At 41.3% G+C, this 144179-nt stretch overlaps 4 protein-coding genes, 2 long non-coding RNA genes and 1 pseudogene across 9 annotated transcripts; 5 read left to right on the top strand and 2 right to left on the bottom strand.

The window, feature by feature from the left end:
- Window positions 1-17568: 17568 nt before the first annotated feature.
- LOC146703122 (histone-lysine N-methyltransferase set-1-like) lies at window positions 17569-19780 on the top strand (the record flags this gene model as incomplete). Its single annotated transcript, XM_085466247.1, has 4 exons — window positions 17569-17779; window positions 17861-18023; window positions 18137-18329; window positions 19652-19780. Coding segments are annotated over 4 exons (696 nt in total), but the record flags the coding sequence as incomplete, so codon positions are not given.
- Window positions 19781-30427: 10647 nt separating this feature from the next.
- Window positions 30428-33508, top strand: LOC146703121 (uncharacterized). Of its 2 annotated transcripts, none has more exons than XM_085466246.1 (6): window positions 30428-30494; window positions 30663-30764; window positions 30979-31084; window positions 31889-32047; window positions 32129-32182; window positions 32615-33508. In XM_085466246.1, exons 1-6 carry the CDS (start codon window positions 30438-30440, stop codon window positions 32860-32862), a joined length of 726 nt encoding a protein of 241 aa, XP_085322372.1. In that variant the 5' UTR covers window positions 30428-30437; the 3' UTR covers window positions 32863-33508. The 2 variants fall into 2 exon arrangements, with proteins under 2 accessions (XP_085322372.1, XP_085322371.1); XM_085466245.1 differs by having other exon boundaries at window positions 32126-32182.
- A 12299-nt stretch (window positions 33509-45807) lies between these two features.
- LOC146703120 (uncharacterized) lies at window positions 45808-48029 on the top strand (annotated as a pseudogene).
- An 11694-nt stretch (window positions 48030-59723) lies between these two features.
- LOC146703119 (uncharacterized) lies at window positions 59724-61543 on the top strand. The gene is made up of 2 exons (XR_014921963.1): window positions 59724-60050; window positions 60828-61543. It is a non-coding gene; the product is annotated as an uncharacterized LOC146703119 (long non-coding RNA).
- A 1633-nt stretch (window positions 61544-63176) lies between these two features.
- On the bottom strand, window positions 63177-92143 carry LOC146703118 (alpha-tectorin-like). Of its 3 annotated transcripts, none has more exons than XM_085466241.1 (20): window positions 92053-92143; window positions 89931-89954; window positions 89624-89739; window positions 88464-88742; window positions 88049-88144; window positions 87784-87949; window positions 75016-75416; window positions 74354-74930; window positions 73676-74259; window positions 73005-73557; window positions 72312-72910; window positions 71986-72143; window positions 71435-71835; window positions 71082-71278; window positions 64865-65260; window positions 64484-64767; window positions 64134-64408; window positions 63927-64046; window positions 63567-63751; window positions 63177-63478 (listed from the first exon to the last, which is right to left on the bottom strand). In XM_085466241.1, the coding sequence occupies exons 1-20, from the start codon at window positions 92084-92086 to the stop codon at window positions 63287-63289; spliced, it is 5637 nt and encodes a 1878-aa protein (XP_085322367.1). In that variant the 5' UTR covers window positions 92087-92143; the 3' UTR covers window positions 63177-63286. The 3 variants fall into 3 exon arrangements, with proteins under 3 accessions (XP_085322367.1, XP_085322369.1, XP_085322368.1); XM_085466243.1 differs by lacking the exon at window positions 92053-92143 and adding an exon at window positions 90109-90241; XM_085466242.1 differs by lacking the exons at window positions 89931-89954; window positions 92053-92143 and adding an exon at window positions 89307-89465 and having other exon boundaries at window positions 89624-89674.
- Window positions 92144-95104: 2961 nt separating this feature from the next.
- LOC146703117 (uncharacterized) lies at window positions 95105-98180 on the top strand. The gene is made up of 3 exons (XR_014921962.1): window positions 95105-95471; window positions 95610-96331; window positions 96685-98180. It is a non-coding gene; the product is annotated as an uncharacterized LOC146703117 (long non-coding RNA).
- Window positions 98181-123696: 25516 nt separating this feature from the next.
- LOC146703116 (alpha-tectorin-like) lies at window positions 123697-138630 on the bottom strand. Its single transcript, XM_085466240.1, has 23 exons — window positions 138549-138630; window positions 137626-137741; window positions 133785-134063; window positions 133589-133684; window positions 133282-133447; window positions 132631-133031; window positions 131965-132541; window positions 131290-131873; window positions 129923-130475; window positions 129232-129830; window positions 128645-128802; window positions 128017-128417; window positions 127654-127850; window positions 127080-127475; window positions 126709-126992; window positions 126174-126451; window positions 125936-126055; window positions 125615-125799; window positions 125334-125494; window positions 124798-125049; window positions 124470-124629; window positions 124265-124367; window positions 123697-124167 (listed from the first exon to the last, which is right to left on the bottom strand). The coding sequence occupies exons 1-23, from the start codon at window positions 138598-138600 to the stop codon at window positions 124037-124039; spliced, it is 6249 nt and encodes a 2082-aa protein (XP_085322366.1). The 5' UTR covers window positions 138601-138630; the 3' UTR covers window positions 123697-124036.
- Between the last annotated feature and the right edge of the window lie 5549 nt (window positions 138631-144179).

Genomic DNA, 144179 nt, shown 5'->3' with positions numbered 1-144179 from the left:
TTAAAAAGACTAAAACTGATGCTGACAGTAATAACAACTAAAATTAAACATTTTCATACAATAAACGAGTACGTGACCTGACTTGAAAAAATTTCAAAACAGAATTAAAATAAAAACTAATTAGAATATACAAAATTAGAATACCTCTGATCTATGTACATGTAGTTCAGTATTTCCTTTTTCCTCTTTATGAAAGTGTATAACCGACCACTTTTATAACTAATCCCTTTACGGTTTTTTGTTTGTCTTTTTTTATTTTGTTTAGGTTACTGAGTTTATTTAGAATCCTAGAGTGGGTCATAACTCTTAATGCACAAAATTTTAATTACCTGATGCACTTAAAGAACAGGGCAAGCAAGTAGTGAATTAGAAGTGTTTAACATTTGTTTTGTTTTAAATGCTGCTCTAGCTTTGTGTGTGTGTGTGTGTGTGTGTGTGTGTGTGTGTGTGTGTGTGTGTGTGTGTGTGTGTGTGTGTGATTCAACTGTACTTGTGGGGACCAGCAGGCACTTGTGGGGTCCAAATGCCAGTCCTCATGAATTTGAAGGACTTTTTGATTGGTTTAGGGTAAGGCTTAACTGATTGAAAAATGTTTGTTTTCTCTTTGATCTCTTTTTATTAGAATAAGCAGTTATAATCATTTTCTTATACATATTGCATATTGTGCTCATGAAAGAGTTGATGCTCAGTCTATTCAAGGTCTTAAGCTTCGTTTGGCGCGTTGTCCCGACGATCTATTGTGTAAGTGACTTGGAGCAATAGAAGGTTAAACCGCATACACGCTTACAAACACAAATGCTTTAAACATAGGCCAGGCCAAGGGCCTGGAAATCATTTAGCTTCCAACTGCATTTGAGCTTGCCTAGCAACAAGTGACAGAAGTAGAGTCAAGAAATTGTAAGTCCCCAGGAATCATAATGGAAGAATGTGATAGAAAGAGGAACATCTCTGTCTGTTTTTATGCTGATATGGTGATGGTGTATATCTTACCCTGGGTGTGTTTAATAAAATGAAAAGTGTTGCTCACACACATAAGGAACATTAAGATTAAGTAAAGGTTAAGTAAAGTTAATATAAAGGATAGAGCCCAGAACATGATATTTTGAACCAACTTTGAATAATTAAGAGAACAATAGATGAACACAGTAGATTATTGAGGTGTAGCAGAGAGAGGCGTTTTGTTTTGTTTCCTGTACAGGAGATTTCAGGACAACAGCGACCGCAAGGGTTGGCGAGAATGAAGCAAGCCCCAGACCGAACAGAACCAACTAGAGGAGGGGGACCCAGAAAAGAAGCACAGAGCACAGAGAACCACATGTGTTGTTTAAGAGACTAAAAGTTCGTTAGACACAGGTTAAATGTGAGCATAAGAGTAATGATGCGAGTGGAAAAAAAAACATTAATTTCAGTGATGTTACAGGAAATCTAAAGGTCAACATAAAGTCATTCAAAATGTCCATTTGAAAACTATTATTTTGATCTTCTATCAAAACCCAGTATTCGTAATAAAACACACAGGCAGGTCATGTGTTGTAGTTTACCATACAACCATGGTAAAAAGAAAATACAACGTCTTTATATTGTGAAGTTTTATGCATGATTTCAAAGTAACAATAGTTTTAAAAAGACCTGGCCCTTAACAGGTCTTAAAATGAAGTAAATATAACCTTAGATGAACAACAATATATGACATATCACACCGTCTCATTATTTATTTAACAAAACAATATGTCATCATGAGCAGTTGTGCTGTAAAAAATAAAGCATCCTTACTGCTTGCACGTGAGTATGATGGTAATATCAGCCAGCTAATAAAATGCACTTTATTAATTCATTATCAGCAAGTCTATACAAATAGTTTTCATTTGCATGTTACAACAATGAAATGAGCTGCACTTCAGTTTGGGAGGAGAAGGCCATTAAAAAAGTTTATTAATCTACAGAGAAAGAAGAGAAAGATTATTCACAAGTTCAAGACAGCTGCCAAACTTCCCAGGAGTGGGTATCCCAGCAAATTTATCCTAAAAGTCAGGCTTCGCAAAGCTCTGAGAAACTGCAGAAGGTTGTTTGTAAGGGTAGTCAGGAGAAAGCCTCTTCTCTCTACAAAGAACATGGCAACATGGTTTAAATTTGTAGTTGAATCTGAATAAACCACAAGACCTAAACACAAGAGACCAAGATGGAAATATTTGGCTATAATGCGCAATGCCACATTTGGCTAAATCCAAACTCAGCACATCACAGCATGCCTCATCGCGACTGTCAAGCACGATGATGTAGACCATGCCTATTCAACTACGAAGTTAGTTGGGCCAGATTTTCAAACCGAGGAATTTATCTGGGCCAGATATTTTTTTTGAAGCCAGTAAGCAGCAGATCATGATCAGTTTCAAACCCACACAACTGTACTGAAAAACAAGTATTTTTTTTATTCCTTTTCCCCTATAGATCTGGTGGTGACCTCTCACAAATGCACACAAAAGGTCCATTTAAAAAAAAGGGAGCTATAACTAAACTATTTTTTGCACATTTGAAATAATAATAACAAAAAACATTTTGATAATTCCCTTTCAAATTAAAATAAATATTTCACTGACCACTCACTTTTCCTGCCATGGATGGAGCCCCATCGGTCACAAGTATACAGACACGCTTCATATCCAGACCATTTTCCTCAAAAAGAGCTTAAATCTTCTCAAACATCATTTCGCCAGCTGTGTGTCCCTCTAACGGTAGTAAACCGAGCAATTTCCCATCCAAAAAACGGACATATACGCATAACTGTGCATTATCAGTTCTGTCTGTGATCTCCTGCTATAGACATTACATCAGTTTTCTTCAGGTCATCTAACAGCATTTCAAACTCGTCTGACGTCAGAACTTCAATTCTACGAATATTTGAACTGTCCTACAGGGGTACGTTTTTAATAGCAGATGTCACACTCACTTTTCACCGCATCCACCACGGCCAGCATGCAGTATTTCATTGTTTCAGAATCTGTGAAAGGCCTTTTCTTCTTCGCCAAGAAGCAAACACGAAGGGAAGATGCTGCAGCTCTCTCTTGGGCTGTACAGGACCCTCACCATGGTAGTACAACTCCGGTTGTAAGATTATTAAACTCGGTAAAATGAATAAGTATTTGTCAGTCCAGGCAGGGTTAAACCGACAGTTTTCATTGTCAATTTTGCGCTTTTGGAGTGAGAAAGACATGCTGTTGTCGCATCATATATTACGATGATTGTTTAATATGTTTACATCACGGTGCATTGTGGGTTAAATATTGCTAGGCTACTAGGAGTGTTGCATTCACAGTCTACACTACGCTGTAGGAATTTTTAATTTTTAAAAATTAATTAATGAATTCATTTTTTGCGTTTTCTCTGTGTTTCTGCCAATCAAGGCAGGGCCACTCGCAGGTTGCTTCTGGGCCGCATTTGGCCCGCGGGCCGCCATTTGAATAGGCTTGATGTAGACACTTTGCGGTCACTGAATTAACCATAAATTCCTCTGTGTACCACAAAAGTTCCAGAGTAGATCGAGGTGATTTGACAACTGTACTGACTTGTAACAGGATTTTAAAGTATGCATATTTTTTTCTTAATTCTTAATGTTTAATTTTACCTTGGTGTGTAGTGCCCTCGTTCCTGTGGGGTGTCTCAGCATGTTTAAGCTGCGACATCACACAGGAATAAGGTGGCTTACCAAACTGAAACTTGCATTTTGATACAACTAGATGGTAAATGGCCTGTATTTATATAGCGCTTTACTAGTCCTTAAGGACCCCAAAGCGCTTTACATATCCAGTCATCCAACTACACACATATAGAGTCTCGTAAATTAATTTTGCACAATTGTGATTCCTTCATGTTGGCACAATTTGCTGAGACAGACACAAAGGCTTGACAGATGCTGAAAACCACATCTGATGTTCCTGTTTGTGCTGCTGGTAAAAATTATAACGTACACTAACTACTGAAAGCGTTAGTCACAGATTACAGACCAGCTTCATAGTATCAGTGTTGCCATGCCTGATGGAAGCAACACAAAATCAGTGGGATTGTGCTGTACAGGCCCAATTAGAATTATTAGAATTCATTAGAATTATTCTATATATAGATATAATAATTAGATAATTAAATAGATGGGTTGGTATTATAAATATAGTTGTGTATCTTTTAGATGTAGATAAAAACATGCTTGACCAAAGAGCAGGAAATAAGCGAGTACAAGATCGCTGTATCTAAAAGTGTCAGCTGAGTGCAGAGTAAGGCTTATAGGTTCAAGTTCAAGTCTTCTGCCAACAGCAGGAACCAGATTTCTGTAGGAAATAATCTTGACACATCATCTCTCAATTAAATGAATATGTGTTTAAGCACCTCATTTCCAAGAAGCAAACTCTGGCATTGTGCCGCATTTGACTCTGTGTAATGGAAAAAACAACATACCACTCTATGTTGACAGAATAGTAGTGGATAAACAGGTTTACCGAACTTTTCCATCGGACTGTGTCACTTTTAGCTCACCAAGGCTTACTGGTAGGGGTGGCGGCGTAGCCTCAGTCTTTAAAAATTCTTATGCAGTTCGGCAGCTACCCTCACCTACCTACTCTAGCTTTGAAGTCCAATTATTGGAGATGACGGCATCCACAACCACACTCTGCGTGGTGGTTTATCGACCACCTAAATATAGCAAATATTTTATCACAGACTTTGCTGATCTCCTAGGCTCCGTTCGTTTTAAGTATGGTTGTGTTCTCATTGTCGGTGATTTTAACATACACACTTGCTGTAAGGATGACCCATTTGCTAAACACTTCCTTGCTTTACGGACTCTTTTAACCTGGCTCAGTGGGTTAATGACCCAACGCATGTTAAAGGACATACTTTGGACTTGGTTTTCTCATATGGTCTGGACATTTGTATCAAGGATATAAGATAAGATAAGATAACCTTTATTAGTCCCACACGTGGGAAATTTGTTTTGTCACAGCAGGAAGTGGACAGTGACGCTGGGATCTCGGATCATTTCCCAGTTATATTTGATACTGGCTTATGCACTAATGAACTACATCCTGCGGCTCCCCTTCGCCAAACCTCTCTATGTCTTTCTTGGATTCTGCATCTGTCACTCTCAACTGTTGTTCTTTTCGCTCGGTTGATGACTGTGGTAATACCTTGTTATCGCTATTTTCTTCAATCCTTGATACTGTTGCCCCCATTAAGATGAAGCGCCCTAGAACCTGTTGGCTTAATGACACTACGTGCGCTTTACATCGCGTGTGTCGGCGCGCTGAGAGAAGGTGAAAAAAGATAAACTTCAGGTTTCTCACGACATGCTACGGACTAGCCGCTTAAAATTCCAAAGTGCTGCTAAAACGGCCAAAGTGTCCTTCTTGTCCAAAATCATCCTGGCCAATGACCATAACCCCCGTACCTTATTTAAAATTTTTAACTCTGTGGTTAACCCTTCCCCGGACATGCCTTTAATTTATTCTCAGGCTCTTTGTGAGCAATTTCAAATTCACTTTTTAGATAAGATCACATCTCTTAAGTCCTCCCTTCCCCCTGTTTTATATCCTCTCCCCATTCCTGAGTGCATTTCAACTTTCCACCAGTTTGAGCCTGTGTCACTTTTGACTCTTATGCGGCTAGTTGTTCAAATGAATAACACCAATACTGTGCTTGACATTCTTCCATCTCGTTTAGCTAAGGACTGTTTTGATGTAATCAGACCTAGTATCCTATTTCTTATGAACTTTTCCTTGCTCTCAGGCTCTGTTCCTTTGGCTTTTAAGCATGCTGTTGTCCACCCGATTCTTAAAAAAAGAAACTCTGACTGTTATGACCTTTCAAACTACAGACTGATCTCTAAGCTCTCATTCTTGTCCAAGATCCTGGAGAGACTAGTTCTCTCCCAGCTCCAGGCGTACTTGGACACAAACAACATTGCTGAGAAATTTCAATCTGCCATAGCACTGAAACAGCGTTGGTTAGAGTTCTTAATGATATTCTTGTAATCACTGATACTGGACGCTCTATGGTCCTAGTTTTACTGGACCTCTCTTCGGCCTTTAATATGGTGGACCATAACATTTTATTACTAAGACTTGAGCACACTGTGGGTATTAGAGGCACTGCCCTCGACTAGTTTAAATCATATCTCGCTGATAGTTCTTTATCAGTTAACTTGGGCACCTTCTCCTCTTCCTCCGCTCCGGTCTGTTGTGGTGTGCCTCAAGGATCAGTGTTGGGCCCTATTCTCTTCTCATTGTATTTGCTCCCTCTAGGCGCAATCTTTGAAAAATACAATATCGCCTTCCACTGTTACGCCGATGACATACAGATCTATTTTGAACTTACTGACGACCTTGCTGTGTCCCTGCACTACTTTCAAGAATGCATGCGGGAGGTCAAAGAATGGTTCCTGAGTAATTCTCTTGTATTAAATGATAAGAAGACTGAGATTGTGGTGTTCAACAGTAAAATCCCTCGTGCCCAACTCTGTGCTGCCCTGGGCTCCTTTGCTAGCTTTTCTTGTGACTACGTCAGTAACTTGGGTGTACTGCTGGATAGCTCGCTCAAACTCGATAAGCAAGTGTCTGCTGTAGTGAGATCTAGCTTCTACCAACTGCGCCTTATCTCTAAGGCTAGGCATTATGTTCCGCATGAGGACCTGGAGAAGCTTATTCATGCTTTTGTGACCTCCGGGTTGGATTACTGTAATTCCTTGTACTACGGTCTTCCCTCTTCTCTTCTTCTTAGACTGCAAACAGTCCAAAATGCAGCAGCCCACCTCTTGACTGGTACCAGGAAATTTTGCCCTATTACTCCTGTACTAGCTAGCTTGCATTGGCTGCCCATAAAGTACCGTATTCAATTTAAAATATTACTCCTTACATTCAAAACTATTAATAAATTAGTGCCAAGTTATCTTAGTGAACTTCTCAAATCACATACTCCTGCTAGAACACTCAGATCTGCCACTCAGCTACTTCTGACCCAACCCAGATCTCGGCTGAAGTCCCGGGGTGACCGTGCGTTTGCTCTGGCTGCCCCGGTGGAATACCCTTCCTCTCGACCTCCGCGCATCTGATTCCATTGCACTGTTCAAATCACGACTAAAAACCCACTTATTCAATCTTGCCTTTCCCTCTAGTTAATATTTCTTTTATGATTTTATATTATGCACTTTTATGCTCATTTAAATTCTTGTTTGCTCTGTACCTGTTGCTTTCCTATGTATCAGTGACAGCTACCTGCTTGCATACTTAGTACTTGCTTTGGTCCTATTTCTATTATCCTCCTCCTATTCTCTATGTTACTTGTTAAGCACCTTGGCATACCCTTGGTTTTTAAGTGTGCTTTATAAATAAAGTTTATTATTATTATTATTTAAAAGTAGAATGAGACGCAGAGCCTTCAATTTTCAGGGCCCTCTTCTATGGAACCAGCTTAGAAGACACCCTCTCTACTTTTAAAATTAGGCTTAAAACTTTCCTTTTTGCTAAAGATAAGATAAGATAAGATACCTTTATTAGTCCCACAAGGGGAAATTTCATGTTAAGGCTGTCGACCTATTGCACGCCATCTTACCCTCCGACCATACATACATTACACAAAAACATCACATGGGGAAGACAGGTCAGAGAGGTATAACAATGGAAAATGCACCACATGAGGAAAGATAAGGAGAAAAAAATAACTCCCCCCAGACTGAGCTCCAACAGGGGGTTCAGTTTGAGAACAGAAAAAAAAACACCTCTGCACATGACACATGAAAAAAAAACTTAATACACCAAAGAAACACATGACAAGCAACAGGGATGGGTAAAGGGTGAGAGACAGCCAGTATAGACAGGGCATCCGGGCCTGCAGCATAAGCGCTGGTCTCCTTGATCCACCGTCAGCATCGGAGGGGAATAAGCGCCGAAGGCGTTTGGAGGGGGAGGGGGATGAGTGTACATCTGCATGTGTATATATGTCTGTGTGTGCGTGTCCAGAGTTCAGCTGAGACAATGTCCTTCGCCCTGCCAGGCTAAGTAAACAGTCTTCCAGCCAACCCAGGTGGCCTTGCATAGAATGGGAAGAACAGTCTAAACACAGTCGAGGGTGTTTTTGTTCAGCTCCAGCCTTGAGACCGCAGCTGGCGCCGAAGGGGTATCCGCATGAAGTGATGGTGGTTTTTACTTTAGTGCGAACAACTCATATGAATTTCAAAGCTGTTCTAACAGTCCAACACTGGTCTCTCAATCTCCTGTTGGAGAGCCGTGAGCTTCTCCATGATGTGATCTAATTTGCGCTCAGAGGTGTTATTCCGAGCGAGCCCCTCCAAGATGTAATCCAGTTTGCACTCAGAGATCTTATTCTGAGTATTCACGGCAGCCGTAAGCTTCTCCAAGATCTTATCCATGCTGCACTCACTGAGCCCATTTGGAGAAACTCACGCCTCGTCCCATCGTTTCAATCCCAGCGGGCAGCCTTGTGGGGGTTTGAACAGCCGGTTCTGCTTTCTTAATTCTTCGATAAGTCAGGGCCAAGCCAGCTCCGATCAGCAAGAACCCTGTTATCAAGGTTCCGAATAGGTAGATATATTCAGCACTCAGGCTCACCCGAGCCCAAACTTCTCGTCGGGTGTCAATTGCATTCAGGGACCAGTTGATCAAATCCATAATTCCTCCTTTAGGTTTTAGAGAACAGACTGTGAGAGAGTGTTCCAGGGAAAAGTAATACAAAAAATACGAGACTAGACAAGGACACAAGAGGCTAAGCAGGGAAGCTAAGGGAGAGGAGGAGGAGGAGAGGTGAAAAGTGTGACCGCCTTCGTCAAGAGCAAGAGCTCCTTTAGCTACACTGCAATAGATGTAGGTTGCTGGGGGATTCTCGTGAGTGTTTTTTCTTCAGTCATCTTTTTCACTCACTAATGTGTTTATACACCTCTCTGTATTTAATTATTTGTTATTTTTCATTTCTGGCTGTCTTCTACAGCATGTCTTTACTCCTGTTTTCCTTCTCTCACCCCAACCGGTTGCAGCAGATAGCCGTCCCTCCCTGAGCCTGGTTCTGCTAAAAGCGAGTTTTTCCTTCCCACTCATAGGGAGTCCTTATGATTGTTGGGGTTTTCTGTTTTCTTTGTATTATCGTAGGGTCTTTACCTTACAATATAGAGCGCCTTGAGGCGACTGTTGTTGTGATTTGTTGCTATATAAATAAAACTGAATTGAATTGTTCCAGGAGCCCACTTCTCATCCGTGTGTCCCAATCCTCAACACTTGACGCAGACCTTGTTAATCTGGTCGACATCCAAGCTGGTATGGCTGGTATGGCTTCAGCTATCTTTCTCTTACTTCATATTTTGAGGTATGCCAACAAATCTGCAGCAACTGTGCGATGCTGTCACATAATCTCTGGGTAATGTTTCCAGCATCTTGAAGAATTAAGGTAGTTCTGAAGGCAAAAGGGGGTCCAACCTGGTAGTAGCAGGGTGTAACTCTGAAGCTCTCCTTTTATCTCCTTGAAGTACAGAAAGGGGAAACCCTGCATTATAAGATGAATATTAATTATAGTTTACTGAGGGCAGTGCTGTGTCTGCCTTGTAGAGGCAGGGCTCTGCTGTAATATCACCTTTTGTCAGCTTCACGTTGTGCCTGAATATCTTCTGCAGCCTTCTTCTGGCCCTCTACATAGCTATAAAGACTCAATGACTCTCCACCACCTCCTTCATTTCCTGACACTGAGCAGAGAACTCAGAGTCCTTTTCATAGCTTGTCTTTTAGAAAAAATATCTGGTAGAGGGAGCAGTCTGTTTCTCCTGATGTCGAACATGTCCTTATGTTAACAGTAATGCTGTTGGGACAAATGTTCCCTAAGACGTTTTCATTAACTGGAAGACACTGGACTCGAAAGCAGCACTGGTACCGTTCTGATGAGCAGTTTGACATTCAGTTTATTTCAATTACCTGGCATCCACGCTACTAGGTTTGGAAACACAGATTTTTCTCACAGTCGAAATGCAAATTTCAAAAGCAACAGATGGAATCTGTGTTGAATTCTGATGATTGTGCTGACATACATCACACCTGTCTGTTGGCTCACTGCAACACAACAATGTAAAGATTTTTACCCACATACCCACGCAAACATTACAAAGGCTGCTCAGCAGGTGACTGGCAGAAATGTAAAACAAACATGCATACTTACCCAACTTGTTTTGGCCCCATTCCCACTTTCATATTTTCATTTTCATTTTGTAAGAACCCATGTAGCAATGTGCAATGAGGGTTAGTGTATTCATGTATCTAATAGATACAAAATCACTTGAAAGAGAAACCTCCAAAGCAACTCACTCTGTGGGCAGTATTTACTTTTAAGGGAGTAACATTGTATTTTTATATATATTCATTTTCTTATTTGTTGTTCTTAGTGTTTTAGTGCAGTAAAAATCAGATAAGAGTAACATGAAAGTAATTTACCTTGATTACACACACACGGAGGATTGGGAGTGGATAAATACTATTGATGTGTAACAAACTGGACATGAATAACTTAAGCTCATTATATAATATTACACTGCAGTATATTTCTAACTAACTGCAGCTCATTCGCTTTCTCTTGACAATCTTTTCTTTAAAGATATAACTTATATTGGGGTCAACGTAAAAGAAAGACAGAGGTGAAATTAATGTTTAATTTTACCTTGGTGTGTAGTGCCCTCGTTCCTGTGGGGTGTCTCAGCATGTTTAAGCTGCGACATCACACAGGAATAAGGTGGCTTACCAAACTGAAACTTGCATTTTGATACAACTAGATGGTAAATGGCCTGTATTTATATAGCGCTTTACTAGTCCTTAAGGACCCCAAAGCGCTTTACATATCCAGTCATCCAACTACACACATATAGAGTCTCGTAAATTAATTTTGCACAATTGTGATTCCTTCATGTTGGCACAATTTGCTGAGACAGACACAAAGGCTTGACAGATGCTGAAAACCACATCTGATGTTCCTGTTTGTGCTGCTGGTAAAAATTATAACGTACACTAACTACTGAAAGCGTTAGTCACAGATTACAGACCAGCTTCATAGTATCAGTGTTGCCATGCCTGATGGAAGCAACACAAAATCAGTGGGATTGTGCTGTACAGGCCCAATTAGAATTATTAGAATTCATTAGAATTATTCTATATATAGATATAATAATTAGATAATTAAATAGATGGGTTGGTATTATAAATATAGTTGTGTATCTTTTAGATGTAGATAAAAACATGCTTGACCAAAGAGCAGGAAATAAGCGAGTACAAGATCGCTGTATCTAAAAGTGTCAGCTGAGTGCAAAGTAAGGCTTATAGGTTCAAGTTCAAGTCTTCTGCCAACAGCAGGAACCAGATTTCTGTAGGAAATAATCTTGACAAAAGAGCAGGAAATAAGCGAGTACAAGATCGCTGTATCTAAAAGTGTCAGCTGAGTGCAAAGTAAGGCTTATAGGTTCAAGTTCAAGTCTTCTGCCAACAGCAGGAACCAGATTTCTGTAGGAAATAATCTTGACACATCATCTCTCAATTAAATGAATATGTGTTTAAGCACCTCATTTCCAAGAAGCAAACTCTGGCATTGTGCCGCATTTGACTCTGTGTAATGGAAAAAACAACATACCACTCTATGTTGACAGAATAGTAGTGGATAAACAGGTTTAAACATAATAGCTGCCAGTTAATTGCTGTAATTAAACAAGTTGAGGAACATTTGAACACTGGTAATCCTTGCAAATGTATTTCTCAAATGTCTTGTGTTCCTTCTTTCAGATATTGCTATCACTTGATCTATCAGTTCTTCCTTTAATTCTCCACCACTACTATGTCCAGCTGGTTAGCTGAAATCTTTAGCCAGTGTCATGATTCGAGTTTTGAGGAGAAGACAAACGACTGCATGGTCTCAGTAGATGTCAGAATAGTGATCTTTATTACACACTTCTAAAACAGAAGCATGGGAAGACAAGCGTACAGCCACAGATCTCCAAAGAGTGGACCGTTCCCCATCCTTATATAACCCATGATGACATCACACAGTTAGACCTTACTGGAAATGATAACAGTCTCCCCATAGTCCAAAGTTCTCCTTATACAAACATCAGATGATACTTTAGAGAAAAACAAGTGTGTGACATGTCATGTTGTGCAGTTCTGTGAGCCTGTGTGTCCAACTAGAGAATGTCCTGACATGACCTCCCTGTGTAAATAAGGGTAAACGTGCGTGTTTACATAACTCTCTATGTGCATGTTCTGATGTAGGCCTGCAAATGAATTAGAACAAGGTCCTGCTGGACCCTCCAGTTATGGACGGTGAATACAATGCTGTGGATACCATTTGAAACTTGATTACAATGATGATAACCTGCATACATTAATCTTTACTCAGATTACCATAGATATAAAACAAAGATTATACTGTCATCAGATTCCACAATGGTAAATGATTAATGATTGATACTTCTAATTATAACTGTGATCATAAAAATACAAAATAAAATATCTCCTGGTCACATTACTCCTCTTTGGGCTGGCTTGCCAGCCCAACTCACACCAGGATTTGTCTCCAAACCAAACAAACACGTTATGACACTTATCAACCCCAACACCTCCGTTGTTTTCCAATTTTCCCACAACCCAGCTGTTCTTTTAGCTTCAGACTCGAGTTTCAGCCTGTCACGCTTCAGGCCCCTTTACCACCTCCTCTTGGAGTGAAGAAACGCCCTCGGATTCTTCTTTCTTCGACTTCCGGGGTTAGACCACCCTTCAGTCGTTACACAGATCTGGGGATTATTCTGCCCCACTTTCAAACAAAGATCTGTGTGTTTGTTGTCCGTTGTCACCGCCGTGTCCCCCTTTTTGCCAAAAGCCTCTCGAACCTCGTTGGTCTCTGGTGTTCCTAGTTTTCGCCAACCCCTTCCTGGTTATCGCTGTGGTTATGGGATCCATCTTCTCAAGGAGCCCCAAGGCCATGACACTTGACCCCAGTTGCTGTGAAGGGTCCCCATATCTCCGTGTCCCCGTCTGGTGTCTGTTCCCTTCTCTGCAAGAGACAGAACGCCAACACATCTCCCTCGCTGGCTCTCCTAACCTAATGTTGTTGACTTTGTTCATTCCAATCCTATGCTATGCCTATGTGACTGATTTATCTGATTCTGATTCTGATTCCGATTCTATGTGTGTAAGCGTGCATACATTTAACCCTCTTCACTTGAAGTCAATACCTCCAATATATCAATCCGATCCTTCGTCAACTGGACCATCCCGTCTCCTTATAAGCACATTTGCAATGTGTGTATAAAAGTGAACAACAGACCTCAAACAAATTGGGCATTCTTAATTCTAACTTAAGTTTAAGTCTAGTACTCAGTTTCTGATCATCTAATTATGCTTCTCACTGGTTCCCTAAATTGTCTAAAAACCTTTAATTTTGCCATACCTAAATTATTAAACACAGACCAAATCATAGACCCCCTATATAGCTTTTTGCCTTTATGAGCACACTTCAATAATGAGCAACAACCTGCAATCTGTACCAAAAATCTTCATGGTCACACCTGCAATTAAAGATCAGATGCATTTTATACCTGTTTTAATTCTTCCTTATATAGAACCTCCTCAGTTTCAGGTTAGTTGCGATTAGTCTCAATTAATCGTTCTAGTTGTATTTTGCAATTCAGCTAAAAAGCAAACCTGTTAAAGTAAACAGCTTATTTACAACCACCTGCAAATCATAAGAGTAATAAAAGATTCAGCACAACAGACAAGTATCATGTTCAGGTTTCTCCAATCATTAAATCACTATTATTGCCGAAATTTGCTTTATTCACCCTTTGGGCAATGTTACTCCAAGAGAGAGAGCCCCCTAATGGCCAGTTAGTGGGCTCTAGGTTAAACTGTCCCCAAATTAGTTATTTGTTATCATTACTTGTTTTCATGTCACTTGTCTGTTTTCTACTGCACCCTCCTCACACATTCTTAACACAGCAAAGCAAACATTAGCAGCACATCCACATTCCAGAGGTGCTATAAAAAGATTTCCTGTAAAAAGAATCACACATAAATTCATCCACCCTCTTGTTCTATCTCGGTGGAGGTTAACCTTAAGTCGTAGTCAAGTCTTGTCAGCTTTTACCAGTCAGTCCGTTTGTTTTATTTCCAGTCTTTCATCCATTCATTCATTCATCCATTTTTCTTTCTTTGCTGATAGTGGAAACCATCGCCGCATTTAGATTTCCGCCCTCAGCAAAATGACGTCATTTCAAAAAGAAAAAGAAGAACTTGAGATCGGATTACCTCGCTGAATCCTTTTTTTTTGGGCAGGGACTCTCATTTTCTAATTGTCCCCATAAGTGGTTTCCTCCAGAACCAATTCTAATGCGGAGAAACTCACTTACAACAATTTTCTCGCCGACGTGTAATGCTTGTAATTTCCGATGTGCAGATCTGCTTAAAGAAAAGATTCACAAACAAAAATCAGTGCACTGTTCAAAATATAAAACAAAATAAAATGAAAGATAACAAAAACAAAAATGCAGACGCCCGGGTCTTAGGACTTGTCACTGAATATTCCTCCTATCAGTAAAAATGCCCACCTAACCCTACACAGAGTCAAATCAACACCACCTCAACCTTTTCCTATTCCTAAACCTATATGTTTTGCGTTCGTGAAACAAAATAGAACCGTTTCCATATTAAGTAATTTGAGCTCTTGAAATGTTTTAATTCTCTTAATTCTGCCTGTTTATTTCAACACTTATTCAATGACTTTTATTCAACTGCTACTTGGTCACTCAAATCTTAGCTGTTCAAATTGCCTAGAGTTCAACAAAGTCTAGATCCCCGTTATCATGAAACTTGAACGGGTGTACGATGATTCACTTACAGTAATTTAGAATCATCACTCAACCTAGCTCTACTACTGGCACTGCGTGACTTTTCTCACACTGGAAACCAGAATTTAGTACAGAACTTTAATACCTCAGGCAATCGTGTTCAAGGGCTGCCCCCCCTTTCTCTTCTTCTTTGTCCGTGTGTTCCTCCTTTTATTAAATCTCCATCACGATGATGTGGCGCTCTGAAATAAGACTCACACTGTTAATTCATCGTTTTCACTCTGCACCACTGCTCAGGCTGTTTTCTTTTCTTTTTAGTGTACAGTAAACAATTGAGTCGAGGCCTTAAGCCCCAGATATCTCGCACAGGCATCGTTTTCATAACCAAACCGCTCCGGACTCTGCTCCCCAGACCACACAAATGCCCTCTGGGCTTATTATTGTAGCAGATTCTGTATTTGAATTTGTTGTGTGCAGCATTGAGCCTTTGTCAGTAAAGCATTCTTCATTGCAGCAGCTGGAGCATTGTGTGTCACTTCTTAGTGAATTAAATCAACATTTTGATTTTGGTGCATGGGTGTGTATCAGTTTTCACTCACTCAACGAGTGCATAAGTGTTCATGTGTGTGTTTCTCTTCATTCTAAGTCGGCGGATGCAGAAGTGTGTGTTTGTGTGTTTGTGTTCATCACCTTCCTGTTCTGTTGTTTGGGTAAACCAGCGGCCTGAAGCATGCCCTGGGGTCCTCCCCTCCTCTTTGGGTCTGTTTTCATCCGTTGTTGCAGCTGCCTGCATCTTCTCCTTGTAACTTGACCCTTTTGCTTCTGTAACTCTTTCAGGGTTTGCTCCTGCTGTTGGAGCTTTGCGTCAGGTCTGACGACCTCCTGCTCCAGCAAGCTTCCGCCTGATTTCAAGTCCTGTATGTGGGCCTCCAAGTCTGACTGATGGGTTCAATTAGCAGCCGGCTCCTCCGGAGCCATGCTCAGTTTCTGCTCTGATGCCTTGAGCTCTTACTGAGGGCAAAAACCTCAGAGTCTTTTCCTTCCACGTCAGATTGGAGTCTGTTTATGTTGTCCTTACTTTGCTCCACGGCCTTCTGCAGCTCTGCTGTTCGGCTCTTCTCAGAGGTCAGCATTCTTTTGCTCACCCTCCCTTTTCCTCCGGGCTTAATGTGCGTCTCGTCACAGCTCTGTCAGCTGACGCAGTCTGGGAATTTCCCCCGTGTAGTGAAACGGGCTTTAGGTTTAGTGCTCTCCGTCTCTGCTGCATGAGATCGCTTTTTTGCAGCACTGTTGACATCCTCAAGTTGTTGTTGTGAGTCCAGCTGCTGTGGCCTTCAGGGGTCAAAGGGTCAAAGATGGTCGCGGAGAGGGCAACGATGATAGCGGGGAGGGTAGGAGTCCAGGTCAGCTTCGGCTTTCAGAAAAAACAAAAACAAAACAAAACAGGCGAACAGGAAAATGATGTTGTGCTGGCTGTGTTGTGTTGGCTGTGTTATCCCCCCTTTTTTTGTTTTTTCTCACCATATAATCAACTTATAACCCCCCAAGTTGACAGGACAACACAGGTACGTGTTAAAATTCTTAAGATCCTGTTTAGAAACCTAAAAAGGAATTTTCTACCATTCAGTAGTCATTTGTCTTAAACAAGCAACAAAAACATGTCCCAATTCGACCCTTTTAACCACTAAATTTGTCGTATCCTCACTTAATCATCAGACCAGTGTCTTTGTCTTTTGACGTTAAGTTGTTGTCTTGCAACCCAGAGAGTTTATTTGTCAGTAATGTATAAACTATATCATTTAAAAACAGGTGTATGTTAAGTGTCGCTACTTTAATCTTGCATGTACGTGCACATGTATGTAAGCTGTTTCTTCATTGCATGTATGGGTGCGTCTGTATATGGGTTAATTTAACTTTTTCTCAAATGAGGCATTTCTCTAACACGCACATGTGTCTGTTCCTCACACTTCTCATACCTTTCTCTGGTTGTGTGTGGTTTTATTTGTTTCAGTCATTTACCAGGAACATCTTTTCCTTTTTTCCATGTCTTCCGCCAGAGGTTAACACTGGTGAGATTCAGGGACACAGCACCCAGAGCAGTTCAGCGAGAAAAACCTGCCTAAAACTACATTCTCTCTTTTTTTTCTTTTTGTTTTCCGGGAGGGGTGGGGACAACTCTGGTGTCCAGCCGTGAATTTTTAGCCAAAGCTTGGCCTGTCTTCTGCTGCCGTACTCAGGTTTCCAGGTTAAGAAAAAACACCTGTATGAGGACACTAAACATACATTTAGTATTCGTATAAACATAACTGCCTAAATTATTGAACTCTTGAGGAGGGTTGATTTAACTCTTTACTAACTTTAAACCCCACAAGTAAAAATTTCATATGTTCTTGACTGCAAACACAAAAACTGCTTGATGTTATTACTAATCATTTTCCTCCACAACACTCCAAATCCTGTTCTCTCTTGTGTCCAGCAGGGGAATAAGGTGACCTCTACTCTCACTGCTTCCCCAGTCAGAGACAATATCTCACTCACACTTCCACACTTTATTGTTTTCCCTTTTTCTTGACTATTATTATTTCACAGAAAATCAACTGACCTACTTCTCCTTCCTCTTCTGTCATGCAGAAAGTCACACACACACAGCACTCGGCCCCCACCTTGTCTTTCTCTCACAGACACACCTACACACACACACACTCTAATCCTCCTTTCACAACAAAACTTCACAAACGTCTACTGCAACAGTTTTAAGCACGCAAAGCCAGCGAAAATTCACTCTCACATTCACTTCCCTAACAACTACAAAATTTTCACATACAAAAATAATTCCTCCACGGGAGGATGCAGTCTGTCATGTTTCTGCTGGAAGGGACAAACTGGGACTTGATATCCACTACATAAATGCCTTCAAAGGTAAGTTGGTCTTTAGTTTGGATTAGATTTGGAGTTTGTCACTGTCTTTTGTCACTCACTTGGTATGCCTCTGCAATTCAGGTCGGGGCATTTTCACGACTGTTCCATTCCAAAAAGGAGACTTTCTTTTGGAATACAGAGGTAAACTCATAACAAAAGAAGAATGTGAGCGGAGACACAGAGTTTATCATGACAGCCTGAAGGTGTTCATGTTTGAATTCAAGTTTGATGGAAAACTCTGGTGGTGCGTATTATATCAGTGTAGTTTGATTAAGATTAAATTACACATTGCTTTTGATTTATGAAAAAAAAGCTTCCTAACTAGTTAAGCTAATACTTTTTTGCCTAACCCCACAGTGTGGATGCATCTCAAGAAGATGGGTCATTAGGCAGACTTGTCAACGACAACCACATCAGTCCAAGTGCTAAGATGAAAATATTAAATAACAATGGAAAGCCCCATCTATGCTTATTTGCAAGCAGAGACATAAGTCCAGGTGAAGAAATAGACTATAATTATGGTGACTCGGATTGGCTCTGGAGATGCAAGGTATTTCTACAATTGTACTTTTTGGAACTGATAAATTGCATACCCTAAGCCATTTTTACATTTGTACCTACTCAAATTGGCTTAACGTGACTTAGGGCATCTAGTTTTTCACTGAAATTGAGTATCACCTACTGTGCCTGGGGTAACTATAGCAATGCAGCCGAGCATCCAGTGATATAAATGCCACAGCAAGCATGGACGTCAAGGTGACAAAATGCCTGCTGCTCAGTCTATACTTTAGTGTTCAATTCAGGGATCACGCTGTTAATTTTGGTCGCTATTTCAAACAATTTCAGAGTTTCAAAAATGATGGCTTGGATTTTCACGAAGGAGGCGCACTCATAACTTATCGAGTGACACCATTGACCAGCCACCTGGTGGCATTCAGTCTATGTCAAATTTTCTGATCACTTTGGATCACTTGGAACCTTGGTGCAGTAGTTACTGAAAAACTACATGGTACTATAACCTACTGGAAAAACAGGGGTAGGTACTAATGGAAAACAGGCAATTGTGATGGCTGCCACATCAAAGCCCTCTAAAAGCACTAAAAAAATATCAGCAGGTATGCAGAAATAAAAAATGGCTTTCGGTTTCTAAATTTTAACAGTGATTGATGTTTAATGTGATTCTACACAGCAAAATCTCCAGTGTTAAATTAACACTGGAGAGTGTCTATAAGGGTCCACACCTCTGAGTGTTAAATACAACACTGTTGAGTGTTAAATTAACACTTTTGACAGTGTTATATGTTTAAAAGTAACCTAGTCAGTTTTGAAGATTAACAATGGCTAACACTGAGCAGTGCTGATTTTCTAACACTGGAAAATAACTCAAAATGTTAGAAATATTCCAGTGTTAGAAAATCAGCACTGCTCAGTGTTAGTCTTTGTTAATCTTCAAAACTGACTAGGTTACTTTTAAACATATAACACTGTCAAAAGTGTTAATTCAACACTCAACAGTGTTGTGTGGACCCATATAGACACTCTCTAGTGTTAATTTAACACTGGAGATTTTGCTGTGTAGCCTCTTTAGTTAGATTCATTTTAAATTTTGTCCCTCGAAGATAAATGGGCCCTAGTGACAGTTCGTTGCTGCTACAGGTGATTGTTTTACTCCTTTAGCAATGGCTTAAAAAATAAAGAAATCACACTGACTATTTGTCTCTTAATCATAGGGCCTTAAATTCTCTATACATGACAGTGAATATTTTAAAGACAATAGCTTGAAACTTATCTTTCTCATACAGTTTATTTAATGTTTCAAAAGCCTCTTCAAAAATGCACTGTATATTCATTTTCTATCTGTTACACACGAAGACGGAGACCAGCCAGATTCAGAAGACTGTGAGCTGCCTAAAGCCGCAACCAAACAGCTTTCCAAACAATGATCTGGACCTGAAACATCCAGAGCCTGAAAGGGTAAATATAATCCAGTGTACCACTTAATGAACTAATAATTTAATCTATCATCATTCTTTATGGATGCTGTGTGTGTGTGTGTGTTTGGCAGTCACCTGGGTGTGATGTGATTTACATGGACCGTGGCTTGTAGGTCCTTTTCATTGTTTCAAAGTGCAAGTCTGGATAACATCTGAGTGTGTGTGTGTGTGTGTGTGTGTGTGTGTTAACCACCCAAATGTGACTTAGGAGGACCACACTGTTATTGGGAGACTCCGTCAAAGTTTGCTTCATGGTGACATCACTCTGGTTTTAGGAGGGGTCTTCTCGTATGTCTTGACAGTTTGACCTACAGCATGCAGAACTGACTGCATGTGCTTTGTTTCTATGTTGAAATTTTTTGAAACTCAGGCTTGAACATTAAGATAGATAGTACTATACAACTTCTTAACTTGTTTTAGGCACTTTTTACTGCTTTAGTGCATGGGCTCTCTCTGGCTGTGTACTCTGGCTTCTTCCCACAGTCCAAAGATGTAGCTTATGGGGTTAGGTTAACTGGTGATTCAAAACTGCCCTTTGGTGTGAATGCAAATGCTTGTCCTTCCATGTTAGACTGGTGATCTGTCCAGGTTGTACTGCCCTATGGTAGCTGGTATAGGCCCCAAAACTGCTACCCCACAATCCTGATAAGGATAAGTGGAAGAGGATGGATGATTGCAAAGGAATCAGTTGTTAATTATTGTAGCCAGTATTTTTTTCAGAAGAAAACATTTCTTGAGTGGAAAGCCCCCCCCCCCCCCCCCCCCCCACACACACACACACACACATGCAAATTAAAGACAGAAGCACAGGCCTGCCCAGTACAGTTGCAAGAAGAGCACTTGGTCTAATCTTTGTGCCATCTTTTCTTTGTTGCAGGATCTTGATGAAGAAATGCCTCAGCAAGGCTCAGAAGCCATGCATTCTTCTTCAGTGCAAGATTTTGAAGAGGTAACATTGACCTAGGACAGATTTTAATGAATGTTTCTCATGCACGATGTGTACCTTACGCTATTTGCCGATAGTGAAATGGTCTATTCATCCTCTTGAGTGATGCATTTTTAGTAACTGTCAGATTACTGTTCTTTTGTCTTCATTCTCTATCTGTTACACACGAAGACTGAGACCAGCCAGATTCAGAAGACTGTGAGCTGCCTAAAGCCGCAACCAAACAGCTTTCCAAACAATGATCTGGACCTGAAACATCCAGAGCCTGAAAGGGTAAATATAATCCAGTGTACCACTTAATGAACTAATAATTTAATCTATCATCATTCTTTATGGATGCTGTGTGTGTGTGTGTTTGGCAGTCACCTGGGTGTGATGTGATTTACATGGACTGTGGCTTGTAGGTCCTTTTCATTGTTTCAAAGTGCAAGTCTGGATAACATCTGAGTGTGTGTGTGTGTGTGTGTGTGTTAACCACCCAAATGTGACTTAGGAGGACCACACTGTTATTGGGAGACTCCGTCAAAGTTTGCTTCATGGTGACATCACTCTGGTTTTAGGAGGGGTCTTCTCGTATTTCTTGACAGTTTGACCTACAGCATGCAGAACTGACCGCATGTGCTTTGTTTCTATGTGGTTTGAAACTCAGGCTTGAACATTAAGATAGATAGTACTATACAACTTAACTTGTTTTAGGCACTTTTTACTGCTTTAGTGCATGGGCTCTCTTGCTGTGTACTCTGGCTTCTTCCCACAGTCCAAAGATGTAGCTTATGGGGTTAGGTTAACTGGTGATTCAAAACTGCCCTTTGGTGTGAATGCAAATGCTTGTCCTTCCATGTTAGACTGGTGATCTGTCCAGGTTGTACTGCCCTATGGTAGCTGGTATAGGCCCCAAAACTGCAACCCCACAATCCTGATAAGGATAAGTGGAAGAGGATGGATGATTGCAAAGGAATCAGTTGTTAACTATTGTAGCCAGTATTTTTTTCAGAAGAAAACATTTCTTGAGTGGAAAGCCCCCCCCCCACACACACACACACACACACATGCAAATTAAAAACAGAAGCACAGGCCTGCCCAGTACAGTTGCAAGAAGAGCACTTGGTCTAATCTTTGTGCCATCTTTTCTTTGTTGCAGGATCTTGATGAAGAAATGCCTCAGCAAGGCTCAGAAGCCATGCATTCTTCTTCAGTGCAAGATTTTGAAGAGGTAACATTGACCTAGGACAGATTTTAATGAATGTTTCTCATGCACGATGTGTACCTTACGCTATTTGCCGATAGTGAAATGGTCTATTCATCCTCTTGAGTGATGCATTTTTAGTAACTGTCAGATTACTGTTCTTTTGTCTTCATTCTCTATCTGTTACACACGAAGACTGAGACCAGCCAGATTCAGAAGACTGTGAGCTGCCTAAAGCCGCAACCAAACAGCTTTCCAAACAATGATCTGGACCTGAAACATCCAGAGCCTGAAAGGGTAAATATAATCCAGTGTACCACTTAATGAACTAATAATTTAATCTATCATCATTCTTTATGGATGCTGTGTGTGTGTGTGTTTGGCAGTCACCTGGGTGTGATGTGATTTACATGGACTGTGGCTTGTAGGTCCTTTTCATTGTTTCAAAGTGCAAGTCTGGATAACATCTGAGTGTGTGTGTGTGTGTGTGTGTGTTAACCACCCAAATGTGACTTAGGAGGACCACACTGTTATTGGGAGACTCCGTCAAAGTTTGCTTCATGGTGACATCACTCTGGTTTTAGGAGGGGTCTTCTCGTATTTCTTGACAGTTTGACCTACAGCATGCAGAACTGACCGCATGTGCTTTGTTTCTATGCGGTTTGAAACTCAGGCTTGAACATTAAGATAGATAGTACTATACAACTTAACTTGTTTTAGGCACTTTTTACTGCTTTAGTGCATGGGCTCTCTCGCTGTGTACTCTGGCTTCTTCCCACAGTCCAAAGATGTAGCTTATGGGGTTAGGTTAACTGGTGATTCAAAACTGCCCTTTGGTGTGAATGCAAATGCTTGTCCTTCCATGTTAGACTGGTGATCTGTCCAGGTTGTACTGCCCTATGGTAGCTGGTATAGGCCCCAAAACTGCTACCCCACAATCCTGATAAGGATAAGTGGAAGAGGATGGATGATTGCAAAGGAATCAGTTGTTAACTATTGTAGCCAGTATTTTTTTCAGAAGAAAACATTTCTTGAGTGGAAAGCCCCCCCCCCCCCCCCCCCCCCACACACACACACACACACACACGTGCAAATTAAAAACAGAAGCACAGGCCTGCCCAGTACAGTTGCAAGAAGAGCACTTGGTCTAATCTTTGTGCCATCTTTTCTTTGTTGCAGGATCTTGATGAAGAAATGCCTCAGCAAGGCTCAGAAGCCATGCATTCTTCTTCAGTGCAAGATTTTGAAGAGGTAACATTGACCTAGGACAGATTTTAATGAATGTTTCTCATGCACGATGTGTACCTTACGCTATTTGCCGATAGTGAAATGGTCTATTCATCCTCTTGAGTGATGCATTTTTAGTAACTGTCAGATTACTGTTCTTTTGTCTTCATTCTCTATCTGTTACACACGAAGACTGAGACCAGCCAGATTCAGAAGACTGTGAGCTGCCTAAAGCCGCAACCAAACAGCTTTCCAAACAATGATCTGGACCTGAAACATCCAGAGCCTGAAAGGGTAAATATAATCCAGTGTACCACTTAATGAACTAATAATTTAATCTATCATCATTCTTTATGGATGCTGTGTGTGTGTGTGTTTGGCAGTCACCTGGGTGTGATGTGATTTACATGGACTGTGGCTTGTAGGTCCTTTTCATTGTTTCAAAGTGCAAGTCTGGATAACATCTGAGTGTGTGTGTGTGTGTTAACCACCCAAATGTGACTTAGGAGGACCACACTGTTATTGGGGGACTCCGTCAAAGTTTGCTTCATGGTGACATCACTCTGGTTTTAGGAGGGGTCTTCTCGTATGTCTTGACAGTTTGACCTACAGCATGCAGAACTGACTGCATGTGCTTTGTTTCTATGTTGAAATTTTTTGAAACTCAGGCTTGAACATTAAGATAGATAGTACTATACAACTTCTTAACTTGTTTTAGGCACTTTTTACTGCTTTAGTGCATGGGCTCTCTCTGGCTGTGTACTCTGGCTTCTTCCCACAGTCCAAAGATGTAGCTTATGGGGTTAGGTTAACTGGTGATTCAAAACTGCCCTTTGGTGTGAATGCAAATGCTTGTCCTTCCATGTTAGACTGGTGATCTGTCCAGGTTGTACTGCCCTATGGTAGCTGGTATAGGCCCCAAAACTGCTACCCCACAATCCTGATAAGGATAAGTGGAAGAGGATGGATGATTGCAAAGGAATCAGTTGTTAATTATTGTAGCCAGTATTTTTTTCAGAAGAAAACATTTCTTGAGTGGAAAGCCCCCCCCCCCCCCCCCACACACACACACACACACACACACACACACACACATGCAAATTAAAAACAGAAGCACAGGCCTGCCCAGTACAGTTGCAAGAAGAGCACTTGGTCTAATCTTTGTGCCATCTTTTCTTTGTTGCAGGATCTTGATGAAGAAATGCCTCAGCAAGGCTCAGAAGCCATGCATTCTTCTTCAGTGCAAGATTTTGAAGAGGTAACATTGACCTAGGACAGATTTTAATGAATGTTTCTCATGCACGATGTGTACCTTACGCTATTTGCCGATAGTGAAATGGTCTATTCATCCTCTTGAGTGATGCATTTTTAGTAACTGTCAGATTACTGTTCTTTTGTCTTCATTCTCTATCTGTTACACACGAAGACTGAGACCAGCCAGATTCAGAAGACTGTGAGCTGCCTAAAGCCGCAACCAAACAGCTTTCCAAACAATGATCTGGACCTGAAACATCCAGAGCCTGAAAGGGTAAATATAATCCAGTGTACCACTTAATGAACTAATAATTTAATCTATCATCATTCTTTATGGATGCTGTGTGTGTGTGTGTTTGGCAGTCACCTGGGTGTGATGTGATTTACATGGACCGTGGCTTGTAGGTCCTTTTCATTGTTTCAAAGTGCAAGTCTGGATAACATCTGAGTGTGTGTGTGTGTGTGTGTGTGTGTGTTAACCACCCAAATGTGACTTAGGAGGACCACACTGTTATTGGGGGACTCCGTCAAAGTTTGCTTCATGGTGACATCACTCTGGTTTTAGGAGGGGTCTTCTCGTATGTCTTGACAGTTTGACCTACAGCATGCAGAGCTGACTGCATGTGCTTTGTTTCTATGTTGAAATTTTTTGAAACTCAGGCTTGAACATTAAGATAGATAGTACTATACAACTTCTTAACTTGTTTTAGGCACTTTTTACTGCTTTAGTGCATGGGCTCTCTCTGGCTGTGTACTCTGGCTTCTTCCCACAGTCCAAAGATGTAGCTTATGGGGTTAGGTTAACTGGTGATTCAAAACTGCCCTTTGGTGTGAATGCAAATGCTTGTCCTTCCATGTTAGACTGGTGATCTGTCCAGGTTGTACTGCCCTATGGTAGCTGGTATAGGCCCCAAAACTGCTACCCCACAATCCTGATAAGGATAAGTGGAAGAGGATGGATGATTGCAAAGGAATCAGTTGTTAATTATTGTAGCCAGTATTTTTTTCAGAAGAAAACATTTCTTGAGTGGAAAGCCCCCCCCCCCCCCACACACACACACACATGCAAATTAAAAACAGAAGCACAGGCCTGCCCAGTACAGTTGCAAGGAGAGCACTTGGTCTAATCTTTGTGCCATCTTTTCTTTGTTGCAGGATCTTGATGAAGAAATGCCTCAGCAAGACTCAGAAGCCATGCATTCTTCTTCAGTGCAAGATTTTGAAGAGGTAACATTGACCTAGGACAGATTTTAATGAATGTTTCTCATGCACGATGTGTACCTTACGCTATTTGCCGATAGTGAAATGGTCTATTCATCCTCTTGAGTGATGCATTTTTAGTAACTGTCAGATTACTGTTCTTTTGTCTTCATTCTCTATCTGTTACACACGAAGACTGAGACCAGCCAGATTCAGAAGACTGTGAGCTGCCTAAAGCCGCAACCAAACAGCTTTCCAAACAATGATCTGGACCTGAAACATCCAGAGCCTGAAAGGGTAAATATAATCCAGTGTACCACTTAATGAACTAATAATTTAATCTATCATCATTCTTTATGGATGCTGTGTGTGTGTGTTTGGCAGTCACCTGGGTGTGATGTGATTTACATGGACCGTGGCTTGTAGGTCCTTTTCATTGTTTCAAAGTGCAAGTCTGGATAACATCTGAGTGTGTGTGTGTGTGTGTGTGTGTGTGTGTTAACCACCCAAATGTGACTTAGGAGGACCACACTGTTATTGGGGGACTCCGTCAAAGTTTGCTTCATGGTGACATCACTCTGGTTTTAGGAGGGGTCTTCTCGTATGTCTTGACAGTTTGACCTACAGCATGCAGAGCTGACTGCATGTGCTTTGTTTCTATGTTGAAATTTTTTGAAACTCAGGCTTGAACATTAAGATAGATAGTACTATACAACTTCTTAACTTGTTTTAGGCACTTTTTACTGCTTTAGTGCATGGGCTCTCTCTGGCTGTGTACTCTGGCTTCTTCCCACAGTCCAAAGATGTAGCTTATGGGGTTAGGTTAACTGGTGATTCAAAACTGCCCTTTGGTGTGAATGCAAATGCTTGTCCTTCCATGTTAGACTGGTGATCTGTCCAGGTTGTACTGCCCTATGGTAGCTGGTATAGGCCCCAAAAGTGCTACCCCACAATCCTGATAAGGATAAGTGGAAGAGGATGGATGATTGCAAAGGAATCAGTTGTTAATTATTGTAGCCAGTATTTTTTTCAGAAGAAAACATTTCTTGAGTGGAAAGCCCCCCCCCCCCCCCCACACACACACACACACACACACACACATGCAAATTAAAAACAGAAGCACAGGCCTGCCCAGTACAGTTGCAAGAAGAGCACTTGGTCTAATCTTTGTGCCATCTTTTCTTTGTTGCAGGATCTTGATGAAGAAATGCCTCAGCAAGGCTCAGAAGCCATGCATTCTTCTTCAGTGCAAGATTTTGAAGAGGTAACATTGACCTAGGACAGATTTTAATGAATGTTTCTCATGCACGATGTGTACCTTACGCTATTTGCCGATAGTGAAATGGTCTATTCATCCTCTTGAGTGATGCATTTTTAGTAACTGTCAGATTACTGTTCTTTTGTCTTCATTCTCTATCTGTTACACACGAAGACTGAGACCAGCCAGATTCAGAAGACTGTGAGCTGCCTAAAGCCGCAACCAAACAGCTTTCCAAACAATGATCTGGACCTGAAACATCCAGAGCCTGAAAGGGTAAATATAATCCAGTGTACCACTTAATGAACTAATAATTTAATCTATCATCATTCTTTATGGATGCTGTGTGTGTGTGTGTTTGGCAGTCACCTGGGTGTGATGTGATTTACATGGACCGTGGCTTGTAGGTCCTTTTCATTGTTTCAAAGTGCAAGTCTGGATAACATCTGAGTGTGTGTGTGTGTGTGTGTTAACCACCCAAATGTGACTTAGGAGGACCACACTGTTATTGGGGGACTCCGTCAAAGTTTGCTTCATGGTGACATCACTCTGGTTTTAGGAGGGGTCTTCTCGTATGTCTTGACAGTTTGACCTACAGCATGCAGAGCTGACTGCATGTGCTTTGTTTCTATGTTGAAATTTTTTGAAACTCAGGCTTGAACATTAAGATAGATAGTACTATACAACTTCTTAACTTGTTTTAGGCACTTTTTACTGCTTTAGTGCATGGGCTCTCTCTGGCTGTGTACTCTGGCTTCTTCCCACAGTCCAAAGATGTAGCTTATGGGGTTAGGTTAACTGGTGATTCAAAACTGCCCTTTGGTGTGAATGCAAATGCTTGTCCTTCCATGTTAGACTGGTGATCTGTCCAGGTTGTACTGCCCTATGGTAGCTGGTATAGGCCCCAAAACTGCTACCCCACAATCCTGATAAGGATAAGTGGAAGAGGATGGATGATTGCAAAGGAATCAGTTGTTAATTATTGTAGCCAGTATTTTTTTCAGAAGAAAACATTTCTTGAGTGGAAAGCCCCCCCCACACACACACACACACACATGCAAATTAAAAACAGAAGCACAGGCCTGCCCAGTACAGTTGCAAGAAGAGCACTTGGTCTAATCTTTGTGCCATCTTTTCTTTGTTGCAGGATCTTGATGAAGAAATGCCTCAGCAAGGCTCAGAAGCCATGCATTCTTCTTCAGTGCAAGATTTTGAAGAGGTAACATTGACCTAGGACAGATTTTAATGAATGTTTCTCATGCACGATGTGTACCTTACGCTATTTGCCGATAGTGAAATGGTCTATTCATCCTCTTGAGTGATGCATTTTTAGTAACTGTCAGATTACTGTTCTTTTGTCTTCATTCTCTATCTGTTACACACGAAGACTGAGACCAGCCAGATTCAGAAGACTGTGAGCTGCCTAAAGCCGCAACCAAACAGCTTTCCAAACAATGATCTGGACCTGAAACATCCAGAGCCTGAAAGGGTAAATATAATCCAGTGTACCACTTAATGAACTAATAATTTAATCTATCATCATTCTTTATGGATGCTGTGTGTGTGTGTGTTTGGCAGTCACCTGGGTGTGATGTGATTTACATGGACCGTGGCTTGTAGGTCCTTTTCATTGTTTCAAAGTGCAAGTCTGGATAACATCTGAGTGTGTGTGTGTGTGTGTTAACCACCCAAATGTGACTTAGGAGGACCACACTGTTATTGGGGGACTCCGTCAAAGTTTGCTTCATGGTGACATCACTCTGGTTTTAGGAGGGGTCTTCTCGTATGTCTTGACAGTTTGACCTACAGCATGCAGAACTGACTGCATGTGCTTTGTTTCTATGTTGAAATTTTTTGAAACTCAGGCTTGAACATTAAGATAGATAGTACTATACAACTTCTTAACTTGTTTTAGGCACTTTTTACTGCTTTAGTGCATGGGCTCTCTCTGGCTGTGTACTCTGGCTTCTTCCCACAGTCCAAAGATGTAGCTTATGGGGTTAGGTTAACTGGTGATTCAAAACTGCCCTTTGGTGTGAATGCAAATGCTTGTCCTTCCATGTTAGACTGGTGATCTGTCCAGGTTGTACTGCCCTATGGTAGCTGGTATAGGCCCCAAAACTGCTACCCCACAATCCTGATAAGGATAAGTGGAAGAGGATGGATGATTGCAAAGGAATCAGTTGTTAACTATTGTAGCCAGTATTTTTTTCAGAAGAAAACATTTCTTGAGTGGAAAGGCCCCCCCCACACACACACACACATGCAAATTAAAAACAGAAGCACAGGCCTGCCCAGTACAGTTGCAAGAAGAGCACTTGGTCTAATCTTTGTGCCATCTTTTCTTTGTTGCAGGATCTTGATGAAGAAATGCCTCAGCAAGGCTCAGAAGCCATGCATTCTTCTTCAGTGCAAGATTTTGAAGAGGTAACATTGACCTAGGACAGATTTTAATGAATGTTTCTCATGCACGATGTGTACCTTACGCTATTTGCTGATAGTGAAATGGTCTATTCATCCTCTTGAGTGATGCATTTTTAGTAACTGTCAGATTACTGTTCTTTTGTCTTCATTCTCTATCTGTTACACACGAAGACTGAGACCAGCCAGATTCAGAAGACTGTGAGCTGCCTAAAGCCGCAACCAAACAGCTTTCCAAACAATGATCTGGACCTGAAACATCCAGAGCCTGAAAGGGTAAATATAATCCAGTGTACCACTTAATGAACTAATAATTTAATCTATCATCATTCCTTATGGATGCTGTGTGTGTGTGTGTGTTTGGCAGTCACCTGGGTGTGATGTGATTTACATGGACCGTGGCTTGTAGGTCCTTTTCATTGTTTCAAAGTGCAAGTCTGGATAACATCTGAGTGTGTGTGTGTGTGTGTTAACCACCCAAATGTGACTTAGGAGGACCACACTGTTATTGGGGGACTCCGTCAAAGTTTGCTTCATGGTGACATCACTCTGGTTTTAGGAGGGGTCTTCTCGTATGTCTTGACAGTTTGACCTACAGCATGCAGAGCTGACTGCATGTGCTTTGTTTCTATGTTGAAATTTTTTGAAACTCAGGCTTGAACATTAAGATAGATAGTACTATACAACTTCTTAACTTGTTTTAGGCACTTTTTACTGCTTTAGTGCATGGGCTCTCTCTGGCTGTGTACTCTGGCTTCTTCCCACAGTCCAAAGATGTAGCTTATGGGGTTAGGTTAACTGGTGATTCAAAACTGCCCTTTGGTGTGAATGCAAATGCTTGTCCTTCCATGTTAGACTGGTGATCTGTCCAGGTTGTACTGCCCTATGGTAGCTGGTATAGGCCCCAAAACTGCTACCCCACAATCCTGATAAGGATAAGTGGAAGAGGATGGATGATTGCAAAGGAATCAGTTGTTAATTATTGTAGCCAGTATTTTTTTCAGAAGAAAACATTTCTTGAGTGGAAAGCCCCCCCCCCCCCCCCCCACACACACACACACACACATGCAAATTAAAAACAGAAGCACAGGCCTGCCCAGTACAGTTGCAAGAAGAGCACTTGGTCTAATCTTTGTGCCATCTTTTCTTTGTTGCAGGATCTTGATGAAGAAATGCCTCAGCAAGGCTCAGAAGCCATGCATTCTTCTTCAGTGCAAGATTTTGAAGAGGTAACATTGACCTAGGACAGATTTTAATGAATGTTTCTCATGCACGATGTGTACCTTACGCTATTTGCTGATAGTGAAATGGTCTATTCATCCTCTTGAGTGATGCATTTTTAGTAACTGTCAGATTACTGTTCTTTTGTCTTCATTCTCTATCTGTTACACACGAAGACTGAGACCAGCCAGATTCAGAAGACTGTGAGCTGCCTAAAGCCGCAACCAAACAGCTTTCCAAACAATGATCTGGACCTGAAACATCCAGAGCCTGAAAGGGTAAATATAATCCAGTGTACCACTTAATGAACTAATAATTTAATCTATCATCATTCCTTATGGATGCTGTGTGTGTGTGTGTGTTTGGCAGTCACCTGGGTGTGATGTGATTTACATGGATGAAGTTTATTAGTTGATATCTGCAACTGAATTGAAAACACCTCACCTTTCCAACTGTCCAAAACAAATAAATGTTGCAATATTTTGCTAACAGTGTCACAATCATCGTCTGGTGTGCACAACAATATCATCTTTGGACAAGTGCATTCAGTGTGTGGGACTGGTTTCCTCCCTCAAGTGGCTTGGCTATAAGTGCAAAGGTGAGACATTTAGTGAATAGGTACATTATATAGTAAAAAGCATTAATGGAGTTCAACAAGTTAAGACTAGCTGAAATGAACACTGCTCCCTTTTTAATTAATGGGTGGTCACGTCTAATTAAAGAAATGTAGTATTACCTCATTGGTGCAGGACCTTGTAAAAATGGTATACTTGGGATTGTCCTCAATTCCCCATTCCATAACATAAACTGCTCAAAATAATAAAGGGAACACTTAAACGATGCGATGTTACTCCAAGTCAGTCACACTTCTGTTATATCAAACTGTTCACTTAGGAAGTAACACTGACAACCAGTTTCACATGCTGTTTTGCAAATAGAGTAGACAACAAGTGGAAATTATAGTCAATTCACCATAATAAAGGACTGGTTCTGCAGGTGGTGACCACAGACCACTTCTCAGCACTTATTCTTTCTGGCTGATGTTATGGTCACTTTTGAATGCTGGCGGTGATTTCATTTTAGTGGTAGCATGAGACAGTCTACAACCCACACAAGTGGCTCAGGTAGTGCAGCTCATCTAGCGTAGCACATCAATGTGAGCTGTGGCAAGAAGGTTTGCTGTGTCTGTTAGTGTAGTGTCCAGAGCATGGAGGTGCTACCTGGATGTGGAGTAGGCCATAGGAGGGCAACAACCCAGCAGCAGGCCTTAAATAGTAAAACTATGTACTATAATTTCCAGTATTTGCTCTGTTTTTTGTCATATCTCGTTGTTAATGTGAGGTTTTTGGGGGGGTTGTATGTGTTTGGTTTTTTTGGGTTTTTTTCCCCCACAATTTCTCAGATGAAATTGCATTAAGTGATGCTGAAACAAAGGACAGTGAGAGTGAATCAGATGATGATGACACATCACTCACAATGTCGGCGTGTGGCACCAGTGAGCCTGTACATGCAGTAGCTGATTCCACAAACACAGCGCAGCCCCAAGACACTGTAGATTGTGGTAAGTTACCACTAGCTTGGTTTCTGTGGATAAAATGTTTGTTACAAATATTAAAACTTAATCAAATTGTGTAATCAGCAGATGAAGGACTACTCACAATGCCTGCAGCAAGTGAGACTGCTGCTCCCTCTGAAGGTAAGGGGTGCAGTTGGTTCTCGAAGCTTATTATTGTTTCATCACTTTGCAACATATGGCAAACTGCAGAGTGGTGGCAAAAAGTCACTTGGATGAGTGACAAAATGTTTCTCCCACTGAAAACGCTACGTCCAGATTAACAGAATCAACGTTTTGGGATTTACTTACCTGGATGATTGAGCATGCATCAAGAGACTTTTATTCAACTTTTTATTCAGTCTTTTATTCACAGCGGAACACTAAATGTTGTCTCATTTTAGAAATTTGATAAATTTTCAAACAGAATTTTAGCTCGTTTTGATATTGATGGTAGCAACACATTTCAGAAGTTAGTACAGGGTAGCATCCATTCTTTTAACAAGCAAATGTTTTTTGTTTTTTTTGTTTGGTTTTTTGTTTGTTTTAACTACTACTACTTTATATATCTTCCAGAGAAAAATGCTGCTCAATCCCACAATTCCCGAAGAGCTCCCAAAAACATGTGGTCCAAGGCTGAGGTTGCTGCAGTGATGAGGCATTTGAAAGACCACATAAACGAAGGGAAACTAGCCACCAAAAATGAATGCAGTCATTGCAAATTGGTAGAAGATCCGGTGTTGGCAGGAAGAACAGTTCAAAACATAAGAGATTTTGTAAGAAACAGAGGATTAACTGCAAAAAGGCAGAAAAAAATGAACTAAAATAACTGTTTAGAGAGCTGTGGTTTTACATCTTGGTCAGATTGCCAATTGTTGTTAACACTGATGTTCTGTTTAAAGAAAAAAAAGTTCTTGTTAAATACAGAAGTAGTTTGTATTTCATAATTTTTACATTTAATTTATTTAGGGTTTTTTTTGACGGGTTATATTTAAAATAAAAAATTATAAATGCATATTTTCTCCCCTTAATATTTACCTTTAAACTATTAAAATTCATTTTAAATGTTTTTAATTTTTCTGTTTTCTATATTTTTATATTTCTGTGGGAAGCGTGGGCATTTTTGTCCATAGATTTCTTTTTTTATTTATGGTTAAAATTAATGTTCAGATCCAAGAACACTAATAAAATGATGTTCCAGTAATCCTGTGTCCTGTCAGATGTGTATTCATGGTAATGATGAGCTATTTACATATTACATCATTGTCCCTTTAAAGACCCAATATTGTTTTTTTTGGACCTCATAAAACACATTGTTGTCAAGTGGACAATGTCTCCAGAAAACACAATAGAGTCTGGTTGGTGTGTATCAGTGTATCTAGACTTCTATAGGGAGTGTATGAGGTCTGAAGTGACCCAAATTTTTTTCAGATTTTTTCGAACACTTTAACCTCGCTCCCTTGGCTCTAAGTCCTTTCAAAAGGGTAGTCCACTTAAACCACCACCGGGCGGATTGACGTAGTATAGTCCCGCCATACCACATAGACCCGTATGTGTGTGTGTGTGTGTGTGTATGTGTATGTGTATATATATATATATATATATGTATATATATATATATATATATATATATATATATATATATATATGTGTATATATGTGTATATATATATATGTGTATATATGTGTATATATATATATATGTATACATATATATATGTATACATATATGTATGTATACATATATATATGTATACATATATGTATGTATACATATATATATGTATACATATATATGTATACATATATATATGTATATATACATATATGTATACATATATATGTGTATATATATATATGTATACATATATATGTGTATATATATATATATATGTATACATATATATATGTATACATATATATGTATACATATATATATGTATATATATATATGTATACATATATATATGTATATATATATATATGTATACATATATATGTATACATATATATATATATTTTGTTACGTTCCCCTGAGGGGTCTAGGCGGTGAGGGGGAAGTAACAAAAAGTGTCCAGGTCAGAAAAAGGAGTCAAGGAGTCAAAAGGGTTAAATTAAAGAGTTTTATTAAAGTAGCTCAACTAAAAGAGACGGACAAGCCGCTATCACCATTTAAGAAAAACAAACAAAACTCAGGCGTTGGTAGTGATGTGACGTTCTGTATCGAGGCTTCGAAGCGTGTGTCGAGTAATGGAGAGGGCGTTTCCGCGAAGCGCATATCGAGGCTTGCTTCATTTATGGGAGGAGCTGAAAATGATGACGTCCGAAGCCTCGCTGCCCGGCTGTACCACGTGACTGGTTCAGGACTTTGCCGCAAATAATCATTTTCCATACTGCCAGCATAACTATACACAGTATACTGCCATCACTACAATATAGATGTTTTACACACTCCTTTTGTTGTTGACATTTACAGGCTGTGTGCAAAATGCCACACTCTTCAAATTCATGCCAACTAATATTTTTACGTCCAGTAGGTGTCCTGCTAGAGCAAATGAAGCTTCAAGAAGCTTCGCGTTGGGGTGAACCAATTGGATGAAAAGCTTCAGTGCTTCATGAGGCTTCATCTGCCCATCACTAGGCGTTGGTCAATAAAGTAAAACGTAAGCCAAAAAAGAAAGAGAGCAGCTCACTAGCTGCAAACCACAATAACACAGCTCACTAGCTGTAAACACTCAGCTCACTAGCTGCAACCACACCAATGGCACTCTGGCCCAGAGCGCACCTTTCCCTGGGCTTAAATCTCCTTAATTACTGACGTGAGTCAGCTGTGTAAAAGGGAAAGGTGGCACCTCAGGCAGAAGAGGTAGTGTGACACGCCCACACAGGCACCTTCAGAAGGAGAGAGGCCCTGCTAGGGCCGTAACAATATATATATATTAGGGGTGCAACGATACACAAAATTCACGGTTCGGTTCGGTTTGATACTTTGGTGTCACGGTTCGATATTTTTTCGATACAAAAAAAATGTTCATGCCTTTTTAATTTGTCATTTATTAAAATTATAAATATATATTTTAACTCAAAAGTACAGTTTTTAAATTTAAAGTTGCTGAAACAACAAAGTAATAAAACAATTAATCTATCTGATCGACAAATCACTCATCTTTGGAAAAGAGAGTTTATTACAGAGAAATGGCTCTTTCCAAAATAAAAGCTATTCTATACGCTTCTTCTGGGCTATACTCTCAGCAGCATATTAAACATATCAGGTCCCCATAAGGAGAATCATGTGCTAACGGCTGTCTAAATGACTCGGATAAAGTTTGTAGCATGCCTACTTGTTGTTTTTGTCTGCTTCCACTTGTCTTTGCACTAGGATGATGTCGGAGTAAATGTGCAGTCATATTCGTTGTGTTCCCACTAGTGCTGTCAGCGTTAATCTCGTTAAAATTACGTTAACGCCACAACACGGCAAATCTCCGTTAACGAGCTACCGCGGATCGCTCCTTGCGTGTGGCTGGACGGCCAACACGTTAACGAGCTAACTGCGCTAACTGCGCTAACGCACTAGTTCCCACCAATGTAATTGAGCATTGCGTGGCACATCCAACATACTCTTTTACTTTTGTCCATGACGCGCTTACCTTCAGGGTCATGCGTCACATGAAAACCAAAATAGTTCCAAACGCACATCTGAATTAGGGTGGGGGAGGTTCAATTTGCCATGTTGCAAGGAGAGCTTAACTTCTGTCTCGCTAGCTTGCCCTGCACTCAGTGAATCTGCGTTTGACTACGCCTAGGCTGCACTGTCGAGCGCAGATCCACTGAGCGCTCAACACAGACAGCATCGTCAGAAGAAAAGTTGATAAAATAAATAAAAAATTTTGTATTGTTCGATACATATGCATACCGAACCGAAAGCACTGTATCGAACGGTTCAATATCGATATGAGTATTGTTGCACCCCTAATATATATATATGTATATAAAATATATATCCTGGGTTTTGTTCCCAGAATTCTGTTTGACATTGTTGTAGTTTTCAGTTTGAATATTACATTTGTCTAGATTATTTTCATTTATTTTGTGGTTCATGGGATATTTAAGGGAGTTTTTCCTTCACACTGTTGCTAAAGTGCTTGCTTGTAGGGGGCCATCTGATTGTTTTCTCTGTTTTCGTTGAATTATTGTAGGGTCTTTATCTTATAATGAAAGCTCATTGAGGTGATGGTTTTTGTGAATTGGCACTATATGAATAAAACTGAGTTGAATTGAAATGTCAGTGTCAATGATTCAATAAAGATATTTTGTGTAGTCCAAAAACAGTCGCTGTATACATGTAAGCAGTCCTTATGTCATATTATTTGTAACTGAAAAATTATAAGTAACATGTGAAGTAAGCAATGCTAATGTATTTCTGAATGATAATTCATTAATAAAATGAAATGTTTAACTGAAAAGTATTGCTCCACCTTCCATTTATGACTTTGTAGATTTGGCTTTGTAATTGAGTTGCTAAAATTAAACACTGAAGATTGAAAGAATAGATTTTGTTTTATAAATGCAAGGACAAGGATCTGCACAGAATGCATTGCTTAAAAGGATAATCTCAGTAAAGACAACCAATAATGAAAGTAAGATGACATATGAGAGAAGTTCAAAACAAAATGCAACCCATGGTGTCAGCATGTGGGCATTTTCATTCATTTACTGCAAAGAGAGAAGTCAAACCTGTGTAGGGAGTTGTTGCTGGGTTTCCAGTCAACACTTTTGCGAGTGGACAAAAAAAACAAACATTAATTTCAGTGATGTTACAGGAAATCTAAAGGTCAACATAAAGTCATTCAAAATGTCCATTTTAAACTATTATTTTGATCTTCTATCAAAACCCAGTCTTCGTAATAAAACACACAGGCAGGTCATGTGTTGTAGTTTACCATACAACCATGCCCCTGGGTGGGTCTGTCCCTCACGGGCGTGAGGTTCTGGGGGCGCTCAGTCTCTGGGCTGGGGGCCTGGCTGGGCCTCGGGGGCTTGTGTCCTGGTTGGTGTGTTGCTGGGGTTGTGGGCGGGTGGGTGTGTGGGGGCCCAAGTAAAAAGAAAATACAACATCTTTCAATTGTGATCATGATGCATGATCTCAAAGTAATATCCATCCATTCGCTACCACTTATCCTTTTCAGGGTCGCGGGGGGCACTGGAGCCAATCCCAGCTGTCATAGGGCGAGAGGCAGGGTACACCCTGGACAGGTCGCCAGTCTGTCGCAGGGCTAACACACAAGGACAGACAACCATTCACACTCACATTCACACCTAGTGGCAATTTGGATTATCTAATTAACTTATCCCCACAAGCTGCATGTCTTTGGATGGTGGGAGGAAGCCGGAGTACCCGGAGGGAACCCACACAAACACGGGGAGAACATGCAAACTCCACACAGAAAGACCCCAGCCTGATGGTGGAATTGAACTCAGGACCTTCTTGCTGTACGGCAACAGTGCTAACCACCGTGCCACCGTGCTGCCTCAAAGTAACAATAATTTTAAAAAGACCTGGTCCTTAACAGGTCTTAAAATGGACCTTGGACTAAATGAAGAAATGGATAGGCTCAATACAGCAGGAACTCAGCGTAATTGGCAGTCCACAAATATAATCAAACAGTATATGAGCGACTTTGGCCTTCGCGATGCATGGCGCTCCCTTCACCCCACCAGTAAGGAATATACTTTTTTCTCACATGTCCATCACTCCTACTCTCGTCTGGATTATTTTTTGGTCAGCAGCTCACTGCTGAGTGACATTTCAGACACTGAGATTCACCCTATAGCTGTCAGCGATCATGCTCCTGTATCTTTAACACTAATGCACAAGAATAATACTACGCCAAGTAAAAACTGGAGATTTAATATATCACTACTTAAAGATGAAGACTTTATTAAATATTTTAAAAAAGAGTGGACTTCATATTTAGACTATAATGACACTCCCAGAACATCAGCTTCTGTTCTATGGGAAGCAGGGAAAGCTGTGATGAGAGGTAAAATAATTTATTTCTCATCACATAAAAAGAAAAAAGAAAACAAAAATATTCAGGAATTAGAAAAAACCATCAAATCACTAGAAGAAGCCTACGTGTCCCACCAAGATCAGGAAACATTGAACAAAATATGCAAAACAAAACTAGAATTAAATGAGATAATTGATAAAAAAAAACAAAAAAACAAATTCTTAGTACAAAGACTACGCTTACAAAATTATGAACATGGTAATAAATCCGATCAATTTCTAGCAAACCAGCTAAGAATAAATAAAGAAAAAACAACTATATGTGCTGTTCAAGATTCATCTGGGAACACAATATATGAACCGATACAAATAAACAACATTTTCAGGGATTTCTATAAAACGTTGTATTCACCACAAATAAACCCGGAAATTGATCATTTTTCGGACAACATAACTCTTCCAAAATTATTAGATAAGCAATGGCACTGGATTCACCACTGACACCAGGTGAACTCCAGGAAGCCCTGATAAGTATGCCCAATAATAAGGCTCCAGGTCCAGACGGCTTTCCTGCAGAATTCCACAAAGAATTCTGGACGATTCTAGCACCAGTTTTTTACAGAACGTTGTTGGAAATCAAAGAAAAGGGCAGACTTCCATCAAATATGAATTCTGCAAACATTAATCTCCTGCTAAAAGCAGGCAAAGATCCCTGAAGCTATCGTCCAATATCCCTTATAAATGTAGACCTTAAAATAATCTGCAAAGCTCTCTCAAAGAGATTAGACAAAATAACCCCCCTCTTAATTCATCCTGACCAAACTGGTTTCATAAAAGGTAGGCACTCATCAACAAATACACGTAGATTACTTAATTTGATAGACTATTCATACAGTAAAAACATCGAAACTACAATATTTTCTTTAGATGCAGAAAAAGCATTTGACAGAGTTAACTGGAAATTTCTGTTTGCAACGTCACACAAATTTGGTTTTGGAACCTCTTTCATTAACTGGTTAAAAATATTATACAATTCCCCAACAGCTTGTGTCAAAACAAATGACCAAACATCCTCCAGCTTCTGTCTCCTGAGGGGCAGGCAGGGATGCCCACTCTCCCCTTCACTTTTTGCAATTTTTATTGAACCACTAGCAGCAGCAATTAGACAGAATTCAGTAATTAAGGGCATAAAATGCAAGAAAGTGGAACATAAAATCAGCCTTTATGCGGATGATGTGTTACTTTTTCCCCAAAACTCACAAACTAATATCTCTGGGGTGATTGAATTGAGAAACTCTTTTGCAAGAATATCAGATTACTCAATTAACTGGTCAAAATCTACAGTCCTCCCGATTAATTGCTCCTTCCATAATTCTTCTTCTACACCACTGCAATCGGGAAATATAAAATATTTAGGTATTAATGTTTCTCCCAAGCATACAGATCTAACTAAATTAAACCATATCCCACTTTTAAAGAAAGTAGAAGGCGATCTGGCTAGATGGAAATGTTTACCCATATCACTCATGGGAAGGGTTGCCACTATAAAAATGATGGTCTTACCAAAATAAATTATTTATTCTCAAAGATCCCAATAAACCGCCACAAGATTGGTTCAGATCTCTGGATTCATATATGTCCAAATTCCTTTGGAAAAATAAACCCCCACGTATAAGCTTAAAAACACTACAAAAGACCAAGGATAAAGGAGGATTAGAACTACCTAACTTTCAGCACTACTTCTTAGCCAACAGGCTTCAATTTATCTCAGGATGGCTAAAACATACCCTCTTAGATGAACCTTGGCTAGATGTAGAACAAGCACTTTGCAATAATCTAGAGATTTCAGACCTACCATTTATCAGCTCAAACATCCAACGACATGAATGCTTCAAAAGCGTCAGCATCAGCTCTTCTCTGACAGCATGGTGGGAGTTTCTAAAATTGACGGAGTCTTCATTAATCCCATGCAAACGTACACCTATCTGGAACAACCCTGACATATTACCAGTGTTGGGACTAACGCGTTATTAAGTAACTGTCACGATCTGGTACAGGGATTCAAGCGCAGAGCGGTAAGGTATCTCCAAGGTGTGGTTTATTTACAGTGCAGTGCAATATATGTACAGTGAAGGGATCCAAAACTCCGGGGGGGAAATCACAGGGTAACTCGCTCACGTCTTCTTCTCTCACACTCACACACTTTCCCGCAGCAGGGAGGTCGCAGGTCCGGGGGGGGGATCTGAAGCAGACGAGAAGGCAGGTCACCAACTAATCACAAGTCACGGATATGAAGCACAAGAGCTGTGAGAACACTAACGTTAGGGGTACAATCATCCAGCGACGAGAGGATCTGTGTTCCAGCCTCAAATAGTGCTCCCGGTGATGATGGGTGAGTGTTGTCAGGTGTGTGTGTGGGCCAAGGGCGGGAGCCCACAGTGAGCTCCGCCCAGGCAGAGAGGGAGAAAACAGCAACAGCAATTGTAGCCTTGTGGGGCCGACCGGGCAGGCACGGAGACCATGACAGTACCCCCCCCTCAACGGGAGCCTCCCGGTGACCCACCAGGCTTACCTGGATGCCTGCGGTGGAAGTCCCGGAGCATGGCACCATCCAGGACAGCAGCTCGAGGCACCCAGGAGCGTTCCTCTATCCCGTAGCCCTCCCAGTCAACCAGGTACTGAAAACCCCGACCCCGGCGCCGGGAGTCCATGATGCGGGTGATATTGTAGACCAGCTGACCATCCACGAGCCGGGGGGGCGGCGGGGCCCTGGAGGGAGGGCACAACGGGCTGGAGAGCACCGGCTTGACCTGAGACACATGAAAGACATTGTGAATGCGCATGTTGCGCGGCAGCTTGAGGCGGACAGACACAGGGTTCACAATGGCCTCAACGGGAAAAGGGCCAATAAACTGAGGAGACAGCTTCTTCGACTCAGTCCGTAGCGGCACAAAACGGGTAGCCAGCCATACTCGTTGACCGATGGTGTACACGGGGGCCGGTGTCCGGTGACGGTCAGCGAGGGTCTTGTTCCGCTCCTTAGTACGGAGCAGGGCAGCCTGAGTCGCCCGCCAGGCACGACGGCACCCGCGGAGGTGAGCCTGTACAGAAGGAACGGAGTGCTCACCTTCGATGGCCGGGAGCAAAGGTGGTTGATAGCCCAGGGACGCTTCGAAGGGAGACTTGCCCGTGGCGGAGGATGTGTGGCTGTTGTGGGCGTATTCGATCCATGGAAGCTGTTCACTCCAGGTCGATTGGTTGTGCGAAGTGACACAGCGGAGGGCAGCTTCCAGCTCCTGGTTGGCCCGCTCCGATTGCCCGTTACTCTGTGGATGGAAACCGGAAGACAGACTGACCTTGGCCCCCAGTGCGGAGCAGAACTCCCTCCAAACACGGGACGTGAATTGCGGCCCCCTATCCGAGACGATGTCCTCGGGGATCCCGTGAAGACGGAACACATGGGAGGTGAGGAGCCGGGCCGTCTCCAAGGCCGAGGGGAGCTTCGGGAGGGCGACGAAGTGTGCAGCTTTGGAGAAACGATCGATAATGGTAAGTATGGCGGTGTTACCAGCGGAGGGCGGCAGGCCCGTGACAAAGTCCAAAGAAACATGGGACCATGGTCGAGCTGGTGTAGGGAGAGGCTGCAGAAGACCCGGTGGAGGGCGGTTCGAAAGCTTATTCCGGGCGCAGGTCGAACAGGCGGCTACATACTCCTTGGCATCCCTAGTCATAGCAGGCCACCAGAAGTAACGTCGGAGGAACGAGCAGGTGCGGAGGACCCCAGGATGGCATGAAAAGCGGGCGGTGTGAGCCCACTGGAGAACCTGAGAGCGGACGGCTGAAGGAACGAAGAGGCGACCAGGTGGACCAGTGCCAGGATCCGGTTCGGTCTCCTGCGCCTCTTGGATGAGCCCCTCGATCTCCCAGGAGATGGCTCCAATTACGCAGGCGGCCGGGAGGACAGGCTCAGGGTCCGAGTCCTCCCCAGTGATGGAGAATTGCCTGGACAGGGCGTCTGGCTTTACGTTCCGTGTTCCTGGCCTGTAGGTGATAGTGAAGTCAAAACGAGCGAAAAACAGTGCCCACCTGGCTTGCCGGGAATTGAGACGTCTAGCCGAGCGCAGGTACTCCAGATTCTTGTGATCCGTCCAGACGATGAATGGTTGTGCTGCTCCCTCCAACCAATGTCTCCACTCCTCCAGGGCCAGCTTGACGGCCAGAAGCTCCCGGTCCCCGATGTCATAGTTACACTCTGCTGGGGAGAGACGGCGAGAATAAAAGGCACACGGGTGCAGCTTACCGTCCATCTGTTGAGACAGAACTGCCCCAACCCCGGAGTCCGACGCGTCCACTTCCACAACGAACTGCCGTGTAAGGTCCGGTTGCCGGAGTATGGGAGCGGTGGTGAACCTGTCCTTGAGCAGGGCGAAGGCTCGCTGAGCGGCAGAATCCCACTGGAAGGGAACCTTGGGAGAGGTGAGTTTAGTGAGAGGGAGAGCGATTCTGCTGAAATCACGAATGAACCGTCTGTAAAAGTTGGCGAATCCCAAAAAACGTTGCACTTGGCGGCGATCAGGAGGAGTAGGCCATTCCACCACAGCCCGCACTTTCTCCGGATCAGTCCGCAAGTCCCCCTTCTTGATAATGTGGCCCAGAAAACTCACTGACGCCACGTGGAAATCGCACTTCTCCCCCTTCACAAAGAGCCGGTTCTCCAGAAGGCGTAGCAGGACCTGCCGGACATGGACCTTGTGCTCCTCGAGTGTCTTAGAAAAGATCAAGATGTCATCCAAGTACACAAATACACAACGGTTAACAAAATCACGAAGGACATCATTAACCATCGCCTGAAACACTGCGGGGGCGTTAGTCAGCCCAAACGGCATCACGAGATACTCAAAGTGGCCCCGATGCGTATTGAACGCGGTCTTCCACTCATCCCCCTCCCTGATGCGCACCAGGTGGTAAGCGTTGCGCAGATCCAGCTTGGTAAAGACGGTCATGCCTTGAAGCAGTTCAAAGGCGGAGGAAAGCAACGGCAAAGGGTATTTGTTCTTAACAGTGATCTGATTAAGGCCCCGAAAGTCAATACACGGCCGCAGCGAACCATCCTTCTTATCCACGAAAAAAACCCAGCCGCGACAGGGGAAGAGGAGGGGCGAATCAACCCTGCCGCCAGCGACTCCGAGATGTAACGCTCCATAGCATCCCTCTCAGGCCGGGAGAGGCTGTACAGGCGGCTAGACGGCAGCGGAGCTCCAGGAAGAAGATCGACGGCACAATCGTACGGGCGGTGCGGGGGAAGGGACCGCGCCCGATCCTTACAAAAAACATCCCGCAGATCATGATAAACCCGCGGAACCATCGAGAGGTCCGGGGCGTCCGACGGCGAGGCCGTGGGTGGGAGCGAAACGGGGGAAGCCGCAGCCCGGAGGCAGTTCATATGGCAGGCCACACTCCAACCTAGTACGGCACCCTTCTCCCAGTCGATATGCGGGTTGTGGAGGACAAGCCAGGGGTGACCCAGAACCAGCGGAGTGAGAGGAGCCTTAAACGAAAAAAAACAAATCCTTTCTGCGTGATTGCCAGAGAGAGATAATGAAAGGAATTCAGAAACATGAGTGATGTCAGGCAGGCGCTGGCCCGACAGTGCGTGAACGCGGAGGGGGCGTGACAGAGGCTCCAAGGCGATGTTCAGTTTGGCGGCGAGTGAGGTGTCAATAAAGTTCTGCTCAGCCCCAGAGTCAATGAGAACGGAGAGAGAATGAGAAACAGTCCGAACACGCAGAGTAGCCGGCAAAAGAAGCCTGGGGAGAGGGCTTTCACTCGACAGATCGCCCACCAGCACCCTCACGATCACTGGTGAGCGCGCCCTTTTGCCAGCGTTGGGCAGGAGGAGACAGAGTGGCCTTTACGGCTGCAATAAACGCACTCACCGGAGGCAAGACGGCGCTGGCGCTCCGCGGGCGACAGCCGTGAGCGCCCAAGCTGCATGGGCTCTTCCCCATCCCCGGTGTCGGCGTCACACGACCCATGGGCTGCAGTAGGGGTCCCACAAAAGTCCAGCGGGGCATGCCCCGAACGCGCGCGTGCGCTCCGATGTGTGCGCACCTGATCGTCCACCCGCATACACAAAACCAGAAGCGCATCCAGGGAGGAAGGCAGTTCACGGAGCATTAGTTCATTCTTTATTTCCTCATTAATATTAGTGAGCAATGCACTTTTAAGGGCCTCTTCCCCCCATTTCGCCTGTTCAGCCAAGGTAGAAAAGTCAATAGAAAAATCAGCCATGCTGCGTTTACCTTGTTTAAGCGCAAGCAAGCGCTGGCCGGCGGTGGCAGTTGTGGCTTTCCTGTCAAACACACCTTTAAACTTAGTAAGAAAGTCAGAAAAGGTGATGTCCGGCTCCGCCTGAAGCGCAGCTTGAGCCCAGGTTAGAGCACGGTCCTGGAGTAACTGGACGATATAAGCGATTTTCGCACCATCAGTAGAAAAGGTTTGCGGTTGCTGGCGAAACTGAAGGGCACACTGAGTGAGAAAACCAGCACATTTATCAATCTCTCCCATGAAAGCCCTGGGAGTAGGGAGGAATCTGTCAACGTGAACAGGTGGCGCGACACTTACAGCTGGAACTGGCGCCTCCAACGGAGGAGCGGCGACCAGAGGAGCGGCCGGTAGCGGTGTTAGCCGAGCCACGGCCTGTGTGAGGTTCGCGAGCTCTGCTCGAAGGTGAATGAACATCTGCTCGTGGCGTGCCAGCATCGCGGCCAAAGTGGCGAGGGTGGGAGTCGAGACCGCTGGGTCTGCTGAATCCATTTCCGTGGCTGGATGATTCTGTCACGATCTGGTACAGGGATTCAAGCGCAGAGCGGTAAGGTATCTCCAAGGTGTGGTTTATTTACAGTGCAGTGCAATATATGTACAGTGAAGGGATCCAAAACTCCGGGGGGGAAATCACAGGGTAACTCGCTCACGTCTTCTTCTCTCACACTCACACACTTTCCCGCAGCAGGGAGGTCGCAGGTCCGGGGGGGGGGATCTGAAGCAGACGAGAAGGCAGGTCACCAACTAATCACAAGTCACGGATATGAAGCACAAGAGCTGTGAGAACACTAACGTTAGGGGTACAATCATCCAGCGACGAGAGGATCTGTGTTCCAGCCTCAAATAGTGCTCCCGGTGATGATGGGTGAGTGTTGTCAGGTGTGTGTGTGGGCCAAGGGCGGGAGCCCACAGTGAGCTCCGCCCAGGCAGAGAGGGAGAAAACAGCAACAGCAATTGTAGCCTTGTGGGGCCGACCGGGCAGGCACGGAGACCATGACAGTAACGCGTTACAGTAACTACGTTATTATTGCGGTAACGAGCACGGTAACTAGTTATTATGCCAAAATCAGGAACACGTTACTCGTTACTGGGATTTAGATAGGGTCGTTATTCGTTACTTCGTGTGTTGCGTTCGACTTACCTCGGAAATCGGAACACGAACCTGGGAATAATGTCACACTTGAGTAAACGGCATTCTGGTTAGCCTCGTCGGAGAAGTCTGGATTCCAATATGGCGACGCCCTCGAAAACAGTTGTTTTGCTAGCCCTCTACAAAAACAAATTACTACTAAACACATATGCAGCTCATCTGCAGTCTGACTTCCTACTGGGAAAGCAGAATTTCCGAGGCCCGAGTACAAAGGAAAGCACCACGACTGCAGTTTCCATGTTGGACATAAAAAGCGCACATCACACTGTGACGAAAGCTACAATCATGGCGGCAGTCAAAGATGGTCCAGGCATGGGTTTTCTCTCCTGGAAATATTCACATTATTTCTCCTTTCTGATGGTAAAAGACAGGAATATTGTCGTGAACTGTACTCTCTGTGGAGGTTCTAAAACTCTTTCGACATCAAAGACTAGCAATTCTAATCTGATGAAACATCTTCAGAAACAGCATGCATCTACCAAGTTAGTTGAAAAAGAACCCGAAGGCAACGTCGGTGACTTTAGCTCCGTTGACGCTATTCCAGCAAAACAACGAAAGCTTGATTTCGGACAGCCTGCTGCACAGTCCATCACCCAGCCCCAGCTACACAGGCTGATTGCCAGGTATGTTGTTGAAGACATGAAACCCATCTCAACGGTTGAGTCCCATGCTTTCAGACAACTGATTAGTCATATACCTGTGCGAGGGAGAGCTGGGAAGGCACTATCCAGAAAGACATTTTCCAGTTTCCTAGACCAAGAATATGCCAACATGGAGTCAGAGCTCAAAAATACACTTGACATGGTAGAATACATCTCCACAACAGCAGACATTTGGACTGTGCATAATAAAAGTTTTCTTGGTGTGACCGCGCATTAGATAAATGCACAAAACATGAAACGTGAGAAAGCAGCGCTGGCATGCAGGCGATTTATGGGTCGACATACGTATGACAGTATTGCATCTGAGCTGGACAACATTAACTCATCTCATGGCCTATCGTTTAAAATCACATCAACTGTAACGGATAATGGCTCCAATTTTGTCAAGGCTTTTAAAGTGTACCAGCCACCACCTGAGTCAGATGACTCTGAATATGAGGAGGATGAGGTGACTTTTGTTTCGATTGGGGATGTGCTGCAGAATGGTGCTGATAATGTTGATGATGCAATTTCTTTACCGCCACATCAGAGATGTGCATCGTACACAATGAATCTTATCTCTTGCACTGATGTGGAGAAGTGGCTATTGTCTGAAGCTGCAACAAAAACCATCTACAGAAGTGCCACCACAAAATGTGCAGGGCTGTGGAACAAGGCCAGTCGTTCCACAGTGGCTGCTGAGATTGTGGAAGACATTATTACAAAGAAGCTACTAGTACCTTGCACAACAAGGTGGAACTCGTTCTATTATACTCTGGAGAGAATTTCAAAGATACCTTTGGTGGAGCTGAACACAATCTCATCCACATTACAGTTGAAATGATTCAATGAGAGGGAGCATCAGTGTATCAGAGAGTACTGTGCAGTCATGAAACCACTTACTGTGGCACTGGACATTCTTCAAGGAGAAGACCATTGTTTTTATGACACACTCATACCCACACTGGAATCGCTGATGACCAAGACTCTGGCTATAAAAAATGGTCTGCAAATTATTGTTGGGCTACCAGATACAGTTGTCCAGGTAAGAGATGATATTTTCATTTGTGTTTATCTTTAATGAAATGTATTACTCAATTGCTTTTTATATTGTGCTGTGCTGTTGTGTCACATGCAAGTGAATGCTGTTACAGTTACAGATACTTAACCCCAATAAATAAATAAAATAAATACAACATAGTAAAATACACACTATTTACAAATTAAAATACATTCTATATAAAACTACAGCATGTTTTTAATGTTTAATTAATTTAATGTTGAAACAATGCATACTTTCTCATGCAAAATGTTTTTTGCACTTTTACTGTGTCATTATTACAGGCAGTCAAAACAAGGTTTGCACATGTCCTTGGAAGGGAAGATGCTTTGCTGGCTGCTGTGACACTACTAAAATTTAAGCTTCGTTGGTTACATGACCAGGCGCGGAAGGACCTCGCAAAGGCATGTCTGCTGGTAGAGTGTCGAAAACTTCTCCCTGAGCAAGATCAGCTACAACCAGGTACCAGCGTCACCAACACAACACAGCACCCGGGTTATAGCAAAGAGGATGAGTTCTTCTCCTTTGAAGAGAATGAGGACATATATGCCACTGCTGAAGGTGAGGTAGCCGAGTACCTCAAATCAGGAGCAACAGGGTTAGACTCTCTGAATCATTTCCCGATGATAAAGAAACTCTCTCTTAAACTTAATGCAGCCACTCCTTCAAGTGCCCCAGTTGAAAGGCTTTTCAGCCTGGGAAACCTGATTCTCACTCCAAAGAGGAACAAGTTGTCTGATCATAAGTTTGGGAAGCTTCTCCTCTTGAGGTACAATTGTTGGTTTGATGGAACCAAAGTTGAGTAGTGCTCATATGATGATGATGTGTTGCCTTCAGTTGTGCTCTACAAGGTAAAGTAGGTTAATATTTCCAAGTGAAACTTGGGCTTCTGAAGCACTTAAAATACCACTATATTTTATTTATCTACATGGCCTGTATGGAGGAAATATTATTTTGGTTTGACTGTTTATGAAGCTGAAAATACTTATTATTTATTTTATTTCTGTTTGTGGGGCTGAAAATACTTATAATTAATTTTATTTCTCTTCTCTTTCTCTGAAAATACTTTTATTACTGAACATGAGGTCTCCAGTTGGTGCAATTCAGCAGTTAAGTTTACAAAGTTGAGTTCAGTTAACTTTACAAAGAATGGACAAACCTCACCGTGTTTATGTTAAATCATTTTTGCACTACATTTTTTGCACTTTGATACCTACTTTGATACCTACAGCTCCTAAATGGTCTGAGGTACAGTTTAATGTTGGCACTGCTAAAAGCATACTTTCTGTCCATTTAAATGGCAAAAATAAATATCTTTCAAAAGTTTCAACACACTGTATGTTGTGTTTTGTGATCCACTGCTTCTTCCTAGTGATACTACATACAATGATTAGATTTATAACACTGCTGTAACAAACCCAAAATGATGTGATTGCATTTGTAGAGGGTTGAAACAATAGAAATTAATTAAAACAGACAGATAAAAAAGTGACACATAAAACAAACTTTGTTAATTTCTAATTTAGTTTCATTCATTTCATCATTAACTTGCACTCGCACTACTACACTGCCATTTTAACCATTTTAGGTTCAGGCCATTAGGTGGCACAGTGTACTTGTGGAAGGATAGTGCTAACATGTAAGCAAGCTAGAAGACTGGCATCCTTGCTGGGTATCCAGTTAGGGAAGCAACACATTAATAAGAAAATTCTGGGTAAAACCAAAGTTACTTTCCCTAGTAACTAGTTACTTTAAAAGTAACTAGTAACTTGAAGTAACTGAGTTACTTTTGATAGGAGTAACTAGTAATGTAACTAAGTTACTAATTTAAAGTAACTTACCCAACACTGCATATTACAAAACAATAATATGATAAACTTTCCAGATTGGAGTGGTAAAGGATTCAAATACTTAAAACATATATTAGAAGGAACAGAATTTATTCCATTTGACAGACTAGTTACACAATATGGGATCAACAAGAAAAGATTTTTAGAATATCAACAAATTAAATCCATAGTAAAAAAGAAATTTAAACCGGGTCAAGTTGAACTACAAACACCACCAAGTGTGGTTCAATTTCTTACTCTTAAAACCCCAAAATCACTTTCCAAAATATACAGAATGCTTTCTAAAAGAGATGAATCAATATCACTTCCTATTGCAAAATGGGAAGCGGATTTGCTTAAAAACCTTTCATCTAATTAGAAATCCCAGTCTTCAATTAATTCAATACAAAATACTACATAGAGTGCACTATACAGGTCATCGGATGTTCAAGATGGGCTTTACGTCTACCAACAACTGCTCACACTGCCAAACCAATTCACCGGACAATTATATCCACGCTCTTTGGTTCTGTCCACCAGTTCAAAAGTTTTGGCGCGAGATATGTGAAGACTTATCAAAGTGTCTGAAATGTAACATTCCAACTTCCCCTTTAGTGTGTTTGTTGGGCAGCTTAGATAATGTCACTACAGAAAAGAATATAGCCCATATGGTTTTCACTGCCCTATGCATAGCCAAGAAAACAGTCCTCATGAACTGGAAAAATAAAAATAATCTTAATTTTAACCAATATAGAAATTATCTATTAGATTACATTAGTCTTGATACAGCCTCTGCCACCACATCAGATCAATTGCTCTGGGCTCCTTTGATCAGCTCCATCACCTAGTGGGGGTGGGGGGGTCATAGTTTGGTCCCACCTTCACTGTTGTGATTGGTGTGGGGGTAGGGACAGGCTTGGGGCGTCGGGGGATTCCCCAGGACCATCTTCCTTGGAGGGCTCAACCCGGGGTTGCGGTCATGGCCTATTAAGGGCTCTGTTGGCTCTTAGGTGACAGTTTCCTCGTGGCTGCGTGCAGCGGGGCTAGGGGAGGGTCTGTGCTGACGGATGTGGGTTACTGACCTGGTAGCCTGGCTGCCCCTGGGTGGGTCTGGGACAGGCGTGAGGTTCTGGGGGTGCTCCGTCTCTGGGCTGGGGCCCTGGCTGAGCCTTGGGGGCTTGGGTCCTGGTTGGTGTGTTGCCGGGGTTGTGGGCGGGTGGGTGTATGGGGGCCCAGCCCTGGCATCGGGTGCCGCCAGTGCATCGAGCCACCTGGGGGGCTCTTCAACTGGTGGGGGAGGCTGTTACATCTTGCAGGTGGTCTTCTCTCTTCAGGAACTCACTCTGCAGGAGGGGGAGATAAAGGAGAGGTGGAGGAAGATCTCAGCCTGGCCGTCTATCGTCTTGTGTAGTCTGGAAGATGAGTGTATGACGGGGTGGGTGCAGTTTTCTCTGTGGTGGGGTTGGGTGGGCTGTCCCGGGCTCTGTGGGGCCAGGCGGCGCTGCTGAACTGGGCCCCGGTCTGGATGGGCCTGGGCCCCCTTTCCCTCGTGGGTTGCAGAGTATGGGGGTGCCTATTGGGGTCAGCGGGGGAGCTGGCCCCAGGGAGGGGTCACTTGCCCCTCCCTTCCTTCCCTCCCCATCTCCAGCTGCCTCCCTCTTCCCGCTCCACCACAATCACCCACACATGCAGGGCCTTGGGGTAAAGGTGTGTCACCAGGGTGCAGGGGAGGCATCCCCCCCCTCTGTCCCCTTCTGGCTGCCTGTGCCTCAATTTTATCCCACAACTTAGACATTACTCACACTCTCATAACACATACACATAGGACCTTGGGGGTGGGCACGCTACACGGAATCCAAAAGACCATCAGGGTGTACAACCTCACCCCTGGCGTCGTTGCCCACCTCTCAATTTTAAATACATGTAGACATTGAGGGCCATCAGGAGGGGCTATGCGCTTACCTGCTGCTCTCTGGCAGGTAGCTCCATGCCCTCCTGGGTTTTAAATGCACCTTAGAACACACATGCATCAACACTACATATGAGCGGGCGGAGGGAGGTTTGGAGTCTTCACACACCCCCGTTCTCTGCGAACTGTTGGAGCGGGGGGTCTGGGAGGAGGAGTTGGCCGTCCGATTGGGGTCTGGAATGTGGGGCCTCCCTGCTGCTGCCGAGTCGGGGCGGTCTGCTTCTCCCCACCGCAGGGAAAAGGGTAACACTACCTGGGTCTGGGTGCAGTTTCCCCCTCCAGGGACAAGGGTACCTAGACCTGGGGTATAGAGTAAGCTTGGGGAGTGTGATTGTGTGTACAGCGTCTCTTCATGTCTGTCTCCACGTTGGGTGAGTGTTGAGTAATTGCATATGAGAGCATGAGGGTGGGAATGGATGTCTGTATCTGTGTGTGCCTGTATGTCTGTGTCTATATGTCAGGTTGGGTATCAGACGCCACCTCTCTGGGGACATCTCAGGCCCTCCAATGTATGGAGGACTATCTCCCCCACCACTTCCCCTGCCAGTGGCAGACGCCCTCAGACATCGGTGTGTTGGTGGTTCTTTGTGTCCGGGGGTGGGCGTCCAGGTACACACCGGCTCACTCCTTGGTGGCTGCTTGTCGGGGCCTGGAGCCTGGGGCTCGCTCGGGCCACTTCGGGGGTGGGGTGCCCTCAGCCTCTCGGCCTGGGGCTCGGTCACTCAGGCACAGCTGGCTGCCGGCCGAGCTCACGGGCACGTCACTGCAACTCCCCCTGGCTTCTGCTCCGCAGCTGCTGAGTGACCTCTCATCTGGGGCTCTCCTCAGCTCTTTCCGGGACAGTGGCGCAGCTGCCCCTCTGTTGGTCTTCCTTGGTCTCTTGTGTTCTGAGGGCCTCTGGATGTCTGGAGTTTTGATCTCCTCCATACCTGCTTCATGCCCTGGAGGACGGGGCTGTGGCTCCCCCACACCCTCTAGCAGATCATTTAAATACAAGCGCGCTCATGCTCACAGGTGTACACACGGGTGCTCACACACACAAACTACACCCTTTTTGGCTCCTATCTCAAAGCACACTGTGCGCTGTCGATCTTACGTGCTGGACAATATTTAGTATTTACTGTTATATTCCCATAGATCATCGTGATGTTGTTTATTATGTTGCTCTTTTTTTTTCCTTCTGCTTGTTTTCTCTTTTTTCTTTCTCAACAGGTGATCCAGGTGATTGATATATGTATTTTTTGTCTGCTTATTTTGTTGGTTTTTGTTTTTTGCCCCTCTCCCCCGTCCCTCTTCCCCGCTGTTTTTCTTTCCCTCTTTTTTTCTCCCCTTTCTTTTCCCCAGTCAAGTCTGTCCCGTATTTAGCAAGTGAAAATAAAATAAAATAAACAATAAAAGGTGAATCAAATAGACCATTACGGCAAGGCTGGGATGGTCCATTTGGTAAAGTAAATCCGTTGGGCATCTTTCTTCGCCTTTAGGCAATAATTCTGATGGCAAAAGAGCCTAACGGGACAGGCAAAAACAACAACAAAAAAACAACAACAAAAAAACAAAAAAAATAGAATAGGATTTGCACATACTGGTTTGAACACTACAGTATTCATGATAGGGAAACATTATACAGGGAAATGTGGCTACTGTGGAGAAGAGGAAACTATAGAACATGTTATATTACACTGTCAGAAGTATCAGGTGGAGAGAAGACAACTGACCCAAAACCTCAGCAGCATAAAAATGAAACTGGATCTTATTGAATTACTGCAAAAGTAGTCAAGAAGTGAAAGTTAACAGGCCTTATTACAGTTTGCAAAAGACACTAAATTGTTTGGGAGGATTTGAGGGTTTTTTTTTTAGTTTTTTTTTATCGACGTTCCAGTCCACGCTCCATACCAGTTGGTGGTGGTAATGCACCATTTTGTTGTTTGCCAACCGCCAATAAAAGTCAGAAGAAGAAGAAGAAGAAGAAGAAGAAGAAGGAAAAAATTGCCCTGAAGTCGAATCAGGAGAAATACCACTATATATTAGAAGGCAACAGTTAATGGTTAACGATTGGATAAATTTGAAAGGTCATAATAAAAATCATCCTGTTAGGAAAGTGTTGGGAAAGAGGAAAAGATTTTAAAAATAGTTTTGGGTGGGTTGGGTGGGTTTAAGGCCTACATGGAAATACATTAAAATAGATAGATCATTATCGGATATTAAGAAGAGAAAAATGACAACAGATATTTGTCAAGAATTTTATAATCAAGTGCAGAACAAGTACAGTGACTATTTACAGATGGATTGAAAGATCCAAAAACTGAAGCAACTAGTGTGGCAGTTATCATTCTGGAATATATATGCAGTAGAGTTATGCACAATATTATTTGGCTTTAGAATGGGTGGAAGACAGTAGAATTTCAAAAATAATAATTTGTAGTGATTCATCGTCAGCATTGTTAAGCATTAAAAATGGAAACACAAGTAGCCACCAGCAAATTCTGTATGAAGTTCTTTTTGCTCATCATAGATTGTGTGAAAAAAAATATATTAATAATGTGGACTCTGGCTCATATAGGTATTGTGGGTAATGAATGATCAGATAGGTTGACTAAAGAAGCTATTAAAAAAGTAGATGTTGATATTCAGATTCCGTTGTCGAAATCTGAAGGGACAAGTATAGTTTGGAAAGAAAGTAAGAATTTATGGAAAATGCAGTAAAAGGGAGACATTCATATAGAGTGCAAAAACCAGTAGAAGTTACAAGAAATAGAGGAATAAATAGGCAGGAGATAATTATAAGTAGAATAAGAACAGGTCATTGTTGTCTGAATGGCACTCTTTTTAGGCTGGGGAAACCGACTGAAACCAACTGTCCTTTTGATTTGCCCTTGATTACACATCATTATGTTAATTGTGACAGATTTAATTATAAAAATCTGCACACAGAAACCAAGAACAGGTTAATCTTGTCATTTAGATTTAAAGCCAATTTACTGGATACCTTACCACAAGTACAGAAACACACCTCAAGAAAAAAAAACACTTAGATGAAAAATACCAGTGAAAAGTAACTGAATAATGAATAATTACAAAAAAAAATATGGATAATTTTTGATCTTCAGAGTTTTGGTTTGTTTCTATACCAGAGTTTTAGGAGCAAGCTGTTTGACCAGCAGGGTTACCAGCATGTTGGCTAGGATCAAACTGGCTAGCAGGGCCAGCAGAGGTGTCAACTGACTTTGACCACTGCTTAACTGGATCACTGGGTCAGTAAGAGAAGAACCAAAGGTTACATTTAATGTGTCCATAAACTTTATGTCATCTATAAGAGTACAGTTGAGGAGACATGAGAGCTTCAATGTACCTCTGCTCCCTGGAATTGGAACAAGCGGTCCAAGTGAGATGGATGAAGTGTCATGAAAAGATGTGTCCCTCCGGACTCGCCTGTGGTAGCCCAGGTAACAGCGCTGAGGGGGAAAAAAAATGTTTATAGGCTTCTGCTGATTTAACAGTTTCAAATTTGTACACAAGAATGAAAACCAATAAAAATGAAAACAATACGAATTAAAAACATTGGTACATACAGCTGTACAATTGTATCTCAAAAGACACAGGTGGACCCGGCAATGAAGGTAAATGGATGAATAGTTGGTAAAAGTGAACATCCTGAAGGAGAATCAGGCCTCAGTGGAGATGCCGTTCTGAATCAGCTCTACTGTTCCATCAGCTTCATTGGGACCCCTGGAAGACATTTAAATATCCCAGATTATAAAGCAAAGTAGCAGAATTCATTATGAGGAAGAATTGGTGGAGAAACCGAGGAGAGGTCTGTCTGGGGCTGACTCTTTCAAGTTTTTAATAAAGTATACTAAGACAAGGTGAACTTCTCTTACTCTGCAGTAACAAGATGGGCAGATGGGGTAGTTTGGCATGTTGACTGGTGTGGCCCAGCAGGAGTCCCGAATGGTGGAGATCTGGCTTTGATCCACTCCTTCTGTTTGCACCTCCACATTTAACCTCTGATCTATTTCCATTTCTATGTTTGTGTTACTCCTGAAGGGGAAGCGGAAGCCAGGGTCCTGGAAGGGGATCATTCTCATGCTGTACTGTCCTTGACCGGTTGCAATCTTCTTCCTAATGATGGTATAAAACACATAATAATGCTAAAAATGGGTTGATTACCAAATGATTGTAAATATGTTTTATCTATCATTTTATCTCAAGAGCTTCCCAAAAATAAAAATTTTACATTTTAATAGTGAATCCAGTTCACTTCCATTTTTACAGATGTAAACTATGAGCTTACAATGTAGTGCGTTTACATTTAGCTGCGAATGCTGTGCTAGCTGTAGATATTTGCAATTTAACATCCATGAACATTAAAATATGTAACACTGATGTGTGACAACCCCCACCCCTCTCAAAAAACTGTAGCTTTGACAAGTAGTAAACAGACCGGTAGTTATATTGCATCTTTCTACTCAGCACTCAAATCTGTTTCTGTCTCATTCACCCAATCACCCACACATTAATTTGTGCATACAGCACATTTTATCAATGCCTACGTGCTTTCAAACATTCACAGGCTCACACAACAGTGGATGCATGAGGAGTAACTTGGGATTTAGTATCTTGCCCAAGGATACTTTGGGATGTGGAGTGGAGGAATCTGGAGTTAAACAACCTTCCAAGTGTTGGAAAACCCATGCTACCACTTGAGCCACACCCTCCCTGTAGATGTAAACTCCTTGCTGGTGGTCTCGCCCCTTCTGCGTCCAGCTGTTAACAGGGGTCGGACTCCTCTACAGAGGCATAGGGACAAGAATCAAATAAAAGAAAGCCAATCTTTCAAAGAAAACTGACAAGCTCTATGATGAAGACATTACTTAATTGTTCAGCACAAACTTACTTCACAGCAAACCAGAGCGCCATTCAGGGATGTCTAGCCCAAAAACAGAGCAGGTTTTCTCATAGGCTGAGACAGCAGAACACAACATGCCATTAGCTGGAGTGTAGAGGCAGAGGTCATAGACACAGGAAGTGAAAAATGGCTCAGGGTGAGAGTGCAGGTGGCAGGCACCAAATAGTGTTAGTGCTTAGTGTTTACCGTTACTGTTTTATTGGGTCCAATCCTGATGTACACACTTTCTGGATGATTTGACAGGTATATTTGGAGCGTGACATTCACATCTCTGGGAGCAACCGTCTGTCCAGAAGGACTCGCCAGCCTGTGTGAGAAAATTTAACTTAAGGAGAAAGAATGATCAAAGTTAATAGCAAAGTACACCATGTATTTATTGTTACCAAGCCATTATAGTAGAATTCATCATATTGGCAGCCACAGCCTTCCACTGGGACACACCTGGTTCCAGATGACATTGAAAGATGACATTAAAACTTGTTCACTTTATGACTACTAAAAACAGTTTCTCTATTATTGCTAAAAGATGACAAAATGAATGTTTCATTGTTGTCACATTGTTTTTTTTTTAATCATTACTAAAGCTAGACATTGACAAAAATGAAAATTTTCCTTTTATTGCTAAAAGATGCAACATTAATATTTTATTTATGCTAAAATTTGTAAATAAATAGACATTCCTCAATTAAATTAGGTTGTCATATTGTTTTTATTATCATTGTCATTTAACATCATCATCCACAGTAGTATCCACACTCGTAGTCCAAGAGTACTTGTCTCGCGTTTGGTAAAGTGGTATAGTTGGTAAAGGTGAACATCCTGAATGAGAAACGGGCTAGGGTGGCCGTTTTGAAGCAGCTCTACTGTGCCATCTGCTGGACACCTAGTTAACAGCATAATGTGAAAGTTACAGTGTTAATGTGCAAACAACTTAGTTATGATAAGAAGATGATTAAAGTTCACCCATCACAAAAGACAAGAAAAGAAAAGAAAAGTTAAGACAATGTCTTTACTGTGTGGTGATCAGATCCCAGCGCACGGGGTAGCTGGCATGATTAACAGGCGTTGCCCAGCAAGAGTCCAGAATAGTGGAGATCTGCCGCTCATCAATTCCCTGCGTCTGAACTAGAGCAGGGCGATATGGCCAAAAATATATATATCACGATATATATTTGAAAATTTGCGATAACAATATAACTGACGATATAATTTCTGCGAGACAAAATACAACTCCAAAACTTTAGTAGCACAAAAAAAACCCATCCATTTATTTTCACTTAAATAAGCAGCTGTTTTTATGTGCATTAAAGCTATATAAACATTTAACAATGCAAATGCAAATTTCTTGCTGAAAGTGTAACCAAAAGGCATTTCCAGTAGAAATGGGCTGACATATCATGAGCATAACTATTTATAATATCCACTAAGTTAAAAAGAGGAGCTTTGCAACATTAAACTGCAATGTGCCAAATAAAAAAGTCAAATACGTATTTTTCGGACCATAAAGTGCATGGGATTATAAGGCACAATAAGCGGAACAAAGCAGTCAGATAAACTTTGTTCAACTCATTCTTCTTGCTTCCTCCACTTCTGTACCATTCATTCATTAATGCTGTATTCTATCACAGCTGCTCTATTCCCATGTTGTTGCAGTATATTAATGTTAAGAGATATATTCTAAAACACTTCTTCAGCAGAGAATCAGAGAGGAGAAACACACAGATTTTCTTGCTAGCAAGGGCAGTCACCAGAGCGCACGCACAAGAGTGAGGCTCAGAGACTCGCACTGAGAGACTGCCCTTGTCTTTATTTATACTTCAGTGGGCGTTTCTTCCTTACATTGGAATGTGGAGGTGTATATGTATGTGTGTGTGCGTGTGTGTGTCAGAGTGTGACCCCATAAACGACTTCCCTTAACCTGCTGGTCTGGAAAATCCAACAGTTGATCTATATGTAAAAAAGGGCATTTAGACTAAAACCGACATAGCTACGTTAATCCTACCGCAAAACAATAAGACAAGGTACGACCTTTCCCAAGCGCCCAGGATGTGGGTGTGAATGCCAGAGCACTCTGGAATGCACGCAAAGCTTTTGCAGACTATTAAGGATCGCACATCCTATCACTACCATATGTAAACTTATATTATTAAAAGATTATACTGACTACTAAGTACAATTTTCCATTGACAATTAATGACTAACTACGTATTGTGGATGGATTATCTCAGTTGTTCTCCTGGCTGAAGTTTGGTCCGTTTACAACATCCTACCATGCAACTGCATTTGTCTCTAACCATCAGGAACCTTCACGTTAACTTTTATGTGGAAAAGTGAGACAAGTTTGTGGGTTTTTTGTGCAGCTTCGGCTGTCCTTTTAACTGCTCGCTGGTTAGCTAGCGTGAGCTATAAGCTAACAGCTAGCCTGGTTAATGACGCTGGAGTTCAACACGCATGCAAACAGCTCGTCTCTACTGCTTTAACTGTTAAAACAGAAGTCAATACTGGGGCTGGCAGGATTTATTATGTGAAAAAGCAGCTTGTTTAGTTTAAACAGTCTGCATTAAGCTGGGCAAACACTGTGTGATTTTTTTTTGAGTCGCGTTATTCAGCTCCTGCTCAAACTGTACAATTGAATCGCAAGGGTTAAAAGTTCATAGGTCACGATGCAGGGTCTCACACTATACGGCCTGATGCTCTGATGCGACCTGAGTGCTCAAACTGTGCATCCATAACATGAAGCTTATCATACAAAATCTGTCTCTCGCTCTCCCTCTCTCTGTCTTACAGACGCACACACACCACCACCATCAACTTTGCTAAATTACTAATGAAAAACATTGACCAGACAGCTGCAATTGAGCAGCAATGTCCATCCAACCCTTTTCATGGTTGTTGTAGTCGTCACAATTTTGTGAGGACACATTGAAAAGCCTCGTATACGGAAGCGTAGAGCTGCCACCCAGCCAAAAGAAAAATAGAAAAGTATATTGTTCTAACAATATACCTTTCACGTTTGAACAATATAATATCACGTCATTACATAATTATCACGTTCGTACAATATAAATATTATATAGGCTACATCGCAGCTCCAGTCATGGCTTCCATCAATGTCTTTCTCGTCTTTTCCCAGAGTAACAGCCAAACAGGAGGATCTATTGGCTAGCACTGCTTAGCCTTCCACGCATTCTTATTTTAAACTTAATCTGGAATTCATTGCAAACCGTTTGTGCGGGATATGAATGACAGGATTTTGTTTTTCTACAAGAGTTAGTAAAAAACATCTCCAGTGTGATCAAATCTTCTTGCCAAACATCTGCAGCTTGCCAGTGTATACAGCACTATAATGACCAGACCTAATTCTTTTGAAAACCATACATCTTTCCACAGGTCTCAACTTCATCAGACATCACCTAGACTCAGAGCTGGATGAGGCCAGCACAAACAGCAGCCTAACAGACTAAGATGATGGATCCATGGGGTCAGGAAAGCCAGAAGCAGGGGAACTGGAGAGGTACCTTTCATGTCCATTCACTGGAGGTGTGGATATATTGCATGGCGTTCCTCACATCAAGAAGCTGTTGATCAAAATCAATACAGCTCTTCATGCATCTGGAGCTTGTGAAGGACTTCTCAGTCATGCAGGACTCTGTTCACTGTTCACTGCTAAACCGTTACAGCTTCACAGAAAGAACCTTGAGAGCAAACTGCTGCTGAAGCTTAACCATCACTTCACTGAGTGAAGAAATTGCACATTTTTGCTAAATATGCAGAAATAAATGCACACCCATTAGGGCTGGGACAACGCGTCGACGTAATCGATTACGTCGACGCAAAAAATACGTCGACGTAAAAAAATCTGCGTCGATGCGTCGTCACTTTCAAAAAAAGACATGGCGGCAGCGAGTAGCGGAATCATGAGTGAGGCAGTTGCAGTCAACTTAAATCACTCCACCCGAACACGCAGTTCTACAGTATGGGGATATTTTAACAGAAAAGGAAGTGATTCAGTCGTTTGCCGGCTTTGTGAGGTGGAAATGGCCTATCATAAAAGCACGACGGCTATGCACCAGCACCTCAAACGACGGCATCCAGGAGCAGCTTCTGCAAAGGACAAACCACCGTAAGTTTTCAACTTTTTTACTAACGCTAGTTTTTACCCGTTAATTCATCCAGACCGCCCCCCCCCCCCCCCCCCCCCACGTAGACGTACACTCACTCATAGACACAGATAAACACCCAACCTCCGTAAATGCAAAACTCATTTAAGCTGCTGAGCAGTAACATATAGCAGCTGCTGTTGTTATTGTTTTTTTTTTTGTGGCCCATGCTGGCAAAATGAGTCTGAATGCACGCAGGCTGATTATCAGAATCGGCGAAAGACAAAAATGTGAGACAGCGAATTGGCCGCAGGAGAAATGTTAACAAGGATAATGCACCACCTGCTAAACATAGCCGTCGTGGACACTGTTACAACATTGTTAAAGTGCTTGCAAAAGCAAAATGACAATGAACTCTTGATTTGTCAAATTTAATGTGTTTCATCCTATTTGAACGCTGTTTTTATACATTATGCTTCTCCAGCTTGATCTTATAAGTCAAAGTTATGCCATCTAATGACTAGAAAGCAGTGCACCAGTAAAGGTGCCATCAGCTATGGCTGTTTAAACATTATCTTTTCCAGCCATCATGATTACTGCATATCATATGTTCAACATTGGGGATTATTATTAACCTCTTACTGTTATGCTATGAAAGCACATGGCATAACAGTGTGTGTGTATCTATCTATCTAGCTCAACCAGATCCTTATCAAATTATTTTGATATTATGCTTTCCATATAATTATTTTGTAATTATTCGAATTCATCTGTGTGCTGTGTGTGATTTATGATTTCAGGAATAAACAGAAAAGTCTGGAGGACTACTGTCAGAGAAGAAGTACACCATGCACCCCCCAGGAGGTGGCTGTACTTACTGAGAGCGTCTTAGCTATGATTTTAAAAGACAAGAGACCACTTGCTGTGGGTGAGGGATTCAAAGAAATGCTGACCACTTTCCAACCAGGTTACACTCTGCCGTCTAGGCGTCATTTTACAAGCATGATGGAGAGAAAGTATGAAACTTCAGTGGAGAAACTAAGGAATGAACTAAAAAAAGCCACATCCAAAATCTCCCTTACCACTGATGCTTGGACAAGTCTGGTCACAGAGTCCTACTTAGGGGAAACTTGTCATTTCATTATTTGTTCAAAGACGCCATTGCTGCTGTTTGTATATTATTAATTTTTTGCTATGATTTCCTTTGTTATATTTGTTTTGCAAAACATTTAATTTTTTGTTAAAAACAGAAGATTGTAGTACAATGTTATTGTGGATTTTGTTTTGTGAAGGAAGAGCACTTTTTGGCAGAAAGCAAAGTGAATATTACATTTTGTTTGTTTAAAGACACCATTGTTGCTATTTATTTGAAATGTTTTGTTAACTTTTCCTTAATTTTATATATGTTTGCACATTTCATTTCTTGTTAAATGCTATCTCTATTGTATTGATTGTACGACCTCTACAACTTTATTTTGCAATTTTTTTATTTTTTATTAAAAGGTCTTCAAATGAATAGATTTGTGTTTTTCATTTATATACATAAATTAATAAATGTGAAATTGCTATACAAGTCAAATAATGGGGAAAAAATCGTTAATCGAATCGAATCGAAATCGAATCGGATTGAAAAATGAATCGTTAGATTAATCGATGCATCGAAAAATTAATCGCTAGATTCATCGATTAGGAAAATAATCGTTTTGCCCAGCCCTAACACCCATACAATTTATGGTAAACTGAGCTGCCTTGTATGAACATATGTTGAAGTTGCCTTGTTCTAATGTTTTCTCTGAGGCTGCTGTGCCATTTGGAGCAAAAATGAATATAAAGTTTACAGCATATCTTGTCACTGGAAATTGTTTGCACTGCTTATATTATTTACTGTAGGCATTGGTGAAAAAAGCTTGATGTTGCGAAAAACTGAAATTTGGAAAAAATTTTGTTTCCTGTTGAAAATACTAAAATTTGTATATTTATTTATTTTTGTTTGTCTGATAGCATTTATTTATAAAATAAATCAGACATTTACTCGCTACTTGAGTAGTCTTTTCACCAAGTACTTTTTTACTCTTACTTGAGTAATGTTTTTGAAGACTACTTTTCACTTTTACTTGAGTAATAATATTTTAAAGTAATGCTACTCTTGAGTACAATTTTTGGATGCTCGACCGACCTCTGGTCAGAACATGCTATATCATGCTTGTGTAACTAGCGAAACTAGCGAGCTAACTTCCGCTAACTTCCTGCTAACTTCTAACTCCGTTAAATGTAATAAATTCTGTTTTCATGGATGCCTGTATGTTAAACTTCATAGTTACACCTGATAAAGCAGCAATGCTAATCGTTTTATTAAAGATGAAAGAATTTAGACAGCTTTTAACTCTCAGTGATGCTGCAGTGTTTGTTTGACTTTGGGACCTGAAGGGCCGGAGTTTAGGACCCAGATTACTCCCAGATTTACGAGCACCTTAGTCCGACAAATACAGCAATAATGATGGCCCCCTTGAATGTTCTACAAAAAAATGTTCTTTGCTGTGTATCTGACGGACAAACACCAAACCAGTGAAGCTGCACCATTTTAAAAAAAAAAAATTCTGGTTCATCCATTTCACTCAACAATCCGCTTTCCACCTCTTCATTCTCCGTTGCGGCCGTGCTTTTTTGGCCATGTGTGTATGAAAAACAAAGGCACCGCGCATGCGCGTTTTACCCATATTCTATCGTGATATTTCATCTATTTCCATTTCTAAATTTCTGTTTCTGGTCAAAGGGAAGTGGAAGCCAGGGTCCCAGTAGGGTATCATCCTTAAATGATAATGGCCCAGACCAGATACAAGTCTCTTGTTTACAATGCTACAGGAAAACATGATAAAACAAGATGTTTTCAGGATTTGGAATTCATAAAGTGGTCAGGTGTGTGTGCAATCTGTAGCAAAATATATACAAAAATATGTAACACAAATGAGGGGAATACACAGTTAATGCATTAATAGAAAAGCACTCTAACTCTTAAGTAAACAGCAGTACAAAGATAGGGTGATACAGCCTAGAAGAAATTACATATAAAAGCATTCAACCACCAATTAGAACATATTGCAGATAGCAATTGGAAATGATCAAAACAAATTGAGGTGACAGAGTCGGTGTACAAAAAGCACAATAGAACAATGTTTTTATTAAACAAAGACAGGGTAAAATGATAATGATTCACATGGTCATTTAGTAGTGAAGACAAACACTGAGATTTCTATAAAGTTCAGCGAGCTATGTACCTTTGGAAAAGTAGCAACCACAATGTCATATAACCAACATCCATAGACAGTGCCTGGGTCAAAGGATAGTCACAGGAGAAATGCAGGTGGATGCTCTTCTCACGACTTACGAGGCCATCATGAGGGTCCACATCCCCGCTGATGGTGTTCTCATAACTGAAGTGGGTCCCGTTGCTCTTAAGAGTAAGAAGACAAAACATTTTAGGCATACATTCAAAAATTAAAAATGCTGCCCAGAAGCTTCCTTCAATGTACTAATTTCACCCTCAGCATTGTCCCACAAAGCTGGTCATCATTGTTGAAGTGGAAAACCAGTCGACCCTCCTCAAGAGTCCCGTTGCAGGATTCATCTCGAAGATGGAGGGCATCAGAGTGGAAGCCGGCCTCAAACAGCTGACAGCGGGACAGAGATATGGTGCCAGACCTACCGACACAAGTGATGGACGAGTCTAAGAAGGAGAGAGAAACACAATCTGACTCGTTATAGCATGATATTTTTTAAAGCTGAGTCATCAATACTAATTTGGCTGATAAGACATTTGTTGACTTGACTGCTTAATATAAAGGCTGACTAATGCAATAAATACACTACAGATACTGCTGAAGGTTTTAGTTAGCCCGCACCGTAGCTCTCATTGTTTGGCCGATGGTGGTGCTCATTACAGAAGCAGCCATAGACACCGTCCTTCTCACCACACCACTCGTGCTCTGTGCAGTCCAGCTTTTCACAGGGGTCTGACTCCTCTGCAGACACAGAGAAAGGATCATCAGTGATGAATGGCAATGATTTAAATTTGTATTAAATGTCTTATTTGAGCAGTACAAACATACCACAATGCAAAGCAGAGCGCCAGTCAAGGATGTCTAGCCCCAGAACAGAGCAGGTTTTCTCATAGGCGGAGACAGCGGAACACAGCATGCCATTGGCTGGAGTGTAGAGGCAGAGGTCGTAGACACAGGAAGAGAAAAATGGCTGGGGGTCAGAGTGCAGGTGGCAGGTGCTGAATGGGCCAGTAGTGTTGGTGATGACACTGCAGAGTTGGGAATATTCTTCTCTAAAGGTACAGTCAATCAGTCCATCATCATCTTCATCAGTGGAGCCACATCTGGAAAAGACAAATCATACTGCCATCAGCTACTGCCTTGTTGAAGCATCAATAGTGATTTCCATTGCAACTCACCCTGGTTGGCTGGTGGGTGACTTCCAGCTGTGCCCAAAATAATTATCGTTTTGTGCCAGTGTGCCATTGGGTAAGACTTTGTCATCTGAAGGATCATTGTTAGAGTTTCCACACATCCCTGTGACTCTGTCATGACGGTTTTGGCCCAGTCTGACCAGTAAAGTGCTCTGACCATCAAACTGGACTAGCAAGTCAGAGGCATCAACCACTATGTAGCTTCCCTGCCTTACCACCTGAGCTAAGATTCCCACTGTGGTGGGAAGAGAAGCATCATTTCCATTTACCTGAGAGGACAAGAGATGCAATAAGTGTGTGTTGTTACTTTTGTGCAGATTAGACAAAGTAGAATGCTGTTCATCTTAAAAGTGATAGATAGTTTACCGTTACTCTTTTATTGGGTCCAATCCTGATGTGCACACTTTCTGGATGATTTGAGAGGTATATGTCCACTGCAGACACAAATGATACACGATTGTTTCCACGGTGATTGTTGGTGGCTATCACCTGAAACTGTGTTTCGTTAGTGCCATGGTTTGTGCTCTCAGCAATGATGTAGGAGCAAGTTCCCTGGAAATGAGCCACTGCTCCATCAAAGGTGATGTAGTGTGGATCCCCCCACACTGTGCAGGTGGACATGGCATCGTAACAGCCCAGCTGGCCATCTCTGATGGAGCACTGCTGTTCAGGAGTGCAAGATGCAGCAGAACATCGCAGGTCATTTGGAGCGTGACATTCACATCTCTGGGAGCAACCGTCTGTCCAGAAGGACTCGCCAGCCTGTGAATCACACAGAGGTGGGTCGCTTATCCAAAAATTGTACTCAAGTAAGAGTATCATTACTTTAAAATATTATTACTCAAGTAAAAGTGAAAAGTAGTCGTCAAAAAAGTTACTCGAGTAAGAGTAAAAAAGTACTTGGTGAAAAGGCTACTCAAGTACTGAGTAAGTAGCGAGTAACTAGGGCTGGGTCTCGTCACTGATTTCTAGAATCGATTCAATTCCGATTCACAAGGTCCCGAATCGATTCGATCCACGATTCGATTTAATTCGATTCGATTTGATTTAAATCTGGGAAACTTTGACAGTCAGAAATATTATAATTCAGATCAGTACATTTACATATTTTTGTATCAATAAAAAGGAAGCTGACACACGCAAGACTTTATCAAAGGTGTGAGCGCCACAGCAGATGCCTTTGTGTCAAAGTAACTGAAGATAAAACACAGAAAAACATGAAGGTGATTTTCCTGGCCTGGGATTTTATAAAAATATTCTGCAGTACATCAAAAACGAAAGAAAACCATTAATCAACATATGAACATTACCTCTGACATTACAGCGGTTTTATTAGAGACACGGCTAAGCGTTTTGCATTTTGAATAATTTTAAAAAGTTTAAATTTGTTCAGTATTGAACAGCAGAAATGAGGTTTTCTTTTCGGAAGAATGTAAAAGGGAAAAAAACAGCAGCCGACAGCGCTGTAAACAACAGTAGACTTGTGCGTAACAAGCAAGCGAATAATGAAGAAAGGGAAACTGTTCTTGAAGAGAGAGAGAGAGGGAGAGAGAGAGCTGCGCATCGCGATGGAAGCAAAACAGTAAAAGTCAGAGTGAATTCATGACGATGTTTATGTGAAGCGTTTGGATCTTTTTTTGCTGCTGGTTCGGTCAATATTGTTTGGAGAGAGATCAAACTAACAGCTTTAGAATCAGCGCATAAAGGGCGTGAACACAAAGCACGGACCCGCCCACAGATCAAAATCAGCGAGCTGTCGGCTCTCAGCCCCGACCGTGAGAAAGGCAACATCTAACTAATTCTGATCCGCAGGTCGCGCTGTGTGTTTAAGTCTATGTGCAGAATCCCTGTACCTGCTCTCATTTACTGTCTTAACTGTTTGGTGGTTCTTGAAATTTTGTGAGATGTCAGCTGAGATTCTGGCATTTTGGGCAAAATAAATTTATATTAAAAAATCGATTCAGGATTTTAATGAATCGATTTTACGTTATCCAAGCCAGAATCAATTTTAATCGATGAATCGATTATAAAAACCCACCCCTACGAGTAACTGTTTGTCTGATTTATTTTATACATAAATGCTATGAGACAAACAAAAATAAATAAATATACAAATTTTAGTATTTTCAAAGGGAATATATGTAAAAAGATCCACAAAATAAGGCACAACAATTCTAATTTCAAGATTTCAGTTTTTCACAATGTAAATCTTTTTCAAGCAAAACCCACAGTAAATATATTCGCATTTACAGCAGCCTCAGAGAAAACATTAGAACGAGGCAACTTCAACATAACAGACTACAGCTGATGCGCCAGAATGTCATACTAGGGGTGGTTCTTTTAAATACAAGAAGGGATTAAGTAAATCAGAAACAAATGACACAGAGATGCAACAGATATAATCAGGAAGTTTATTCCCAAGGCGGACAGCAGGAATTAAAAAAAAACAAAAAAACAAAAAAAACAAAACACACACACACACAACACATCCCTGCTAAAATAGACATTCTAACAAAAGTATAAAATGTTCTTTGTATACTAAAATACCCTGAAGTATAGACAGTGGATTAACACAATGTAATATGTAAAAACGTAAAAACTACACTCACAAATAAACATTGAAATCAGAGTAAAACTAATTATAAAAGACAAATACAAATTTCCACTATGTGGATGTACATATGTGTATGGCTCACTTTACCATAAATTGTTTCTTCAGTAAGTGAAATGATGGTTCAGCTTCAGCAGCAGTTGGCTCTCAAGGTTCTTGCTGTGAAGCTGTGACCGTTTGGCAGTGAACAGGAGTCCTGCATGACTAAAAAGTCTCTCACAGGCTGCAGATGCAGGAAGAGCTGTATTGACTTTGATCAACAGCTTCTTGATCTGAGGAAAGCTATGCAATACATCCACACCTCCAGTGAATGGACATGAAAGGTACCTCTCCAGCTCCACTGCTTCTGGCTTTCCTGACCTTATGGATCCATCATCTTTGTCGGTTAGGCTGCTGTTTGTGCTGGCCTCACCCAGCTCTGTGTCTAGGTGACGTCTGATGAAGTGGAGACCTGTGGAAAGATGTATGGTTTTCAAAAAAATTAGGTCTGGTCATTATAGTGCTGTATACACTGCCAAGCTGCAGATGTTTGTTTGGAGCTAGCCTCCAAAAGCTGGCCGTACACTGTGCGATTTTTGGCACATTTTGAGACGATTTTTCAGCCGTGCAACCGTTTTGGGGATCGGCCCGTGTCTTGCCCTTAATCGTGTGTGCATCGTGTAGTATACATGGGGTAACGAAAAGCAGTTAACACCTCACGACCAGCTCCCAATCATCAATCGTATGGTCGCATGATAATTAAACCAGTTTGAAATCCTGTCGCCTATCACACTGCGCACACACAAACACAGAAATGAAAGAGAAAAGGTGGAGCAGCACGGCAGTGCAGCGTGTGATCTGGACACAAGAGATGGAGGCAAGCTCATCCCAGTACATAAGCATAGAGCTGCCACCCAGGCAAAAGAAAAATAGAGCTATATCATGTTATAACGTAAAACGTTTATTGTTCTAACAATATACTTTTCATGTTCGTGCAATATACCTTTCATGTTTGAACAATATAATATCACGTTCATACAATATAATATTTATATTGTACGAACGTGATAATTATGTATTAGGGCTGGGCGTATATCAAGTTTTTTAAAAATATCAATATATTTTCATACGAGATATAAGATGTGACAATATCGTTTATATCGATATAGCCTATGTTACGTTATAATTATACTTGTGGAGCCGCAGGTTTGCCTCTCTTTCGTCCACTTTTGTCTCTACGCAACGTTACTCGGCCTCGCCTCTCCTTCACTGAACACAACTCCGCCTCCCCCATAGCTTCACCTGCAGGCAATGACAAGATGAAAGCGGAAAATCTCCGTTAGCGAGTTACCGCGGATCGTCCCGTGCGTGGGGCTGGACGGCGTCAACGTGTTAGCTAGCTAACCACGCTAACGAGCTAACCGCGCTAACGACATGCAGCCCGGAGGAGCTGCACGGCCTAAAATCCTTTCATTTTCTCAAAACTGGACAGTGCGCCTTATGTATTAATTCTGGTTGTGCTTACTGACCGCGAACCGATTTTATGTGGTACACAGCGCTCAGCAATCTGTCAAAAAATGTTTTAATATGACTTTGCTAAGCTACGGAGCTGCACCGCTTGATGGATTGTTGGAGGATTACGGCTACCGGGGAGGAGCCTCGCGGAGTGATACGTACTGTGCTTCAACGTAATATTACCGTACTGTGTGTGTATAAGGACCATAAATGGCACCTGTTCAGAGACGTGGTGCAGCTGTGAAATCTGTCTCTTTGTTATTATGCTCAGCGTCTATTAGTTTACATTTTGACTGCACAATTGTGAGCTTTTTGTTATGCACAAAAACAACATTTTCTTTTATTTATGGACCATGATTATTTAATAAATGCTGATAATTTATTTTTAAGTAATTTCTTCATGTACATCTACGCTGTATGTAAATAAAAGTGCCCGTGTGACATCTGGGACACAGTGTGACTAAGAACTCTCTTTTTGTTCTTAACTTATGGCTTTAAAAAAAAATATCGAGATATATATCTTATATCGCCATCCAGCTAAAAAATATCGAGATATGAATTTTGGGTCATATCGCCCAGCCCTATTATGTATATTGTAATAACGTGATATTATATTGTTCAAACATGAAAGGTATATTGTTAGAACAATAAACCTTTCATGTTATAACGTGATATAGCTCTATTTTTCTTTTGCCCCGGTGGCAGCTCTACGCTTCCGTATCCGAGGCTTTTCAATGTGGCCTCACAAAATTATTGTGTCTGTAAGACAGAGAGAGGGAGAGCGAAGGACAGATTTTGTATGATAAGCTTCATGTTATGGACGCACAGTTTGAGCACTCAGGTCGCATCAGAGCATCAGGCCGTATAGTGTGAGACCCTGCATCGTGACCTATGAACTTCTAACCTCTGCGACTTATTTGTACAGTTTGAGCAGGAGCAGAATAACGAGACTGAAAAAAAATTGCACAGTGTTTGCCCAGCTTAATGCAAACTGTTTAAACTAAACAAGCTGCTGTTTCACATAATAAACCCCGTCAGTCGCAGTATTGCTTTCTGTTTTAACAGTTAAAGCAGTAGAGACGAGCTGTTTGCATGTGCGTTGAACTCCAGCGTCATTAACCAGGCTAGCTGTTAGCTTATAGCTCACGCTAGCTAACCAGCGAGCAGTTAAAAGGACAGCTGATGCTGCACAAAACACCCACAAACTTATCTCACTACAACGTAGCGCCGAAAATATGACTCGCAGCTCGAGCTAGACACAGCTGCTGTAACATAAGACTGACATCCAGCTAACCACAGCTAAAAAGATATTTAGAGAAAACTTACCGATTCCTCAGGTTACACGAATTGAGTTGTTTCACGCTGAAAAGTTGTTGTTTCGGCTCTCACTGAAGACATAGCTGTTCTTTTGTGCTGCTTTTAAGCGAAACATTCTTTGTATGTGAGGCCAAGGGTGTTCATCCTCTTCAGCTCTAGCGTAGACTCTGCCATCATATTTCTTCTTTCCGTGTGTCGCTACTTTGAAACGCTTCGACCGCCACGGTTTCAAACTGGTCATGTGACTGCATGGCCACATCTGATTGGTGAAAAAGTTACCGGAAACTCCACTGACGGCATGTTATCTAATGTGTTAAACTAATTTTTTTTTTTAAGTAACGAGTCGAATTTTGCAAATGTAGCGGAGTAAAAGTACCGTTTCTTCTTCATAAATGTACTCAAGTAAAAGTAAAAAGTATCGTGAAAAAAAGGTACTTAAAAAGGTACTTAAAAAGTACCTTTTTTTCAAAAACTTACTCAAGTAAATGTAACGGAGTAAATGTAGCTCGTTACTACCCACCTCTGGAATCACACCACACCAAATCATAGCCAAAATGATACAACAAATATAGATCTTAAAATACCATTTTGAAATTTTTTTAATTAATTGTAGGTGATTTAGTGTAGTAATTGCTAGATCACTGCAAACTGCAATTAATAATATACTAAATATTGCGACAGAGCAACCAGTTGTAACTGTTAATCTTTCTCCCACAGAGAAGACAGATGCTAAATGCTGAAATTTCAATAAATATGTGGAACAGAGTTGCATGAAAAATGTATTTAATCACGCTGATGTAGCTGTATAATCTTCAACTGATTGTTTAATGCATTCATTTATTTAGCAATAGCATTTTATTTTATTTTATTTTAAACTGCAGTTTAAAGAGTTAGAGCATCGTTCTGCCTTCAAACAAAGAAGAAGAATGCTGGTGGTTGAGGCAGGAAAGATTCCAGCATTATGGCAATATGGGAATGGTATCCTAATAAATTAAATCCTAAAATCATATTAGTGGGTTATTACCCTATTATTATCAGGTTAGTATATATGAAATGTACTCACTAGATCACAATTATTTGCTATGTCTCTATTTATATCTTCTTATCTCCACCTTGTTACCTCAATATTGTCATATTATTATTGACTTTAATATGTCTTACATCATAGTAGAATCCATCATACTGGCAGCCACAGCTTTCCACTGGGACACACCTGGTCCCACTCTTGATGAAGCCTTCATCACAGAAACATCCCTCAGAGCAGAACTGCTCACAGGTTTCATCAATGCTACTGGCACAGGTGTGGCCACAGTCAGTACCGCACAACTCATAATGGCTGTTGGCTGGACAGTCCAATGCTTAATAATGAGAAAAGCAAAAAATGGCAATAGTGAGACATACCACTTTTAATGTAATACAATCTGGATATAATGAGTGTTGTCAAATTAGTTAAGTGGTTAGCAAATTTCTTGTAAATTTAGATATAAATATAATAAAACAACATGTTGACTCACTGCAGGTGGTGTTCTCCCTCCACGGATAGATACGAACATTAGCAGACTGACAGGCACTGACATATGATTCAATGGCACTGCACATGAGATCGTGGCCTTGATTTCCTGACAAACATACGTCAAACAGACAGTCGTTGAAATATGGTGCCGGGTCCACCTCCTCGTGACAGAAACTGAAGGGCCCATCAGCTGCCTGTATCACGTCACACTGATCTCTAGCAGGCTGTTCATTGGTACACTGTGGACAGGAGGAGCCACAGCCATCATTGCACGTGTAGTTGCCTGGCACCTTCCAGGCTCTCCCAAACTCATCTGGAGATGTGACTATCGTTCCAGATGGTGTGTGAAAGTCATCATTTGGATTTCCATTGAAATTTCCACAAAGTCCACATATTTTTTCTCTGTTGATGACAATAGTTAACAATAGACCTTGTGTTAGTTTCATAAGGATAAATTATTAGTAAATAAATTATTTATATAGCTGGGATTATCCTGTTTTTTAAAGCATGTCAAACAATAAATACTGTAGCTTTGATGGGTGGGAAGTGTACCTGTAATTTGGTGGTACGGAGATAAACACTGCACTATATCCATTATAGGTAACACTCAAGCCGAAATTAGTGCTGGCAACTATACGAGATCCTGTTGCGTAGATAGAAACGTTACCTTCATTCAAGACAATAGGTAAATTTCTAGTTACTCCATTCACCTAGAAGAGATACGCAAAGAAAATCAGTGGGTAGTTTTTCTACTTTTTAATTGTTATTTTTTCTTTGACAGTAGTAAAAATATCCCTAAAACATGTAGCAGCCGTTTACTTCATGAATCTGAAATTATTCATTGCAGTCATCTAATCTGTAATATCATATCTACTTACTTGTACCAAACCTCTTCTGTCCCTTGACATATGCACGTCATAGCCCCACACATTCACAAAAACTTCAGCTACTGTTGAAAGTGGACGCCCATTCAATGCCTCATTCTTAGCTTCCACTGAAAACTGATTGAGCTCATCAGTGGCATTACAGAGGGTCACCAGAACATAGCGGCAGGTTCCTTGGAAGTCATAGGCCTTACGATCAAAGGTGATGTAGTGAGGGTCTCCAGAGGCAGAGCATGTGCCATGGGGGTTGGGATGGCAGCCCAACTCGCCCTCCACCACACGGCAGGACTCCTGGGGCCCACAGGAGTTGGGAGTACAGTGGACGTTCCCTGTATTTCCGTTACAGGTACACAAGCTCTGACATTCTTCACCATCCCAGAACTGCTCACCACCTTGGTGATAGCGTCCTTGATGATAGCATCCACAAGATGTTGGTGGAACGCACTGGTCACCATTGAGGATAAAACCATTGTTACACTGACAGCCCTCCTGGCACACAGTATCACAGGTGAAGGGGAAAGAGAGGCTGGGGCAAGCAGAAGGACAAGAGGTTCCACAGAGTTCATAATGGCTGTTTGACAGGCAGGTTAGTGCTGGAGAAAAACAAAAAGTTTAATATTAAAAAAAGAATTTTTAAATATTTGGAAATCATGGCTACAATTAACTGAAAAACAAGTGAATGCTTACCACAGCCAGTTGCATTTCTCCATTGTCCTAAGGCAACACCCTTCTGTTGACACATTAGTGCATAATCTCGTAGGACGTCACACAGAGTTGATGCTGGATTGTTAGAGCCCCTCATGATCTCCACACATACATCCACCTGCTGCCTTGGGTCAACCTCAGACCAACAGGGTACAAATGGCCCATCTGGTGAGCTGAGAATGCCACAGTACTGACTAGAATTGTAATTAGTTGTAGAATTTTGGTTCATGCTTTCGATGCAGTGAGCAGCCAGAGAGCCATCTCGCCAACTGTCTCCAAAGTCCTGAGAACTGTTGACCAGAACACCGTTGGGTGTATTGAAGTCATCATGTGGATGACCATTGTAGTCACCACAGAGTCCACCCAGGGAACCATTGTAGACACCAGGAGCAGTGACACGGACAAAGTGAGGCCAGACTATCTGCACAGTTACAGCAAAGGAGGTGCGAATGATAACACTGTAAATGCTGCTGTGGAAGATTTGGATGCGGTTGGATGGAGTGCTGAAAGGTAGCCTGATCAGCTGACCGTTAACCTGCAGGATCATCCAGTTTTTTGCAGTTAACAAGACTTAAACAGTATTGTGTCCGTGTACACATAAATAAATATTAAAGGAAGAACATATTTTTAAACCAAGTGTTCCATTCACTTACCTTCACTTTACTGTTCCTTGCCATCTCAATAGATACGTGTATCCCCTCTGCTTCAAAATGCAGAATTCGTGCAAAACCTTGCTGGCCTCTTGGCACTTTTTCTGCTGTCACCATGAAGTGTGGGTGACTGGACAGTCCCATAACTTTGGCAAGTGTCAATCGACACGCCCCAGGATATTGGTATGTCAGTCCATCAAATGTCTGATATGACCCTGGGCCTCTGATCCAGCATGTTTCATAGCTATTTGGTCTGCATCCTCTTTCTCCATCCTCCACCCTGCATGATTCAAGTGGGCCACAACCATGAGAGTGGCAAGTCATGGAGCCATAACTGCAGCTACAACGTCTCCCACAGTTTTCGTCTAGTATTACAGTTTGTCCAGAGCGGTAGTAACGGCCCTCAAAGCTGCAGCCACACTCAGCATGAGGGACGCAGACCCCACCACTGAGGATGTAGCCTGAATCACAGATGCAGCTTTCCTGGGGAGGTAGAGGGCAGTTATGGGTAGAGTTGGGATTAACACAGGTAGGTGGACATGCTGTGCCTTCAGACTCAAAGTGGCTGTTGGCTGGACATGGGATTTCTAGGCATAAGAGAAGAACATCGATCTTTACATCAGTGGAATTTTAATACAATAATATTTTGAAATAATGTAAAAACTAAAGTGATTAACATACCACAAAAGCCAGGTCTCCTCCAACTTGGTAGCTGAATACCACTTTGTTGACACTGACTTGCGTACACAGTTAAGGCTTGACAGAGAATAGGTCGGTACCCTTCTCCTACACAGAGATCATACACACAACTGTCCACAATGGACTGTGGAGGAAGTTGTTCATGGCAAGCAGCGAAAGGTCCAGAACTACTGCTGAGGATACCACAGTGGTCAGTGTTGCTGTACAGTGCTGTCTCTTCTACAGAGCAAACAGCACAGTCCAGCCCTCCGCACTGTGGCCCACAGCCAGGCTCATCATCTCCAGATGCTTGCCAGCTGTTAGCAAAAACCACATCAGAGCTCACAACCTCACCGTCACGAGTTTGAAAGTCATCTCTACGAATGCCATTGAAGTTTCCACAAAGACCGCATGTACCATTCTGGTAAGCGTAGGGCAAGCTGATCTGGACATAATGATTTGTGTCATAAGACACCACTAAACCAAAGTCAGTGCTGACAAACACAGAAAAACCTGACTCATAAACCTGCACGGTGCCATTGCTAAGGGAGAATGGAGTGGATGCAAAGTTCCCGTTAACCTGTAAAAAACCAGCAAATATATCAAGTGAGAAAAGTATATCTGGTCATAAAGTGTAGAATTTATCCAGAATCAAAATGACCAACCTTAGCCTGACCACGACGTCCTTTGACAAGTTCAATTGTGTCATTGTAGACATACACTTTCACCAGTCGTGTCAAAGAGACTCGAGTACTTCCTCTGTGCTCATTTTTGCCTTCTACTCTGTAGTAGGGCAGCCCACTATTACATTGCTCAGAGAGAACATAGGTGCAAGTGCCTTGGAAGTGAAACATTGTGTCATCAAAGGTGTAGTAATGGGGATCACCGCTTATGGTGCAGGTTCCTCTTGGCACTGTCTGACAGGAGAACTGGAAGGAAGCTGGCTTGCAGATCTGTGAAAAGGAGCATGGCTGGTTGCGGCACTGCAGGCCTGTTGAGGTACATGTGCACTTCTGGGCACAGGTACTGTCACTCCAGAATGAACCACCCAGCTGCACTAATTCACCTTAAAAAGAGTAAAAGGAAATGTCCCTTATGCCAAGTGTAAAATTTCCAGATATTTACATTCATAAAACCTTAGGAAAAAACTTTCACACCTCACATTTTTTCATATTGTATCAAATAACAACAGTAATTGCCTCAAGGCACTTTATATGAGTAAAGTTCCCAAAATAACAGCAGGTAAATCCCAACTGTTTTACAGCCCCTACCTTCATTAAGAAAAGATGGGCCCTGATTATACACGAGGAGAAGAATTTTAAGTTTGATTCTGAGAATTCTGAGAATTCTGCTCTGTCCTTTTAGTCCCTGCCAGTACAGCAGCATTCTGGAACAACTTAAGGCATTTCAGTGGGTTTTGGGGACAACCTGATAATAGCAAATCACAGTAGTCCATTCTTCAAGTAACAAATGCATGAACTAATTTTCTAGCATCACTCTGAAATAGAATTTTTCTAATTTTAGAGATACTGCATAAATGCAAAAAAAGCAATCCTGAATATGTGTTAAATATAAGCAGTGAAGGACATAACCTGGTCAAAAACAAAATTTCTGTTAGTGTTAAGGCCAAGGTAATCCCATCCAGAGTATGCATCTGGTTACACATCATGTTTGTAAGATTTTCATGGCTGAGTGCAATCAACTTAGTTTGATCTGAATTTAGAAGCAGGAAGTTGAAGGTTACCTGTGTTTTTATGTCTTTAAGACGTTCCCACAGTTTTGTCTTTTGGCTTCATTGACAGAGCTGGAGATCATCTGCATAGCAGTGAAAATATACGCAATGCCTTTGAAAGATACTGCCTAGGAGAACCATGTATAATGTACACAGAACTGGTCCTAGCACAGAACCTGTGGAACTCCATAATTAACCTTAGTGTGAAGACAACTCCCCATTTACATGAGCCAACTGGAGTCTATTAGATAGACATGATTCAAACAAGAGCTTAATTGCTATGGCCTGCTCTAATCTCTGCAATAAAATACTGTTGTTATTAATCGCTCCGCTGAGGTCTAGCAGCACAAGTACAGAGATGAGACCACTGTCAGAGGCCATCTGCAACTTTCACTAAAGCTGTTTCCATACTGTGATGAGCTGTAAATCCTCAATGAAATATATGACAATGCACTTTGATTAAGCAGACTAAACACATGCAATAACAATAATATGTGTAAAATGGGAATGGGCAATAAAAGTGTAAATTATTATTCTGTGAAATAACTATTCAAAAAATGTTCCAGGAGCAGTGGTGTGTGATGTGCATCACAATTGTGTCTCTTCTGTATATAGGTCAGCTCTCATTGCACAACATCAACCTACTTAGATAAAGAACAGGTATGTAGCTTACTGGTGTAGTGCCAAGTCACTCTTTATTGCTTCAACAACAAGTTGACCTTCACCTAACCCAATGATTCCTGGCCACCAAAGTACAACTGGTGCAGGATTCATATTTACATATTTAAGGTAATGTGCAATGTACTGAGAAACCTCATCCACTTCATTTTTCATTGTCTGCTTAGCATGCAATGCTTGTATTGAAATATGGAACTTTTCAAACACCAGTGCAGACGCCACTAAATCAGTTATCAGTGGACATATCCTGAGCGTGGGAGATAGTTCCTTATGTCATGGAACGGACATATTATAGTGGTTTAAGAAGAGTTACTAACCACCTAGTGCTAAGTAAGCAGAATGTCTTTTTTGTAGAGGAAGTGGTCCACAGGAAGTAGTGTGCTCTTTAGCTGCTGCAGTGAAAAAAATTGTAATCTGATGGCAATCTCTGCAATCCTGGTGTTAAAGTCCACAATATCAGCTTCATCCGTAAGTTCCTATATATTTAATGTGTATTAGTAAGTTTTGACACTATTTTGAGTTAAATCATATGGAAGCAGGTAGATGCTTGTATTTTTCAGCAGATGCTTCATTTGTGGTCATGTATCTTTCATTAGAGCAATGTTATTCTCCCAGTGTAATGGAACATGTCTTCATTGTGTATTTTGCATTCCTTTTCTTTGTACAATCTTACAAAAAAGAGAGAGAGAGAATTTATTTTCATCATTAAATCCTGCCAAACACAACAAGGGGCCTGTTTCTTGGAGGATGAAGTGCTTGGAATAAAGAATGTTAAGCTAGCTGTATAGCTAAAATTCCATTGCCTGCAACAAACTTTAGTGAGGACAGCATAGTAAAAGGATGACCACTCAACGTGGAAGTTAAAAAGAGTGAAGTATTGTCAGTCTGCATCACACTGCAATGGAGGCCACAAGCGCCTCAACACTAGCTTCAAAGGAAGACAGAGCTGAAGGCTCACGAGATGAAGTTGAATCGGGGTCTATTTATTCTCGCCACAGCTCAAAGAGGTCACACTCATCAGCAAGCTCCAGAGTAAGCTATGAAGCAGCCAGGGCGCAAGCCAAAGCAGATGCAACGAAAACCAGAATAGCATTCACGGAAAAGGAAGGTGAACTGAGAGTTGAAAAGGCCAGACTAGAAGCCAAGAAAGATTACATTAATCTACAGAAAGAGGCTGAGGCTGCCCAAGCTGAAACTGAGGTGTTGGAGGCAGATGCAGGAGATGTGAACGAATTCAACAACAAAGAATTTGACTTTCTGCCCTTGCCAGAGTGTGCATTGAAAAGGACTGATCACTATGTTACACAGCACACACAAGAACAATTCCCACAAGAACCCAAAGTAGAGAATGATTCAACTTTACCGCCAACATCCACTCCGTTTCCAAGCTACAATCAGAATGCACAGCCCCAGCTCGTCGACAACGGAGCCAGCTTCTCTCAAAATAATGCTCAGCCACTCCATATGAACTTTCCACAGCAAGAAGATGAGCGCTACCAGCGCAGGGTACTGACCGACAACCGACCACATCCAAACAGCTCCCACAATAATGACTCATCTACAGATCTTGCCAAGTACCTTGCTAAATCCCAGCTGGTTTCTTCACGCCTAACGAAGTTTGATGACTTACCCGAACATTATGAAGCCTGGAGAGAAGCGTTCATCAACACAATCGAAAGTCTGAGTCTATCAGCGAGTGAAGAAATGGATCTGCTTTTCAAATGGCTGGGTAAAGAATCTGGTGAGCATGCAATCAGAATAGAGTCTGTGAATACCGGACAGCCTAAGGTGGGACTTAGAATGATCTGGGAAAGACTAAATAAAAAATATGGTGCTCCAGAGGTGATAGAAAGAGTTCTCTTTTGTAAACTTGAGAGTTTTCCGAAGATCCACAACAGAGAGTGTCAAAAACTACAAGAACTGGCTGACTTGCTTACTGAACTTGACGTTGCTAAACGAGAGGGTTACCTGCCAGGTTTAGCCTATCTTGATACATCAAGAGGTGTGCAGACAATTGTGGAAAAGCTCCCTTTAAATCTCCAAGACAAGTGGCTGTCACATGGGTGCAAATACAAGAGAGATCATCATGTTGCCTTTCCTCCTTTCTCCTACTTACTACTTAAAAAATTCATCTGCAGAGAGGCTGAAGAGAGAAATGATCCCAGTTTTAACTATCCAGATCTTTTCACAAATTCTTACAGAAAAGAAAAGTAAAATCAAGTGAGATCTGTCTCCGTGCACAAGACAAACATATCTATGGCTTTGGAGCGCAAAATAGGAAATCCAGAGAAGCTATGCCCCATGCACCACAAGCCTCATTCTCTTCAAAAATGCAGAGGTTTTCGAAAAATGCTCCTGGAAGAGAGGAAAAGGTTCTTAAAGGAAAACAACATATGTTTTTGCTGCTGCGTCTCTACGACTCATCAAGCCAAATCTTGTGAGGCTACCGTTAAATGCGGAGAATGTGACAGTGATAAACACATTTCCACTCTGCACCCCAGACCAGCTTCACGCTACTTCCTCGACAGAGAATGGGGGGGAGAGGTCGGACACAGAGGCACAGAGTGTCACATCCAGATGTACCCAGGTATGTGGGGATGGGTTTCAAGGCAAATCCTGCTCAAAGATCTGTCTGGTGAATGTGTACCCAAATGGCCACCAAGAGCAATGGCAGAAGATGTATGTCATTTTAGATGACCAAAGTAATGTTTCACTGGTCAGATCTGAGTTTTTTGACATGTTTGGTCTCAAGGGAGCAGCCATGCCATACACACTGAAAACCTGTCCAGGCATCACAGAAGCATCTGGGAGAAGAGCCCACAGTTTTATGATAGAATCGTTGGATGGGAAAACTTACCATTCCCTTGCCTGCACTTATAGAGTGTAATGATATCCCAAACAACAGGTCAGAGATACCCACACCCAAAGCTGCATGTCACCACCATTATCTTAAAAGAGTGGCAAATAAGATTCCAGCGCTTGACCCAGATGCAGACATTCTTCTTGCATAGAAGATGCTCACAACACGCCTACAGTAAGTGCTATGAAAACCTGCATCCTGGAAAATGGCAGACCAAGTCACTTTGCCACGTGTGAGAATAAGATAAAGGTGAAAGAAAATCCTAATGGCAAAGATGAGAGAAAGAGAACCCCATCCAATGGAGACATCCAAAATGCATCGACGGTGACTAAACTTGGAGAAACAGTTTTCAATGCCACAGAAAATGACAACCTGCTAGCACACTCCATTGAGGATTCAGTCTTCCTACAGATCATGGAAGATGAAGTCTTCCAGGATGAGACAAAAAGCTGGGTTGTGTTAAGAAATAAATATATATTCTTAATGCTTATTTGCTGATTAGATTGTTTTATGAGAGGCCCAGACTTGACTAGGTCACAGGCTGACAGGAAACTGCATGTTTTTGCAGTATATGAGGAGCAGACAGAGAGTGAAACTAAGTTCAGACGAGGGGTGACAGGTTGCCCTGGCAACAGACCTCAGAAAGGGGAAGTTATTGCAAGCTGCACAGGAAGTAAGACACAAGGAAAAGAGGAACTGAGTAGAAGGAGTTGGGTGTATTGAAACTGTGTGTGGCGTCTGAAGTACTAAAATAACACCTATATGAGACTCATCTTGAGCTTCTAATGTTAGAGATTCTGCAACTGGCTTTGGGCTGTGCAGGGCTCTCTCTTCCGGAAGATGATTGAATAAAAAATATACAAATGTTTTGACCACTCTGAGTCGGGTTTTCTCTGTTCTATCATGGGGATCAAAGAATCAGGTTTAATAGTTGCCCCTCTTCCCTTTCGGCACTAGTGATGGGTCGTTCGCGAACGAAATGGCTCTTAGAGCCGGCTCTTTGACGTGAACGACGAGAGCCGGCTCTTTATCGCGAGCCGTGACGGCTCGTGGGTTTTTTGTTTTTTTTTTCTTTCTCTCACCCTCTGTCTCGCACTTTTTTTCCGCTTCACTCTGCACGCGAGCCTTGTGCTTTACGCTGGGCAGAGGGGGGAGGGGCGGTAGTTACACTCAGTAGCACAGGAACAGAGCCAGAGGGAGAGAGAGAGAAAGAGAGCCAGGGACAACAACTTCACATTAGAAAGGTATAGTAATCATCCACAACTATTTTCGGTTGCAGATGATAAAGGATTCAGAAAGTGCGGATTCATGCGGGCCCATATGACAGAGAATGTGCATGTTCTTTTTGTTTTCATATTATAATTTATATTTAATTATATTTAATTGTGTTTTGCAGTGTTTTGTGTTGTTTTCACTTTAAATTTGTAAAAGGAAACAGCTGAAAATTTAAATAGTTAAAAGTTGAAATGTGAATAGTTGATTTTTGTATTATATGATTTATTTATTACATTTTATGTGGCGTGAATAAATAAAAGTATATTTACAGTGGTCCCTAGAGACAAAGCACATACAAACTTCAAATCACGTACGAACTCTGAAGCATGTACAAACTCCAAAACACGTAAAAACTCCAAAACACGTACAAACTCCGAAGCACGTAAAAACTCAGAAGCACATAAAAACTCAAAACACTTACAAAAGACAACAGAAGTGCTCCAGGATGCTGGGCGCAGTGTTGAGCTTTTGTTATCTTGTGGCTACACAATCCAGCAAGTACCAACGACCGGATTTGGTGTGTGATAGTAACAGGTAGATGAACTTTTTTTTTTAATTATTTGAATATATTTGAGTGCCTGTGTATAAATACACAAACAATACACACATGCTTTCAATTGTGTAATTTAAGTGATCTAGTAGCTCTGTTTTGGAAGTTCAGTTCATGCTAGAAATGTGTTTTGGAGTTTGTACGTGTTTTGTCTCTAGGGGCCACCGCATATATTTATATATAAACATATATAAATAAAACCACTTTTTTACGTTAGTAATTCCTTTTGTGCATAATTTTATATTATTGTGAATAATAAATGAATTAAAGCAACAAAACAACCTGAAGAGCCGGTTCGGAGCCGAAAGAGCCGGCTCTTTTTAGTGAGCCGAGCCGAAAGAGCCGGCTCTCTAAAAAGAGCCGGAAATCCCATCACTATTCGGCACCCACGTAAACGTCTACCAAATAACAGATGCTATGTTCATCACGTCTGATGTCACTGCAGAAGACTTTAGATAAGAAGCCTGAAATGAAAATGCATTTCACAGACTTCATGCAAAATATGTTAGACAAGGGACATGCTGAACTTGCTCCACCACTCCAGGAGGGGGCAGAATGCTGGTATTTGCCCACGTTTGGTGTTTACCATCCCAAAAAAACAACCAAGATTCATGTGGTATTTGATTCCAGTGCTCAGCATGATGGAATCTCGCTAAATGAGGTGCTGCTGTCTGGACCAGATCTTAACAACAGTCTCGTTGGTGTCCTCAGATTCAGAAAAGATCCTGTGGCCATAACTGCAGATATTCAGCAGATGTTTTGCTGTTTCATTGTTCGTGAGGACTGCAGGGATTTCCTTAGATTCCTGTGGTACCAGGATAACGATCTGAGTAAGGATGTGGTGGATTATCACATGCGTGTTAATGTTTTCGGAAACAGCCCATCACCTGCAGTGGCAATCTTTGGTCTGAGGAAAGCAGCAGAGCACCAAGAAGTTGAATATGGCAGTGATGCAAGGTGCTGCGTAGAAAGAGACTTTTATGTAGATGACAGCCTCCGATCTTTTGCTACAGCAGCAGAGGCCATTGATGTTCTGCGTCGAACACAGAAGATGTTGGCAGCATCTAACATCACTCTGCACAAAATAGCTCCAAATCGAGCTGAAGTAATGAACGCATTTCCTGCAGATCAAAGAGCAGACAATGTAAAAGACCATAACCTCTTCGTGGATGACTTACCAGTCCAACGCAGTCTTGGAGTCAGCTGGAACATAATGACTGACACTTTCGGATTCAATATTCCTGAGAATCAAAAGCCATTTACACGCCGTGGTGTCCTGTCAACAGTAAACAGTCTGTTCGATCCTTTGGGGTATAGCTCCTGTTGTGGTGACAGGGAGACTGATTCTAAGAGAGCTAACAACCGAGAATGCAGACTGGGATGCAGAACTCACTGAGGCTAAAAAAGAAAGTTGGAGAAGATAGAATGAATCATTGTCAGCACTAAAAAACCTTGATGTTCCACAAGCATATGCCTCTTTCTCTGTTTCCAAAGCACAGCACGCTGAATTATCGATTTTCTGTGATGCCTCTGTCAAAGCAATATCTGCAGTTGCTTATCTTAAGTCAACAAATGAACAAGGTCTTCAAGAGGTGGGTTTTTGGGAAATCCAAGCTCGCTCCCAACCCAGGCTTTACAATCCCAAGACTGGAGTTCTGTGCTGCTGTCATGGCCGTTGAGATAGCCGATCTTGTAATCAGGGAGCTTGATCTGGATCTCAAGGCAGTGAAATTCTACACTGACAGCAGAGTTGTATTGGGATACATACACAACGAGACTAGGGGGTTGTATGTGTGCAGCGCATCCGGCAGTCAACACGACCAGAGCAGTGGAACTACATTCCTTCAGAACTAAATCCAGCTGATCATGGGTCACGTTCTGTTCCAGCCGCCGAGCTTGCTGACACCACGTGGCTAACAGGATCAGCATTCCTAATGAAACAACCAAAGGTAGCTGCCAGTGGCGATAATGGATCAACATTTGACCTTGTGAACCCAGATGCTGATGCTGATGTACGTCCTGAGGTAACCTCGCTCGCCACACAAGTTAGTAGAGACAAGCTTGGCTCAAAACGCTTCCAGCATTTTTCTAGCTGGACCACACTCAGTAAGACTGTGGCACGTCTGTGTCATATTGCTCAGTGTTTCTCCCACTCCTCAAAGAATCAAAGGTGTGTTGGATGGCATATCTGCAAAAGTGGCCTGTCAGTCGTTGACATTGTCAGAGCAGAACAGATCATCATAAAATGCGTGCAAGAAGAAATGTATTCAGAAGAACTGAAATGCATCAAAATGAAACATGACCTTCCGAAAACCAGCACTCTGTACAAACTCCGACCCATTCTTGACAACGAAGGTATGTTAAGAATAGGTGGACACATTGGCCGAGGACACCTTGAAAGTGGTGAAGTCCATCCGCTAATAATACCAAGCCGCAGCCATGTAGCAAGCTTGCTTGTTTGTCATCATCATCAGGCTGTGAAGCACCAGGGCAGGCATTTCACTGAAGGTGCAATTCGCAACAGTGGTCAGTGGATTGTTGGAGGGAAACATCTCATCAGCAGCATCATTCACAAGTGTGTTACATGCAGGAAACTAAGAGGAAGAACCGAGCAGGAACAAATGTCAGACCTACCCACAGAGCGCCTTCAGGTTGACCCTCCATTTTCCTACGCTGGCCTTGATGTTTTTGGACCATGGGAAGTGGTGATAAGCCGTACCAGAGGCGGTCAAGCACAAGACAAAAGGCGGGCTGTCCTTTTCACATGTATGTCCACACGAGCCATACATTTTGAGGTTATTGAAACAATGACGTCCTCAAACTTTATAAATGCGCTCTGAAGATTTTTCTACATCAGGGGTCATATCAAACAGCTTTGCTCGGACTGTGGGACCAATTTCACTGGAGCGTTCAAAGAGCTGAAGATGGATCCTGGCAATAAGAGCGTAGAGGATTATCTTCTTCAACAAAAATGCACTTGGGTTTTCAACCCACCTCAATCCTCTCATATGGGCGGCGCTTGGGGGCGCATGATTGGAGTGGCAAGACGGATTTTAGATTCTATGCTTCTTCAGGTTGGACATGTAAAACTCACTCATGAGGTCTTAACCACTTTCATGGCTGAGGTGAGTGCCATTGTCAATGCAAGGCCGTTAATACCAGTTTCTACTGATCCTGAGGCGCCTCTGGTAGAGGACCCGAGCTTGAAGGATAAACCGCCCGCAGGGGCGTGCTGGGTGTTTTTTTATATATATATATGTACTTCTATATACATATGCAGGACACCTTAAACTAGTTTTTTAATTAAGCAGCAAGGCAGAACAAAGTCGGGCCTGTATCAAGACACGAGGACTAAACCCCAATTCAACCAGACGCAGAACTGATTCGGAATTAAAACAGGACTACAACAGTAACCAAGACAGAATCAGAACTAGATGATAGTAGCACTAAAAATCATCATAGACCTGCACTACACTTATTTTTTAATTCTACCAAAGTACAATATTTAGATTGAGAAAAGTTTATATAATTATTTAGCCTTGTTGTGCAAACAAGCCAGCATAACTTAATAAATATAGAATTTGAAAAGTAACAAATGGTATCTAAAAAGAAACACTAGGTACTAGATACATGTTCTGATGAGTTTTGGCAAACAACCATTTGACTAACATGTGTGTCTCACCTGCTCTTGTTCATCTCTGTTCTGTCGTCATTCTCTCTCTCCCTCTCTGTTCCTCTCTCTCCCTCTTTGTGCTGACAATCAAGCCAAACACCAACATCATCAACTATACAGTTGAAACCAGATATTTATGTACTCTTTAGATAAAAACACAAACACTTTTTTAATTGTAATATCAAATCAGACTAAATGTTTATTTTTTTAGATTGATAAATATAAAAAACATATTTGTTAACTTTAAGAGTAAAGAGAGAAACTATCTGTATTTCTCAATTATAAATGGCACCAAATTGTATTCAAATTGAGCCACACTTATGGAGGTCCACAATTCTTTTCCTGGTGTTTTGGTTGATATCTCTTGATTTTCCCATGTCAAAGAAACAGGCTCTGTGTTTTGCCTTATATGCATCCACAGGTGTGCCACCAATTCACTCACATGGACTCTACTAACCTATCAGAAGCTTCTTCAGCTCAGAATGGAATTGTCTGGAGTTTTCTTATTAATTAACAATAAACTTAGTGTATATGTACTCCTAAATTTGATGAAAGTGATTAAAATAGACAGCTCCCTCTTTTTATTCTGACATTTAACTAATTCAAAAGATATTTCAACATTTATTTATCTAAAACAAAACAAGTTTACTCTAAATTGATGTTTAACAGTAAAAAAAGGTTTTTATGTATTCTCCCTAAAGTGTATGTAAATATCTGGTTTCAACTGTGAATATACTGCTGTGTATTGAAATTCCTCTTGTTTTGCATAGATATACTGAACAACATCCAAAGCATAATATAAAAAATAACATCTACCTGAGTTTTTTGCGCTCTGTGCTTCGTGTGTTGTTTTTGTTTTATACAGTTGTCAGTCAGGCATCTAACTAACAAATTACACTCCAAAAGACCCCATGCTTCTGAAAAAATGACCCGGGCTTAAGCCCTGTAAGCCACCCCCCGCTCCGCTGATGGTTGACTCCAAATCTCCCGAACACTACGTCGATTTGAGAACGCAAGACCGAAACAGCGAGACCAAGACCGAGACCAAGACAAAAGTCCGTCGAGACCAAGACGAGACCACCCATATGGAAAAGATATATATAAATCTTATAAAGTTTGTATCTGTCTTGTGTGAAACTTGTATGAAAAGCATGTAAGTGTGAAAACAGATATAAGATCCCTTGAAAAATTATATAATGAAACTTGTATGTTTCTGATACTTACTAAAACAATGTATGAAAGTAATGCGAAAGTGGCCACTTTCATGAGTAAATCATGTAAGCCTTATATCACATATAAGTTTTTACTATTTCTTTTCCGTATGGGCAAGACCATGTAAAAGTGGTCTCGAGACATCCAACTCTACTACCACACACCAAATCCGGTCATTGGTACTTGCTGGCTAGTGTGGCCACTAGGTAACAAAAGCTCAACACTGCGCCTAGCATTCTGGAGCACTTCTATTGTGTTTTGTACGTGCTTCAGAGTTTGTACGTGCTATGGAGTTTTTACGTGTTTTGGAGTTTGTGCGTGCTTCGGGGTTTGTACGTGCTTCAGAGTTCGGACGTGTTTTGAAGTTTGTACGTGCTTTGTCTCTAGGGGCCACCGTAAATATACTTTTATTTATTCACTCAACATAAAATGTAATAAATAAATCATATAATACAAAAACCAGTTCAACTTTTAACTATTTAAATTTTCAGCTTTTTCCTTTTAAACATATTTAAAGTGTAACAACACAAAACACTGCAAACCACAACACAATTCAACATAAATTAAAATATGAAAACAAAAAGTACATGCATATTCTCTGTCATATGGGCCTGCATGAATAAACTTTCTGAATCCTTTATCATCCAACTGAAAATAGCTGTGGATGATTACTATACCTTTCTAATGTGACGTTGTTGTCTCTGTCTCTCCATCCCGCTCTGTTCCTGTGCTACTGTGTGTGTAACTACCGGCCCTCCCCCCTCTACCCAGCGCAAAGCACAAGGCTCGCATGCGGAGTGAAGCGGAAAAAAAGTGCGAGACAGAGGGTGAGAGAAAGAGAAAAAAAACCCCAAAGCTCGCGATAAGGAGCTGGCTCTCGTCGTTCACGTCAAAGAACCGGCTCTAAGAGCCATTTCGTTCGTGACGACACGTCACTACAAACACAACAAGCGGCCTATTTCTTGGAGGATGAAGAGCTGGGAATAAAGAATGTTAAGCTGTATAGCTGAAATTACGTTGCCTGCAACAAACTTTAGTGAGGACAGCATACCTTATGCAGTTAAGGACCAAAATGAAGAAGTGAATCCTGCCTTAGGATAAGTCACTTTGTTGGGAACAGCTTCTCTCTCTCTAGCATTTTTTATTCTTTGCTTGCCATATGTTGCCATTCAAAATCTTTCAAAACCTCTGAATTCATGGCTAAACATCCTTTAAGCAGGTAGGAAGAATGTTTTTAAGCCTCCAACTAATAATTTGAAATTCCTTCATTAGTTCTTGATTCCAACAACAGTCAGAGACTTTAATGTTAATAACCTCAACCTCATTGCTTTACTGTACTCTTAATGCACTGTGATTAGAATTCTTGCCTTGCCTTTCACAGATGCACATCACTATAATGTTATATAACACAAAGGCTACAGAAGCAGTTGCCCTCTGTATCCTGCAGTCTTACCATTAAAAGTGCAGCCTGTTGATCCATGGTCTGTCCGGAAGGCCCAGCGACCTGGTTCATTGACGTTGCTGCCAAGGCGAAAATTTGAGTTACTCCCTGATGCAGCACTGGTGAATGATCCAGGGAGGACATAATAGTGAGTGGAGTCGATTGTATCATAACCAGCCTGCAAATGTGAGTCACAAAATTATGATTATTACATTTAGAAATAATGAATGTTTTTTCATTAGTAAATATGCAGAGTATTGACTATAGTAGGTCTGACCTGAATGCTCCGTGTTCTTGAGGCTATTATACCGTAATTCATCAGCACAAATGAATATTGGCCTCCAGAGATCAGCACAGCTTGGACAGTAGTGCGCTGGAAAATATGAATTCAGTTATTATATGTTCTGTTTGATCAGTGTTCTGCTGGATTTACACCTAATTTGGTTATGATACACTTTTCATGTATGCTTTAGGTCATCTTCAGGTATCACTTTAAAAAAAAAAAAAAGTTCAATATTGAAAAATAATCTTTGTATGAAATATATCACAGGAATTTATGTCTTTATGTCTGGAAGGTGACACTAGATTACACTAATCTACTGTTCCTGAATTAGTAAAGTAGGCAACAGACTTTCACGTATACATCACACATAAGCACATAATTTGATTCCAAATTTTGGAAGCTGACTTACTGTTCCACTTGTGGGATAATAGGCCACCTCAAACCAAGTTGCAACAAAGACCCAGTTGGCATTAAAGTTCAGTCCTGGAAAGTATTGATTGATGTCTTGTGTAGCTTGCTGGAGAACACTGCCGCTGGTGTATTGGTTGTAGTAGATCTGACCATTTACTCTGTTGTCTAAATCTGTCCAGAATGGAGCGATGATGTCTCTGGATCCATACATTGGAAACAGTTGCGGGGTGTAGCTAGACCATGATGCATCAAAGGTCAGATGCCCATTGTGGTTTACCTAGAAAATAAAAACATTCTTGTAAGTCAAAACCAGTATAAATTAGGTATCTTCAGACACAGGTGTTGATCACTTGTTATTAAAATGATGGATCTGATATCACTGTGTTGGTCTTGTTCCTGCATCATCATAGTAATTATAGTCCAGGATCAATATTACAACTGACCAGTCACATTGTTATAATATTGTGTCTTTGTAAGGAAATGTAAGGATGTGTATGTAATGTAAGGAAAAAACATTTTAATAAATACATTGTCTTTCTCATGAAAGAATAAAGTTATGTTGAAACCAAGCACACCATTGTTTTTCTTGTGACATTACCAATAAGTTTGATGTGTCACATGGCCCTCTTCCTATTGAAAAAACAAAAGTTGTATCCAAGATTGCTCTTCCTATTGAAAAAACAAAAGTTGTATCCAAGATTGCTGACTTCTAATTGGTCACCATGGTCACCACTCATCTTGAGGAGTTTGCCCCCTCACATATACTAATGTGCCACAAACAGGACTTTAATATCACCAACCATTCCCATGTTATTACGGTGTATCCATATAAATGGCCCACCCTGTAGTTCTGCTATACGTCACACACACAGTTCCGATCAAAACAACTCTGCTTAGTTTCACTTTCTGTCTGCCACACTTCCTGTGCTCTGCAAAAGCATGCGGTTTCCTGTAAGTACTCTGACATTGTACTCAAACTGGCTTTCTCCTACTCTGGCCTCTATAAAACAAAATAAACAGAATATAAGCACTAAGAATATATATTTATCCTGTAACAATGTTTTATATTGTAATTAGTGGCAGTACGTTTAATTAGACAGCAAAATATTTTAATGGTACAAATGTAGTAAATGAATTGTTAATGTTAATTTTACATACATAAATGCTGTTATATGTCCTCCCAAAATAGAAAAAAGGTCTTAGCAGGGTAATCTGTGGAGAACTTCCATCATCTATCTTGAAGCATTTAGTTCCAGATGTTGGGTAAAGAGGTCCTAAGAAGCAATTAGGTAGATCATGACAAAAAGATAGAAAAGGCCTATATGGTTAATATTCTGCAAACATAAATATGAAACATATTTCTCACAGGCTTTCAGTCTTTACTCTTCTATGAAATGTGAGGCTGATATAAACTGAGGATAAAGCAATAAAAGTCAAATCTTTAGAGTTTTGAAAAGATACTTACTGACAGCCTGAGCAGTCACTACACCTGTACATGAAACAAAACACGGATAAATAAAATTATGACAAGTTTTCTAAGATTGTAAGATGTTATTTCTGATCCAAAAAATTTGAGTCATCACTTAGATAAAAATAAAAAAAACAATAAAATGGATTAAAGGAACATAAGTACAATTACTTACCTGTCATTCCCAAAAGCAGCACAAAAAACATTATTTGACCCACCATTCTGTCAAATCGGTTCTCTAGCATATCGACACTATCTCTCCACACAACGACCCTCCTTGGTCGTGGCATGTGGATATTTCTTTAAGACACTCCACAGCTTACGTATAAAACAGATGACCGGTGACCGTTTGATCTCCACTTCTGTTGGAGTGCCTTGAGAGTGCTGTATGCATGTGCGTCTGTCAGGAGCGTGCTCCCCTGATACTAGTGATGTGTTGTCGCGAACGAAACGGCTCTTAGAGCCGGTTCTTTGACGTGAACGACACGAGCCGTGGGTTTTGTTATTTTCTCTCACCCTCTCTTTCACACTTTTTTCCCGCTTCACTCCGCATGCGGGCCTTGTGCTTTGCACTGGGAAGAGGGGGGAGGGGCGGTAGTTACACACGCAGTAGCACAGGAACAGAGTGGGACGGAGAGAGAGAGAAAGAGAGCCAGGGACAACAACGTCACATTAGAAAGGTATAGTAATCATCCACAACTATTTTCAGTTGCGGATGATAAAGGATTCAGAAAGTTTATTCATGCAGGCCTATATGACAGAGAATATGCATGTACTTTTTGTTTTCATACTTTAATTTACATTTAATTGTGTTGTGGTTTGCAGCGTTTTGTGTTGTTTCATTTTAAATTTGTTTAAAAGGAAAAAGCTGAAAATTTAAATAGTTAAAAGCTGAACTGTGACTAGTTGGTTTTTGTATTATATGATTTATTTATTACATTTTATGTGGAGTGAATAAATAAAAGTATATTTACGGTGGCCCCTAGAGACAAAGCACATACAAACTCCAAAACACGTAAAAACTCTAAAACACATAAAAACTCAGAAACACGTAAAAAACACAACAGAAGTGCTCCAGGATGCTAGGCGCAGTGTTGAGCTTTTGTTACCTAGAGGCTACACAAGCCAGCAAGTGCCAACGACCGGATTTGGTGTGTGGTAGTAACAGGTAAACGAACATTTCTTTTTTAAATTATTTGAACATATATGAGTGCTTGTGTGTAAATACACAAACAATACATGTATGCTTTCAATCGTATAATTTAAGTGATCTAGGTAGCTCTGTTTTGGAAGTTCAGTTAACGCTAGAAATGTGTTTTGGAGTTTGTACGTGCTTTGTCTCTAGGGGCCACTGTATATATTTATGTATAAACATATATATATATATAAAACCACTTTTTTAACATTAGTAATTCCTTTTGTGCATAAATTTTTATTATTATTAATAATAAATTAATTAAAGCAACAAAACAACCTGAAGAGCCGGTTCGGAGCCGAAAGAGCCGACTCTTTTTAGTGAGTCGAGCCGAAAGAGGCGGTTTTCTAAAAATGAGCCGGAAATCCCATCACTACCTGGTAGCCCCGGTATTCCCCCAATATTCCCTGGTGTTCCCCGGTATCCCCCCAATATGCCCTGGTGTTCCCCGGTATCCCCCCAATATGCCCTGGTGTTCCCCCGGTATCCCCTAGCTTGTTGCTTCCCCTTTGTTGGTCTCCCTTCCCCGGCCTATCGCCTCGAAAAATAGGCTTATGCGCCGGTTGGATCACGCCGTGCGGCTGCTGGCTAGCGAGTAGCTCGGCTACAAGTGAGGAAACACAGCAGGGACACGGCTTCGGCGTTAGGCATACGCTGTCGCCTGGGCACTGTGCAGCTCGGCTGCTATGTGTGTTCACACAGCGGGGATACGGCTTCAAGGTTCCAAGCGTTCGCTGTCGGCGTGGGGAATAAACATAATAAACACGCTACGGTTTGTGCCGGCTAATCGTTAGCCGGCTCGTAGCATTCCAACCGGTTAGCCTGTCTGGCGTGTCGCCCGCAGCTCGCGGGTTAACGCGACCAGCAGGACTCAGCTCGGCTACATTGGGGAGATGTGTCAGAGTTCCAAGCATATGCTTTTACCTGTTAGCATTGTGAAGCGGGAGCTTAAAAACATTGAAGGGGGAATTCAGGTTGCGGCTAGTGCCGGCTACCTGTTAGCACTTCCTGGTTAGCGTGCGGCCCCGCCCCCTTGCTTGGTAGCAGAAGTATGGCAGCCCACACGTCCCAAACATGTCATGTCTTCATTTTTGCCTTTTTACGATAGGCACGAGCAGTGGGGCTATGCCTGGGCGAAAAATATGGGCTCAAAATGTGGTCATAAATATTTTGTACTTGTAAAAAAGATTTGTATGTGTAAAAAAGACTTGTGTGTGCGTAAAAAAGATTTGTGTGTGCGTAAAAAAGATTTGTATGTGTAAAAAAGATTTGTGTGTGCGTACCCCAACCCAGCGTTTTCCTTCATCACCACGAAGGAAAACAGTCTGTGGTCGTCCGAGTTTGGTGATTTTTGTGTCACAGGTGTTTAATACAGGGACTTCCACAGCCTTTTCAACAGCGCTGCGGACCGCGGGGTGGGGGCGGGCAGTGTTTTGGAAATGACAGTCTTCATTACAAAGCTTTCTTCGTTATGAATTAGCATACATGTTTTTATTGAACATTTGAAGAACCAGCAAAAAAAAACTAACTCTTGTAGAGGACATAAAGTCAGAGATAGAAAAGACAAGGAGAAGGTGCATCTAGTACAGGTAGAGCTGCTGCAAAAACCCACAGAGCCCAGCAGCCAGCATAACAAATTCTGGATCCTTTGCTTTTAGTTAGCATTAGCAGCACATCCTGCGGACTTTTATGATGCGCACTGTGACTCACAGCAATGGTCCTGGGTCAGCCCTGACTTTGTGTTAAACTAATCCTAAAGTAATAATGGTAATTCTAACCACTGATATACCACAACTTTTTCCTTTCAACAGCTACTGAAAGTTAGGGGACCTAGCTGCTATCGGATATTTATATAGTGATCCTCCAGCTTCAAACTGTATCACTAGTGATGGCCCGCTTGAAGCTGACGCTCTGGAGCGTGTGTCGAAAAAAACAACACACTGGTTCAGAAGCACTGTGTCGAGGCTTGCTTCGTTTGGCAAAAGTCACGTGACCAGTGACGTCCGAAGCTTCATTACGCACGTAACTGCTTCGGTACCTGATTCAAACGGATATAAGGAAGTGAATCATCCACGGGATTCGTGGAGTGTGTTGATGGTGACAGAGAGCGAAGAGGTGATCATTCCACTGACAGATATGGAGCCAGCGAGGAAGAGAGGACGTTCTGGCATGTGGAGATATTTTGAGTTGATTTTGCTCAATTCATTTTATCTGCCGAAGTGAAAAACTTGAAATGTCCAAAATCATGTTTTCATAATGTAAATATCATTACAGCATATGACTTTAGGAACACTTCCATGTGAATTAAAGCTGATGAAGACTACAAAAATGTATTTGACACTATACGTACATTACATTGCTACACAGTTTAGAAAATCATTTTGTTTATTGTTTTTAGGTGATAGTCTGCAGGACCCAGGAATACCTGCATATCTACCAGCTTGCAGTGTGGTTCCTGCACTCCACAGCCTCTTCTGTTCCATGCAAGTGGATTTTCTCCAGGGCAGGAGAAACTATTTCTAAGAAAAGAAACAGACTCAGCCAGCGCACAGTAACACTAATCCTCTTTTTAAATGTAAATAACAAAAGGGCTACCTGACATAGATCATGTTTTTACTTTGCAAGTTCTTGATTAGGTTTGATTATCGCTTTTCTGATTACAATCCATGCTAAATTGAATAAAGTGATATTGATTCATTACAATCCTGTGTCGATTTGTAAATTAACGTTATTATGCCTGAAACGCCAGCATATCAGGTTAAACCTCACAACATGTCGTCAAACACCATACAGCTAAAACAGTACCTGGGAGCAGGTTTACGGATTCTGCATACAAACGTGAACACAGAGCGCGGACCCGACGCGTCAGAATCAGATTTTGGTGTGTCGTCAGGTCCGCGCTAGCTGTGTTTGCCTCTGTTTTTGCGCTGGCTTCTGCAGCTGCAGGTTTCATAACTCTCTGTTTACATCTCTAATTAAGTCTCACATGTGTCAGCTTTCTTTTAATAGATACAAAATTATGGATATATACTGATACATGACCAGAATTGTAATATTTCTGACTGAGGCAAAACTTTCCAGATTCCAATCAAATTGAATCGGATCCTGTATCGAATCACAATGATTCTACAAATCAGTGACGATGCAGCCGTACTCAGCTCCCTAAGCATTTTCCCTTTCCAGTTCACAATCAATCCCACCCCTAGGTCAAAAATATGTATAGGACAATTGGCCTCATCTAATATTTTGTATGAACCTGTCCAGCTGTCCAGTGATTAAATGACAAGTAGATGGAGGCAGGACTCCACAGCAGGGGCATACTCCATAATGTGCTGTGCATTCTCATATGTATATTATATATATTGCTCACTTATTGTATTTACCAACATCAAGGAGTTATGAGCAGAGAAAGGCCACACCATAGTGCATGTTTAAATAGGGAAAGTTTATTGATCAAAATGTATTACGCAAATACGCATTACATTTTTTCAGCCCCCCAATCGAGAAAACAAAACCAATTACATGTTCAAAGCAACGGAACAGTGGCCCAATATCGGAGAGAACTCCACTCTTGAGTGAGCAGTGATGATTGAGCAGTCCGTTTTATTTTGCAGATTCAAGCTGCTCTTCAAAATATTCGCCACCAGATGTCACCGGAGAGGACTGTGTTGAAAAGCTTCGAGTAATGAACCATTTTTCAATACAAGCTTCAGTGCTTTGGAAAGCTTCATTTGGCCATCACTATGTATCACCCTTCAAGGACCTGCAGTTCAAAAAAGCGCCCCTCCGACAGCCAAACCCATCTGTTCTCTGATTGGATTGTTACATTTGTGATTGACATGACATTGACCAATCAGATGAAAGGAAGAAAAATAGGGTCAAAATCCGTAGTTGTAACTTGCAGGTTTTTTTTTTTCTAAGTCCACACACAAATCTTTTTTACGCACGCACAAATCTTTTTTACACACACACAAATCTTTCTTACACACACACAAATCTTTTTTACAAGTACAAAATATTTATGACCACATTTTGAGCCCATAAATGTCCACCTACTGTTACTCATTTATATTAAGATTTTAACATCTAGTTGGTATTGGTATGGCGAGTACAGAGTAGCCTTCAGTAATAGTAATAAATCACACAGCAATAGTACATTCATGTAGTTGTAAAGTATTCAGAATACATTACTTCTATAATCTTTGGTGGAATACATTTTAAAATTAACCTTTCCAACACTGTCAACAGGTTAGCACCTCATACCACAGTGCAGCAAAGCAATCTCATGAGCGCTGGGAAGGACAAGCCCAGAGCCCAAAACAGACAGTGCAGGAGATGACAAGGTTAGTAATTGTATAGTGAAAATTATACTTTGTTATCTTGATTGGCAAAAGAAAAGTAAATACAAAATCTGCTTCTCAAATTTAGGGCATTTCCAAGATTTTTTTTTTCCAAAACTTCTTCAATTTCTTTTATTACAGCTGTCCTGTGCCAGAAGTTCTGTTGACCCACAGTGAGAGGCATCATTTCAGAAACACCAGGAAGACTGAAACTCGTCGCCAGGATCAAGCAGGGCTCGTGATCTTCACCAGCAGCTCCCTCACAAGGATAAACCCAGCATTTCATGAACACTGATGGAGACCTTTGCTTTGTGTAATGTTAGAAGTACTCAGATAATCCTCAGAGGGTCTGGACTTTTACATAATATAATAGAATAGAATTCAACTTTGTTGTCATTGCACATGCACAGGTACAGGGCAACGAAATTCAGTTTGCATCCATCCAGAAGTGCTTTAGCCATGATTAGGGTTGCAAAATTCCCGGAATTTTCAAAGATGGAATCTTTCCATGGGAATAAACGGGAATTTATGGGAATAAACGGGAATTAACGAGAATTTATGGGAATAACGTGGGAATTTTCAAAATTGAAAGTTGGCTCTTCTTAGGGAACTTAAATATAGTTGAGCAAAGTATATTTTAGCATAATATTGACAAAAACAAACAAATGCAATTCAAATACACTTGAATATCCATGCCATTCCTTAATCACATGTACAGAGCACAAGCTTGCTGCATGGCTATTGAGACCACCTACTGGCACTGTGCATGCCTCCATCACATGTACACATGGACCACACTTTTGAGCCTGAAGGACAAAGAGTATTGAAGGCACACATTTGAGCCTGTGGACTTAACAAGTGAGGTAAGTTTTGATGATATTATGGGAAAATATATTCATTAAATGTTTAAATTGTGAATATCACATAAAATGTATTAATCTGGTAGATAGCAATCTGATAAGATGCTAAATAAAATGCTAGCATCTGATAAGATGCTAAATAAAATGCTAGCATCTGATAAGATTCTAAATAAGCCATAGCTAGTATAACATAAAGAAGATGCTAGCTTCCTCATTTGGCTGTTTTGTTTTGAAGATCATTCCAGTTGTTTAGCTAGCCTTACTATTTATATCTGTTTATTATCATATTGCAATTGTATTATTACGATCTCTTGCATTGCATTAGCATTTTTACAAGCTCTTGTTTTATTTTACAGAAAAATGCCACGTGCGCTATCTGATGTGTGGAGACATTTTACACCAGCTAATGTACAAGGGAACTCTGTATATATGTGTAAGTATTGTGATAAGACGTACGTGAAGAATGCCACAAAAATGTAGCAGCACATTGCAAAGTGGAAAAAAAAATTCCTCAAGGCCCAACACATGCAGCAGCCAGGAGTTCCACTCAAGGGGAAAATGAATCTGTTTCAGCTGTATCAGAGTCAGATACCCACTCATCAGCTCCTGGTCCCTCTGGCATCAGAGGATTCTTTGATTTTAAGGATGACACTAGCCAGAAAAACGCAGATGAGTGTTTCGCTCGTGCAATCTATGCAACTGGCTCACCCCTGATGCTGACATCCAATGTGTACTGGAAGAGATTTTTGAATGTTCTCCGACCAGCATGCATTCCCCCAACCAGACATGCATTGTCTACTCATCTACTGGATGAAGAGTTCAGTCGAGTTCAAGCAAAGGTGAAACAGACCATTGACCAAGCTGACTGTATTTCAGTCATTTCTGATGGATGGTCCAATATCAGGGGACAAGGAATTATTAACTACATAATCACCACTCCTCAGCCTGTGTTCTACAAGAGTGTAGACACAAAGGAAAACAGACACACAGGCCAATACATTGCAGATGAGCTAAAAGTGATCATCAATGACCTTGGACCAGATAAGGTTTTTGCACTGGTCACTGACAATGCAGCCAACATGAAGGTTGCCTGGGCACATGTGGAGGAGACCTACCCTCATATAACTACTATTGGCTGTGCAGTCATTACACTAAATCTTCTCCTAAAAGACACTAAAAACAATGGACACTCTGAATAAGAGAGTGAAGCAAGTTCTGAAATATGTTAAAGGCAAACAAGTAACTTCCGCTACATTTCTGTCAAAGGAAAAGAACAAGAGTACTACACTGAAGCTTCCCAGCATAACGCGATGGGGTGGTGTTGTTATCATGTTTGACAGCCTTCTGGAGGGAAAGGAGTCTCTGCAAGAGATGGCCATATCCCAGTCTGTAGGCATCGACAGTGACATCAAGAAGGTCATCTTGGATGATGTGTTCTGGGAAAGAGTATCTAGCAGTCAGAAAATCCTCAAACCTATTGCAGCAGCAATAGCGAAGATAGATGGGGATGGTGCCATCTTGTCAGATGTTCAGTGCCTTTTTGCAGAACTCAAAGAAGAAATCCAGACAATTCTGCCCACTTCCCTACTACTGAAAGCAGAGGAAACTGCTGTGGTCAAAGTCAGTGGAACAGCGGAGGGAGTTCTGCATGAAGCCAGTGCATGCAGCAGCATACATGCTGGACCCCAAATATGACAAGGGCATACTTTCTGGGGAAGAGATCAACGGTGCCTATGCGGTCATTACAGCCATGTCTGACCACCTGGGTCTCGATAAAGGCAAAGTTCTAGGCAGTTTGGCAAAGTATTGAACAAAGCAAGGCCTTTGGAAAGGGGATGGAATATGGCAGTCATGCCAGCACATATCTTCAGCCACCTGGTGGAAGGGACTATGTGAATCTGAGGCCCTTGCACCTGTAGCCTCCATCCTCCTCCAAATCCCACCATCATCAGCCGCCTCCGAGTGCAACTGGTCACTGTTTGGGAACACCCACACAAAGGTTCGCAACAGGCTCACAAATGTGAGAGTGGAAAAGCTGGTCGGCATTCGGGCAAACCTACGGCTCTTTGAGCCTGACACACAGCCATCCTCAACAAGGCTGGAAAGTGACACTGAAGAGGAAGACTCAGAGTTGGATGCTGAGGAAGTGGACATGTTGTTGGATGATGATGAGGTCCAGGAAGAGAGTATTGACTGAGCAAAAATGAGAAAAGAGGATTGCTTGAAGGAAGATTTGCATGTTTAATGGGACGTTTTGGAGGATAAGTGGCATTTTTCATTTAACCTTTTGAATGGGACTTTGTGGAGATTTTTGGACAGGGGGCATTTTTGAATGAGCGGGGTTAGGGGATGGTAATATTGAACTCAACATTTCTGTTTTTATTCATCCATGAAACAAGTTATTGAAACGTGTTCTATTCTACTGTACTTACAAATAAATCTGTTGAAATATCTGTTGAAAACATTTTGCATGGAGGTTTTCTTATGATTTCTGTTTATATTTATGCTTGGAAATAATATATTCCCAGTTAGTTCTCCTAAATTCCCATTAATTTCCATAATTCCCATTATTTCCATGGACAGTTTCCAATATGGAATATTTCCAAAATTCCCAAGCTTAACTTACCATGGAAATTTACCGGAAACTTTTCGGAAATTTACCGGAAATTTTCCGCCCCTTTGCAACCCTAGCCATGATATAGATATATTACAATATATATTAGCAATAATATAGATATGTAAGTATATTACAGAAATGGGTCTATTATGGTATGTTACAATGTACATGGTATGAAGTATGTTAAGAATATTCTATAACTATAAGTATGTACAGGCTGTAGTGAGTACAAACTATGTACAGGCTATGAACAGGATATAAATATGAAAAACTATACAGAAATCTGAGATATACAGTTATACAGAAATGTGAACTATGCAAGTTATAAAGTTGTAGGATTAAAAATTATCATATGTACAGAATGATTATTTACACAGAACTATACAGTAGTGCAGTTTAGGGCTGCCACAAACGATTATTTTGATAGTCGACTAGTCACCGATTATTTTTGCGATTAGTCGACTAATCAGATCATCATCCATTGGACGTAAAACGTACAGCTTATTGCACCAGCAGCATCTGCTCTCATATAACTATCATTAGCTTACAGCTTTAAGTGTTTAAGGTATGTGCTAACTAAAGATAAAGACAAGATGATAGTTTATTAAATTTTAATGAAGTTTGCAGATTGTTTCAGTTTAATAAACTCCTTGCTATCTAAAATATAACAGGACACCGGAGTAAATTCTCAGCATCTCACACTTCTGATAATCAGCTGTCTGCTTGACGTTTATTCAGCTGTGTAAAAACTAAAACTTTAATCTCAGCCAAACCGATTTACTCAGGAACAAATAAAATACTGAAAAAAGCCAAACAATAACATTTTAAGTTATCTAAGTGACTTATATATCATGTTTAACCTGAGTAGCGAAAGACGGCGGTGGGTTTGAAAACGATTTGCTGGGAGTCCGGTGTTCTCACGGCGCTAGTGAGCCTTGCCCCCGGCTCGCTATCGAGCTAGTGGGTAACAGAAGTCTCCGAAAACGTCGGAGCGCTTTCGAAAATATGCGGTGTCTTGATAAACTGAGCAGATATTTGAGGTTTACACAGCTACATTCCCGCCTGAAAATATGTTAAACGTTTATTTTGTGACCCAGAAAGAATAATAAGAGTAATATAAAAAGTAACTAGCTGACGCCATTGTTGGAAACTGAGCTGGGCCGCGCTATGAATTCTGGGAAAGAGCTTCTTCTTCTTCAGGGTTTAACGGCAGCTGGCATCCTTGTACATGCAGTGCTGCCATCTTCTGTTTCAGTCCGTTATTACACTCTTAAATCCTGCTACTTATTCCTGCGTCTTTTGGGATCTTACAAAGCTTCAAACGACGCGTCGACTATTAAATCAGTCGTCGACGATTTTGATAGTCGACGTAATCGTGACTAGTCGACTAATCGTGGCAGCCCTAGTGCAGTTAAGTAATAGCTATAGCTATAGTAATAGCTTTAAGTCCTGTAGAAAGTTAAATATATGTTGTGCTCACTGGTTACTCTGGTATGAATGACTCTGAATTACTTTATGATAAATAACACTATTGTCAAAAAACAGTGAAAGAATTCCAGATCACAAGTTTTTAGTTCAAATACAAGTAACAACCTTTGACTTTAATCAGGTTTTATTTAATTGTGTCAGAGAAAACATCATGTGCTCTTCATGTAGCTGAGTACATTCAGTGTTTAAAACAGAAGTTGTGCAGGTCTGAGATCAGCAGTTTTGTGAAACACCAAACTGAGGCACTATTAATGCTGATGTATAGTGACACAGTTACAGGGGTGATTAATCCTTTTGACTTTTTGTCTTTAAATTTATCAATAAAACAGCTGCAGCTTTCACTGACAGCACATGTGGTACTTTAACCTTTGTACTGTTTTCTTCAGTTAATTTTGGAGTTACTACAAAGATTGAAGATATAGGATGATCTGTCTGCTGTCACTGGGTGGTGCTGAGGTCTGAATCTGACGACAGCTCCTGTAGTCACAAACAGAACAGAATCATCACAAACTGAAATATAAAGTTTCTCTCAAATCTGAAATAGAGCTGATCCTTCTCCGTCCTCACACACTCGGGATCTGAAGTTGTTCAGTCCTACAGTTCTGCCGACAGCTTTTTATTTGTTTTATTTGTTTTAAAGGCCTTACTAACACATTTTCTAATATCATGTTTACCTTTGAGTTGTTGATGCTTTATAAATGGATATCTGCAAAGATGAGATGATGGAGCAGGTTTCAGTCGAGGTTCAGTCTGCTGCTGCATCCTGGTCACAACATACAGAGGTGTTATCAGCTCAGTATTGAACAAGAAATATTAATGTTTCAAATTATTTGTCCTAAAGGATGCAAGCTGTACAGAGCACTGCACATGTGACTTTGTGAACATAATTCATTAAAAATAATTTGGACAGTTTGTTAACCTGAATATTTGTAACAAACTCAGTAAAAAAAAAAAAAAAAAAAAGCTAAAAAAAATAATCAGGGGAAAATGTAACATTTTAAATTAAGCTGACAAGCGGAAGTAGTTGGTTTCAGTACATAAGTATTGGGCTTTGCTATTTAATCCGTAGCTATTGACTAATGAGGGGAATTTAAAAGTTGGCGTTAATGTCCTTCCACATGTGGAAAGCATGCTGCTGTTTGCACATATTTAATAATCAGCTCTGCACAGGAGCAGAAGCAGAGTCCAGCCTGTTGCTCTTACAGTATAATACTCATAATAAAAGTACAGTAACCGTGGTTAGTCACTGAGCAGCCCGGTGCGTTTCTCTTGATTTCTTTAGTCAGGGTAAATTCATTCACCTGCACGGGTTAGCTAAACGAACTTTACAAAACAAGTTTCCCCGACAGCCGAATGCTCATTTTAGCTAGCTAGGTCCTTAGGTAGCTAGCCAATGGCGTGTCCAGCGGGGTGGCCTGGGGGGGCACAGGCCACCCCCCCAACCAGACTGGCCACCCCAGGTGCCACCCCAAAGGCAAAACAATAAAATTCAATCAAATATCAAATGTCCGATTATGTTTTCACGGTGACGCTCAGATATCCGAGTGTAAGTGAATGCAGCATCGGCTTCTGCGCTATGTGCATCACGTTAGCAAAGGTAGGAGAGCCAAGCACGAAAGACGTCACTGCAGGAAACAATTTTTCGGTGAAAGAAAATGAGGACAGAATAAATGTCCCGGTAAGTAATATTAAGTTTGTTGAGTTTAGTAAACTTCGGCGAAATTAGAATACCAAGGAAAAAATAACACTTAAAGAATTATTGCAGCCGTGGAATATTTCAGACAGTATGCTACAGAGGGGAGCTAACATAAGAGTTATGAGTTATAAGATGTAATCTAAGTCGTAACATTGCTGTATGGAGCTGCAGATTTGGTTGCAGGTTAACATAGCTGGACTGGCCATCGGGCTTATTTGACTTATTTTTTATTTTTTTTGTAACGGCATGAACAATGAGAGGTGGTGGATTGGCCAGATGCAGGTCGATGTGTAGAAATAACTCCGTTGTTTGGTGGTGGCTATGGCGGGGCTTCCACAGAGGCAGCAGGTGGATGAGGGAAGGGGAGGCAGGAGGAGAGCCCCGAGGCAGCCGCCAGTCCGAGTGTCAGGTGAACTGAACTTCAGGTAAGAAGTTATGACCTGCAGTCTATCTGGGTCAGATATGAACTAAGTTTAGGTGGAGTTTATTTTCGTTGTGCTGACTTTTTACTGTCAGTTGCAATAACTCATACTGCGTTCTAGCCAGCTTGGAGTTTTTATACAGCTGTTCGGTTGCTATGATGTTACTGATAGTGAACTTTATTTTATTCATAAGGTTAGTTAGTAGAGTTGCCAACGGCTCCTTAAAAAAATGGAATGGTCCCTCAATCAGAGAAAATATTACACGTTTCGTATTGAGCTGAGAAGAGACGCAGTTTGTCCCGAACTTCAGCTAGAATGGAAAAAGACACAAAGCTGGATTTATTCTGTCTTTATGCTGCACAGCTGCCTCTTCTCTCATCCTCCCTCTCCTGTTGCTACTTCAATCATGAAACTGATCGATGATCAGCTGATCGGCTTTTCTCTCTTGTTTGTTTATCGCCCACTTTGCGCCAGAAAGACGAAACCAGCAGATGTCGCGCTAAACAACAGCAGCACGTTTAAGCTTGATCGGCTGTTGTTAGAATTTATTTAATATTAATTTCTAGTATCAGCTGATGTTTGCTGGAGCCACAGCTGTAAAGCTGCTGGTCATGATGTCGGTTTGGATATCTGGTGAGAGGGAAACGTGAAGACCACCCACCAGGATCCTTTTTTATGTAGCTGACAGCTGGTAACTGTGCAGGGGCGGGTCTAGCAAAGTTTTGCCAGGGGGCCAGGTAGGGCATTAACAGGGAAAGGGGGCACAAAGAAATACTTTTCTTTCTTATTCTCATTTAAAATATCTAGCTTTTATTAAATAATTATCTAAATCTTACAACCAAAGTTTTTATCTGACGTAAAATGTATAGAAATCATACCATACCAAAAAGACTGTACATCACTGTCACAACAGGGTTTGTTTTCATTCAAAGGCTTTATGGCTTTAATACCTGGTGGGTCGGTCTGTAGTCAAAAGGCCCGATTTTCTGTCCCAGTCCAGCCCTGCAGGTTATACTGGCAGTGTCACCATGCCAGCTGAATGTATTTCATCATCAGCCAGTGTTGTTCTTTATCAATATTACCAAAGTTTACCATAAGGCAGCATAGAAAGTATTTACTTGCTTTCAGGTTTTATTCAAATATTAGTCTTTTCAGTTGTTTCTCCACTTTTTTCCTGTTTCAAAATCAAACACCAGTTTGTGAGAAGATTATCTTCTTTTTTTAACAGGCAGAGAAAGTTTTGCATTGGAATGGCTAATTTGTCAATTGTTTGCTACAAATGTTCGTATTTTAATATTCAAAAATGTTTTTGCCCAAAACATATGTGCAGTATATGTCAGTAAAAATACTATGCAAATATTGCTGTCCTTGAATGCTGAGTAAACACTGACAAAGCACTGATTGTATCTCTTGTACTTTATCAACGCAGTATCTAAAAACTTTGCACCGTAGTGGTTAAAATCTCATTCTAATAAGAGTTAAAAGTGCATTTGGTTATTAGGTTTATAGGATTATTGAATTATGGTTAAGGGTTGGTAGAATTTTTTTTTAAAAACATTATCTGCCAATTAAATCTGCCACCCTTCTCCAAATCTGTGCCCCTACCTGGCCCCCCCAACAAAAATTTTCTAGACACGCCACTGACGTTCTTACATTTTATGCCCTTAATTGTTGTAGCCTGTCTAAATGCTGCTGCTAGTGGTTCGATAAAAATTACAAAAAGTGAAGGGGAGAGTGGGCATCCCAGTCTGGTGCCCCTCAGGAGACAGAAGCTGGAGGATGTCTGGTCATTTGTTCAGATATGAGCTGTTGGGGAGTTATATAATATTCTTAGCCAGTTTATGAAAGAGTTTCCAAAACCAAATTTGTGTAAAGTTACAAATAAAAATTTCCAGTTAACTCTGTCAAATGCTTTTTCTGCATCTAGAGATAATATTGTGGTATCAAAAGTTTTTACTGTATGAGTAGTCTATTAAATTAAGTAATCTACATGTGTTTGCTGATGAGTGCCTGCCTTTTATGAAACCTGTTTGGTCAGGATGAATTAAAAGGGGGGTTATCTTCTCTAATCTTTTTGAGAGAGCTTTGCAGATTATTTTGAGGTCTACATTTATAAGGGCTATTGGACGATAGCTTGAGGGAAATAAAGGGTCTTTGTCTGGTTTTAGCAGGAGACTAATGTTGGCAGAATTCACATTTGGTGGTAGTCTGCCATTTTCCTTGATTTCCTGCAACACTATGTGGAATACTGGTGCCAAAATTGTCCAGAATTCTTTGTAGAATTCTGCAGGGAAGCCGTCTGGACCTGGAGCCTTATTATTTTGCATACTTATCAGCGCTTCCTGGAGTTCACCTGGTGTCAGTGGCAAATCCAGTGCCATCGCTTGACTGTCTAGTAATTTTGGAAGAGTTACATTGTCAAGAAACTGATCAATTTAATTTTTAGATGGGTTTATTTGTGGTGAATATAAAGTTTCATAGAAATCCCTAAAAATGTTGTTTATTCTTCCAGGGTCATATATTGTGTTCCCAGATAAATCTTTAACAGCACATATATTGGTGTTTTTTCTTTATTTTGAACTGGTTAGCTAGAAATCGACCGGACATGTTACATGTTAAAATTCTGCAAGCGAAGTCTTTGTACTAGGAATTGTGTTTTTTTTAATTAATAATTTCATTTAATTCTAGTTTTGTTTTACGTATTTTGTTCATTATTTCTTGATCTTGGTCGGACGCGAAGGCTTGTTCTAAGGATTTGATGGTTTTTCTAGTTCCTGAATATTGTTTTCTTCTTTCTTTTTGTGTGATGAGAAAGAAATTTTACCTCTCATCACAGCTTTCCCTGCTTCCCATAAAACAGAAGCTGATGTGCAGCCATCATCCTCATGTAGCCTGAGAGGCACAGGATTGGGGCGGGCTCTCCATCTTGAACATATGTTCATACAAGGCAGCTCGTTTACCATAAATTGTATGGGTTGTTGCGAAATCAGTTTTACCCCGGTTCTTTTTATTCCTCGAGCATCCAGAGATGGCACCGGACTCAGTAGTCATTTTCACAAAATCTTTATTCATCTTTATTCATCTTCATTTAAGCATGCACTTCTAGAAGGGAAGATGAGGCTGGTGCCCCTCTGCAAAATCTTCACCCCTTTGTTAGTTACAGCCAGCTTTATAGAAACGTCCCCATCATAACCCCCCCCCCCCCCACACGGTGTGCTGCAAACTCTGTGTCTGTGTCTATGTGCACGAGCACATGAATGCCTACATGTGCGCGTTCCCGCGTGCCTATATGAGTGCTCGTGTGTGACTGTGTGCACATGAGTAAGTGTGCGTGTGGATGTGTGTGCGTGACCGTTAAAACACTGTGGGTGTAGGTAACCCCCTAGAGGTCATAAAACCCCTCTCACTTCCAGACCACAGGTATCCAGTTACAATGTTGAGACCCCCCCCAACCATACATCCTCTGGGGAATTTCCACTCAGCATTAACTCTTCTCTGTTTTACTTTCACAGCTCAAGTGGGGGAGGGGTACCCTACTCCTAAATTCACGACAGATTATATTGAGGGCAGTGTCAGTGTCTCTACAACAGTTCTACATTCTATGATAACACATTTCTAAACTCTACATCAGCTAAATATTCTACAGGTTGTACATTTATTTCTGCATATTTAGCAAAAATGTGCCATTTCTTCACTCAGTGAGGTGATGGTTAAGCTTCAGCAGCAGTTTGCTCTCAAGGTTCTTTCTGTGAAGCTGTAACTGTTTAGCAGTGAACAGGAGTCCTGCATGACTAAGAAGTCCTTCACATGCTCCAGATGCATGAAGAGCTGTATTGATTTTGATCAACAGCTTCTTGATGTGAGGAAAGCCATGCAATAGATCCATACCTCCAGTGAATGGACATGAAAGGTACCTCTCCAGCTCCACTGCTTCTGGCTTTCCTGACCTCATGGATCCATCATCTTAGTCTGTTAGGCTGCTGTTTGTGCTGGCCTCATCCAGCTCTGCGTCTAGGTGACGTCTGATGAAGTTGAGACCTGTGGAAAGATGTATGGTTTTCAAAAGAATTAGGTCTGGTCATTATAGTGCTGTATACACTGCCAAGCTGCAGATGTTTGTTTGGAGCTAGCCTCCAAAAGCTGGCCGTACACTGTGCGATTTTTGGCCCATTTTGAAACAATTTTTCAGTCGCACAACCGTTTTGGGGATCGGCCCGAGTTTTGCCTTAATTGTTTGTGCATTGTGTAGTATACATGAGGCAACGAGCAGTTAACACCTCACGACCAGCTCCCAATCATCAATCGTATGGTCGCAAGATAATCAAACCTGTTTGAAATCCTGTTGCCTCTCAACGCAGCCTCTCACACTGCGCATGCACAAACACAGAAATGAAAGTGACAAGGTGGAGCAGCACGGCAGTGCAGCGTGTGATCCGGACATGGGCAAGCTCATCCGAGTACGTAAGCGTAGAGCTGCCACCGGGGCAAAAGAAAAATACAGCTATATCACGTTATAACAAGTTTATTGTTCTAACAATATACTTTTCATGTTCGTGCAATATACCTTTCACGTTTGAACAATATAATATCACGTTCGTACAATATAATATTTATACTGTACGAACGTGATAATTATGTATATTGTAATAATGTGATATTATATCGTTCAAACGTGAAAGGTATATTGTACTAACATGATAGTATATTGTACAAACGTTAAAAGTATATTGTTAGAACAATATATTTTTCACGTTATAACGTGATATAGCTCTATTTTTCTTTTGCCTGGGTGGCAGCTCTACGCTTACGTACTACGCTTACGTATCCGAGGCTTTTCAATGTGGCCTCACAAAATTATCACTACAACAACCGTGAAAAGAGTTGGCTGGACATTGCTGCTCAATCACAGCTGCCTGGTCAATGTTTTTCATTAGTAATTGAGCAAAGTTGATGGTGGTGGTGTGTGTGCGTCTGTAAGACAGAGAGAGGAAGAGCGAGAGACAGATTTTGTATGATAAGCTTCATGTTATGGATGCACAGTTTGAGCACTCAGGTCACATCAGAGCATCAGGCCGTATAGTGTGAGACCCTGCATCGTGACCTATGAACTTCTAACCCTTGCGATTCAATTGTACAGTTTGAGCAGGAGCTGAATAACGCAACTCAAAATAATCACACAGTGTTTGCCCAGCTTAATGTAGACTGTTTAAACTAAACAAGCTGCTGGGGGGGGGGATTCCGACCCGCATGTATTTGCATATATTATAATGCTGACCAATGACTGGAGAAAACGACGCGGCTGCGGTCACGGACAAACTCTCACGTGTCTGTTCGGGAATGGCAAATGCCGAGAGGTCCAGCATTTACATTACCGACTATTTCAAAGTGACAGCCTGAGGTGTTCTTCAGTAAATTGGACTACCGGACAGGAGGACCTGAGGCCCCACCGCATTATTTTTGGTAAGTTAAATGTGTTTGTAAGCTAATCCGTAATTTAGGTCCTTAGCTAGCTACAGTGGCGTGTCTAGAAAATTTTTGTTGGGGGGGCCAGGTAGGGGCACAGATTTGGAGAAGGGTGGCAGATTTAATTGGCAGATAATGTTTTTAAAAAAAAATTCTACCAACCCTTAACCATAATTCAATAATCCTATAAACCTAATAACCAAATGCACTTTTAACTCTTATTAGAATGAGATTTTAACCACTACGGTGCAAAGTTTTTAGATACTGCGTTGATAAAGTACAAGAGATACAATCAGTGCTTTGTCAGTGTTTACTCAGCATTCAAGGACAGCAATATTTGCATAGTATTTTTACTGACATATACTGCACATATGTTTTGGGCAAAAACATTTTTGAATATTAAAATACGAACATTTGTAGCAAACAATTGACAAATTAGCCATTCCAATGCAAAACTTTCTCTGCCTGTTAAAAAAAGAAGATAATCTTCTCACAAACTGGTGTTTGATTTTGAAACAGGAAAAAATTGGAGAAACAACTGAAAAGACTAATATTTGAATAAAACCTGAAAGCAAGTAAATACTTTCTATGCTGCCTTATGGTAAACTTTGGTAATATTGATAAAGAACAACACTGGCTGATGATGAAATACATTCAGCTGGCATGGTGACACTGCCAGTATAACCTGCAGGGCTGGACTGGGACAGAAAATCGGGCCTTTTGACTACAGACCGACCCACCAGGTATTAAAGCCATAAAGCCTTTGAATGAAAACAAACCCTGTTGTGACAGTGATGTACAGTCTTTTTGGTATGGTATGATTTCTATACATTTTACGTCAGATAAAAACTTTGGTTGTAAGATTTAGATAATTATTTAATAAAAGCTAGATATTTTAAATGAGAATAAGAAAGAAAAGTATTTCTTTGTGCCCCCTTTCCCTGTTAATGCCCTACCTGGCCCCCTGGCAAAACTTTGCTAGACCCGCCCCTGCACAGTTACCAGCTGTCAGCTACATAAAAAAGGATCCTGGTGGGTGGTCTTCACGTTTCCCTCTCACCAGATATCCAAACCGACATCATGACCAGCAGCTTTACAGCTGTGGCTCCAGCAAACATCAGCTGATACTAGAAATTAATATTAAATAAATTCTAACAACAGCCGATCAAGCTTAAACGTGCTGCTGTTGTTTAGCGCGACATCTGCTGGTTTCGTCTTTCTGGCGCAAAGTGGGCGATAAACAAACAAGAGAGAAAAGCCGATCAGCTGATCATCGATCAGTTTCATGATTGAAGTAGCAACAGGAGAGGGAGGATGAGAGAAGAGGCAGCTGTGCAGCATAAAGACAGAATAAATCCAGCTTTGTGTCTTTTTCCATTCTAGCTGAAGTTCGGGACAAACTGCGTCTCTTCTCAGCTCAATACGAAACGTGTAATATTTTCTCTGATTGAGGGACCATTCCATTTTTTTAAGGAGCCGTTGGCAACTCTACTAACTAACCTTATGAATAAAATAAAGTTCACTATCAGTAACATCATAGCAACCGAACAGCTGTATAAAAACTCCAAGCTGGCTAGAACGCAGTATGAGTTATTGCAACTGACAGTAAAAAGTCAGCACAACGAAAATAAACTCCACCTAAACTTAGTTCATATCTGACCCAGATAGACTGCAGGTCATAACTTCTTACCTGAAGTTCAGTTCACCTGACACTCGGACTGGCGGCTGCCTCGGGGCTCTCCTCCTGCCTCCCCTTCCCTCATCCACCTGCTGCCTCTGTGGAAGCCCCGCCATAGCCACCACCAAACAACGGAGTTATTTCTACACATCGACCTGCATCTGGCCAATCCACCACCTCTCATTGTTCATGCCGTTACAAAAAAAATAAAAAATAAGTCAAATAAGCCCGATGGCCAGTCCAGCTATGTTAACCTGCAACCAAATCTGCAGCTCCATACAGCAATGTTACGACTTAGATTACATCTTATAACTCATAACTCTTATGTTAGCTCCCCTCTGTAGCATACTGTCTGAAATATTCCACGGCTGCAATAATTCTTTAAGTGTTATTTTTTCCTTGGTATTCTAATTTCGCCGAAGTTTACTAAACTCAACAAACTTAATATTACTTACCGGGACATTTATTCTGTCCTCATTTTCTTTCACCGAAAAATTGTTTCCTGCAGTGACGTCTTTCGTGCTTGGCTCTCCTACCTTTGCTAACGTGATGCACATAGCGCAGAAGCCGATGCTGCATTCACTTACACTCGGATATCTGAGCGTCACCGTGAAAACATAATCGGACATTTGATATTTGATTGAATTTTATTGTTTTGCCTTTGGGGTGGCACCTGGGGTGGCCAGTCTGGTTGGGGGGGTGGCCTGTGCCCCCCCAGGCCACCCCGCTGGACACGCCATTGAAGAACGTAGAACATAAAATCAGTCTCTATGCGGATGATGTGTTGCTTTTTCTCCAAAACTCACAAACCAACCTTTCTGAGGTAATTACTCTAATAAACTGGTTTTCAAGAGTTTCAGATTATTCAATTAACTGGTCAAAATCTACAGTTCTTCCAATTAACTGCTCCTTCCATAATTCCTCTTCTGCCCCACTACAATCTGGATATATTAAATATTTAGGTATTAATGTCTCTCCTAAGCTTTCAGACTTAACTAAATTAAATCACATCCCACTTCTAAAGAAAGTAGAAGGTGATCTGACTAGATGGAAATCCCTACCCATATCACTCATGGGAAGGGTCGCCACTATAAAAATGATGATCTTGCCAAAAATAAATTACTTATTTTCGATGATCCCGAACAAAGCATCACAAGATTGGTTCAGATCTCTGGATTCGTATATTTCTAAATTCCGTTGGAAAGATAAATCCCCGCGTATCAGCTTAAAAACGCTACAAAGAACCAAGGATAGAGGAGGATTAGATCTGCCTAATTTTCAACAATACTTCTTAGCCAACAGGCTTCAGTTCATCTCAGGATGGTTAAAACATACCTTCTTAGATGAGCCCTGGCTAGATGTTTAACAGGCACTATGCAATAATCTAGAGACCTAACATTTATCAGCTCAAACATCAAAAGACATGAATGCTTCAAAAGCATCAACATCAGTTCTTCTCTGACAGCATGGTGGGAGTTTCTAAAGATAACGGAGTCTTCATTAATCCCATGCAAACGTACACCTATCTGGAATAACCCTGACATATTACAAAACAATAATATGATTAATTTTCCAGAATGGAATTGTAAAGGAATTAAATACTTAGAACATATATTAGAAGGAACAGACTTTATTCCATTTGACAGACTAGTTATACAATATGGGATCAACAACAAAAGATTTTTAGAATATCAACAAATTAAATCCATAGTAAAAAAAGAAATTTAAACCGGGTCAAATTGAACTACAAACACCACCAAGTGTGGTACATTTTCTTACTCTTAAATCCCACAAATTATTGTCTAAAATATACAGAACACTTTCTAAAACAGATGAATTAATATCACTTCCTATTGCAAAGTGGGAAGCAGATTTATCAGTAAGCTTAGACCAAAACTTCTGGTCTCAGATATGCTTAAAAACTTTTAAATTGATTAGAAATCCCAGTCTGCAATTAATGCAATACAAAATACTACATAGAGTGCACTATACAGGTCATCGGATGTTCCAGATGGGCTTTACATCTTCCAACAACTGCTCACACTGTCAAGGCAATACACCAGACTATTACATCCACGCTCTTTGGTTCTGTCCACCAGTGCAGAAGTTTTGGCGTGGGATATGTGAAGACTTATCAAAGTGTCTGAAATGTAAAATTCCAACTTCCCCTTTAGGGTGCTTGTTGGGCAAATTGGATGATGTCACTACAGAAACTAATACAGTCCACATGGTTTTTACTGCCCTATGCATTGCCAAGAAAACGGTCCTCATGAACTGGAAAAATAAAAATAATCTTAATTCTAGCCAATATAGAAACCATCTAATAGATCACATTAGTCTCGATACAGCCTCTGCCACCACATTAGATCAATCCCTCTGGGCTCCTTTAATCGGCTCTATCACCTAGCGGGGGTGGGGGGTCGTGGTTTGGTCCCACCTTCGCCATTGTGGTTGATATGGAGGTTGGGATGGACGTAGGGCGTCTGGAGAATCCCTAGGGACGTTATACCTGGAGGGCTTAATCCGGGGGTTGTGGTCATAACCTGGTTAGTGGCCCTGGTTGCTCTTAGAGGGTGTTCTCCTTGTGGCTGCATGCAGCAGGGCTGGGGGAGGGTCTGTGCTGGCGGACGTAGGTTACTGGCCTGGAGGCTGGCTGCCCCTGAGTGGATCCGGGGCAGGCATGGGGGCTTAGGGTTCGGGGGTGCTTCGCCTCCGTGTTAGGCCTCTGGCTGGGCCTTGGGGGCTTCGGTCCTTGTTGATGTGTCACTGAGGTTGTGGGCTTGGCGGTGCTGCTGCTGTAGGCCCCGGTCTGGATGGGCCTGGGCTCCCTTGCCTTGGTGGGAAGGTGGGAATGCATGTTTGTGTCTGTGTGTGCCTGTTTGTCTGTGTCTATATGTCAGGTCGGGTCTTAGACTCCACCTCTCTGGGAACTCCCTCAGGGGGCATCAGTGCGTTGGTGGTTCTTGGTGTCCAGGGCTGGGCGCTAAGGTATGTACCAGCTCACTCCCGGTGGCTACTTGGCGGGGCCTGGCACCTGTTGCTCGGTCAGGCCTCTTCTGTAGGGGGCCCTCGGGCCTTCGGCCTCTGGGCCTGCGGCTCGGTTCATTCTGGCACAGCTGGCTGCCGGCACAGCCGGCGGGCACGCCTGTCCAGCCCCCTCTGGCTTCTGCTCCATGGCTACTGGGTGACCCCTCATCTGGGGCTCTCCTCAGCTCTTCCCAGGAGGGTGGCACGGATGCCCCTCCGGTGGTCCTCCTTGGGCTCCCGCACTCTGGGGCCTCTGGATGTCTGGAGCCTGGATCTCCTCCATGCATGCTTCATGCCCTGGGCGACAGGGCTATGGCTCTCTACACACTCTAGCAGAGCGTTACATGGGGAAACCTTTTGAATACAAGCACGCTAATTCACACAGGTGTGCACACGGGTGTTCACTGTTCATAGACATAAACTACACCTTTCTTGGCTGCTACTTCAAAGCACATTGTGCGCTGTCTGTCCTGCGTGCTGCACAACAACATTCAATATTTAGTATTTACTGCTGCTTACACTTAGCTAGATTAATGCGATGGTGTTGTCAGGAGGTTGATGTGTATGACGCTTGGCGTTCAGTTGAGGCGGGGAGGACTCGGAGCCTAGGCTCAGCTGTCTTCCAGCCGCCCTCCTGACGAGGGATGGGTATCGTTTAGGTTTTATCCGATACCGGTGCCAAATCGGTACTTTTGAAACGGTGCCGGTGCTCAAACGGTGCTCAAACCGGTGCTTAAAGAATGGAGAACACAAAATTGGTCCAAAAACCTCTCATGTTCAGCTGTTTTTTGTAAAAAGATAACAATGTTAGCCTTTTCTGCAGCTATGGGGCATATATGGTATCACTCTTGGCTGGAAGCAGTGCTTAAACAATGGAAAAAACACAAACTTTGTCCTAAACCTCTCATGTTTAACTGTTTTCCACTTTTTCTTTGGTCATTTTAGCCTTTTTGGCCAGGGTGAAGGGAGTATCTGCCATCAAACAAGAAGACAGCTGCATGTAGCTATGATGATGTTTGCTAGTTCACCTTACATGCATTTATGTAATAACGTGGTTAGCCTACTCAACGCCTACAAGTTTCACACAAGACAGATACAAACTTTATAAGATTTATATGTATCTTTTCCATATGGGTGGGCCTAGTGGCCAGCACTGCTGCAGGCTGTGTCTCCTGGACTATTGCCCGCGCCTAGCCGGTTCTTACGCCAGTCGGACCTCACTACGTCTGACGGCTCGGCCAGGGGTTGATAGTTCTCTGGCCTGCGGCACTGGCTCACTGTCTGGCACATTGCACAAATGTGCGGGTCTACAGTCCCGGCAGGGCCCGCTCAGTGAGCTGACCCCCACCTGCGAATCACAACCCTGGCTGCACTGCAGTGCCAGGCTGTCTTCCCCTGGCGTGTTGCCCGCATTTGCCAGCTTACGCGCCAGTTGGACCTCGCTGCGGCGAGTGAGCGTTCTCCAGCCTTTTTAGCTGGATTCTCTCTGGCATATCAGCTGCTGCAGCCCCTGGCGTATTGCCCGCGCTTCGCCGGTTCACACGCCAGCCGGTCCTCGTTGCGGCTCTGTGGTTGGATGGACCCTTTGGGTCGCATCCCTGCCTAGGCCCTGCATCTTGCAGCTGTACTGCTGGTGTGGGATGTGTTCCCCTGGCGTACTGCCCGCGCTTCGCCGCCACACACGGCAGTCGGACCTCACTGTGTCTGCTACGTCAGCTGGCGGGCGAGTGTTCTCCAGCGCGCAGCGCTGGCTCTCTGTCTAGTGTGTTGCCCCTGTGTCGCGGGTCACATGACCAGCAGGTGCCCGCTCAGTGAGCTGACGCTTCCCGACTGTCCAGTGTCTCATCGGGCCCACTCTTGCTGGCCCCCTGTCTACAGACGGCGCAGAGTGGCTGCTATACTCTGGTGACGAACCTTGGGTTGCTCCTCACTTGGGCCCTCAGTGGCCTGAGCCACTAGCACCTCCCCTGTCGTGGATGGTGCAGGTGCTCTACTCCTGGGACAGGCGCTGGGCCTCATCCTACGTCGGCCATCCACTGAATGGCCGAGCTGCTGCGACGGGCTCTCCCTCCCTGGCACTGTGTCACTGCCTAGTGCCAGGCAGGGATCTGTTGTGACTTGACTTATCCAGCTGGCGAATCCGCCTTCCCTTCTGGGGCATCATTCGCATATCATAGCCAGCTGCTGTGCTCGAGTGGCTTGGTAGGCTGTGTTGCCCTGGCGTTTTGCCCGTGTTCACCAGCTTATACGCCAGTTGCACCTCGCTGCGCGGAGTGGCATTCTCCAACCTAGTGTAGCCTGTTCTGTCTGGTGTGTTGCCCGCAGTGCGTGGTTCACAAGGCCAGCAGGACTCTTATCGTTGCTTGAGTGGGGCGGCTTCTCGGCTGTGACCGCAGATTAAGCTGCCGCCGCTGCTGCTACAGCTGCAGCTGCAGGCTGTGTTGCCCTGGCGTATTGCCCGCGCTTCGCCGGTTTACGCACCAGCTGGACCTCGCTGTGTCTGATGCTCAGCCAGCGACAGAGTGTTCTCCAGCCTAGTGTAGCCTGTTCTGTCTGGCGTGTTCCCCGCAGTGCGCAGTTTACAAGGCCAGCATGGTTCCTGTCATTGCTTGAGTTGGACGGCTTCTCGGCTCTGACTGCAGCTTAAGACGCCGCCGCTGCTGATGCTGCAGCTGCTGCTGCTGCAGGCTGTGTTCCCCTGGCGTATTGTCCGCGCTTTGCCAGTTTACGTGCCAGCTGGACCTCGCTGTGTCTGATGCTCAGCCAGCGCCAGGCCGGAGAACACTCAGGCGGTTCGCCCGTTGCATGTTAGCCGGGCCTCGCTGTGTCTGATAAGCCAGCTAGCGGTTGTGTTGTGCTTCTTGCATGCACCCATCATTCGATCAAATTCCAAGTGTTATCAAGCCAAGCCTTTTTTTGTTCCTAGATAAAGTTTTCATGTCTTATACGTGCCACTGGATCCTCAGACAAAAGAGCACAGGCGTTGTTTATGATCAGTATGAATCAACATTTTACCACTGACATGTTCACTGATTGTGAAACGTGACAGCAGAGATGGCACACTGTGTGCAAAATTCCAAAATTGAAAATGCTTTCCTTATGAATCAATGCATGTGTAAAGTGTAGAAGTAAATTTCTATGTCATTTAATACACAAAGAGGTGTTTAGGAGGGTTATAGAGTTAGTTATGTACCCATTTGGTGGTTACATGTTTTGATATTTACATGTTTGCACATTTGAATGTTCACACCTGCACTTTCAAACCAGTTATAAGTATGTGTTGAATCTACCTCATTTTTTTCCCTGCATTTGTCCGAATATAGGATTTCCTGGCTTCTGAGTGACCAGTGAAGTGTCATGAGGACTGTATACAGGAAGTGTTTTTGTTGTTGAGGTGTGCGGTTTGGCCGGTCAGGAAGCCCGTGATTGGATGGGAAACACTCAAATCAAAACACTCTTGTTGTTTTGATTTGCTACATAAATACATTTTAATTGAATTGAATTGAAATACATTGAATTACAAACTCTAACTCCTGGAAAACTGAAATTGCTATTTTAAGGTCTACATTTAAAGTATTTTATAGTACAAAGAATGGTGGATTGAATATTTTTTTATTCACAGAAGGTGATATTTTTTGTGTCTTTGTAAGCTTTGTAAGTGGCTGCATACTAACTTTTCCTTGTCTTTTGTTTTGTTTTATTTTGTTGTAAAGAACTTCACGGTCTCCAGGATGGCTAAACAAGTTACAAGATATCTGCTTCAGTTACTGCACTCAAGCAGATGGATAACAATTTAAGGTAAAATAGCACAAAATCCTGATCCTGTTTCAAAACATAACCCATGAAACGTCCTGATGCATGTGTAGCAGGTTGGAAAAGGCTACATGTTTATTTTTGTAAGAAAACCAATTACCCCCTTATTTTTGGTTTATTATTGTGATTATTTTGACATTGTTATGCGTTGCCAGACCATGGTTATATTTCATTATGCCAGTAGATGGTGCTCTTGCACTGCTGTGGAACTACCAGAGAGACTCTACAGCAAGCCTATTCAAATGGCGGCCCGCGGGCCAAATGCGGCCCAGAAGCAACCTGCGAGTGGCCCTGCCTGTGGTCCTGGCAGAAACACAGAGAAAACGCAAAAAATTAGTTAATTTAAAAAAAAATAAAAATTCCTACAGCGTAGTGTAGACTGTGAATGCAACACTCCTAGTAGCCTAGCAATATTTAACCCACAATGCACCGTGATGTAAACATATTAAACAATCATCGTAATATATGATGTGACAACAGCATGTCTTTCTCACTCCAAAAGCGCAATATTGACAATGAAAACTGTCTGTTTAACCCTGCCTGGACTGACAAATACTTATTCATTTTACCGAGTTTAATAATCTTACAACCGGAGTTGTACTACCATGGTGAGGGTCCTGTACAGCCCAAGAGAGAGCTGCAGCAGCTTCCCTTCGTGTTTGCTTCTTGGCGAAGAAGAAAAGGCGAAATACTGCATGCTGACCGTGGTGGATGCGGTGAAAAGTGATGAAAAATTAAAGTAAGTGTGACATCTGCTATTAAAAACGTACCCCTGTCAGACAGTTCAAATATTCGTAGAGTTGAAGTTCTGGCGTCAGACGAGTTTGAAATACTGTTAGATGACCTGAAGAAAACTGATGTAATGTCTATAGCAGGAGGTCACTGACAGAACTGATAATGCACAGTTGTGCGTATATGTCCGTTTTTTGGATGGGAAATTGATTGCTTACTACCGTTAGAGGGACACACGGCTGGCGAAATAATGTTTGAGAAGATTTCAGCTCTTTTTGAGGAAAATGGTCTGGATATGAAGCGTGTCTGTATACTTGTGACGGATGGGGCTCCATCCATGGCAGGAAACGTGAGTGGTCAGCGAAATATTTATTTTAATTTGAAAGGAAATTATCAAAATGTTTTTTTGTTATTATTATTATTATTTCAAATGTGCAAAAAATAGTTTAGTTATAGCTCCCTTTTTTTTTTAAATGGACCTTTTGGTGTGCATTTGTGAGAGGTCACCAGATTTACAGGGGAATAGGAATAAAAAAAATACTTGTTTTTCAATACAGTTGTGTGGGTTTGAAATTGATCATGATCTGCTGCTTACTGGCTTCAAAAAAATATCTGGCCCAGATAAATTCCTCGGTTTGAAAATCTGGCCCAACTAACTTCGTAGTTGAATAGCCATGCTCTACAGGGTTCGTACGGGTGCTTGAAATCCTTGAAAATGCTTGAATTTTAATGTTGTCTTTTCAAGGTTTGAAAAGTGCTTGAATTTCAGATGTGGTGCTTAAAAGTGCTTGAAAACGTAACTGTATTTCATTCACAATAAATAACTATCTGATTGAATAGTTTTCTTATCAGATAGAGAAATAAAATCAGTCAAAAAATGTAAAAGCAAAATTTCCCCATCTCAGCTGCCTTGCGTCTGTTTCAATATGTGACCCCGCCCCTCCCTCGGACAGTCGGGGATGAGTGCGCTAACATACCTGTAGGTTGCTGTTGATGATGTTGATGAGTGTTTGATGGAAAACGACAATGGCGGAGTTTGCGCTCTCCAGTCGCGTGATAGGTGAGTCCTAGTAAATAATTTTCCAGTACGTGTACGTTACACATGCTATTTTTAAAATTATGATTATTATTTTGCTAGCTACCAAACTCGTTGGAGAAATGATTGAAATGCACTGAGTGTGATGCAGTATGGCAGCGCTATCATGGAATATTCTGTGAACTTAGCTAACATTACTTAGCAGTAATATGAGTTAATTTACTCAAGTGAAAGCTTTAAACATTAGCTCGATACATAACTAGCCAACTTAAGGCTTTCTGATTAACCCTCTGGGGTTGACGGACCCAGAGTCTCCATTTCAACTTGGGTCGAACGTGCGGACTTCAAACTATATACCAGTTTTGTGTTGATAGGCCACGTAAAACCGATGTTTTTTGTTTTTTTCTGAATAAAACAGTGGCGTTTACTCCGGGAAGAAACGGTAAAAATGGCGTTTTCCAAGGAGAGCGCTAGCAAACACGCTTTGCTTGTGAGTGAAAAAAGAAAAAACACTCCTTTCCTATTGGTGGAAAAATGTACCATGTCGACCAATCAAAAAATGATATGGCAACATGTGCAATTTGGTCGTTTGGGAAGAGAGGGAAGTTTTAGGAGTGACCGGCGAGAGAGAGAGAGAGCGCGAGTGAGCGAAAGAGAGAGAAAGCGAGTTTTGATACGTGAGAGATTTGTGACGTTTACCATGTTTGGAGTCAAGTTAGTGTGTTGTCTTGTGTAGTTAGTGTGTAGTGTAGTCGTTGTTTTGTTTTGTGTGTCAGTTCTACTAGTGAATGTCACAGTTGCTGCAAAAAAGCCACCAAAGGCAGATTGCAGTGTAAATGCTGAGTGACACACCTGCTGTCAGACCTGCAGGTTTATCCCTGTGCTGTTCTCATCTGTGTTATAGTGGACACAAACTATTTTTTGGAGTTGCATAAATAATTTGTGTGCCTTCTTATTTGACGCAGAGCACCTGATTGTTCTGTAAATAGTTTTAAATGGTTATATGAAAAACATCTGAGCCTTGGCTGCATTTTTAGGTAAATAGTACCATATAACTTTGTTTGCAAAACTTGTGCATATTTTTAAAAAATGTATAATTTCTATTTGCATTTTAGAGTTATGAAAATGATTCCTTAAACATGGTTGTGGTTTTTACAGTCAAAAATATCACTTTCTACTCGTATTTTAAATTTTGTCTGAATATAGATAAATTGTGCTGACACATTATGTCAAAATGAGTAAATAACAGATTGGCAAGATAAACAGTTTTTAAAGGTGAAATATAGAGGACAAATCAAAAGTAGTCAAAAACAGTCAATTATACCCTGGACCCCAGAGGGTTAAAGGCTAAAAGCAAAGTTGTCACCAAGTACTTTTTATATTTGTGTGTATTGCTGCAGCTTTTTTGAGTATTAACTTGGTGAAATAATGGTAATATGAGGGATCGATCCATATGGTCACAAAGAATAGCCACATGTTTCTGTGATACCAAAGTTCCCCGGCTTTCATTCAAAATGTGTTTATCGTCAGCACCGACACATTAAACTACTTAAACAATCAGTGCTGTTCTCCATGCCTGTCTGCCATGATGTTATTAGCACAAACACTTTAAAGGTGATCATTTAGGACTTCAGCAATAATACAGACAGCAATGTAGTTAGCAATAAAACTGTTTTATTGGGAATTAACTTAAAAAAACAAACAACAAACAAACATCTGTCTCCTATTTTTTGTCACACAGGAAAGAAGCATCAATATCTGATGAGAAGACTTATTTCTTTTTTTTTTTCCTTTTTTTTTTTTTTCCCCAAAAGGAGAAGAATATCTCTAACAAGTTGATTTGTTCACATTTTCACATCTTAATTTTTAAGTGAAATGTGCATTTTGAGTTTATACACTATGTATATAAGGTGACCGTTTCCTTTTGCAGTATTTTTGTGTGGTGTGTTTTTCTATGTCTTAACAAAACGGGAACAAAGGTGTCTTTTTACATGGTCTTACTGAGGTGATGCGAATTGAAACATGCATTTTTATTTTATTTTATTTTATTTTTTTTTTTTTTGGTAAGGGGACGGGGGGGGTTTGCTGGAAAAGCTTGAAAAGGGACCTTGAAAAAGGCGTATGAACCCTGACTCTAGCTATAGGATCTGTGCATGCGCAGCTCAGAAATAAATGAGCTCCGGCCTGAGCAGTACGCTAACTTCGGTGTCCTCTCTATTAATCCGTAGGTACTGACATACAAACTTTTATGTTACCGAATTGGTTCCTAATGTCATGTAAGTTGAGTAGCAACTGTTCGGCCATATTTTGAGATGATTGTGTTGATGTTGTTTTGTGGTATTATGTTGTAATGAGTATTGTTGTGTCATCTGCATAATGCTATAATGCTACGTAGCACTATAAGTATATGCTATGACGATGGCAACCTGCGACTTCAGAAAATGTGTTGTAGTGTTTGTTTTAGTGTTAGCCAAGCAGTACTGAGTACATGTGTTAAGGGGAAAGCTTTTCGTTGGTGAAACAACGTTTGCAGTCGTCTGCCGCCATGTTGTGTTGCGTTCACGGGACGCCATGTTCAAAAGTAATAGCGTATATGGCGCGAGTGTGGGGAAAGGTTGTGTGAATGTGAGATGGGTTATTTTGGTGTTGTTATGCTTTAGCCATGTTTTGTTTAAGTTGTGAGTATGTAAAGTTATTTTGACTTAGTTTGTATTTATTTTACTTTTGAGAGAATGCTATTTGTAACTTTATTTTTGTTTATGAACTCTGTTATTTTATGGGAAGAATGCATGGTCTAGTGTGATTTGTATTGTGTATATATTGCAGAAATAAATGAGCTCCGGCCTGAGCAAGACGCTAACTTCGGTGTCCTCTCTATTAATCCACAGTTTGCTCATACTTGGCTACGCAGTGCTCTCTAGCCTGTGTGCCGCTTGCTGCCGGTCCAGATTCCCCTAGGTCTGGTGCCGGTAACACATGCTCAATCATCCAGGTAAGTAAATGCCCAAAAGTTGATTCTGTTCATCTGGATGTAGCGTCTTCAGTGGGAGAAACGTTTTGTCACTCATCCAAGTATTCAAGATACCATAAGTAAAAAACAAAAATGTGGGCCTTGTGCAGGTTGCGCGGCTCCTTTTGGGTACATTCCTCCTTTCATTCTTTCATTTTCATTTACTGAGAAATGAAACTAATATCAATCACATAGTAATCATAATCATCACATAATCTTTGCAATTTATCAGAATAAACAATAGCTTTGATAGGAATAACATGAAATGTCCTGGCAGCAATGATGACAATGGGATGTGGATAATAATTGTTTCTCTTATGTATTTAGGTCAGCAATTATTGCACAGCATTAGCCTACTTAGAGTAAGAACAGGTTTAAAGCTGTGTGCAGGCTCAACCTATTCATTACTCCACCATCAAGTTGGCTTTCACCCAACCCAATAATTCCTGGCTTCCCGTCAAAGTTCACCCAGTGCAGTATTTACACATCTACAGTTCCAGCACTCATATAATTAAGATAAGATAAGATACCTTTATTAGTCCCACGAGTGGGAAATTTCATGTTAAGGCTGCCGACCTATTGCACGCAATGGCGGCGCCATCTTACCCTCCGACCATACATACATTACACAAAAACATCACATGGGGAAGACAATTAGAAACTGAACGTGACATTGGTTGCTTCACTTACAGTGCTTGTGTTGAAATCCTGAGAAAAGTTCAACTTTTCAAACACCAGTGCATGTGCTAGCCACGTCATGGAAATATCACGAGAGAGTGCGACAGATAACTGTTAAACATAATCACCATGTTGTAAATGAACAAAGTAAGTAAAAGGAAATTTGTCAGGCAAACACACTGCCCAATATTCACATGGATCTGTGGATTCACATAAATCATTGTGAATCTTGCCTTCAAATCACAGCTACTTTTCTGTTAAAGTATTATGAATGCCACAATCAAAACCTCTTCATGGGCAAAGCATCATTTAAGCAGGTGGGTCTAATGTTTTTACTCCTGTAACTGTAATCCAAGTTGATTTTCCCGGTATTTTCCTTTCCTTCATGAGTTCTTGATTCTAATAATTAACCATAGTAAGAATTTGTGGCCTGAATTTGTGGTGACAGCCCAATTTTTGTTGAGCAGGGAAGGAGGAAAAATGTCTTATAATAAATGCTATCAAGCCAAGCCTCGTCTTATTCTTAAATATGTCATTATGTCTGTCAGGTTTATATTGTCGATTGTCATTTATGGTTAGAAATATCTACTCATATATGCTTAGAAGTATATAATCATTTGTAGATTGAAAGAATGTCTCATCCTAGGAGGTCTGTAACAACTCTGTGTAGCATGAAGAGGGGGGTGCGTTCACTCCTCTCCAGAGTGTTCTGGCATAGATCACACACCTCTTGGGATCATGAGCAAGGTTTTATCTTTTCTTGCTGATATATGGTATAGCAAACACATCTATATCTGTTTTACTCTAAGTGCCTTTTGTTTAGATGAACTGCTGGACTTCCAGACCACACACACACTTACACAACGCACAGGCAAGGTACTCTTTGTGTGTATGTAGACGTCATATGTTAATGAACCTATGTATATTCATGTAACCTCAATAAAAAAGCAGTGTTACGGGGGAGCGGACGAGAGCGACTGGGGTCAAGCGAAGGAACGGCGTTTGTCCAGTTCTCTCCCGTGCACGAGAAACAAAAACAACTTTGCCTACTCGTCTTGCTTTGCTGTGTAATTAAATTGTCTTGAACGTTCCAGCGAATAGGTTTAAGCTACAATGTCTTAAAGGTAACGCTTGCAACAAACAAGCACAGATGCGCTTAACAATCAATGAGCAACAATTAAAACTATGTTATTTGGGTGATCATTCCTACTCTCAATTTAGAATCATAAGCACAAATGTTTTAACAGATGAGTCACTGATTTGTGGAATTGTGACAGCAAAGATTGCATATTGTGCACAAATACCTTTACTCCAAAAATAAACATGGATAAAAATCTATAACAGTATTGCGGGTTGCAGCTGGGTGCTAAAGATCAACTTGGCCTTCTACTTCAATAACAGAATGACTAAGTGAGACTTTATTCAGCAACACATTTTACTGTATGATCTTACTGGAGATAAAAAAAAATAGACATTGTTCATAATCAGATTTTTATTACATATTATGAATGATTTGTGATACATTTAGGTGATTATTCATTAACTTTTATTTCAACTGATAAAACGAAGCAAAAATAGTAATCATGTTATGATATTAAATTGTAGCTCAAACAGTAGGTACCCAGTTTATTGTACTACACTTTGTACTATCACATTATTTTGTATATCCAAAGTAGTGTTGGTTGCGTTTCTGAGAGACAAGTATATGTGCACTAAATACTTTATTTAATCCTTGATTTGCCCTTGATTATACATCATTATTTTAATTATGATGTAGATTTAATTATAAAAATCTCACACAGAAACCAAGAACAAGTTAATCTTATCAACAAACAGTGAATGCAACAAGGTTAAAACTTTAATATCACACATATTTTATCCCATTTAGATTTAAAGCCAACTTACTGCAAACCTTACCACAACTAAAGAAACACTCCTCAAGAAAGACAAAGACAACACTCAGATGAAAAATACCATTTAGAAGTAACTGAATAATGAATGATTTTCAAAATATGGATCATTTTTGATCTCCAGAGTTTTGGCAGTTTCTAGACTGGAATTTTGGGAGCAAACCGTTTGACCAGCAGGGTTACCAGCATGCTGGCTAGGATCAAACTGGCCAGCAGGGCCAGCAGAGGTGTCACCTGGCTTTGGCCACTGTTTAATTGCATCACTGGGTCTGCAAGAGAAGAACCAAAGTTTACATTTACTTTATCCGTGAACTTTATGTGATCAATAAGAGTGCAAGGTGAAGAGACAGGAGAGCTTCAATGTACCTCTGCTACCTGGCCTTGAAACAAGCGGTCCAAGTGAGATGGATGAAGTGTCATGGAAGGATGCATCCCTCCGAACTCGCCTGTGGTAACCCGGGTAACAGCGCTGAGAGAAAAAAAATGTTTATAGGCTTCTGCAGATTTAATAGTTTTTAAATTTATTAGGTAAAAATGAAAACCAATAAGAATTTAAAACAGTGGTACGTACAGCTGTGCAATTGTTGTGTCTCAAAAGACACAGGTGGACATTGCAGTGAAGGTAAATGGATGAATAGTTGGTAAAAGTGAACATCCTGAAGGAGAATCGGGCCTCAGTAGAGATGCCGTTCTGAATCAGCTCTACCGTTCCATCGGCTTCATTGGGACACCTGGAAGACAGGCAGACGTTTAAATATCCCACATTATAAAGCAAAGCAGCAGAATTCATTATGAGGAAGAATTGGAGAAAAACCGAGGAGAGGTCTGTCTGGGTCTGATTCTTTCAAGTTTTTAATAAAGTATACTAAGACAAGGTGACACTGCAAACGTGCTCTTACTCTGCAGTAATAAGATCCCAGCGGACGGGGTAGTTTGGCATGTTGACTGGTGTGGCCCAGCAGGAGTCCAAAATAGTGGAGATCTGGCTTTGATCCACTCCTTCTGTTCTCACCGCCACATATAACCTCTGATCTATTTCCATTTGTATGTTTGTGTCACTGCTGAAGGGGAAGCGGAAGCCAGGGTCCTGGAAGGGGATCATTCTCATGCTGTACTGTCCTTGACCGGTTGCAATCTTCTTCCTAATGATGCTACAAAAAACATAATAATACTACAAATGAGTTCATTATTAAATGATGAACATTATTAACATGCATGAACATCAAAAAGTGTAATGTTAATGTGCGGCAAAAATGACGTTCTCATTTTCATGTTTTTATTTTGTCTCATTGTCAGTATTGTGATCTTAAAGCACTATCTTTCAAAATAAGTTCCCAAAAGATGCCTGAAGTGCACATTTAATTACATAAAACACTGGAATATATAAAAATCGAATCTAAGTATTGTATATAATGCATAGGAGATGTATTGTTACCTTTCTACAGGATTGATGCCCACAGCCATAGACAGGGCCTGATTCAGGGGGTATTCGCAGCAGAAACGCAGATTGATGCTCCTCTGGCGGCTGATAAGACTTCCATGAGGATCCACAAAACCCTGGACGATGTTCTCATACATGAAATGTGTTCCGTTGCTCTAAAATTAAAAAAACAAAACATTACAAATTGAATATGATGTCATTTATAATATAAATGACAAAACATGACATGTATAATAACAGTGACTATCCATAATATTTTGGTTTTATAACTGTACCCTGAGTGCTGTCCCACACAGATGGTTGTCATTGTCAAAGTGGAAAACCAGTCGACCATACTCAAGAGTCCCATTGCAGGATTCATCTCGGAGATGGAGGGCATCAGAGTGAAAGCCAGCCTCAAATAGCTGACAACGGGACACGGACATGGTGCCTGAACTACTGGCACAAGTGATGGTTGAGTCTGTTAATACAAGTTTAAAAAGAAGAATAAGAAAACAAATAACTAACAAATCCCATTTTTCTTGTACAAACTGCACTGCAGTACCATTGCCAATGACCCAAAAATAAAACAAGGTTTAAATAGGAGCTTCCTTCACCATAGCTTTCACTGTTGCCTCGGTCATGGTGTTCATCACAGAAGCAGCCATAGACACCGTCCTTCTTACCACACCACTCGTACTCTGTGCAGTCCAGCTGTTCACATGGGTCTGACTCCTCTGCAGAAGAAGAGTGACAGGAGTACAATAAAACAAAGCCAATCTTTCAAGAAAAACCTGTTAAGCTCTATCAAAAGACATCAAAAAGACATCACTTAATTATCCAGCACAAACTTACCACACAGTAAACCAGAGCGCCAGTCAGGGATGTCTAGCCCTAGAACAGAGCAGGTTTTCTCATAGGCTGAGACAGCAGAACACAGCATGCCATTGGCTGGAGTGTAGAGGCAGAGGTCATAGACACAGGAAGTGAAAAATGGCTCGGGGTCAGAGTGCAGGTGACAGGCTCTGAATGGACCGGTGGTGTTGGTGATGACACTGCAGAGTTGGGAGTATTCTTCTCTAAAGGTGCAGTCATTCAGTCCATCACCACTTCTTTGATCAGTAGACCCACATCTGGAAAAGACATTATATGTTTAACACTTTGGGAAATTTTGTGTACTTTGGTAAAATGTCCTGTACATCTACACTCCCAATTCACACTCAACACAACGGTACATTTATTATTTTTACTGGGATGTAATATATATGCTGTTGTCCTTAAATGTCCATAAAATCTTCTCATTCAAAGCAAGACATTATGTTATATGAGTTGATGAAGGTCAACAAGACTCTATTTTTGGAATGTCCTAAAGAAGTTCCAAACAGCTCACCCTGGTTGGCTTCTTGTTGACTTCCAGCTCTGTCCAAAGTCATTGTCATTTTGTGCCAGTGTGCCATTGGGTGAGACTTTGTCATCCCCAGAGTCGCCATTGAAGTTTCCACACATACCTGTGACTCTGTTTTGACGGTTTTGGGCGATTCTTACCAACAAAGTACTCTGGCCATCAAACTGGACCGCCAGGTCAAGTGCATCGACAACTATGTAGCTTCCTTCCCTTACCACCTGAGCTAAAGTTCTTGCAGAGGTGGGAAGAGACACTTCTCCACCATTTACCTAGAAGAACAAGAGTTATGAGAGACATGCAAAGTACCTGCTGTGAAGGTGTTCATATGAGCGAAACGTAGAAAGCTTAGTATTTACCGTTACTCTTTTATTGGGTCCGATCCTGATGTGCACACTTTCTGGATGATTTGAGAGGTATATGTCCACTGCAGACACAAATGACACACGGTTGTTTCCACGGTGATTGTTGGTGGCTATCACCTGAAACTGGGTTTCATTGGTGCCATGGTTTGTGCTCTCAGTGATGATGTAGGAGCAAGTTCCCTGGAAATGAGCCACTGCTCCATCAAAGGTGATGTAGTGTGGATCCCCCCACACTGTGCAGGTGGACATGGCATCGTAACAGCCCAGCTGGCCGTCTCTGATGGAGCACTGTTGTGCAGGAGTGCAAGACGAGGCAGAACATCGCAGGTCATTTGGAGCGTGACATTCACATCTCTGTGAGCAACCGTCTGTCCAGAAGGACTCGCCAGCCTGTGTGAGAGAATGTAACAAAAAGAGGAAGAATAACCGCAGTTTATAGTAAAGCCTACCATGTATTTACTGTTGCCAAGCTGTCATTGTTAATTATCTGCTCAAATCATTTATGCAATTAAAACCTTTAAACTATATCCCTCTTTTATATAGCTCTATGGTTCTTTGTAGAACTTACATTATAGTAGAATCCATTATACTGGCAGCCACAGCGTTCCACTGGGACACAACTGGTTCCACTCCTGCGGTAGCCTTCGTCACAGAAACATCCCTCAGAGCAAGCCCGTTCACAGGTGGTATCATTACTGCTGGCACAGGTGTGGCCACAGTCAGTACCACACAGCTCATAATGGCTGTTGGCTGGACAGTCCAGTGCTAAAAAATCAAGAAAGCAAAAGATGGATGTCAGGTGGTTAAAAAAAACAGTCATGAAACTTAGACACCATATTTCAACACACTTACAAAAACAACAACAAAAAAGAAGCATTTTATTTTCTTGTGCTTGATACTATATCAGCAACACAATGGCAGGTTCACTCACCGCAGGTGGTATTTTGTCTCCAAGGGTAGATTCGAACATTAGCAGACTGACAGGCTCTAACATATGTTTCAAGAGCCCTGCAAAGGAGGTCATGACCTCGATTTCCTGCCACACACACGTCAAACACACAGTCGTTGAAATATGGTGCACGGTCCACCTCCTCGTGGCAGAAACTGAAGGGCCCATCAGCTGCCTGGATCACCTCACATTGATCTCTAGCGGGCTGTTCATTGGGACATCTCGGACATGATGAGCCGCATCCATCACTGCAGGTGTAGTTTCCTGGGACCTTCCAGGCTCTCCCAAACTCATCTGGAGATGCGACTGTTATTCCAGATGGGGTGTAGAAGTCATCATTTGAATTTCCATTGAAGTTTCCACAAAGTCCACATGTTTTTCCCCTTTTGATGAGAACAGTAAGATAAAACAGATTCATTGGTTTTACTGTGGGGAGGATTATCAATCTTATGGGACACCCCAAAAGACCATTCTGAGCCAAATAAAATCCTGTACATTCGAATTATGTTATAAAAGTGTGGTAGTGCACAACTATGAACACTTTTAAAGGTGTGAGTGTGTGAGTAATTGCAACACCAGCTGATTTTGAGCGAAGATGAATGGCAGATACCTGTAATTTGGAGGCACAGTGATAGAAACTGTACTCCATCCATCGTATATGACGCTTAAGCCAAAATCAGTGCGGACAATTGTTCGAGATCCACTGGCAAAGATAGATACTCGACTTCCATTCAAGAGAATTGGTACATTCTGTGTTATTCCATTTACCTGGGACATTGGAAGGACAATTTAGGAAAGCCAAAAATATTTAATTTTATTCATATGCCCTTTATCCGTAGTCATATGTCAGCACTAAACAAATGTAATAGCAGCACAATGACCAACAGCACATGGCAATTATTTACCAAGGGTCTCTCACATTTGGTTATTTTTTATTACTGTCCCTACAAGTGTAAGTGATAGCTCATTGTTAAAAATAAATTCAGTGAGGCTCTCTAGTGAAGAAATTGAAGTTTCCAGACTACTTTCTCTTTAACATTCCTTTACAGCAATTTTTTGTTGTCCATTTTCTAACAATACTTTGCAGTTAAGTGGAGGTCTCTCTCATGGTAGGTTCATCTGTAACTGTCTGTGGCTTTAAATTTTGCTTTTTATAATGTAAAATATGAGTAATTGTTCAGAAACAGTTCCGCTCACCTCTACCATACCCCTGTTGTATCTTGACATGTGCACATGATAGCCCCACACATTCACGAAAACTTCTGCTGTGACTGAAACTGGCAACCTATTCAATGCCTCATTCTTAGCTTCCACAGAAAACTGATTCAGCTCATCAGTGGCATTACAAAGGGTCACCAGAACATAGCGACATGTTCCTTGGAAGTCATAAGCCTTACGATCAAAGGTGAAATAGTGAGGGTCTCCAGAGGCAGAGCACGTGCCAGAAGGGTTGGGATGGCAGCCAAACTCGCCCTCCACCACACGGCAGGACTCCTGGGGCCCACAGGAGTTGGGAGTACAGTGGACGTTCCCTGTATTTCCGTTACAGGTACACAAGCTCTGACATTGTTCACCATCCCAGAACTGCTCACCACTTTCGCGATAGCGTCCTTGATGATAGCATCCACAAGATGTTGGTGGAACACACTGGTCACCATTGAGGATAAAACCACTGTTACACTGACAGCCCTCCTGGCACACACTATCACAGGTGAAGGGGAAAGAGAGGCTGGGGCAAGCAGAAGGACAAGAGGTTCCACAGAGTTCATAATGGCTGTTTGATGGGCAGGTTAGTGCTGGAGAAGAACAAACAGGTTAACATATGAAAGCATTTTTAAACATTTGGAGATCGTGGCTAGAATTAATTCAAAAACAGTTGAATGCTTACCACAGCCAGTTGCATTTCTCCATTGTCCTAAGGCAACACCCTTCTGTTGACACATTAGTGCATAATCTCGTAGGACGTCACACAGAGTTGATGCTGGATTGTTAGAGCCCCTCATGATCTCCACACATACATCCACCTGCTGCCTTGGGTCAACCACAGACCAACAGGGTACAAATGGCCCATCTGGTGAGCTGAGAATGCCACAGTACTGACTAGAATTAAAATCGGTCCTAGGATCATGACCTCTGCTTTCCACACAGTGAGCAGCCAGAGAGCCAACTCGCCAGCTGTCTCCAAAGTCCTGAGAACTGTTGACCAGGACACCGTTGGGTGTGCGGAAGTCATCATGCGGACGACCATTGTAGTTACCACAGAGTCCACCCAGTGAACCGCTGTAGACACCAGGAGCAGTGACACGGACAAAGTGAGGCCAGACTGTCTGCACAGTTACACCAAAGGAGGTGCGAATGATGACACTGCGCAGGTTGCTGTAGAAAATTTGGATTCCATTGGACCCAGCACTGAAAGGCAGCCTGATCACCTGACCAGCCACCTAAAAGGCATTAAAATAGTCAGTCATAATAATTATAATAACACTTTTAAGTAAAGACCATTTTGTTAATGATGTTTCCATCTGTCATTTCCCAATAAGTCCTAAGCTTGGTACTTATTGTAGAATGTAGTAGATAATATTTTTTTTTACCAAACAACCAGTTTGGAGCTATTATATTAGATCATTTTTATTTGTAACAATTTCCAGATTGACTCTTAGAGCTAACTGGTCTTCCTTAATGCAGCTCCAAAACTCTGCAACAGCCTTTTCTGTCTATCTTACATCCTGACTGTTTTAATTTATTATGCTTTAAAGTGCTAATTGTTTCAACTGCTTCAATATACACCACTATAATCAACATCTGTTGTATTTACTATACTGTCGTACTATAAAAATGTCATACTATAATGATCATATGGCAGCCTGTGATGTGATGGTCTGTTTAAATGAAGGAGTATATCAGTAGGACAAATTCATAGTTAAATAACATCATACTAAATTAAAAAGTAAAAGTGAATATAAAATGAATAATTTTGGTACACTATAAAGGAATTCATTCTTATAGGGGAAAAAAGCAACTCAAAGCTAAGTGACAGTATTTAAAGGTAACCTTTCCTATTTCAGATTTTCTGGTGTAATATTCTGGTTACAATGAAAACAACAATGTAGAATAATGTCCGCATAAGTACAGAGTGATCTCTACTTAATGATTCTCTATTATTAGTAGCTTATCTGCTTGTGTCAACTTTTTTTTGTGTCTTTCATTATGACACATTAATCTACAATGACTTTCAATTGTATTTCTGTCATTTACCTGAACTTTGCCGTTTATTTCCATCTCAATTGAAACCTGTGTCCCCTCTGCCTCAAACTTTAGCACATTGGAAAAGCCTTGCTGGTTTCTTGGCACTTTTTCTGCTGTCACCGTGAAGTTTGGGTGACTGGACAGTCCCATAACTTTGGCAAGTGTCAATTGACACGCCCCAGGATATTGGTATGTCAGTCCATCAAATGTCTGATATGACCCTGGGCCTCTGATCCAGCATGTTTCATAGCTATTTGGTCTGCATCCTCTTTCTCCATCCTCCACCCTGCATGATTCAAATGGCCCACAACCATGAGAGTGGCAAGTCATGGAGCCATAACTGCAGCTACAACGTCTCCCACAGTTTTCATCTAGTATTACAGTTTGTCCAGAGCGGTAGTAACGGCCCTCAAAGCTGCAGCCACACTCGGCATGAGGGACGCAGACCCCACCACTGAGGATGTAGCCTGAATCACAGATGCAGCTTTCTTGCACAGGGAGAGGACAGTTGTGGGTGGAGTTGGGATTGAGACAAGTAGCTGGACATCCTGTGCCTTCAGACTCAAAGTGGCTGTTGGCTGGGCATGGGATTTCTAGAAAGAAGAGGAAAAATTAGATTTTAGCATCTGTGGCATTTTAATAAAATTATATTTTGAAATAATTATTAAAAATGTGTTAATATACCACAAAAGCCGGTTCTCCTCCAGCTTTGCAGCCGAATATTATTTTGTTGACACTGACTTGCATACACACTTAAGGCTTGACAGAGAATAGGTTGGTACCCTCCTCCTACACACAGATCATACAGACAACTGTCCGCAAAGGACTGTGGAGGAAGTTGCTGATGGCAAGCAGCAAAAGGTCCAGAACTACTGCTGAGGATACCACAGTGGTCAGTGTTGCTGTACAATGCTGTCTGTTGTGCAGTGCAGCCAGCACAGGCCAGACCTCCACACTGTGCCTCACAACCAGGCTCATCATCCCCTGATGCTCTCCAGCTGTTAGCAAAAACCACATCAGAGCTCACAAGCTGGCCCTGGCGTGTGCGAAAGTCATCTTGAGGTTGATTGTTGAAGTTTCCACAAAGACCGCATGTTGTATTCTGATAAGTGTAGGTCAAGCTGATCTGGACATAATGATTTGTGTCATAAGACACCACTAAACCAAAGTCAGTGCTGACGACCACAGAAAAACCTGACTCATAAACTTGCACGGTGCCATTGCTAAGGGAGAATGGAGTGGATGCAAAGTTCCCATTAACCTGTAAAAACACCAGCATACAGAAAGAGTAAAACACACATGTCACAAACACATATCACCGTAAGTTTAAACTTGATTCTTATTCCATACCTTTGCCTGACCACGACGTCCTTTGACAAGCTCAATTGTGTCATTGTAGACATGCACTTTTACCAGTCGTGTCCAAGAGACTTGAGTACTGCCTCTGTGCTCATTTTTGCCTTCTACTCTGTAGTAGGGCAGTCCACTATTACATTGCTCAGAGAGAACATAGGTGCAAGTGCCCTGAAAGTGGAACACTCGGTTATCAAAGGTGTAGTAATGGGGATCACCACTTATGGTGCAAGTGCGTCTCTGCACTGTCTGGCAAGAAAACTGGAAGGAAGTTTGCTGGCAGATCTGTGAAAAGGAGCACGGCTGGTTGCGGCACTGCAGGCCTGCTGAGGTGCATGTGCACTTCTGTGCACAGGTCCTGTCACTCCAGAAGGAATCACCAAGCTGCACTGGTAAACCTTTGAAACAATAGAAAAATGAATACTTTACATTTTTTTACTTCAACTTGAAGAGATTCTTACTACTCAAACAGTGTTCATTTTTAAATTTTAGGATTCATTTTTGTTTACTGTTTTCACAGAGTGAAGATCAAAAAATGAAGGGCTAGAGAGGGGGATTGTCATTTAATATAATAACATTCTTCTCATAGAATTCTCGTAGAATTTTGATCAGCTGGCTATGATGATCGTTCTCTAGCTCAGATCTTACTGTTGAAAGTACAGCCTCTTGATCCATGGTCTGTCCTGAAGGCCCAGCGACCGGGCACATGGACATTGCTGCTGAGACGGAAATTTGAGAACTGTCCTGTTGCGTTTCCTGAGAATGATCCAGGGATGGAAAAATGGTGAACAGAATTGACTGTGTCATATCCAGCCTGAAAATGACATGTCACACTGTTAAAAATAATTGCATGGTTATTTTGTATTTACATATCCCTGCATTTAACTTAAAGTAAGAGATGGCCACAAAAACTAAAAATATGTTTTTACTATATTATATTTTAAATGGTACCAACCTGTATAGAATATGCTGTGTAGGCTATTTGCCCATAGTTCATCAACACAAATGAGTACTGGCCACCCGATATCAGGACAGCTTGGACTGTTGTTTGCTGAAAACAAGCAACTTCTTGTTTTTAAAGTATATATATTCATAGGTATTATAACCCTATGCTTCATATTGATTGCATAATTTAGTAAGAGGTGACTTACTGTTCCACTCGTTGGAAAATAGGCAACCTGATACCAAGTTGCAACAAAGACCCAGTTTGCATTAAAATTGAGTCCTGGAAAGTATTGATTAATGTCCTGTGTAGCTTGCTGGAGAACACTGCCACTGGTGTATTGGTTGTAGTAGATCTGACCATTTCCTCTGTTGTCTAAATCTGTCCAGAATGGAGCGATGATGTCTCTGGATCCATACATTGGAAACAGTTGCGGGGTGTAGCTATACCATGGTGCATCAAAGGTCAGATGCCCATTGTGGTTTACCTAGAAAATAAAAACATTCTTGTAAGTCAAAACCAGTATAAATTAGGTATCAACTGTAGGCACTTCAGACACAGGTGTTGATCACTTGTTATTAAAATGGTGGATCTGATATCACTGTGTTGGTCTTGTTCCTGCATCATCATAGTAATTATGGTCCAGGATCAATATTACAACTGACCAGTCACGTTGTTGTAATATTATGTCTTTGTAAGGAAATGTAAGGATGTGTATGTAATGTAAGGAAAAACATTTTAATAAATACATTGTCAGGGTTAAGTTTGCTGTTGGCCAAATTTATGTTACTTGCTGATTTGCTAGTGATAGTTTTTAATAGCATTAGCCAGATTCTTGACTAATGCGAACTCAATTTGCAGACATGCTCATGATCAGTTGCGATGTTGGCCCTGGACGAGCATTATTATGATGATATAGGAACAGCACCAACACAGGGATATCAAATTGTACCATTCAAACCTATACTATACCTGTAGCGTAGTATAAATAAATAGAGGAAACAATAATCACTCACTGACGGGGTAATGAGCCAGATTCACAAAGATGAACAAAATACTTTTGACTCATTAAAAACATTAAATCTCAAAATATAAGTTGATATTTAAGTACTCTATACCTAGTTTGCAACTATGAAGATAATGTTAGCTTTGTGCTTGCCATTCCTCATATTTTAGGGGTGCAACGATACACAAAATTCACGGTACGGTTCGATATTTTTTCGATCCAAAAAAAAATGTTCATGCCTTTTTAATTTGTCATTTATTAAAATTATAAATATATATTTTAACTTAAAAGTACAGTTTTTAAATTTAATGTTGCTGAAACAACAAAGTAATAAAAATTAATAAATCTATCTGATCGAGAAATCACTCATCTTTGGAAAAGAGTTTATTACAGAGAAATGGCTCTTTCCAAAATAAAAGCTATACTATACGCTTCTTCTGGGCTATATTCTCAGCAGCATATTAAACATATCAGGTCCCCATAAGGAGAATCATGTGCTAACAGCTGTCTAAATGACTCGGGTAAAGTTTGTAGCATGCGTGCTTGTTGTTTTTGTCTGCTTCCACTTGCACTAGGATGATGTCGGCGTAAATGTGCAGTCATATTCGTTGTGTTCCCACTAGTGCTGTCAGCGTTAATCTCGTTGAAATTACGTTAACGCCACAACACAGCAAATCTCTGTTAACGAGCTACCGCGGATCGCCCCGTGCGTGGGGCTGGACGGCCAACACGTTAACGAGCTAACTGCGCTAACGCACTAGTTCCCACCAATGTAACTGAGCATTGCGTGGCACATCCAACATACTGTTTTACTTTAGTCCATGACGCGCTTACCTTCAGGGTCATACGTCACATGAAAACCAAAATAGTTCCAAACGCCAGATCTGAATGAGGGTGGGGGAGGTTCAATTTGCCATGTTGCAAGGAGAGCTTAACTTCTGTCTCGCCAGCTTGCACTGCGCTCAGTGAATCTGCGTTCGACTACTCCGCCTAGGCTGCACTATCGAGCGCAGATCCACTGAGCGCTCAACACAGACAGCATCGTCAGAAGGAAAGTTGATAAAATAAATTTAAAATTTTGTATTGTTCGATACATATGCGTACCAAACCGAAAGCACTGTATCGAACGGTTCAATATCGATACGAGTATTGTTGCACCCCTATCATATTTATACTAGTTTAGTTAGCTGGAGATAAAATACCATTGCTCGTTTTCTGACTCATCCATATTCCAGTATAAGAGATTGCTTACTGTTAAAATGCTTTAGTTCAATGCCCAGAACAAACATGAGCTAATTTGGCAAAAACTGGAATTTTACTTATTAGTGACACAGTGCAAATTGTTTGAGCTGATTTTGCCCATAGATTGCATGTAAAAGATAAATGGCCACACTGCAAAGCTTTAGCGGATAGTTCTGACCACTACTATCTATGTGTTATAAACCAGCTGATGATAAAGGGGTCTATCTGAGAAAGTAGATCCACCCTAAAATAAACATTACAGATCTGCATTAGGATCTGCTTGTGCCCAGGTGAAGTAAATTTCATCATTAGCTGGTGATCGCAAAGTTCTATGCAGAAGACCAATACCCTGTCAATTTTTTGTGACCGCATGAACTCATCAATGTAAACACAATGGTTCACTTAACCAACTTTGTCTCCTACAGACAGAATTCAAAGACGTGTACCAGAAATAATGTCTAATTTTTATCTAGAGAATACTAGGAGTTTTCTTTCTTTCTTTTGTTTAACCTTTATTACAACTTTTTGGGGCGGAAGTTTTATTTTTTTTGCCTGTCCCGTTTGGTTCTTTAGACATCAAAATTTTTGTCTGAAGGCCAACAAAGATACCCTACAGATTTACTTTACCAAGTGGATCATCACGGCCCTGCCATAGTGGTCCATTTGATCCATCTTTGTTGTTGTTATTTATTTATTTTATTATATTTTTAGTTGTTAAAGATGGGACAGACATGGCTGGGGGATAGGAAAGGGAGGAAGGAAAAGAAAAAAGCTAGGCCTCCTTCCCAGAGAGGTGGAGTCTAAGTCCCGACCTGACATAGAGACACAGACATACAGGCACACACAGACACAAACATGCATTCCCTCCCTCATGCACACGTACCAATACTCAGCACTCACCTAACGTGAAGACAAACACTAAAGGACACTGTACACACAATCACAACCCCCAACCATACTCTATATCCCAGGTCCAGGTGCCCTCGCCCCACAGGGGGAAGCCGCACCATCTTGCACTGCAGTCATGTATAATTAACTGTATGCAACAACAAACTCTGACAGCACTTTAATAGTGTCTTTAATAGTGACTAAGAATCACTAACAATTTGGTAACCTATTGTGATTCATAAAGTAAGCTTTTGGTGGAAAGGAATGACACCCTGCATTAACTTGCTACCTGATGTGGGGATATGCAGAGGTGGCAGAAATACCAAACAGTGTTTGGTCTCCACACGTGGCAAAAGCTGAAAGATGTTCAAAGAGTGACCTGATGCACACATAGGTATATATGCACACATTAACATGTGGGACTCTTACTAAATAGCTGCCTTTGTCAAACTATGTGAGTTGTCCCCTGGTGGTCATTAGAAAAAACATATATTTAAGGAACATATTGCGAGCATTGACTTCACTTTCAGACCCAAAAGCTACATCCAGCCATCTTTTTTTGCAGTCTACGATAAATCATCACTGCTGTACAGCTACATTTTCCTTGTAAGTAATTATTGGTCCTACATTCCACCACACAGAAGCATTCAACTATTTTTATGTATTTTGGTACTGGATGAAAATGACAAGTCGGCAAGTAATTTTGAAATTGAACATACATTATTACTTTCATAACAGTGAATTTTCTTTTCTTTTTCTTTTTCTTTTCATTTTCTTTTTTAAGCATGTACAATTCAGCTCTGTGGTTGTAACTGATTTGCAAACCGGAGAATGAACATTTTATACATCTGCATTTAAAATGCAGATGTATAAAACAAAGATGTTTGAGTTTTCCAAAACATATTTTACTTACATAAATCTGATTATATGACTGTCCAAAAAACAGGAAAGCACGCTGTAGGACAATAAGAGGAGAACTTCCATCGTCTGAACGAGCACTTGTTGTTCCAGATATTGGATAGAGGGTACCTTAAAAGAGTAAAAAGGGGATTTGCCCCATTATGCTGCAGTTTAAACACTGTATCCTACAGATACAGTGTCTTAATAAATACAACCCCAATTTCAAAAAAGTTACTGTCAAAAAGGTAACTAAAAACACATTGAAGTTATTTGCAAAACTCAGAAACTTCAATGTATTTGAAATTAAACACACAAACAGTTTGAACTTAGAACTGTACCATTAAAAAAATATATTGGTTCATTTCAAATTTGATAGCAGCAACAAATCTTATAAAAGCTGTGATTCTAAAAAGGAAAACATGAAGGAACACTTTGCAAATCGTTGTTTAGATTCCAATTCCATTACTTTATTTTGGAATTGGGGTTGTACAGCATGAAGAACCAGAATAAATCCTTTTGAAAGCATTTTGGCCTGTCATAGCAGGAAGAGTAAATCAGAACACAAAAACAATACACTATAGAACTAAAAAACAACAGCCAACAAGGAGGTGGTGGCCTCAGACTGAATTCAGATCTGATTATTCTAAAAAGCCACCTGATGAGATAACTCTTATATTAAAATCATGTGCAGCTAAAATTTTGATGCCAGAGGAAAAAGTTTGGATTACTGTTAGTGTTTTCTGTTCACTTCTTTTTACATGCTTGTCTAGTGGCAGCTATATAATATAAATATAATGTAATATAGTTGATACTAATAATAAGTAAAGACACTATATGTGTCTAATACACAAGATTCCCTCTAAAGGTGCTTATTGTTGGAATCAACAATGCAATAAGCTCACTTAAGTTATAATTTAAAGAAGTATATTAACTCACCTGATGTCACAGGACCTGCTACAACGACAGATAAATAAATACATAGATACATAAATACATATATACATTTGAAAGAATTACATTTAAGGCTACTCAATATTGTAAGTATGCACTCAGTAACTTAAGTTTTAATTAAAGAAGTATGTTGACTCACCTGGTGTCACACCTGTGATAAAAATATAAATGAATACAAACATACAAGTTCACATACATAAATCATGAGTTTAAAGCTACTTAATTAGGAAACAGTGATTATAGTAGTTGTCAAAGTAGTCTTTGTTGTTATCGACTGGTATAATCTCAAACTATTATCGATTAACTATTTATATTATTTGATAATAGATAGATCTCCAAGAGAATGTTAATAAATTATAGAGAGGTGATCAAAGCTTTCACTTACTTGTTGTATGAGGACTCACATGACCTATCACAATAAGCACGTGTTTGAATACAAATCTGAGAATCCTCACATCGTTAATCAATACAACAACAATAAATCATTAGGCTGATTTTATTTAATACTCACCTATAATCACCAAAAGCAGCAAAAACAATAGGGTTTGACCCGCCATAACTCAAACTCAAACCTGCAGAATGAATATACATAAATAAAAAAGTGGGTATGCAACATGTATATGTACATAATTTGTTAAGTAGCCTATAGGGCAGAAGATGTTTTGAAGTTTAAATGTTGATGTGCACTGAAATACTCTCAGCTAATAATATAGGCATTACTGTGCGATATTAGTGAAATCTAAACATATCTTTATAAATTTCAGCATACACATAATATAATAGCACATAATAATAATATAAAACAATCCCAGAGAAGTCTGAAAATAATTTTAGTTTAACCTCCTAACACCCGAACTCTTCCATGGTGTGCATTTTTAATTTCTCTTTGATATTTGGGCATATTGGGGCCAGATGAATGTAAAAACAAAGAATTACCAGATTTATTTTTTTTTACCTTATTTTTGTTTTCAAGAAAAATAAGAGCCACATATGAGGATATTCGTTTAAAATTTTGATAGAACAGTAGCAGTATAATGTCCTCATAAGTGGATATCAGGCCCATGTAGAGCAAAATTGAGTATTTTGGTCTAAATAACCCAAAATGTGATGTCCACATATGTGGACGCCAGGTCCTAGAAGGTTAACCGAAATAACTTAATTACCTTGCCACGTCTTCTTTGGCTCATATACATCTCATGTGAAGCAACAGGACTCCCTGCAGCACTGCTTTTGTACTGCCAGCACTGGCAGAGTTCCAGTAAATGTTCTTTGTCTTACCTCTAATGTGCACGAGACACTCACAAAGAACATTGTTTCCTCATAGCAATGAATCATACTTTTAAACATTCATTATAATAATCTCGAGTTATTGTGCACATTAAAAAAGAAGAAAAGGAGATGTAATAATGTAACAAAGGCCTGAGTAAGGAATTGTGGGACAGTATTTGTTTCAGATAGGCTATTCTTAGACAATTCAAATCTATATCGTTTAATCTGTCAAGTAAAAAAAAAATAAATGCAAACAAAACAAAAAAAAGTTCTGTTTTTTCTTTTTGTTACTTTTTTTTATTGGTGTCAGTAACAAGTTGCGCTTCAAATCCCATCTGGAGGTCATGCAACACAGAGTACCTGTATAAAAAAGCCCAAAGCCGACTGTACTTCCTCAGGAGGCTGAGGTCTTTTAACATCTGCAGGAAGCTCCTGAGGATGTTTTACCAGTCGGTGGTTGCTGGAGTACTTTTCTATGCTGTGGTGTGCTGGGGGAGCAGCACAGCAAAGAAGGACTCATCCAGGCTGGAGAAACTGATCAGGAGGGCTAGCTCTGTGGTCGGCATGAAGCTGGACACTCTGGTGACAGTGGCAGAGAAAAGGACATTAAAGAAACTGATGGACATTATGGACAATGCCAGGCATCCTCTGCACACGGCCATTAACAACCAGAAGAGTCTGTTCAGTGACAGGTTGCTTCTCCCAAAGACAAGAACTAACAGACTTAAAAACTCCTTTGTCCCGCACGCCATCAGACTGTTTAACTCCTCTCTGGAGGGGAGAGGGAGGGGAAACAGGAGGACAAAGGAGGGGGGAACAACTAAGCTGTAGTGCCTCTTCACCTCACTGTGCAATACCTTTTGTGCAATACTTTTGTAAATAGTCAACAGTGCAATAGACCTCAATACTTGAAATGTGCAATTCACTTGTATTTTTATTTTTATTCCTATTTATTCTATTTATCCCCTTCGTATATTTTATTTATATTGTCTCTGTATTTATATATATGTGTGTGTGTATAACTCTGTAACTTCTGTCGGTGCTGTGCTTTTTTGGAAATCGAATTTCCCAGAGGAACCCACCCGAGGGATTAATAAAGTTCTATCTTATCTTATTTTATCTTATCTCTTATCTTAAAACTATTGCAGAGACTGGTCTACATAGTTTTGGTTTTGTTTTCTTGGTTTTAAAATACCACATCTTCTATGGGAAATCTGATTTCAACACAATGTCCGAGAACAAAAAAAAAACAACAAAACAAAACAACATCAGTCATGCAGAACAGAAAAAAAACCAGAAAGGTGTGCCTAACCATAGCACATACGTCTATGTCAAAGTTGTTAACTAAAACTAAACTAAAACTAGATATGAGCAAACATTTAGTTAACTAAAATAAAAACAAACACTAGACTCCAAAATGTTTGCAAAATAACTGAAATAATACATGGAGCTGAAAACTAACTAAAACAAAAAAAAAATATAGAGGAAGTTGTATTATTTGTTACTTTTGTAAAAATTCTATCAAAAGGCTTTCATTGACATGTTTATCGAGACTCTGAATGTCACTACTATCAAAAGGTTCTGTATTTGCATTGTAACATTTTCCTAAATGTTGCCTATGACATATACCATACATACAGTAATCATTAAAAAGACTAAAACTGATGCCGACAGTAATAACACCTAAAATTAAACATTTTCATACAATAAACGAGTATGTAACCTGACTTAAAAAAAAAATTCAAAACAGAATTAAAATAAAAACTAATTAGAATATACAAAATTAGAATACCTCTGACCTATGTACATGTAGTTCAGTATTTCCTTTTTCCTCTTTATGAAAGTGTATAACCGACCACTTTTATGACTAATCCCTTTACGGTTTTTTGTTTGTCTTTTTTTATTTTGTTTAAGTTACTGAGTTTATTTAGAATCCTAGAGTGGGTCATAACTCTTAATGCACAAAATTTTAATTACCTGATGCACTTACAGTTTTTTCTGATTGCTTAAGCACATTTTTTGTAACTATTGGCTAATTTTGCAAAACTCTTCACACAAATAAGAAAACCTGTCACCCAATAATCAAAACATTGTAGTTCTCTTGCAAAAGCAAACACAGCTAGATTAACTCCTCACACCTTCGTAAAAATGGTGTTTCCGTATCAAACAGTACACACAAGCCATCATCTACTAAGCACACAATGCGCCAACTGCACATTGATGGTATGAATACAAAACACTTCTGGCTTTTGCTTTCTCTGTGCACAAGGTAGGCCATGTCAGTTTGAGCTCATACTTCTGTCATAGATCCATAAGCATAGAGGGATCCAAGCTTCAAGTACTGGTGTTTATTCAAACAGATCAAAACAAACACAAGTGTTTATTTCCAAGTATAGGATTATTTGCAATCGCCATAATGACTATATGGGTTACTTGGTCTGCAGTGAACATGCTTCCTCTGCCCCCAGCATCTGGTCATCTAGCAATTCTGTAAAGTAACAATTTCAGTATTTTTACATCAATGGTATTGGTGTGTTTCTCATTGGCATATGGCAGTGCTACAAATCTTTGTGCAAAGTGACTGTACTAACCGATTCTCATTTCAAGTCCTTATGATACTTGCTACAGTGTAGCGGCTCGAGTTAGGCTGGACCCGTTGGCCAGCTTCCCTCAGGGTCATTCCACGGTTGATTACATGGTCCACTATTGTAGCTCTGATGTCATCAGCAATTCTATTTCTTACTCTTCCTACCCTTCCTCTCCCCCCTCCTCATCTTCCTCTCCCCCTCCTCGTCTTCCTCTTGCTCCTCCTTGTCCTTGTCGTCCTCTTCATCCTACTTCTTCACCTCCACGTCCTCTTCCTCGGCCTCCTCTACTTCTCACTCTTTCTGCTCCCTCCATTGTACTCCGCACACACAGCTTACCTGTATTATAGTGCTTAGGCTGATTGCAAAGTGAACTAATTATCTAAAAAAGTTTTCACATGTGAAAGTGTGCCAGACAGTTGGCAAATTAGTGTTAATGATAGCCATACATGTGTATACTTTTGCTAGGAGTGTGTTGGAAATTTGGTAATTGAGTGTTGTGCAGTGAATTGTGCCTACAGTTTTGCAAAGTGTGTGTTACAAAATTGCAAACTGAGTGCAAAGCAGTTTTTGTGCTTTTAGTTTTGCAAACTCAGTGAGTGGTTTTGCTATAAGTCTGAATAGTTTTAGAGATTGTGCTACAGGAATCACAGTTAGGGTTTAAGCATTCAGAAAAAACTGTAAATAATCAGGCCCCATCTTATCTTAATGACCTTATAGCACCATATCACCCCATTAGAGCAATTCGCTCTCGCACTGCAGGCTTACTTGTTGTTCCTAGGGTATTTAAGAGTAGAATGAGAGGCAGAGCCTTCAATTTTCAGGGCCCTCTTCTATGGAACCAGCTTAGAAGACACCCTCTCTACCTTTAAAATTATGAACTTTCCTTTTTGCTAAAGCATATGGTTATGGTTAGATCAGAGGACCCTGAATCCTCCCTTAGCTACACTGCAATAGATGTAGGTTGCTGGGGGATTCTCATGAGTGTTTTTTCTTCAGTCCCCTTTTTCACTCACTAATGTGTTTATACACCTCTCTGTATTTAATTATTTGTTATTTTTCATTTCTGGCTGTCTTCTACAGCATTTCTTTACTCCTGTTTTCCTTCTCTCACCCCAACCGGTCGCAGCAGATGGCCGTCCCTCCCTGAGCCTGGTTCTGCTAAAAGCGAGTTTTTCCTTCCCACTCATAGGGAGTCCGTATGATTGTTGGGGTTTTCTGTTTTCTTTGTATTATTGTAGGGTCTTTACCTTACAATATAAAGCGCCTTGAGGCAACTGTTGTTGTGATTTGTTGCTATATAAATAAAACTGAATTGAATTGTTCCAGGAGCCCACTTCTCATCCGTGTGTCCCAATCCTCAACACTTGACGCAGACCTTGTTAATCTGGTCGACATCCAAGCTGGTATGGCTGGTATGGCTTCAGCTATCTTTCTCTTACTTCATATTTTGAGGTATGCCAACAAATCTGCAGCAACTGTGCGATGCTGTCACATAATCTCTGGGTAATGTTTCCAGCATCTTGAAGAATTAAGGTAGTTCTGAAGGCAAAAGGGGGTCCAACCTGGTAGTAGCAGGGTGTAACTCTGAAGCTCTCCTTTTATCTCCTTGAAGTACAGAAAGGGGAAACCCTGCATTATAAGATGAATATTAATTATAGTTTACTGAGGGCAGTGCTGTGTCTGCCTTGTAGAGGCAGGGCTCTGCTGTAATATCACCTTTTGTCAGCTTCACGTTGTGCCTGAATATCTTCTGCAGCTT

This window comes from Copadichromis virginalis, linkage group LG8, assembly GCF_057382275.1.
Source record: "Copadichromis virginalis isolate Kocher_CV1m ecotype Utaka linkage group LG8, C_Virginalis_male_GT1.1, whole genome shotgun sequence".
NCBI classification, from domain to species: Eukaryota; Metazoa; Chordata; class Actinopteri; order Cichliformes; family Cichlidae; genus Copadichromis; species Copadichromis virginalis.
This window is presented reverse-complemented; position numbering and strand designations above follow the sequence as displayed.

Bases quoted from the DNA above. Each gene is read 5' to 3' on its own strand.
- LOC146703121 (XM_085466245.1), top strand. From the start codon at position 30,438: ATGCCTCAGCAAGGCTCAGAAGCCATGCATTCTTCTTCAGTGCAAGAT. The intron at 30,495-30,662 runs GTAACATTGACC...TTACACACGAAG, and splicing joins CAGTGCAAGATTTTGAAGAG to ACTGAGACCAGCCAGATTCA. The intron at 32,183-32,614 runs GTAAGGGGTGCA...TATATCTTCCAG, and splicing joins GACTGCTGCTCCCTCTGAAG to AGAAAAATGCTGCTCAATCC.
- LOC146703118 (XM_085466243.1), bottom strand. From the start codon at position 90,223: ATGCCACGACCAAGGAGGGTCGTTGTGTGGAGAGATAGTGTCGATATG. The intron at 63,752-63,926 runs GTGCGGGCTAAC...TCTCCTTCTTAG, and splicing joins GCCAAACAATGAGAGCTACG to ACTCGTCCATCACTTGTGTC. The intron at 63,479-63,566 runs GTGAAATTAGTA...CTTACTCTTAAG, and splicing joins TTTGTGGGACAATGCTGAGG to AGCAACGGGACCCACTTCAG.
- LOC146703116 (XM_085466240.1), bottom strand. From the start codon at position 138,600: ATGTATCTATGTATTTATTTATCTGTCGTTGTAGCAGGTCCTGTGACA. The intron at 127,476-127,653 runs GTAAGTTCTACA...TCTCTCACACAG, and splicing joins ATAATGGATTCTACTATAAT to GCTGGCGAGTCCTTCTGGAC. The intron at 126,993-127,079 runs GTAAATACTAAG...TTGTTCTTCTAG, and splicing joins GACCCAATAAAAGAGTAACG to GTAAATGGTGGAGAAGTGTC.